The 144,179-nt window shown below is 26.2% G+C and overlaps 6 protein-coding genes and 1 long non-coding RNA gene across 8 annotated transcripts; 3 read left to right on the top strand and 4 right to left on the bottom strand.

Moving 5' to 3' along the window:
- The first annotated feature begins 2,004 nt into the window (after positions 1–2,004).
- CDase (neutral ceramidase) lies at positions 2,005–43,551 on the top strand. The gene is made up of 18 exons (XM_015329188.2): positions 2,005–2,276; positions 2,774–2,987; positions 5,773–5,858; positions 7,601–7,777; positions 8,348–8,491; positions 9,155–9,331; positions 10,037–10,164; positions 10,424–10,622; positions 10,884–11,090; positions 39,135–39,257; positions 40,175–40,369; positions 40,976–41,209; positions 41,470–41,565; positions 42,012–42,182; positions 42,694–42,812; positions 42,921–43,089; positions 43,235–43,363; positions 43,407–43,551. Exons 4-17 carry the CDS (start codon positions 7,631–7,633, stop codon positions 43,277–43,279), a joined length of 2,154 nt encoding a protein of 717 aa, XP_015184674.1. The 5' UTR covers positions 2,005–2,276; positions 2,774–2,987; positions 5,773–5,858; positions 7,601–7,630; the 3' UTR covers positions 43,280–43,363; positions 43,407–43,551.
- On the bottom strand, positions 13,493–20,199 carry CPR6 (cuticular protein 6). The gene is made up of 3 exons (XM_015329193.2): positions 19,591–20,199; positions 16,543–16,824; positions 13,493–15,080 (listed from the first exon to the last, which is right to left on the bottom strand). The coding sequence occupies exons 1-3, from the start codon at positions 19,597–19,599 to the stop codon at positions 14,811–14,813; spliced, it is 561 nt and encodes a 186-aa protein (XP_015184679.1). The 5' UTR covers positions 19,600–20,199; the 3' UTR covers positions 13,493–14,810.
- Positions 43,552–48,185: 4,634 nt separating the features above from the next.
- LOC107070732 (pyrokinin-1 receptor) lies at positions 48,186–73,204 on the top strand. Its single transcript, XM_015329194.2, has 3 exons — positions 48,186–50,088; positions 68,283–68,509; positions 71,386–73,204. Exons 1-3 carry the CDS (start codon positions 49,233–49,235, stop codon positions 72,010–72,012), a joined length of 1,710 nt encoding a protein of 569 aa, XP_015184680.2. The 5' UTR covers positions 48,186–49,232; the 3' UTR covers positions 72,013–73,204.
- Positions 73,205–74,608: 1,404 nt separating this feature from the next.
- LOC107070734 (sorting nexin-4) lies at positions 74,609–78,103 on the bottom strand. Its single transcript, XM_015329199.2, has 10 exons — positions 77,885–78,103; positions 77,430–77,536; positions 77,131–77,347; positions 76,954–77,059; positions 76,770–76,879; positions 76,564–76,701; positions 76,197–76,407; positions 75,993–76,125; positions 75,755–75,869; positions 74,609–75,665 (listed from the first exon to the last, which is right to left on the bottom strand). Exons 1-10 carry the CDS (start codon positions 77,960–77,962, stop codon positions 75,615–75,617), a joined length of 1,266 nt encoding a protein of 421 aa, XP_015184685.1. The 5' UTR covers positions 77,963–78,103; the 3' UTR covers positions 74,609–75,614.
- Positions 78,104–86,337: 8,234 nt separating this feature from the next.
- dmrt99B (doublesex-Mab related 99B) lies at positions 86,338–132,278 on the bottom strand. Of its 2 annotated transcripts, XM_015329149.2 has the most exons (7): positions 131,980–132,278; positions 131,322–131,798; positions 121,148–121,487; positions 91,406–91,528; positions 88,722–88,996; positions 87,860–88,226; positions 86,338–87,528 (listed from the first exon to the last, which is right to left on the bottom strand). In XM_015329149.2, the coding sequence occupies exons 2-7, from the start codon at positions 131,598–131,600 to the stop codon at positions 87,203–87,205; spliced, it is 1,710 nt and encodes a 569-aa protein (XP_015184635.1). In that variant the 5' UTR covers positions 131,601–131,798; positions 131,980–132,278; the 3' UTR covers positions 86,338–87,202. The 2 variants fall into 2 exon arrangements, with proteins under 2 accessions (XP_015184635.1, XP_015184636.1); XM_015329150.2 differs by having other exon boundaries at positions 87,860–88,202; positions 131,322–132,278.
- A 224-nt stretch (positions 132,279–132,502) lies between these two features.
- On the top strand, positions 132,503–133,867 carry LOC149031053 (uncharacterized). The gene is made up of 2 exons (XR_016178110.1): positions 132,503–132,810; positions 133,609–133,867. It is a non-coding gene; the product is annotated as an uncharacterized LOC149031053 (long non-coding RNA).
- A 4,376-nt stretch (positions 133,868–138,243) lies between these two features.
- Positions 138,244–139,503, bottom strand: LOC107070712 (protein THEM6). The gene is made up of 3 exons (XM_015329151.2): positions 139,189–139,503; positions 138,682–138,896; positions 138,244–138,571 (listed from the first exon to the last, which is right to left on the bottom strand). Exons 1-3 carry the CDS (start codon positions 139,331–139,333, stop codon positions 138,335–138,337), a joined length of 597 nt encoding a protein of 198 aa, XP_015184637.1. The 5' UTR covers positions 139,334–139,503; the 3' UTR covers positions 138,244–138,334.
- Between the last annotated feature and the right edge of the window lie 4,676 nt (positions 139,504–144,179).

Below are 144,179 nucleotides of genomic sequence, written 5' to 3'. Positions count from 1 at the left end.
TAAACTTATATAAACATTGCGTTATATAAATATTAATTATATATATTTATAATAACATTTCCTGTATAAGATTCTATAATCGATCGTCACGTATGCACCTGCATTACGTTACACGTTGTTTATAAATGTTAGAGCGGAATAATCCATTGTATTTTAATATTTCCGGTATGAAGATTATAAAATTTGTTAGAGAGAGAAAGATAGAGAGAGAGAGAGAGAGAGAGAGAGAGAGAGAGAGAGTAGGATGATCGCGAACGTACGATAACCTTCATAGTCTGCAATAGTATTTCATTTGAAGGTTAGGTATTCTTTGAAAGGAATACGATTTACATTTATTATTATCAAATGTAGTATATATATATATAATTTGTAGTCCAGTTTAATACTATTTTCAAACATCCATTTTCAATTTTTATTATTTAAATTATTAAAAATAATCTTGCATAATATATTTTGACTTTAAAATTAAATTAAAATATTACGAGTATTGTATTATAAAATGAATTTTATCGAAAATATTTTTAATTCATTCAATTCTATTAGAATTTTTTGTTTTGTATAATAAAATATGTTTATAAAAAATATTTTTAAATTATAAATATATTATAATATTTATAATAATTATAGAATTACAATATTATAATATTGTAATTATATAATATTATAATATTTAGTTTAATATTATATTTATTTAATATTATATTAAATTTATAATTATAATATTTATAATAATTTATTATTTATACTTTTTTTTTATAATCTCCTCCTCAAGAAAATAGAAATTTCCTTTTGTTAATTTATTATATGATAATTGAGAAGTACTATGTCAATAAGAAAAGAAAAAGTATCGTTTTACAATCTCAATTTAAAATTCGATTATCGAGAATAGGCGTTCAATACGATAAATCGGTTAAACGATAAATCGTGAGAACACGTCCACGTCAGTTTGGATTATCGTTTATTCAAATCGTCGATGGTCTCTGCGAGAGAAAATATTACGTGTGTTTAAATTTGCTTTTTGTACTCTTCTACGAAAGAAAGAAAACAAAAATCATGTGAAAATTAAGAAGAAATATCTAATAAACTAAATTGTTACAACTCGATATAAAATTTAAAATAATATTCATTAATCAGTTAATAAAAAATAATTCTTATAATATTAATCGAAATGTTATTGAAGTTTGAATAAATAAAATTAAAATTTGATTCATCATTAATAACAAATGGGATATTTCGGAAATGCAAAAGTTAATACTGTCGTTTCATTTTTCGTTTTTATAAAATTTGGTGAATCAATTCATTAATAAAAGTGAATTAAAAAAAATATAATTATATTCTAACATAATATTTTTATGTTATTAAAGTTTGAATAAATATAATTACAATTTTATTAATCATTAATAACAAATGGAATATTTCGGAAATGCAAAAGTTAATACTGTCGTTTCATTTTTCGTTTTTATAAAATTTGGTGGATCAATTTATGAATAAAAGTGAATTAAAAAAAATATACTTATATTCTATCATAATATTCTTGTTATTGAAGTTTGAATAAATATAATTACAATTTTATTAATCATTAATAACAAATGGGATGTTTCAAATATGCAAAAGTTAATATAAAATCATTTCGTGTTTTCATTTTTATAAAATTTGGTCAGTCAATTTATTAATAAAAATAAATTAATAAAATATAATTATATTCTAACATAATATTTTTATTTAAAAACAAATAAATCATATACGTGAAATATATGAAATATGAGTTTGTGTTAAATAAGTATAAAGTAAAATTATTATGCCGAATAAAATAAAAAAAGAAAAAGAGAAAGGAAAAATAGAATAAACTGATTGTGTATTATATAGTGACGAATGTTTGTTACGCAATGTTGATTCTTTTACTTTCTCTCGAAAGAGTATGATCAAAGAATAGAACTACTAGCATGAACGTTAGTCTGAGTTCGATAGTCTTTCTAACATGTCACGTTAAAGAATAAATCAATAAATTTTTGTTACAATCCACATTAAATAGTAGATTTAAATATTTATGTGTATATATTACATATTGCAAATAATTTTTAATGAATTATAATTGATTATATTTTTTTAGGTCATGTCTATAAAATTTGTGAAAGTATAATATTACTACAAATCAATTTTATTTCTTTTTCAAATTATGTGTGTTTCTATCAAATTATTCATGTTGAATAAAGGTTATGGAAAATTGGCCTCTGACGTAATTCGTAATACTTCGTTGTAAATGCCATTCAATTTTCGTAAGTGAGTTTTTTTTTCTCTTACGAAGAAAATGGTGAAAGTTAAGTTTGAAATAATTTGTTTTATATATAAAAGTGTGAACATGTGATATTGTGATTAATAATAATTTATGTGATTTGTAATTGAAAAATGATGATTTGACATTGAATTAAATTAGACTTTAAAATATGTTCGCAAATCGGTGTGTATAATAAAAAAAAAAAACGAATAGATATTATATACAGTTACAGTTTTCAAAATTAATATTAATGATATCACGAAATGATTTAAACTAATTTATTTATTTTTCTTATCTACAAAATATTTAATAAAAAGTAATTGATTTTAAAATACATAGATTGATAAATAATATCGAATGACGATGAATTCGATTATCGAATTTTTTCAATTACCTTAATAGAACATTTTTGATGATGTATAAATTATCAAAAATTATTTGAATAATTTTAATCAATTCAAAACTTCATTTGTATTTCAAGTCATGTTTACCTTCTAGTGAAATTAATGGACTGGAAGAAGATTGAAAGAAATCAACATGTAATGGACCTTGGCATTGGTTAAAACAGGAAATTCATTTTAATCTTCTTTTCAAAATTGATGTTTACGAAATCTTTGACATTTCAAATGAATTATTTTTAAAGACACATCATACGAATAAAATCATGTTAATGATTTCTATTAATATTCGATGTATTCAACCAAATCTTTTGGTAAGTAACAAACAAGTTTTGATATCAAAAATATTTTAGTTCCGTTTCAATACCGGTATACACATACATATATATATCACACTATTGTAAATCTGTAGACAAAAAAATATTACTTATTTTTCTTCGTTTTAAAGCTTATCTAATCTCACATGTGAGAGAGAAAGAGAATGAGATAGAATTTCTTTATTGATTCAAGGGATTAAATAACATTTCATTCGGAAACTATGAAAAAAAAATAAAATAAAAGAAACGTGAGAAATATTCTATTTCTATCCTTTGTAAATAGATTTTCTGATAATAGTATTGTACTATAGAAAAATATTTTTCTTTTATATTTGTAATCAAATTTTTAATCTTAAACTTTAACAATACTTGTGAAAATAAATTCGAATAAAACGTAGGATTTATTTTAAAACGATCTAAATTAAAATTGTAACAATTTTATGTTGTATATATACGTGTATAATGTATATATGGTGTAGGGAGTTATAATCGGAGTTTTCTTTTGATCTATCGTCTTTAAATGTTCTCAGAAACAACTGATACTGAATGAGTTGAACAATTAGGAGCAATAAAATGTTTTTCACCCATAACGTTTGATAGTTTCGATAACGTTAAATATGAGAATTAATTCATTATAGTTTTATTATTATTATTTATTAACTATTAAAAAAAATTGATAATTATTGTTAACTAGTTCATGATAATAGTTCGTGTAAGTATTTTTTTTATTTTAAAATGTATGTAGGTCTTTGTTAGTTTAATTTACAAACCAATGTTTATAGTAAAGAGGAATTAATTGCATCCATTCTACCATTAGTATGTGCTAGAATAGTTCTATTGAAATAGGTTTACTATATAGATTAAATGTTGCGTTAATGTGTGCTTTATGTTCATAGATATTACTAGCATAGATTATTATAACGAATGCATTGATGTAAAATTAATTATTCAATTATGTATTGCAATTTTTTTTGTTTCTTCTTCATCGTCGTACATCATCTTAGTTTACACTAGATTTATTTTTAAATTATAATGTTTGATTCAATAGTAAATGAGACCGTTAATTATAGTTGTACAATTATAATTCATAGTGATAATAATAATATTAATAAAATGAAGGAAAGATATAGAATGGAAACATGAATGTATGTCAAGCTAATGCACAAATACAATATAACACAGTGCATTATTCTGACTCATATCAAATAGAATAAGCTTTGTCTAGAAGCATTATTCATATACTGCAAAATAGCTTTGAATCAACCTAAACAAGCATTCCACAGTTGATCAATGGCTCTAATCTCTTGAAATTACTCTAATCGTATAATATATCATAAATTTGTAGAAGATATTTACTATTGAAATTTCCTTTAAAAAACCTTTTTACAATTCTTCGACCAATGTTCAAAATATTTCTTCCAATTAATTTAAATTCTTAATACTATTTATTAAATATGATATATATATATATATATATATATATATAATATGTAATTAAATAATTAAATATAAATATAATATAAATAATAATAATAATAATAATAATAATAATAATAAATATAAATATAATATGTACAATATATTTATTATAAAAATAAATTATAAAATGTAATATATATAATAAATAAATATTGTATATATTATATTATATTTTAATTATTTTATAGTTATTATATTTATTATTATATTATTATAATATTTTATATTTATTATTGTTATATTAATGTATATAATAATATTATATATATATTGTATTTTAAATAAATTATAAAATATAATTAAATAATTTTTAAAATATAATATTTATAATAATATTTATTTCTATATTAATATATAAAAATTTAACGTGTGATAGTTAACCTTTAACGTGATAGTTTTGATAACGTTATATATAAGAATTAATTAATTATCGTTTTCTTTTATTATTCTTCAATGTTACATTATTATTTGTTAACGATTAAAACAAATTGATAATTATTGTTAACTCGTGAACAAATTCCTTTCAATTAATTTAATTTCTTAATAAAACATTTAATTAATATATATAAAAGAAAAATTTCTGAGACGTGAGTTCATAGATTCGAAATACCGCCTTTGAAAATTCTTCGACCACTTGACCTAGTGGCCAATTGCACCGGAGATGTAAGAGGAGAATTATCATCTTAACCAATCACGTTCTCGAACGAGAATACAGACCACCTGTCGCTTGACTCACGTGGTCTACGACACGTTGTCCTTGTCTTGCTCGTTTCAATGAATGGGCCAGACTATGGTCAGAAAAAGAGAAAGAAAGAATGAGAAGAAAGGAGAAGAGAAGAAGAAAGAAAAAAACCAAGAGATAAAGAAAAAGTGAAAGAAATGTTTTATGAACAAAGTGTCTGTAACTGAATCTAGTATTTAAGGTTAAAAAGAGATAAATAATGGAAAAAACACTTCAAAAGGGAACAGAAAAAAGAAAAATGGGAAAAAAAGGGAAAATAACACCGAGGAGGTCACTAACTGATGTGAGAAGGATCACAAGAGAGGGGTTAGGGAGGGGAGAAGAGAATAGCCATAGAATCGTTTCCGTTTCCCCTTCTCGATACACATCGCAGTATGTGAACCGAGGAACATTTGACGCTCACGTAGTGTCATGAGCAGTTGTTAAAAGAACACTATCACGGGATTCTATTATTGCGTGTTGTTCTTTTATTCTTTGTTCATCAAACTACGTTACAATTTGAGTGATTATAAAATTAATTTTTAATTTATACTTCATTATTACTTTTTTTAATTCGATCAGATTTTTCAAGAAACGGATATCGACAATATGCATCGCTGATTGGACGTAAGGATTATCGATTTCGAATTGACCAATGAAAAAGGATGGTGAGTTTTCTTTTATTCTTCTTAAAAGATGATAGGAAACATTTTATTTTATTTTTTTAATGTTTTTTGGTCATAAATAATATAATTATTGTTCGTTGTAATGCGTGTTTGATTCTTATCGATTAAATTTCATGTTTTATATGAAATTTAAGGTTAAAATCTCATATGCGAACAAGTTTCGCGCTCATTTTAATCAAAAACTGAAAGCTTTCTTTTAATTGGTCAGATAACTGGTGAAACAATCTCTCGAGTATTATGTGTATATGTATATAAACTGAAATTTAGCGACTGAAAGTCTCACTCTGTTTGAGTTGGACCTTCCTCTCGTGTAAGTTTATTCTTTTATTATTACAATTCGGAGAATAGTGTAATTGTATTAATATTTGTTATTATTTAAATTTTTAATTTTCATTTTATTTATTTTATTCGAAATTATTTTATTAATTTTATTTGAAATTATTCTACTAATTTTATTTGAAATTATTTTATTAATTTTATTATTATTATAAAATTTATTACAATATTATAAATATTTTTAATTATTTTTATTAGAAAATTTTTTTTCTAATAAAAAAATATTTTTTAAATATTTAAATTAAATTAGTTACATTTTAAATTAAATTAAATTAAATTAAATTAGTTTTATTATTTTAAAATTGTATACTTTTTATCAGTAGAATTATTTTCTATATTTTTTGAAGGGTGGGATTTCGTTTGTATTTGTTTTAATTATTTATATAAATTATTAATAATCCTATTAAATAAATAAAAAAAAATAATTTAAAAATTGTAATTTAAATAGCAAAAACAAAATTAAACAAAATTTTTCGTATCGTCTTGACTATATTTTTCATGCACACTTTATTATCGTACAATTAGTATTTATTTCATAACATTTGTTAATTAATACTAATTATCTTTATATAACTTTCTATCAAATTTATAGATGAATGTTATTATTTTTACTAAAATATGATTATGGATTACGTTTATCTAACAATTACGTAAAATGTTATCTTGAATACAAATATTGTTGATAATAATTAAAAACATGAAAAAAAATCGTAAAACATTTGTTTCTTTACATAGAATAATATAAATGCTAAATCTTCCTATTACTCATTATTTCAGTGTGTGTCATTCATTTGCAGCAATACGTATGTTACATTCAATATTAATTAAATAGTAATTTTTATTAAATCAATAGTCAATAGTAGTAATATTTAATCAATAATTATTATTTTTAATTAATTAATTTAATTAATTAAATATCATATCATTTTAAATAAATATTATTATTAAATTATATTATTTATAATGTTATATCTGTGTGTGTGCATACAAATATACACATTTATAGTCTAATACAAAAATTTGATCGTGAAAGAGTGAAAATATTTTGCAAAGATTTATGTAATTACTTATAGTAAAAGAGTGAAAGTTAAAAATTCTTTAACACGCATACGAACTTCACTTAACAGATGGTTTATGGTTTAAAGCATTGAAGAAATCATTCGTGATTTTTTAAGTATGTAATATCTTATTTATTCCTCCGGTACACTTATCTATTTATAAATCTTATCTATTACAAATCTTATCTGACATTTTCGATTAAGATTAAAATAGATGAAAATCGAAATAATTATTTAATTGATAAGAGTTCAATTGATCGGAATAAAAAACGTAAACAGGAAATTTCAACTTTTGATATAATTTTAATGATGAATTATATTTAATTACAGTTTGAAAAGGTTAGAAGTACAGCAAGCTGAATGGATACGAAGAGATTACAATTAAATGATTTATCCGCACTATGGATCGTCTTTATTTTATTTATCATAACTCCAAGCTGTCATGCATCTTACAGCATCGGAGTTGGCATAGCCGATTCAACCGGTCCATCGGCAGAAATCGTATTCGTAAGTAAACCCATGATTTCTAGTTCTAAGAACAAAAGCTTTACAATAAAATAAGGAAAAACTTTACACACAATTGAAATACGAAAAATTTTTAATTAAAAAAAAAAAACAACAAAAATTAAAATAAACAAAATACTGAAGTATTACGTAAAGTTTATTTGCAAAAAAATAAAATAATTTAAAAAAATTTAACAATAAAATAAAGAAAAAACATTACATACAATTGAAATACGAAAAATTTTTAATTAAAAAAAAAAAAAAAAAAAATTAAAATAAACAAAATACTGAAATATTACGTAAAGTTTATTTTTAAAAAAGTAAAACAATTTTAAAAAATTTAACAAAAAAAAAACAACTAACAATCGAAATAGAAAAAATTAAATGAAAAATATACCACTGTAAATTATATGACAGTGTATTAAATTACATTAAATATACGAATTATTTATGTAATAATAATAAAATTATTCCTAAATAGGTTTTTTTGATAAATTTATTTATTTAGGTCACTGTTACAAATTATTAATACAAATATACACTTCTATCAATTGTTTCTTTTGTTTTCTTTAGATGGGATATGCAAAGATGGATCAAAAAGGATCAGGTATTCATCTTCGAACCTTTTCACGTGCATTCATCATCGACGACGGTGAGGAGAGGTTTGTTTTTGTCAGTGTCGATAGTTCTATGGTTGGATATGAAGTTCGAAAAGCGGTATGTATACAGAAAGATTACGTTTTTTTTCTTTTTTTGTTTTTTTAGTGACGTTATCTTGTCAGAAATTATAAATAGGTATCGTATGTAACGTGTAGTAAACATGTTAGGTGTAATACAGGAAATTCCACTTGATACAAAAATAAAAATAAAACTTAGAAATTAGAATATTTGCATTAGCGATAAAAAAACTAAAAGTACATCGTAAACAAAAGTAAAAATATTGTTAACGATAAAAATAACAATGTTGATTATCGGTTAACATAAATTTTGTATTTTTATTATATATAATTAAAATAATGATCGTAATATTTTAATACTAGTGTTATAACAATTTTTGTATTTAAAAATTTTAAGAATATTTTAACACATTGTCATGTGTATATTTAATTATAATTAATTATTTTAAAACTATTTATTTTTTATATTTGTTTTTTATTGTAGGTACTAAAGAAATTGCAATTTCTATTTTTATTATATATAAAATTTTATTTATGATTATAATAATCGTAATATTTTAATACTACGTGTTATAAAAATTTTAATTTAAAGATTTAAAGATTTAAAGAATATTTTAACACACTGTCATGTTAATATATTTATTTATATTTAATTATTATAAAACTATCTCTATTTTTTATTTTTACTTTTTTTTTATTTTAGGTACTAAAAAAATTGCATTCGCAATATGATAATTTGTATACGGAGAAAAACGTGATGATCAGCGGTACGCATACACATTCTAGTCCAGGTGGTTTCATGATGGACGTACTTTTTGACCTTACCACGTATGGATTCTCCAAGGAAACTTTCAATGCCATTGTAAATGGTATAACAAATGTATGTAGATATGTAACTTTATCATTGACAACTAAAAAAAACATTTACTATTTAAAATCAAACAGTGATGGAAGATCAATGATCTATCACAACCTTGACATTTGATTTAGTATTACGCGTGTATTACATTAATTTGTATAAATTAATTCTATTTTAATTTATTTCCGGAACGATTCGATTAATTTTTATAAATTATTATATTCATTTTTGTAAATTTACAAATATAATTCATAACAAATCGATAACATTATAATATTATTATTAATTTTGTTTTATAATATTATCAAAATATTTGCCACTCGAGTATCATATTAATTTATATTAATTAAATAATTAAAAATAAATTTAACAATTTTAAATAAAAAATTATTAAATTATTAAAAATATAATTCATTAATTTTGCAAATTAATATATTGTAATATTCTTATTATTTTTGTTTTATAATATCATCAAAGTATTTGCACTCGAGTATTATATTAAATAATAAAAACTAATTAATTAATTTTACAAATTATTATAATATTATTATATTAACCCATTAACTGTCACGATCCCCATGTGGGGATTTTGGAATTTTACGTACACCACTCGGTTTTATGTGGACTTTATGGAAAAATAGCATAATAATAGCTATTATCTATATATATAGAAATAAAAAATAATTTGGCAGTTAATGGGTTAATTTTGTTTAATAATATTTTTAGAGTATTCAACGTGCTCACGATGCTGTTGTACCTGGAAGAATTTTTATTACCCAAGGTGAAATTTTCGATGCAAATATTAACAGAAGTCCACTCGCATATCTAAATAATCCAAAAGATGAAAGGGATAAGTAAGTTTACAAATTAATTTATTGTCTATAAGATTTTTCTCTTATTAATAAAAAAAAATGCAATAAAAAACATTTTATTTGAATAAAAAAATGAAAAAAACTAGTTTGACATTTAAGAAAGATATTACCATAAATTCGTACCACATTTTTACATTTTATTCTTCAACCAGACAAATTTAAAATCAATCAGTTTTTGATTACTAACTAATATGTGACGTCATCAATACCTTAAAGATTTACGTCTTAATATCTTTTTTAGATACGATCATAATGTTGATACAACGATGACACAAATGCAGTTTATTGGTGCTGATAACAGACCTTTGGGTGTCATCAATTGGTTTGCAGTTCATCCAACTAGTATGAATAATACTAATCATTTAATATCAAGTGATAATGTGGGCTATGCATCTGTACTTTTTGAAAAAATGATGAATAAAGATTCTTTGATTGGCAAGGTAAGAAAGTATGAACTTTTATGGAATTTATAATTCAAAATTTTTTCAAAATCTTGAATGAATCAATGAAACTTGAATTCTTTTTCTTTTTTTTATTAATAGATATAATTTGTATTAATTGAATTAGGTATACATATATATATAATACTTATATAATTTTTAATTAATTAATATTTAATACATTTTTGTTAATTAATATTTATACAATTTAATATATATTATATATTATAAATTATAAATAATTTATATTAATTGAATTAGGGTCCATTTGTGGCATCCTTTGCATCAACGAACTTGGGTGACGTTTCACCAAATACTCGTGGTCCAAAATGTGAATTTTCTGGATTGAATTGTACTGAACAATCAACATGTCCAGGAAAAAAAGAAATGTGTTTTGCATCAGGACCTGGCAAGGATATGTTTGAAAGTACCAGTATTATAGCAACAAAACTATTCAATAAGGCTACGGTGAGTATTCATTATTTTTAATTATATATTATTATTATTATATTTAAATTTTAAATCATTTTTTTCATAATAAAAATAATATTTGATTGGCATTAATAAGTCTAGTTAAATTATGCACTTTTTTTCATCATTTTTTTTTAATCATTTATTTTTACATCGCAGTATTACGTACATATATATGTATATGTGTGCAAACGTGTATATATTAACATATACACAAGATACAAAATAAATACATTTAAAGAGAATAATTATTGAAATATTATTAATTATAGTATCGTTAACAAAAAGAATATAAATAAATGTATTTATTGTTAATGAGATAATAAATGATATAGAAAAGTTTATAATATGTAAAACAAGCACCACATTTCAGTTAAAAGCTGAGAAGAATGATGATTGAATAGGTAAAGGTGAGTAAAAATGAAGTTAATTGTAAGAACAAGATATTCAGAACAGATATTCATAAACAATATTTAGATCTTTAGTATAAACGTTATTTGTTTAATAATATATTTTTATTGATTGTTCAAATTATGAACAATTTTTTGTATAAAAGTAAATTAAATTTAATTATATATGCATTATTACAAAATGACTAGACGTGTTACGAGAAATATTTGTGATAGCTCACCTTGAATTACACGTTGTTGATTGGTCAATTGTTAAATGTTGAAAGATAAATTTTTTACATTTTATAATTGAACTTTTTCTAGACCCTTTTAATAGTTTTCTTCGTTTTTTTGTTAATGCAGGTAATTCTAGAAGAACCCCTAAGGTTTCTTATATTCTTTCAAAAGATTCGTTTCATATTTTTCTCATATTTTTTTTTCTTTGACAAAAAGATAGAAGGTTGCCTAAAACATCTTGGAAAAATAAAATGTAGCTAAGTTCTTTTTTTCTACATTATAAAACCTTTTTATACGTTGAAGTTCGATAAACAGGGGATTAGGATTTCTTCTTTTTTTTCTATTCGAAAAGAAAAACGCAATGAAAGAATTAGTGAGAAGGAATCAGCCACACTTGAGAACAGAATATTCCCTTTTCGTTCTATTGGTTGGTGTCTGGGTTTTCTTTTAAAGAGAATGTTCCTAAAGGATATCGCACTTAGATTTTGAATTCATTTTATTCATTACTTGCATTTAAGAATTTTTTGGTTAAATATTTGTGAGATTAAAAAGGTGAAGAATTTTATATTTTTTGTTTTTTTTTTGTTTAAAATATTCAATTTCTTTCATTAAATTCCAAATTTTTAGCACACTCTTTGTAAAAAAAAATTTATTTGATCATTTATTTTATCATAAAAAATTTTGTAGATCATTAATTAAATTTATTTGATATTTATTTAATCATTTGATAATGTATTTATTTATTTAACATTTTTTTTTTTTTTTTTTAATTTTGGATTACAAATTTCGATAAATGAAAATCAAATCAACTTCGATATTTCAATCGAAACATTAATCCAATTCTGTAATTGTGGTATTGTTTTTTAAGATTATTTTATAATAACTTTATTAAACAATTCTCGTTAAAACTTTCTTCCTTCTCGTCGTTGAAAATTTAATTTAATTTAATTGACTTTACCACAACTATAAGATGGACAATTAAAGATGATACCCACTACGAAATATTATGATTTCAAACGAAAGCGAAAGTTCTTTTTTTTTTTTTACCTCTTTACATTTTATTTTCATTTACGAAGAAATGATTATAATCACATTCACATTATACACACGACAAGCGGAAGATAGGAATCATGTGAGTTGAGCAACCGTTTCTACATTTATGGGAGGACTTTTATATCTACCCTGTAGAATATTATAATATTTGAGAAAAAAATATATTCTTTTTTTTTTTTTCTTTAAATGAATCCACACGCAAACACAAACAATTTTATTTATTATAATTTTATTCATTTGTGAAATTATTTGGAACAAAAAATTTGACAAATGTTTTATTACTTTGGTTCGTTTTATTTTTCGAAAACATTGCTATTCGATATTTACAAAAAAAAAGAAGGGGAAAAAATTTGAACATGGAAGGATAAATTTTTTCTCACTCGAGTGGAATTTAAATATCTTCTTTATGCGTCATAACGCAATTTTTATTTACATTAAATCATTCATTCGGCTGTAAGTTAACGGCTCTTTACGAGAACATATTTATTTTTATTTTTAACGACTCCGTTTCTCATAGTTTCTATCAAGGTTATTTCAAAACTTATTTATAAGAACACTTGTTCCAACTTTTATAGGTTTATGTTAGATCTACAGTATCAAACAAAAGTATTTGCAACAAATAAAATTATTCTTATCACAATTAAATCTTTGCTAAAAGTACGATTATTTTTTTTAATAATTTATTGACAAAAAATGTCTCTTTAATTAATAATTGAATTATGAATAAATGAAATGAATTTACAATAAAAAAAACTTTATAAGGGTTCCGTATATTATTTAAAAATTGTTATTAATTTATAAACATTTATTGAGTTTTTAATAAATTTCAAATTCGTTGATGGATCAAAAATAACCAAACAATCGTATCTATTAAAAAATTTACCATTAACAATAATTACACACGAATTTTGTAGTATATACCAATACTTTTGTCTAATACTGTATATAATATGCATTTTTTTGTACACATATATACATATATAGTATTTTCTTTCCTTATCTAGGATGTAAAAAAAAAACTCTTTTCGGTTTCACGCTAGATTCGTTCTACCGTACCAACAGCGTCAAATCTCTTTGATTCCAACTTTATTTCCGCTCGAATAACGAAATCAAAATCTCTTTTCTAGAGGGAATTCTTTCGCGACGAAAGCAATGGCTTTTCTATCTCAATGTTAGATACTTTTACGAAGTAAATACCTATGTCGGTTCTATCGATACCGTGAAAATACGATACAAGTGCACAAGAGAGCAAAAAAATAACGAGTTTTCTCGGGGGAAGTTAATGACCTGACGCTTTCTAGAATCCGATTGAAAAAGTCGCATTTTTTCGATTTTTATTTTTTTTCTATTTTTTTATTTTCTTTTTTTTTTCATTATACCAAATGTCATCGAGTATGCTACGATTTAATTTCATTTAAAAGTACTCATTATTCGTATATCTTTTCCAATAGTATTTTTTATAATATAAACACATTTTCTTATAATTATTTAAATATATAATATCATAATTATTAAATTAAATTCATTTAATGAAAGCATGATTATGTAAAATTGTTTGAAAGGAAGGGTTAATTTCTTAGGGATGATTTTTAACTACTATATCCTATAAAATCATTTCATATTGGGTTAATAAATGAAAAAATAGGCGATATAATATTTCTATATAAATATATAATTTAATCTTTTATTCGGCATGAGAAAATTACTTTCGTATGATCTTACATTAATATTTGATCATATCAGACGGATAGTTTAAACGCTCGTTACATTTACAACATTACACGAGGAGAACTCTACTCGAGTAGTCAATATGGCGGACGCCCGTTAAAACATTTGGCGCGAATTGAGGTACATTCAAAACAGAAAGAAGAAAAAAAGAGAAAAAGAGTGAGAAAAAGAGAGAAAGAAATGGAAAATAGAACAAATTAAAGAAAATTATGTAATGTTTTGTTTCCTTACAAGGACATTGCGGACTGTGAATAAAATTAAATAAACAATATTTTAATTAATCGTCTAAAAATAATAATAATCACCGTATCTAATCGTAATGATTGTAATATGCTGGCGATGAAACGTATTTAGCAATTGGTACGGGTTTAGGATGAATAGCTGGTCCAACCTTTTTAACTATAGCATTGAATCCATTATGATCGTCTGCAGTATACTCGACGATTCGTACACTTCCATCGGGCTCGTTGACGCTGTAAGAACCGTGAACTACATCACCGTCACGGACTTCGTGTTGGGTCTTTACATCGCCAGTGTGAGGATCGTGTACACCATAGTTGAAGGTGTATTTAGGGTGCGACTGAAACGAAACGTGTTTGCGTAAGATCAATGTTGTTGCACTGGGTGCGCCCCAACAACTTCGAAGATCAAACGATCGACTTTTATTTGGTTTTTTCTTTTTTTATCATTTCAGGTTTTATCTTTTATAAAATCACGAAACTTTTTGACAAATAATAAGATTCCTTTCACATATAAATAAATCATTTTTCATGAATTTTAAATTCGTATAGAATACAGATTAAACTTACGGTTAATTATTTTTAATTTTTTTTTTCAAAAGATTAATTGTATCATAATTAATTGACTTACACGAGTATTAAGAGATTCAACCTCGAACTTAGTAATTTATAATTTTAACATTAAGTTGATCTAATCATTTAAGTGAGATTAAATACAATGAGAACGTATGTATTTAAAAAAAAAAAAAAATAAAGAATGAAACGTATGAATGAAAATGTCGTGAGAAAAAAGTGATATTTTCAGTGTGTGTTGCACGTATGTGTGTAACATAAAAAGCCAAAGAAGCATCTCTACTTGTGTTGTTGTTATTATTACTCTCTTGAAACTATAGTAAGTTCGTTCGGTAACATTCGCCAACGATATTTCGCTACTGGTATTCAATTAACATCGCGAGAAAGCGACGACAATGGGCGTCGCGAAACGTCGTCAACGTTAGAAATGAGATGCAACATGGAAAACAGAGAGAAGTTAGTTACAAAACAGAGATATAGTAGTCAACCTGCCTAAGTTCTCTTTTTTCTTTTCTTTATTTCTTTTTTCTTTTTTACGTGTGTGAGTTCTTACGGTGAAACACAGTGGGAGTCTCTATTTACCATATGTGAAAATAACGTGCGTTTTTTTAAAAAGGAACACGCAACATGACACGTTATAAAACCTGATTCTTTTTAACTTCTTTCATTTCGTAAAAAAAAGAACAAAAATGGGGAGCAACTAATAAGCGTGTCGTACGTGATTTTTGTTTTTTGGGGAAATTTTCACTTTTTGCGATATTTTTATTTTGTTGGGAAACCAATCTTTAATTGGGATTATGTTAATTTTATGAAAGTAGCTTTTCTTTTTCTTTTTCGCTAATATTTTATGCAAAAATGTTACACTCGATCGTTTACTGATTATATAATAATGAAATATTGATTACTTTCTCCTACCTCATCTCTCATTTTAAAAAATCAATTATTTCAAAGACGAGTTTGAAGAATATCTTATGCAAATTTTAATGAAAGAAATTTTCATTAAATTCGATAATAATGAACCTAGAATGTAAATAATTATTTAGCTATTATTTTACGGGGGTTACGAAGAGAAGTTGGGAAGAGAAAAATAAAATATTAAAAAATAAATAAAATAAAAGTAAATATTTTTTTGAATTGTGATATAAAAATATTTTCAATATAATCTCGTATTATGATTCTCAATGATTCGACAATATTTAATTGACGGAAGTAAAGATAAAAACAACTTACGTAATAGTCGTGGTCCTTGTCGGCGTGATGCTGTTTGTAGGAATGGAAAGTATGATCGAAGGATGAATCGGCGTGTAACGGTGCGGCCGAGACCGCGTGCACCGGAACTGCAATAGTTGGTAGAACAGCGTGTCCCTCGTAATCCGAAGATCCAGCATATCCCCCATCGAGGCCTTCGTAATCACTATAAGAAACCGTGTGACCGGTTGCTGTTCCTCCGTTGTAACCACTTACGAGAATCCCTTCGCACCACGCAAACATGGCACAGACCAGGTACAAAATCTACGAAAAATATTTTTAAAAAAAGAAAAGAGAAGAAAAGAAAGAACAAAATAAACAACAATACAAAATGTGTCATTCATCATTTTAAAATGATAAGAAATATAATATAATTGTGGAATAATTAAAATTTCTACGGTTTTTAACTTTGTGGTATATTACAATCTTAGATGTGAAAGTAAGTTTGTTATATTTAATTAACAATAAGGAAAATATTTTTACGAAATTTATATATATATATATTTCTTGGTTTTGTCAAATTACATTAAATGCACGCATATGCATTTCATACGAGTTAATTTTCTATTATTATATTTTTATTTAAAAAAAATAAACATGCACGTTTATAATTTTAATTAGAAATACAAATATATATTTTAAATGTTAATAAATTAATTATATCGATAAATGCATTACGTACCAATGTAAATAATACGTATACATTTCTTACGTAGTTATACTACTATCATCATCATCATTATTATTATTATTATTATAATTATTTGTCTTAATCAATCTGGGAATCTTTTTTTAAAAAAAAAAAAGATCATTTTCTTTTTTCTTTCTACGAATGATCAACGATAAGATATTTATCGATCCGTGAAAAAGAGCCCCGCACGTACATAAAACGATAAAAACAACACACATCGTCTCTCTCTTTCTCTCTCTCTTTCTATGCTGTTGGAATCTAACAACGGAAGGAAAAGGAAAAGGAAAGGGTAAAGAAGGGAAGGGAAGGGAAAAGTTTCATAAATTTCATAGTATCTCTTCGCAGCAAGTTGTTTCAAACTATGCATCAAATATTCTCCTTGAGAAGTCTATTTACGTTGAGGCATCAGTTTATCCATTTCCCACTTTTGATTTATTCGCCCGTTCCCTTAAGATTTCGCATAAAGAAAACTTCTTTATTTCGTTATTTCAAAAAAATAAAATAAATCTAAAATATATCTTTTCATATTCTGACGTTGAATCAAAACTAAATACGTAGTCTCTTAACTCGAACTTTTCTATATTCTTTTTTTTTAAATCCCTTTTTTGGATTATTTTCCTAGCGTGAAAATGGAGTAGTAATACTTGAATTATCAAGAAAAGAAGAAATGTCATTTCCTGTTCACGTGAGACACGTTTATACACCTTTAATCAAACTCAAAGTTTGACACGAATTCCTTTTTTTTCTTGGAAAAAAATTTAAAACTATCTTTCCAGTTTACTTTTTTTCTGACTGTCTATCTCTATCTCTTTCTTTTTCATTTTTTTATTTTAAAAATTATAGGAAATCTGTTTAAACGATTTTTCAAGAACGGTGTCAAAACCATGTGCACTTTGATTTAAAACAAGACGATTTATTGCTTAGTAATTTTTTTTTTATTCTTTCACTCGTAGCAATAATAATTATTGTTTCGTATGTATAAATGATGTGTACATGTATAAAATACAATCGAAAAGTATATACTACGAGAAAGATATATCGGTGAGAAAGATTTGTTACGAAGACTTTCCTTTTGAACTATTCGTTTGAAATTCAAATGGTTAAAGTGCCTTCTAAACCATCTTTCTCTTTTTATTTCTTTCTTTCTTTCTTTCTACTGTCATATTATACATTCTTCTTTACATTTCTATCTCATAAACTGAGCTCATAATCACACGTACTACGTTACCATATATATGTATACGTATGCATTATGGAGAAATGAAATTAGTAGAAGTAATGAAAGAAACACCTGATTCAAAATTCAGATTGGATAAAATGTTATTAAAAAAGAAAAAAATAAAAGAAATAAAAAAACATATGAAATTAATTACACGACGTATGAACTTTTTGTTGCAAACAGATTTAAAATGAAAAAAATAATATACGATTTAATATTATATTCTTAAATATAATTTATTGGTGTTGAAAAGATGAAATGAGAAAGATGGTGGTGTAAAAATGAAAAAAAAAAATGAAGAAAAGAAAGGTACACACGTGTGTATAGTAAAGAAACATAACATCCGTGTAACAATTTTTCATTCTCAAATATATCTAATATGATTTGTATGAAAAAGAGAGTGAGAGAGAAAGAAAAAGGAAGGAGTATTACATGAGTGAAAGACGAGGGTTGAAATGACTATTGGCAAGAACAAAACGAGGGTTCCAAGTTTTTAAATAATTTGTGTCTTTTGTCACCCATAAGTGATACACATTAACAAAAACATATCTTGAAAAACGTAGTAATAAAAATTTATATAAAAAAAAAAAAAAAACTAGTTTTAGAAGAAACAAAAAAAAATAATTATACAATAATTGATCTTAATTTGTAATTAAAAAAAGAAAAAATAGAGTAACAAAAGTAATTTTTTTAGAATAAAAATTGATAAGTATATGAAACACATATATATATATATATATATATATATATATATATATATTTATTATAAAAATTATTTTATAATAAAAATATTTTATTATTAGATCAATTGCCATAATTACAGACACACGTTAAAATATTTATTTAAAAAAAAATATATATAAATTTTATATATTAAATTTATATTTTAATATAAATATTTATGTATTATAAAAAATAGATAAATATTATATTAAATTTATATTTTAATATAAAATTAATTTATTTATATTAAAAAAAATAATAAACAAATAAAAATCGTATATAGTTGTATATTAGTAAAAAACAAATTAACTAATAAATCATATATACAGTTGTATATTAGTGAAAAAAAAAAGAAAAAAAAATGACAAGGAATAATATAATGAAATTTGTTTCATACCTTAAACATGATGGCGTTTTCTTTTCACAAAAGAACAACAATAAAAAAAATGTTTTCTATCTTAGGTTATTTTATGCGAGAGTACACGAAGTCACTGATAGCATTATTCTCGAACCGATGGGCTTATATCCATCTCCCACCAACCATGCTTTCGTTCCGGGCAAAAGCTCTTCTACGAACCTCCTCGTTTTACACTCCCTTCCTCTTCATGTATTTTCTCTCTCTTTCTCTCTCTCACACATACACACAAACAGACTCTATCTATCTCTTACTTGCAATCGCAGCCCCTTCTTTTTCATTTTTTTATTTTTTTATTTTTCTTACCTCTGTTAGGTTGAACGTTTAGTGGGCACGTGCTACACGTAACCCAAACGCGATGAACCATCGGTGGTCTACGTAAAAACTTCTTCCTTTTTTTTAATTTTTTTTTTTTTTGAACGTGAACGATTCTTTGAGTATTTTTTTGTTTTGTTTTTAAATCTTTTTGTTTTTATTTTTATTTTAATTTTAATTTTTTTCTATTTTTATGGAAATTTGTTTCGTTTCTATTCTGGGATGTGAAGAGGTGGGTAGAAGGTAGAGGGGGTAAAAGAAAAAGTTTAAAAATGTAATACACAATACAACCAATGAAAAAATTTTGAAAAACAAAAATTAAATAATTATAAACATATTTATAATAATTTAAAAATATTACACACACACACACAATCTTAAAATTGTAAATGTTACAATCTTAAATTACTTGTAAATATTATAATATTTGTTTTTTTTTTTAATAATTTATTAATTAATTACGATTTACATAATATAAGAAATTCTATGGGTTTAATAGGAAAAATAAAAGAAAGTAAAGATAACATTAAACAATGAAGAACATCATAGACGAGAATATTTTCACTTATCAGTAACAAATTCAAATTAACAAAAATCTCATTCGACGATCTAATTTCGTAATTTGGTTTTAATCGAAAGACAAAAGAACATTTCTCATTTTCGGTTGGTAATCATGTTTTAAATGTATTACCTTAATTTCATAAACTAAAAAAATAAACTAAGTTTCTACCTATAAATAACACGTAACCCTCCATTTTAAACGAATCCAACAGGAAGAAAGAGAAAGAGATGAGATTTAACTATATATATGAACAGGAAGTATAACTTAAGTTTTAAAATGCTATTGGCCAATACTTTCGACTAACTACATACATTCATGAGTGTTTTGAGTTGGCCGAAAGTTGAATCACTCGTTTCATTTGTATTTTAAAAAGATTCTCGTTATCAACACTATACGTTATACAACTGAATGAATTTTGTAATATTATTTTCTTTTTTACACAAATTTTGAAGCATGGGAAAAGTAGTCGACGAGTTTGAGAATATTTTTTTTTTTTTCGAACGTAACAGTCACAATTATATTCCCACTTTTTATTAAATGGTTACGAGTATTAGTATTAGCAGTAGTAGTGGTGGTTTTTATTAAAGGAATGACATTGCTATGAGAATCCTGTAATTGAACGTTACTCACTCTCCCCCATACGAGTTTTACGTTTCCTTGGACGATTTCGTTAACTTAAAAGAAATATTACAAACTTTCTTTCAACGTTAGCTACGATAAAATATTTCTTTCTTTTTTTTGTTTCTTCTTCTATTTATTTTTATTATTATTCACTCTTACGCAGTTACTTATTATCCGTTTGCGTTCTTACGTCCTGTGTGTAGGGGCAATCATGTTTCATAAGGTATACAATTCACTCGTGCACTACTCCACCGAGTTAGTTTCAATTTCGTCAACTTTTTATTATTCCTTCCTTTTATTCAATCCTTGCATAAATATAATAAACACATATATATTTATATATGAATGTGTTGTTCAAGAAAATAAGATTTAATAAATTCTATTTCATTTTTCTTCCTATACCTCTCCTTCCTTTTAATATACATACATATACATATAATTTATAACAAAAATATAATATTATATATATTCTTTTATGAATTAATTTTTTACTAATTTATTTTTTATTATTTTTATTTTATTTCATATTTAATTTATTATTTTGTTTTATTTTATTTTAATTTATATTTATATTTATTCTTTTTATTTTAAATTAATTTTTTATAAATAAATGAAGGATATTATATTTTTTTTTGTATATTAAAATACATAATATTATATCTCTTTTTATATTAAAATATATAATATTATATATATAATATTTTAGATAATATTTTATATATACATAATTAATATTATATTATATATATTATATTTTTATTAACATTTTTAAATATATAATATAATAAATTTTAATATTAAAAATATCATAAACTTTTTTATAATATATTATAACAAGACTTAAATAATTAAAAACCTATTTTTCACTATTTAGAAATATCATAATCTTTTTTTGTTTTTAATAATTTATTAATTCATTACATCTATATACATCATTTCTTTTCATATACACACATACATATATATCGATCCACTTTAGTTAACTAAAAATTATGATAATATAATTTCATTCCAAGTCCTCATGACCTTAGAAAAAAAAAATAGGAAAGAAAATTCAATTGTCTGATAGTGGAAAGTAGCTTTTCATCGAGTAGAGAATATCTAGAACGAAAGAAGATGTGAATAGAATGAAAGATAGACAAATGAAAGAAGAACAAGATATAGATCCCTTACTTAGTTTTTTTCTATTTGCTAAAAGGAAACCTTATTATAATATTTTTTTTTTTATATTAATCAAACTATTCTCACTAATAACTAATAACTGTCTTGCCACTTTTTTATAAAATTAATTCGTTTCATTATTTCACGTTAATTCAATGACTATTCCAAATTTGATCTTACCCATAATGATTATTATTTATTTTTTGTTTATAAAATTAATGAAAAATCATTAAAATTAAATATTCGATGAAATTATGCAACTACAAACTTATTGTTTTTTAAAATTGTAAGATTGTAATAATTTTTCTTTAAAACAGGCATCTCCAAATTCGATTTGAACTATGATGATTATTATTTATTTTTTGTTTATAAAATTAATGAAAAATCACGAACGTTAAATATTCGATGAAATTATGCAACTACAAACACATTGTTTTTTAACATTGTAAGGTTGTAATAATTTTTCTTTAAAACAAGCATCTTCAAATTAGATCTTATCCATGATATATTTTATTAATTTTTTATATATAAAATTAATAAAAAAATCATGAACGTTAATATTCAATGAAATTATGCAACTACGAACTAGTTATTCGTTTTAAAATTGTAAGATTGTAATTTTCTTTCAAAACAGACATCTCATTTCGTCAGTTCACCTAACAATTTGCATTCTTACGTTATAATAATGCAAAAGGAAGTAGATTTGCTTTCATAACTGATTCAAAATTGGTTAAGTATCAAAAGGTATGGAAAAAAAAACAAAAGGTAATAGAAATAACACCAGGTATATATGTGTTCTTATTTAATGACTACTTCGCACTATCTTTTTATGGATATTATCTCGTTAACTATACCCAACCCAGTAGAGAGACGACGACGGCAATGTCCTTGCATGATGAAGATCGAATATAATAACAGTTTCCACGTTCACTCTGACTTCTCGTTTTACAAGGAAAAGATTCATCCTACCGTTTAAAACCCATACCTGTGTTGTTGTTGTATTGTCTCTTAGAATCTTGTAAACGATTTACAAGGAAAAGTATATTTTTTAATAGTATATGTATGATATTTTTTTATTATATGTATGTATGTATGTATGTGTAATACTCGTACACATTTTTATCATTCAAGTCTTTACTTTCGAAGTAACCACGAGTTAAAGCATACGAGGTTTATATAAATGAAACACCTATTGAGATTTCATTTTGTTTAATTGTAAATGAGTTTTATTTGTTTTATTATTTAATAAATTTTAATTAGATAATTAATATATGATATTATTGTTTATTTATTTATATATTTGTTATTATATATAATAAATATTATTTGTTTTATTATTTAATAGATTTAATTAGATATTTGTTATATATATTAAATATTATTTATAATTTTTATATATATTAAATATATTTTATATAATATATAAATTAAATGTGTGTGTGTGTATATTTTATATATTATTATATGTATATATTATTTAACAGGAGCATTATATTTTGTTTATCTGATATTTTATTAGACTACATTAAACAATTGATAAAATTTTTTGATGAAGCGGGATTTGAGAACTCGGGAACATACGATCAACTGGATTGACATTACTTGATGGTGTGTTTCCTCACTGAGCCATACGAACATATCATATTTATATTATTATATCTTATTGATAATTTTATTGATAATTACTATCACCTTTTTTCCATTTATTTTTTTGATTAAACGAAGTTCCAAATTTCTATGAAATAATTAAAATTATTTTATAGTTAAAAGTTTGTAATTTGTTATAAAAAATATTCTACTTTTTCTTTCACATTTACACCCTCCATATAAATATTCATATCTACATATATTTCACTTTTACTTTTCATTTCTTACTTTTACTGATAAATGAAAGAGAAACAAAAATATATTCTAACGTGTTCTTCGAAAGATTTAAATAAAAATAGAACAGTCTTATAAATATTAATCATTATACGTGAATTTTCTGAACTCGTAGTCTCTCGTGAAAGTGTTTTTATTGTCCAAGCATTGGCCGGAAGATCAGAGAGGTAGTAAATGTGTATACTAAATAAGTACATACATGTAACACGTACATATATATCCCTACATATATTTTCAATTTCGTGAACGAAATTGCTTTTGTTTTCTTTTTATTTTATTTTTATTTTTATATATTTTTTTTTTCTTTATATTTTGTTACTTCGATAAAAGTAAATATATCGATGATCGATTTCTGAACGAATTTCCGCGGGGCCGTGAAAGCTACGAACAATATCTGAATCCACGAGATGTATCGAATGTTTCCGTATCACGTTTGCTATTAAACATATATATATATATATATGTGTGTATGTATGTGTGTGTGTGTGTGTGTATGTACTCTCAATCATTTCCAATGTATACATATATATATATATAGAAGTAGGTGTTGCGGTATTTCACGAAGAAACCACGTTCGTGGTGTTTCGTTACATGGGGGATTGACTTGGAAAAAAAGACAATAACAACAACACAACAAAATGAAAGCCTTTACGTATGCTTTTATCATCAATGTCAATGTCCCCTACGACATAACAACGTCATACCCATTTACTTAGGAAGTACACTTTCATCTAATAATAAATGTAAGATTTTATTGTTATAAACGTTTTATTTTTAAAGTAATTTTTATTTTTCGTTCGATGAATTTACATTCGAAATATTTTCCATATTTAAAAATTGTTATAATAATTTTGATAAAATAAATAACACATTAAAATATAATATTAAAATATTGAAATATTTCCAAGTTTAATTATAGTTTTATTTTTTTATTTTTACATACTTTTCGTGATGTGAGTTTTTGAATAATTCAAAACCTAAATAAAATGAATAAATTTTTCTCTTTTTTTTTTTTTTTAATTAGATATTCGAAGTTTACATATTGTTAGGGGAGATTAATTATTTTTTTTTTTTTGAAGATAATTTAAAAAAAAAACTATACACTGTATAAGATAAAAATTATTGAAATATTTTTCTATTAAAATTAAACTTGATTTTATAATAATTTAAAAATAAATTAGAAAATTTTTGTATCAAAATTTTATTTGTTACACAACCGATCGATATAAATTTTCTTTTCTTCATCATTTTCTTTGAAGAAAGAATTTCTTTTAAAAGTCGTCCATACTGTTACGATTCTAACAACCGTGAAAGGTTGCCTCGTGACCGTAATAGAAAAGAAGGAGGGATCACAGTCACAGATATAGTTACATATCGATAAAAGTAACGTGACATGTGTGTTGAAAACTATGTGCAGGGTTACTTACGGTATTTAGTATGTATGGCAAACTACACCATAACTGCGCCAACTCTAATACACATACAAACACACACAAATCTATATAAACATGCATCGTACTAACATTATGAAACTTATGGAAAGTTTTATACTGCACTCCCACGCTGCATTCGACAACATCTGACAAACAAATAATCTAATCCTCTTTCTCTTATTCTTGTTTTTTTTTTTTTAAATCCTTCCTATAAAATATTCTAATTCGCAGAACCCTAAAAATCTACTGTATAATAATAATAATACATCAAATACTTTTTAAACATAAAATCAAGAGCACGTTTTCAAATTTAGCTCGTTTTAACCAGTTAATAAAGTTTGACGAATATACCCGTCATGAAGAAGTAACAGAATTTTGTGTAGACTAGTATACTCGTCGTGTGTAAAAATTAATGACCATTAGCTATTTAAATTTTAATTTTTGTAAAAAACATTGAACATAATCTCAAATTTTAAGATTAGTAAGAAGAAATTTAAGATTTGTCAATTACTATTTGTTTTTTATTTTTAGAATTTATTTTATCTTCATAAATGAGCAATTGTAACCTCAAAACTTGTCATTAGGTCGATTTTAGCGGCACACAGCGGTGCTCACTTTCAAAATGGAGCATCACAGTAAACTGGTTAACTAAGATTTAAAAATTGTTGATTATGAATCAACTTACAATTAGATAAACCGATTAAAAATATTGGAAAAATAATTATAGTACTATTTAATCAATTATTAGATAAAGAACTATATAATAATAATAATATATGAAATATTTTTTAAACATAACCTCAACATTACATTTTCTTATCGTATTATAATTAAAATATTATTGATTTTAATGTAAATCTCATTACTAAGATCGTTGATTATGAATCAACTTAGATAAACCGATTAAAAATGTTAGAAAAACAATTATAGTACTATTTAATCAATTTTTAGATAAAGATACGTTTATTATAAACGTTTTACAGTACTTAGAAGTTATATCGGTGTGTAGTAACGTTTAACGGAAGCAAATATGCGTGTAATATCGTCCCCTCTTGTTGTTTGTTATTTTTTTTTTTATCATTCTCTCTCTCTCTCTCTCTCTCTCTTTCTCGTATGTCTTAAAAATTGTATTTATCTTCGTTGCACTAACGTCGATTGAATTACACAATGCATTGTTTAATGTTGTAATTTCAATACAATCGTGTGAAAATAATAGTCATTCAAGAGAGAGAGAGAAAAAAATAAAGAAAGAGAGAGAAAGAGAGAGAGAGAGAGATGAAATAGAAGGAAGGAAAAATAGAAGTAGAAGAAGAAAAAATAGAAGTAGAAGAAGAAAAAATAGAAGAAGAAGAAGAAGAAGAAGAAATGTTTCGACGTATCCTTGGCACGGGCCGATTGAACGACACGAACCGTGACTTTTTATTCTTTTTTTTTTTTTAATTCTTTTTTTCTACTCTAGTACTTTGCTTATAGTGTGTGAAGCGACGAAGGCTTTGCTTAACCGAGGCCGCCAACTCTTTTTCTATTTTGCCGTTTAGTTTAGTTTAACATAAAGTCAGTGTCGAGTATTTTTCTGTTTTTTTCCTTTTTCTTGTTCTACATTTCTTTCTTTCTTTCTTTTTTTTTACTCGAGAATATTTAAAGGTGGATGAATTTTAAAATTCCTTGACATTTTTTGGGGATATTTGAACATTTTTATATAACATTTATTTTGTTATCTTTAAAAAAATTTTATTGAATGTTTTTTTCTTTTTTTTATTGACTCTACTAACACCATTAATTATTTTAAATATTTCATAACATTTATTTTTATTACATATGTAATGAATTTCTTAATTTTTTTCTTGGTAAAATTAATATTATTTTATTTTTTAAATTATTTAAAATATTTTATAATATTTACTATCCGAATATTTACTACTAATGTTTTTAACGAATTGTTTTATATTTATATTTATATTGTTTAATCTAAATTATTGATATGTATAGTATATTTATTAAAATAGTTTTCTTGGTAAAATTGATATTTTTTTTTTATTTTGAATTATTAAAAATATTTTATAATATTTACTATCCGAATATTTACTACTTATTTTTTTTTTTGATAAATTATTTTATATTTATATTTATATTGTTTAATCTAAATTATTGATATGTATAATATATTTATTATAATAGTTTTCTTGGTAAAATTGATATTATTTTTTTTATTTTAAATTATTTAAAATATTTTATAATATTTAATATCCGAATATTTACTATTATTTATGTTTTTGACGAATTATTTTATATTTATTGTAATAGGTTAGTTTCATCAAGTTAGTTATCTCGATTTAAATCTCACGTTTCAACCAGTTCTCCTTCGTCTTCTTTTACTGCTACTTTTTAAAACTCGTTATTTTGTCGAAGCGTGAGAAACGAAGTAGTACATAATCGATCGTTCGATAGATCATGACACTTCGTTTTACTACTACTCATCGTTGATTTCATTGATCTCGAGAGCACGTAGAATAAATATGATTCATTGATTCGTGTCACGTATATACACGGTATGTCTTCAATCATACCGTTAGCATTTTTCTATATATCTATATATATCATCGATAATATTTGTTTCCTATTTAAAAAATACATTTAATAATAATAAAAAAATTTATTTCAAATGCAAACAAGCAAACAAACAAACAAAAAGATTAAAATAAAGTTTTACATTAATAATATAATATAATATAATAATTATTATATATATTATAATATATTTTATGTAATTTTTATATTATATAAAAATAATCTAATTAAATTATTTTATACAATATTTTAATAATATAAATTTAATTATATAATATATTATATCATATAATTATTATATTATTTCTATAATATAACATATACATTTTTAATTTTAATTCTTATATATATATGTAATTATATTTGTAAGTTAAATATAACTATAATAATATATTTATATATATTTATAAATAATTATATTTAATTCTAAAAAACAATTATTTTACGTTTATAATATAATAACGTAATATATATATATATATATAATTAATATATTACGTAATAATATACGTAAATATAAATATAATAACGTAATATTTATAAACGATCAGAGACGAATAGGTAAATAAAGTATTAAACCAACTCTCATTCGATTTTAACGTCATTAAGGTTTGCAGCACGAGGTCATCATAATAATTCTCGCGAGAATATTGGATCATTTATTCTATTCCTTTCAATCTGTTGTAAAAGTTGATTGTTTTTAAAGAACCATTCGTTCATTTTGTGATTCTTCAAGTTAAAGGTGTGGTTTGTTTTCCCGGAAGGGGCAAGGTAAGAAAATGAAAGATAGAAAAATGAATCACAAAACTATTTCATTTTTGTCATCCTCTAAGTATTATATTTTTATCGTTCAATGAAGCAACATAACCACAAATACACACCCACACGTATACACCTATAGAAACACAAATACAATTTAAGTTATATTTACCTGTAAATATTTCAACATTTTTAATGAGACACGTTGATTATGCTATGCGCTAACAAGCTGCTTACTAATCATTCTTTTGTAAATCAATGTGTACACACACATACACATATTTATATACATAGAAATGCATAGGATAGATATATCTATAAAACAAAACAAAAAAATTGTAATATAAGTCTGAAGATATTTCGAATAATTAGAGTAATCCATTAATTTCATTTTGCACATCGCCTACCACTATCTTCGATCTTCATTTTCTTTCCCTTTCTTTTCTCATTTCCCTAGTTTTTTTTTTTTCCTTTATTTTATTCTTTCCAGCTCGTTATTTCTCGTATGCTTTCTTTATTAAAAAAATTGCGTTTCTACTATGGATAGGACTGGGAGAGAGAGGGAGGGGATATCTGATGTGCGTTAAATGAAAATAATGTAAAATTGGTCGTTAAATATTCCATGTAATTGAAACTATAATGAAAATCATAACAAATAAAAAATACAAACAAAAAAATGGATTTATATCTGACATTTATAATATTACTTTATAAATGCGATGTATATAAATAACAACGAATTAAATTGTTACATACTCGTCAAAGAGATTATTAAACGAAATATCGAATAAATTTTGTAAAAATTAAAATAATTATTTAATTTTATAATTTTTCTTAATATAATTATGTTTTTTTTAGAATTAAGTATAATTATTACCACCCCTAGTTATTATATAAATATATATAAATATAATATTATAGTTATATTTAATTTATAAATATAATTATTTAATTATATATTATAATTATTTATATGTTCTAAATTATAATTTTAATTATTTATATATTCTAAAGTATAATTATAATTATTTATAATTAAATAATTACTGCAAAAATGCAATAATTTGATCGTATTATATATTTATTATGTTTAGAAATTGATTCGATATGGGGGTTAAATTTTGAACTCTTTTTAAATAAGAAAAGAATGAAATATCACCGTGACAATTCGATAAAATCAATTGTGATGGTAGTAAAAGAAAAAGAGTGAGAGGAAAAATAGAGAAGAGGAAGTATAAACGACATAGGAATGAACAAATAAATAAACAGAGAGACAAGGAGACAGAGAGAGATGAGTATACAGATAGACAGAGACAAACAAACAAGGGAATGAAGTAAAATGAGGGGAGTAGGAATTGTGAGGGAATGAGAGGAAAGGAATAAATAAATAAAACGAAAGAGAGATAGATAGATTAGACGGTTTTTAGACAGAGACAAACAGTTAAGGTAAAGAATAAGAGTGAGAGAGAGAGAAAGAGAAAAATAGATTGGAGTAAATATATGAAAGAAAATCTACGCATTTAAAGTAAAACAAAATAAAAAAGAAAAGAATTATAAATGATTGCAGAAGAAAAGAAAAAAAAGGAAAGATTAAAAAATAGAGACTGATGATATTTTAATATATTCAGACATTATTAAATTTATTTTAGAATTTTTTAATTAATATTTTCTATTTGATATTTAAATCCTTTGTTCTATTCGTAAAGACTTTACGATCGTAATAATAATTATAAATGTAATATTACTATTATTATTTTTCTATAAAAACTGTATTTTATTTAAACGAGTATTTATTATCATCTGTATTTGATTGTAAAAAAAATCAAAATCGATAAAACACCAAAATGACTTTGTGAATGAATAGAATCGTTCTCACGAAAGAAGAATTTCTTGAAGTTTCATCTAAACTTGAATTGCATAAATCAGATCAACGTGAGTTTAAAGACAACCAATTGCACTCTCATGAACAAATTTTCGTCTCACGATGGTAAGAAAATAAACGATAAAAGTTAGAAATGGAGGATTATACGTTTTGATATTAGCTTGAAAGCCGCCTTGTGCAAGGGGTCGATTAGCATAGGGTGGATGGTGGCCGTAATTCTCGAGAAAATGGTCTACTAAAGTGGGGGATAAGATGAACATTAGTAAGAAAGAGAAGGAGAGAAAGAGAGAGAGAGAGAGAAATAAAAATGGAACGAGTCACCACTCAACTAACGATCTGACGTATTTACACGTTCCTGTTCCCACGTCTTAAAGCAGGACATTGCAATCGTGTATAGCACCTCTGCCATCATTACAAATCGTATCTCAAGATCTATACTAAGTTCATACTACTCAGCTTCCGCGATTAAAAATATTTATTACCAAGTTTTCTTTTTTATTTTTATCTCGTTATTAAAATTTTAAATCTACCAATACCATATATTACTTTGTAACAAATTGCAAATAAATATAATTACATAATTAAACATACAAATATAAGAAATAAGAAAATAATGAATTTCAGAGTAGTAAATACAAATTCTAATTGTTTTGTGTTAATTTTTATTATCCTTTGCTATCAATATTTCAAAATGTTGAAATCTAAAACGAAAACGACATTAATACGACGCAAACCGGTATATACTTTAACAAGTCCACCCACTTATTCTAATTTTTTTTTCTTTTCCTTCATCCTTTCTACCAGTGAAATGGTCGAGAAAGGGTTACGAAATCATCACGTAACTGCGATAGTTCGTTGGAAATTTCGTACGTACGCTATGAATACGAAAGAAGATAGAAGAATATCGGGAAGTGATGTGATTGAGTGGCAAAAGGAGAAAGAAAAAGAGAGAAAACAAACAAACAAACAAACAAACTTAAAAAAAGAAAGAAAGAAATAATGGAAGTGTGGTTTTTCTTCCTCTTGTCAACTACGAAGAGACAACTAACTATGGTTATTCAATTGAAATAGTAATAGTAGTTGCATAGTCGTGTTAGTGTTTGTCGTTGGTTTCACTTCTTACGATGTACTTTTAAAAGTGTTTAGTTGTGTTTGTTTCTTGCACGAATTCGAACTAGGGAGCAGCCATACCATTCATTAAATATTCACAACCTCGTACGTTACACACGCTTCCTTTCTTAACCAGCTTTGAATAACAAGTATACAACATCATCATCTTCAGCTTGCACACTTCTCTCTTTTCTAATCTCTTGGCTATATCTAACGAAAATTATTGGCAGCAAGTAGGCTTCTTCCTTCCACGTTTTCACTAAAAATTTATGCGATAGTTTCAAACGTTACTATAGTATTACCAATCTTTTTTTTTTTTCTTTTTTTTTACGTGAAATTTAAATTCATTTTATATAACGATTTTTCTCAATGAAATATATATATTTAATTTTTTTTTCTTTTATTTTTACTTAGGTTCAATGTAATAGGTTTCTTATTTTTTAATTTTATTTTTAACATTAATTTAATGTCATATTCAACATTCCTACATAAATTGATAATTTGTTCAAAAAAAAAACATTTATAATCAAGTTTAATTAATTGTTATATAAAAATGTCATAAATATACATAATAATAATATAAAACTTTCAATTTTTATAATAATCAATAAATACAAATTTACGTTTTAATATTTTAGTTTTTATTATTAAGAAAAAGAAATCAAATAGAATTAAAAACACATTAATGCGAATTAAATTATTCTGATTATTCTGAAATAAGTAAATATACCTATATATATTTTTTTCGTCTCATTGGCATATCGTATTACAAAATAAAAAAAATAAAAAAAACTTTATCGATCGTTCGCATTTTTAGTGTGTTGTGGTATTTCGTAGTATTCGTTAAATTTCTCCCTCCATTGTAACTTTGAAAAACCGAAAAGCAGTTTATTTTTGGTCCCTAAAACGTGTTCTCTAAATTTCTAATAGGGTCGTGCGAAAACTCGGAATTCTCAATTTATATATATATATAGTATATCGAGGGTAGAAAATTTGCGGAATGGTATATAACTTCAACTAAACTCTTAAAGTACCACTTGAAAAAGCATGTTACTCGGAAAAATTTTACCCTAGCACAGGTGTGTAAACTCGATATCATCGAGTACTTACCAAAAAGTTTAACTATATTAATTATCAACAAAAAATTGACAAATTATTCCATGTAAAATAATATTAAAAATAACCCAATTATATTATTATTATTATTATTATGTTATATCATTTTTTTAATTATCTTAAATCTTTTTGAACATCCATTAGATCGATTAAAATAAAAAAAAACTCAACAAAGTGTTGTAATTTACATTTAATAATAACAAAGTGAGTATATCACAATGAAATCATCTCGTTCACACGCGTATACCTTTAATTAATTCATTACGCATTTACTATAACTCTCTCTTTGTAACTTTTCTTCCGTTCGACATTGAACTATTTTACTATTTCTATCGATACTATTCAATCCTGTTACGCTTCTGCAATTTTCTTCGTCATTGAAGGACGTAGTTATTACATTACGCGTTAATCCTTCAAGTTAATGTCGTAAAGCTGGTTTCCGTGATGAAGCTATCTGTGAGAAAATTCAATCGATAGATCGCACTTTTTTTTTATTTCTTTCAATCTCTAATATATATAAATTTTGTAATATTTAATAATAGTAACAATAGTAATAATAATAATAATAATAATAATAATAATAATAATATATAAATATGTTATTAATATTTATAATATATTTTATTTATAATTATTTTATAATTATTTTATAATTATATTAATTATATAATTATTATTAATTATATATAAAAATTATAATATTATTTATAACTATTAATATAAATAGTAATATATATATATATATATATATATACACAAAAGTTCTATACATATTTATACGTATATGAAAAAAGATTCGTTACGGTGATCGCTACGAATACGTTTACTTCCTGTTAATCAAAATTATACTACTCTTAAGAATAATTAAAACTAAGGAAGAAGAAAAAAAGTAAGAATACGTGGACCAAGATTTCACCAAGGGTTTCTCAAGCGTAACTTTTTACATTAGTGTGTTACATTGAAGATTTATTATTCGTATACTAGCTTCAAGATCCCATTGGTGTAATTTGTTTGTTAATGACGTTAAAATTGTATACCATAGACTATCTAAGATGTTCATATTGTAAGGGATTAGTAATCGAATTATTTCCCTTGGGCGATACTGGTGGTGTACGTGTCTTGTTTTGCAAATATATATAACCTTTCACCTTTCACCGATATGATCCACGAATTTTAATAAACCTATTTATACTGAAAACTTATTCATATGACTCTGTTCTAACACAGTTTATATTCTTCCTTTCATGTTTTTTTATCATAAATAAATATTTTTGTTTTTTCTTTCTTTTTGTTGTTTTCAGTATTATTTATATCTTTTACTTAACATTAAATTAAATCATTAGATTTATGAAATTTGAACAAATGCGTCAGTCAATCTTTTATTTATGAACCATATTCTGTATGGTATTTGGTAAAATCAAAATGTAACTCATTTATATTTATTTTATTTTTATCTGAAAAGAGAAAACAAATATTTTAAATTAATAAAATAGAATGAAACATTTACATTATCTATAAATTGTTAAATATATATTTGTGTGTGTGTGTGTATGCATGTATGTATGTAAATAAACTCGTAAAATGTTATAATATTTAAATTTATAATTGTATACAACTTTGTAATTTTTTGAGGTAACAATCATCATCATAATCAGGCATAAATAATATAATAAAAATATTACAACGAAATGTTATAAATCATTTTTAAATTACATTACATGTTTAAAATGCAATTGTCTTTTTTTTTTTTATAAAAATGAAACTTATTTATCTGTATAAATTTATGAACACGTCTGAGAGTTCTTAGATTCCGACGACGTAATATTTTTCTTCGACATCATGGTCGTTCATTTTAATTTCGTACGAATCCATATTATTATACCTAAGTGAAAAATATGATAAATGATTTGAGTGTATTATAAAAAAAATTCTAATATTTTTTCTTTTTTTTTTTCAAGAACATTAAAATTCACGTAAAGAAAGTGTAAATCAAAATTACTTTGATATTTTCAAACGAAATTTTATTTTCTTTCTATACGATCATTGTGAACTTTTATTGATATGTTAATTATTTAAAAAAAAAAAACAACATTAGATGGTTTGTTAATATAAATTTTATTAATGAAACTTCTCCAAAAAGAAATCAGCAAAAACGTCTGAATGATATTTCGTTTTTAAAGTCTTAACCCCCACTTGTTGTTACTCCTACTCGTTACTACAGAAACGAAAATTAGATTACTTAGGGAAAGTAATTAGTACTAATCAATAACCAACATCGATCACTATTCTGTCGTAGGTAGTTAAAAATGAACTAGTAATGTTTAACATTAAATTCATTCACACACAAAAAAATACAAAAACAATAAAGAAAAATATAAACTATGAATTATTTCAATATAATATTTAAATTTTAGTTTATAACTCATTCATAATTATCATATGCTAGTTTTTTATTTCCATTAACATAATAAATCTATAAAACTTTTAAATCATTTATTATATTCTCGTTATAAAGAATAATTTAATTTTCTATAAATTTCTAATTCGTTAAAAATTGTTTAAAAATATTTTTGCTTATTATATTTTTCCATTAGATTATTTTTTTAGTATATTTTATAATTAATTTTAATAATTAATATTTATTATATTTTTCCATTAGATTATTTTTTTATTATAGTTTATAATTAATGTTTTTAATATTATTATTTATTATATTTATTTATTATTATTTTTTTATTATATTTATATAATATTATATTTTATTATATTACATATTTTTATTATATTTTCCATATTATAATTTTTTGTTATTGTATATTTTCCATATTATTATTTTTATTATTATATTTATTTATTATTATTTTTTACTATTACTTTTGCATAGATTTCTAAAATTAATTAAGAATTTTTTAATATTCTTACATTTTATTTTTTTCCATTAGATTATTATTTTTATTATTACTTGAATATTGGCATATTTGACAAATATTTAATTAAATTTTTTCTTCCTCTTATTAGTACTTTACAATATACTTACAATATTTTTTATTAATAAAGTTTCGAATAAAGTTTTGTCATATTGCAAGTAACGTTGAATTATCTTACAAATCTCTGACTTCATCTCGTCAGTATATCGTCGTCGTAAAAGTTTATAATGATCTGTCTCTTAAGACGTGCAAAAAACACTTAATGTGGTCGTGCAAGGGAAAGTGGTGTATCGTATCTGTCTCTCTCTCTCTCTCTCTCTCTCTCTCTCTCTCTCTCTCTCTTTCTCTCTGTCTGTATTTACTTATATCTATCTCTTTTCAAAGTGGCGGTCGGATCTCTTCCAACACGATCTTTACTTAGGTCACTTTCCCTCGGGTGTTGTGAACTTCGTTGGAAATGGTATCGATAGACCAATTCTCATGAGACCACGAAAATTTCCAGTTTTGCTATGAAGACTCCTTTAGTCCTCCTCCTACGATACAACCAATTGAACGTAGATGATTTTCCTCGCTATTTGATTATTGTACAAATAAAAAAATAGAATATATCTTTCGTTTATTCCATTCACGTAATTTTTATATCAAATTTTATTTCAAATCTTTCATACTGTTCAAATTTCTTCGAACACACTTTGTAAACTTAATCATCAATTTTATTGGTTGAATTATTTCTACTCTCTATTAATTTCATTTTGGTTGCCATTTAATACTAAAATAATACAGTGTAAGGATTGTATATAAAAATAAATTTTGAATACGAAGAATAATGATAGAATATAAAATTACACTTAAAATAATTTAATAAATTGTAAAATATTAATTTGTTTATTTTATTATAAATTTGTAATTTATTTAAAAACAGGTATAAAGAAAAAAAGAACAAAAATATTTTAATAAATTCTATATAAATTAATTTAATTGTTTGTTATCAATTATTAGTAAAATTATTATATTAATATATATACATAAATACAATATTATATTAATATTGTATAATATAATATATTCATATAATATAATATAAAATATTATTTATTATATATAAATATTATATAATATATTTTATTTTTTAATATTACAATATTATATTTAATATAATACAATATAATATATTTATTTTAATATAAATACAATGTAAAAATAAATTTTTATAATATAGAACAATGATAGAATATAAAAGTACATTTAAAATCTTAAAACACAAAATAATAAATTATAAAACATTGATTAGTATAATTTTGTTATAAATCATATCGTAATTTATTTAAAAACATTTATAAAGAAAAGAAGACAAATATTTATAAAAAGACATAATATATTGACATTGTTTTTATATAATAAAATAGATACTAACATAAAAAAATGATCCGATCACCGATCATTGATTATACAATATTTCTCGATACGATCAAAAAATAATTCTTAAATGGTTGGTAAAATGCTGAGTAATTCGGAAAGAAACCATGTTTTTTTTTCTGGTATAAAACATCCCCTTGAAATAAGAAGAAACTTTTACGTTTTTCTTTTATAAGCATAGTCAGGCTTTAGTTTGACAAGCTATGGGTCGAAGTTCCAACTAGGTGGGTTAGAAGTGTCTACACCTACATATATATATATATATATATATATATGTGTGTGTGTGTGTATGTGTGTGTGTATGTGTGTGTGTATGTGTGTGTGTATGTAAGTTTCACGAAGGGTAAATGTGTCAAGCATTGAATCCTTTATCATGCTAATCCTCCATTTCTCTGGAAAATTCTTCGAGCTGTATAACGTTATACATTATGAGCTTGATTCCTTCGTTACGGATGAGAAATACTCGAAAGTATGTTAATTACAAAGCCATTGCGTTTCGAAGCTTCTGATTCGTCGATTTCAGATTTCATTGTCAGATCAACATCCGTTTAACAAAGTTTCTTTCATAAGTGTTTCAATTTTTCAGAATTATTAAATTAATGAAAACAATACTATAATAATATGTATAAGCATCTAAATAAATAATATTAACAATAATAATAATAATAATAATAATAATAGTATAAAGATGAAGATGATAATGATATTGTGTTAATTAAATTAATATTAAAATAATATTATTAAAATATATTTATATATTGTATACAATATTTTTATATATAAATTATTGTATATAATTATACATAAATATAATTATATAATAATAAAAATAACTATAAAATAAATAATTTAATGGAAAAAAGATAATATGTAAAAATATTTAAAATTATAATTATATATAATTTATATACATTAATTTTTATATAAAATATATTTATACATATATTAATATAATATTAAAAAATAATAATAAAATATTTGGTAAATATATGATGTTATAATTATAAATGTGATGATCGTGATTAGAATTAGAATAAAATTATAATAATGATACTAATGTTAGTCTATGTGATGAAACCTAACATTAACCAAAGATCGAAACTTATGAAACTTGTCAGACAAGTTTAAAAAAAAACCACAATTGTGTTCTAGTTTTTTTTACCTTGTAATGTTCCAACGATCACAAATTTCTAACACACACTTATCCGGTATATGTTACACAAGAATTATGCTAGTAACTCATTATAAAACCTATGTTTTTGAATCATTATACTTTAAGTTACTTTGAAATTATTGTATCGTTTATATAGTTGAGTAAACTATAGAGAATTACCATGTAATATGTGTAATACATGTAATATTTTTTAATGAATTAATAAATAATAAATATTAATATTAAAGTTACATGAATCTTAATAGAAAAATAGGTCAAAAACAAATATTATTATACATATAATTGTTTTATAATATCGATATGAATCATATATAAAATAAATCAATTATATTATTATTATTGATAATATATTATCAATTATTTATTATTATTATTATTACTATATATAATAATATTATATATTATATATTAAATTATAATATTATATATTAAAATATATATGCAATAATTATTATATATATAATAAATGTAATACAGTAATATAATAATTATAAAATAAAATATATAAAATAATGCTTTAATTCAAAATGTTTTATAATAAAAAATGAAAGAAACTATTAAGAAATTGTAAAAATAATAATTGTTCGTTTGTTTATTACAGGATCTTTGGAAGAATGGTCGTCAAAAGGAAGTAATCGGTCCGATACGTGTTGTACATCAATATGTTGATATGCCTACAGAATCTGCTACATTTTATAATAAAACTACAGGACAATTCGAAAAAGTAATAAAATTTTTTTATTTATTAGAACAATTAGAATACTTCTTACAATTAATAATTAAATAATTCATAATAATTTAATCAAAATTTTTACTATAGGTCAAAAAGAAACAAAAAATTAACTTTCATTTCTCCAGTCATTTTAATTCAATAGTAAAACAATATATTTATATAAAAAACAATTACACGGTTAACCAAATATTTTTTTGTCATTTAAACCGTTCGATACAAAATTTTGTTTCATTTGTGAAATCGTTTTATCAATTTTTATAGCCATTTATTTATACATGACAAACATTCAATTTAATCTACCGTTATTGTATTTTTCAATCATTTATTTTTTTTTTTTAATAAACGAACGTATCCATTTACATTCGCGATCGCGTGTCTTGCTAAACGATATTGTTTCAAAATTTTCCTGTAAAACCTTTCTCGCGATTCATCGATCGGAACATAAAATATATATATATATATACTATAAACATATATGTACATATGAATTGCATATTAACAATGATATCGATAAAACTGTACGTGTTTCTTAATCCTGTGAAAATTTCAATTTATGTAGAATTATAGCGTTTGCCGAGTCGATGATCTCAGATTACATAAAATCATTATACTTCACCATAACAAACACAAGTATAATAGTATTATTAATTTGTGAGATAATTGTTATACCAATGAGTAATTTTTTTTCTAACGTTTGAACTAAATAAGAATTCATATTTTTATTACCAATATTGTATTCAGAGCAAAACGAGGGATACGAATAAATTCTTAAGAAAGAACAAACGAATAAACATAAATAAATAAATAAATGTAACTAACAAGTCTCTTGATTATATAAAAAAATGTGTAATGTATAAATGTATAAAAAAATTAACAGACTTATATACACAATATTTTTGTTATTTTAGGTACATGGTTGTTTACCAGCAATGGGTTATAGTTTTGCCGCTGGTACAACTGACGGGCCAGGATCATTTTCTTTTCAACAAGGAACCACGACTTCCAATCCATTTTGGAACGCAGTACGAAATTTTTTAGCTGCCCCTACGGACGAAGATATTCGTTGTCACAGTCCTAAACCCATTTTACTTGCAACGGGTCGAGTAAGTATAATATACAAATGATAAACTGATTTAATATATATTTTATTTAATTATATATAATTTAATAAATATATTATATAAATACTAATTTAATATATAAATTAAATTATATTTTTTTATATATAAATTTTTTGTATATTAATTTAAATAAATTAATATATATATATATATATATATATATATATATATATATATTAATAATTATTTTTTATTAATAATTAAATAAAATTTATATAATTTAATTTATATTATAATTTATATTATTAATATAATATTTTGTTTATATTTTTAATATATATTTTATTTAAATATATGTATATATATAATGTTTTATTTAATTTTATATATATATATTTTATTTTAGTTTATTTAATATATTTTTTATTTTATTATATATATATATATATATATATATATATATAAATCTAATAATAGTATTCAATAAAATAATGAAAAATCATTCTATTTATAAGAACAATAACCCTCATTCTTAAGATCTTTGGGGGTGTATGTGATTTCTGATTTTTTTTTTTTATCATTTCTTTATATTTTCCTTTCTTTTTATTTTTCTTCTCTATATAACACATTAATCTTGTTTGCCCTAAGATGAAGTTCCCTTACCAGTGGCAACCGAGAATCGTTTCGACTCAGGTCGCTTTTATTGGAAATGTTATTATCGCTGGAGTACCAGGTGAATTCACGACAATGTCTGGAAGAAGACTAAGAGAGGCTATCAAAACTGCTACAAATAGTGTCACATACGACGAAGATTACACAGTGATAATCGCAGGTCTTTGTAATACTTACAGTGATTACATTACCACTCCTGAGGAATACCAAGTACGTCTACTTCATTTTTTTTCTTTTTTTTTTTGTAAAACGTGCATTTTTTTTAACATCATTTTGAATTGGTCAATTAAGATCGTGAGATAAAGATATTTTCTTATCTTTTCATTTAGAATGCTGATTAATAATTCTAATTGTTTATAATTTAACAGGAAATGAGAATTATTATCGTATCAAAAATATTAAATATATTTGTTTTTATCATTTTATCATTTTATCATTATAAAGTGTTGTACTTTATTGATATTTTTTAGATTCAAAGGTACGAAGGTGCATCAACTATATTCGGTCCACATACACTAACTATTTATCTTAAATTATATCAAAATCTTGTAATGTCTGCTATTCAAGTAAGTAATTGGTAAAAAAATTATATATTATGTTTTATTTATACATACATTTATATGTATATATTATAATATTTAAATATATTATTATTAATAAAATATTTTATATATATTATTATTATAATTATAATAACAAATTATAATATAAATAATTATATAATTAATTAATTATAATTTAATATTTTATAATTATTATATATTATAGTAATATTATATATAATATTAGTTTATTTTTATATTAATATTAGTTTAATTAGTATAATTAAACTTATGATGAATATAATTAAATAATAATTTAGTATAATATTAATATTATTATTAGTTTATTTGAATTTTATCCAATTATTATAAATCTTTTTTTTTCTTATGACTTATCGTATTCCAAATGAAATTTGATATAATTATATTTGGTCCGAAAGAAAAATAAAAATCAATAATATTATTCGCAGAAGAAAGAAGTTAATCCGGGTCCAAGCCCTCAGTATTTGAGCTCGAAAAAAATGATCAGCTTTATCACACCGGTTCTGTTCGATGCGACAAACTGGGGATACAATTTTGGCGATTGTGTGGAACAACCGAATTCTGTCGTTTATCCTGGAGATATCGTCAAAGTGTCATTTGTGAGTAACAAGTTGGAAATGTTATTTTTCTTTTTCTTTATTTCTATAGCGATCATTTTTGAGACAACAACCAAAAAATATGATAACGTTCTTCGAATGAGAAGTTGCGATAAGGAAAAAAATAGAAATGTTATCGAATCGTTGTAATCAATTTAAAAAAAAAATAAAATAAAATAAAAAGAAACAAAACATTTTATATAAATCATAAATTACAAAACATTCAATCGTATTGAATTCATATTGTCAATACTGTTATCATTTCGTATTATTAAACATATCATACGATTGTTATGAAAATGAATGAATAAATGTTAACATATATATACTCTTTTTAAATGATATAAATGAAATATAATTCACATTTGCATATTATCGCTTAAAATGTAATAATTTCTCGTATTTTCGATGAGCGTATCAAATGAGATGATAAAATCGATAGAATAATAATGTTTATAAACGTGAATCGTTTATTGTTTATATTTCAACGTTTGATCTAATTTTCATTTTGCAGATCTCGGGACATCCACGAAATAACCTAATGACGGATAAAACGTATTTGACAATCGAACGATTATTAACAAATAACAATACTTGGATTACTATTGCTACGGATGCTAACTGGGAAACAAAGTATGAGTTTTATATATTTATTATATATTATATATTTCTATTATTTATTTTTTATATTTATTACATATTTAATAATATATTATTATTATTATTTTTTTGTGATTGTAGATTTGAATGGGTCAGAAAATCTGTTGTCCTTGGTTCAAGCCAGGTTTACGTTACCTGGGAAATTCCAGAAAATGTTAAACTTGGTGAATATCGTATCAAACATTTTGGATATTATCGTTACATTTTAGGAGGAATTTACCCTTATCAAGGAACCACTAATACCTTCAAAGTAAGTAAATTACCTTATAATAATAATAATAATAATAATAATAATAATAATAATAATTTAGAAGTATGATTAATGAATTGACAGATTAATTTATTTTTGTTTTCTCTTTGATTGATTTTTATTTCTTTCTTTATTTATTTTTTAGGTGGTCCAACCTGATCCTAATATGTGTCGAAAAAAAAATACCTAGATATCATCAATTTGCCACGTAACATTTGTTATAATCATTGAACAAATTAAACGAATTACGCTTAATTATCTTGTCTACGAATTCTATATATATATATATATATATATATATATATATATATATATATATATATATATATGAACAATATTTACTTATTGTGTGGGCATTTGTAAATTTTCGAAATAACTTTCGATAATAATAAATTAATTATTTTATCTTTTTTTTTGTTAAGAAATTGATTTAAAGAAGATAATAATTGAACAAAAAATAAACGAATTTATATTAAATATATATAGATGTATAATTTTTTGTCCTTTTTCTATAAAAAAAAATTATTTGAAATATAATACATTTTCAAAAGAGTAAGCAAAACAGGTAAGAACAAAAAAAAAACAAAAAAAGGAAGAAAGAAATTTAAAATGAATAAGAAAAATAAGACAAGAGTGGATTACACGCGATTAAAAAGGAAAAAGCTTTCTCGTAATTCATTTGAATAATATTTCCAAGTTTTCTTATCTCCAAGATAAATTTATTTTAATCCACAGAAGAAAATCTTTTGATCGTTGTAGAAAAGTTTGATTTAATTTTCATTGCGATAAATATTTTTCCCTTTTTTTTTTATTTCTCAATATTGATGTAAGAATATCAGAAATTGCTGATATGATTGATGATTTTTTTCTATTTTTATTTTTTTGCTGTTGTAACATTTATTACAATTTAATATGAATTTTTATGAAACATATTTTAAATGGGTAAATAAATAATTATATTAAATATACATGTAATATATATATACACAACTTTGTATATTAATTATGCAAATTATGCAAATTATGTGAATTATCGGTGAAAAGCTTATCGTTGCTTGATTACGTTAACCTACATGTGTGGATATGTTATATTATATAATTATACTATCCTTTCTTGTCATTTATTTATTTATATATATTTATTTATTTATTTATTATTTTTGTATATATTATCTTATCATAATGTTCTTTATTTGTTGTCCGGTCTTAAAACGTAATTTAAATTTAGTTATTGCTTTTTAAAAGTTAGCATCGTTATTTTATTTTGTTGGAAATTGTTTGTTAGATTTGATAAAAGTTTACTACTAGAAAAAAAAAAAAAGAAAAAACAATGTTACGGAGAAATATATAAATATAGAAAAGAAGAGAAGATAAATAATAAGGATATCTCTCGTTGAAAACCCAATGGGTTTTTATACTTATGGTTTCCTGCAACGTTTTAGGTCTTTCACTCATGTATTCACACGTGAGTTTGTATTTAAGTAAATCTAGGTTTTCGTGAAAAGGAATCCACTGAACATTATACATATACATATATATAAAATTACAATGTATGTGTGTCATATAGAAAACAACATTCAAAAACATCATACGAGATGACTATAAAGTAGTCACAGATGTTTATTAAAATTCTGTGAAAATACGATCGCGAATAACGTCACATACACACACACAATCTTGGCTATTTTTAAAATATATATATATATAATAGAAAAAAGAAAAAAATATTCTTAGCTGAGACAAATCCATTTTTATCAATTAATTTATGACAGTTGCCTTGTGTTTCTGCCAATTTAGTAGAAAAGATTAATTGTTACTTCGAATTTTTGGAAACCAAAAAAAAAACAAAAGGAAAACTAACTACAATGAGTTTTACCATTTATTTTTATTTTTTATTATTGTTCTTTAGGATAACAAAAGTTTATATATATATATATATATATATATATATATATATATATATTTAAAAATATATATTATTAAAATTTTATTTTAATTTTTATTAAATTTTATTTATTTTTATTATTTTTATATTTATTTTTTAAATTTTATTTTATAGAATTTTAAATAATTATAAATAATATTAATTCTATATATATTTTAGATTATTTCTTCTAGAAATATTCTTTTATTCTAGAAGAATAATTCTTTTATTTTAGAAATATATAATTAATATTAAATCGTATCAAACTAACATTAAGTTAATGAATACTATAACTAAATTATTCAAACGTCTTTTCGAAAAGAAAAAAAGAAAAAAGAAAAAAGAAGAAAAATTTCAAATTTGGTTAAACTTCAACTTGCAATAATAATCTTGACCGTCCCCCATGATTCAAAAGTTTCCATCGTTATTTTAATTACATCAGGTATCCAAGGTGACACGAATTTATTACTTCATTTGCACACAAACGGTATGAAAATCTCTTTTTTTTTTTTTTTGCATTAATTAATTTCCTTTTATCGTCTCAAATACAAAATTTCTTTCTTTCTTTTTAATATAAAATACTAAAAAAAAAATTCACACAAATTTTCAAAATCCAAAGTTTCATTGAAACGTCGTCTCAGATAAAAAAGACCTCATAGATAAAATTTTATTGGAACTAAGTTATAATTTTATTTAATAGTATAAAAAAAATTGAGAAACTTTTTATGAAAAGAAATTCCCCATTTTGTTAACCAGAAATATTTACATGATTTTTGTTTATATCTTTCCATATTGTTCATGATAAAAAAGAAAATATAAATGGACGAAATATTCTTATCCTTTTATATATAGATGTGTGTGTGTGATATTTTTTTTTATATTTTCTTATACAACAACACCTGACATTTATTATCTCGATATCTTTATAGGTAAGTTTATATTCACTTTTATATCCATTATTCTGATTCGATGAATCTTTGAAAAGGCTTAAAATGTTTTTTTTTTATCATCGTTTTCTAGTCCTCGTCATTTCAAAAATATTTTTTGATACTTTATCTTTTTTTGCTTGTTTAGTAAGCTCATCTAAATATACCATATTGATAATATTTAGACAGTTATAGATGATATAAGATGGTATCACATCTCGAAATAGAAATGATGATTAAATTCGACCCTTCATCTTACGTTGTTTTATTCATTCCTTCCCAAAAAAAGACTCATCCACAAATAAAATAAAGAAAAAACCAGCAAATTAGAAAAAACTGAACAAATCTATTCTGAGAACTATCCAATATAGTAGTTTCGCAACTTTAAATGTCTTTATTTTATTTTAGCGAGTAGGAAAAGCACGTGACTCTCTCGAACACGTGCTACTCACACTGATTTGTGTTTACATATGAACGAATTTAATCAACCAATCGAATGTTACAAAACCCATCGTACGTGTAAATTCAATAACTCTATTAAGAAATTAATTTATGAATTAAGAAAGGTAATAATAAATTATTTTTTATATTATATATTATAATGGAATAATAATATTTTAAATAAATATTATTTTTTTTAATGTTCACATTAAATTATTTATTATAATTAATTAATATCACATTAAAAATATAAATTTTTTTAAAATTATTCTTAGATACTTTTGTTTTTTTTTTTGTAATATCAATTAGTCAGTAAATTTTATTATTTTATTATAATAAATTTCAATTTACAACTTATTAACATATTTTAATTATGAATCGATTTGATGTCCGCGTAGAAAATGATTAATGGCTCTTAAACATTGTTTAATATTAAGAATTTAATTCAAATATATTAAATTTCTTCTAATTAATAAAATTTATTTCATTCATAAATACATTTGTTCATTTTATTGTAAGACATTAATTTGATATAAGAAGACATTTGATTATAAATCAATGCAACATATTCTGCATCTATCTCAATGATTTATTTATTTATTTAGTTATTATTATTATTACACTAATATCTGTCTATTTAAATCCACATATAAGATATCGTATTATGGTCGTTCAAGTGCACGAAATCCAATTTACAAAGTGTCAACTAAGTTTTAACCAATACTGATACAATTCTATCACTAAAGTTTCATTATTTAGCTGAGGAAAGATTAAGAAAGATTTGGGACCCTTTTCTGAAAACTTTTTAATCTATCAATCTTTCCTAAACAATAATTGTCATATATAAAAAAAAATAAAAGCTTTCTTCTTTACAAAATTCAAAAATGACAATAAAGTGTCCATCCCACTAAAGTACTTTATATATTCACAAATTTAAAATATAATAGTAAAAAAAAAAAAATTAAAATTAAAAGAAATCAGACAAGAAAGTTAAGAATGCAATTTGATTTTACAATTCAGTGATCTTAAACATTTGAATTATTGGATCAAAAGAAAAAAAATATAAATAATAATAATAATAATAATAATAATAATAATAATAATAATAATTTCGAAGAGTATATAAAAAAATAATTGGATATATAATAATAGTTGCATACATTATTAAATATATTATTAAATATATTAATAATAAAATATTGTAATGTATTGTATTGTATTACAAATTATTATATACAATTATATATAATTATGTACAATAATATACAATTTATCGATATTATATATTTATTTTTATTTTTATTTTTATTTATATATATTTATTTTTTGTATGTTTATTATTATTATTATTATTATTATTATTATTATTATTATTATTATTATTATTATTATTATTATTATTATTATATATTTATTATATGTTTTATTATATACTTTTATTCCATATTATATTTCCACAAAATAAAATATATTTAAACTTCGTATTGGACTTGAAATTGGTCAGGTAAAAAAACAAATCAGAACATAATATTTGTTTTGATCCTCTTATTAAATTAATTAATACGTTAATCGTATTTAGGTTTTGGTCATTGGGCCCGAATAAGTCATAGGACCCATATTAACCACGGATTAAATAGTACTCTGATTTATTACAGATAATTGTAATACCCTCTTCTTCGCGGAGGAAAAATCAGGTGGTGCAGGAGGTGGTGGAAGAAGAGGTGGAAAAAGAGGAGGAGGTGGAGGTGGATGGTCAGAGACGACGCAGAAAGTGCCGGCCGGTATTTCCTCCTCTTCACGGTTGTGTTTGAATGTCTCACATCAGTCGCGATTCGTGCGGCACTCAAGACGGGTTCGCGTGTGTGTGAGTGCGCGTTAATATTTTAATAACTATAATTATACTTTTTTTGTTTTTTTTTGCCTTACCTTTCCACCCTCGATATTTCTTCTTTAATATTTCACTCTGTCTTTTTTTTTTTTATTATTATTATTTATTATTCTCACGGACCCCATTCTAATTTCATCTGAAGAAAATCAAGTTTTTTGCTTTATATGTGAACAAAAAATATATTTGTTACATAGAATTGTGTATAGAATTTTTTTGGGGGTCTCTTGGGAAAAGGGGAGGGTACACAAAAAATATTTTCATTGGTTTTCAAATTTATTGTCTTTTTTCTTTTTTTTTTTTTGTATTTGTTTTTTCGTTTGGTTTGGAACAAATTGTAAAAGTTCCCCTTTTTTATTTTTTATTTTGCTAACCCCTATTATTGTTTATATTGTTCCCTCACACAATAAAATAATTTTATATAAGTATATATATTTTATAATAAAATTATAATCCTTTTTTTTTGTTATTTGTACTACTTTATCTTCTTCACGAGTGTCATTCTCGAGGTATCACGTGGATATCAAAATCAACTTACAAAAGGGGAGGAAAAAGAAAAAGAAAAGAAAAAAAGAAAAGAAACGATCTCTTTTTCGTAAACCTCCTACGTATTCTTACCAATGTCATGTGGGTGCAAAATCAATCAAGAGTCAGCAGAAGAAAAATAGCCAAAAAAAATCCTCTCAACTCTTCTTCGAGATCTTAAATAACACAAAAAGCCATACGTTTATTTTCGAACGTACGAACGAAAACAAAAAAATCATAAGTGAAATTAAACGTTTATTTCGATCGATTACAAAAGTTTTAAATAAAGATCCAAAAAAAGCATATATATATACAAAGTGAAAAAAGAAAGAAATCTGGATCAAAGAATGTTAATGGAAGAAAAATCTGAGATAAAAATCAAACATCAATTAGATAAGTTATGATCTTAAAGAAAAGAAGATAATAAAAAAAATAATAAATCATGGATAATACACTGTCATCCAGTTTAGTAGCACCAACAAGTGCATTTTATTCAACGAATTATGATAATATTCTTCCCCAATTGAACTGTGGTGATTCGTGTTATCATAATCATACTACAAGTATATTAAACGAAGAAAATTCACCTACCGTAATAAGAAGGGATTCATTGTATATAGTAATACCCGTAACCATAATCTATGCATCTATATTCATAAGTGGTACTATAGGTAACATAAGCACGTGTATAGTTATTGCACGCAACAAGTCGATGCACACTGCAACGAATTATTATCTTTTTAGTTTAGCAATATCGGACTTGTTGCTTTTAATATCCGGTTTACCGGCCGAAATGTATTTGGTATGGTGTAAATATTCTTATATATTTGGGGAAGGTTTTTGTGTTATACGTGGATTGGCTGCTGAAACTTCAACAAATGCATCAGTTTTAACGATCACTGCATTTACTGTTGAAAGATATGTTGCAATTTGTCATCCATTTTTGTCACAGACAATGTCAAAATTATCACGTGCAGTTAAATTAATCCTAGTTATATGGTTAGTTGGATTGTCATTCGCTTTACCACAGGCATTACAATTTGGTGTTGTTAATCCTAATCAAGATATCGTTATGTGTACGGTGAAACGAGTTATAATAAAACATTCATTTGAGATGTCAACTTTCTTATTCTTCATAGTACCAATGAGTCTTATTACTGTACTGTACGTTCTTATTGGTCTTAAATTAAGAAAATCTAATATGATGAAGAGAAAACCTGAAAATGGTGGTGGAGAATCTCAACGAAGTTGTAAACATCATCCTGGCAGAAATTCGAAGAAAGTTCTAAAAATGCTCGGTAAGTTTCTTTTCTTTTATTTCATATTTTTTAATCCTCTCATTAAAAAAATTACGCATAACGTTAAACTTATAAAAGAAAATATAGTATAAATATATATATATATATAATAAAAACTTATATTTATTATATAAAATTTTAAATAAAAATTAAATACAAATTTATATTATAATATAATAAAATTAAATAAAATATTATATTATATTATATACATTTTTATATATTAAATTGTATATATAATATAATTTTTTATAAATAAAATATATTATAATATATTTTATAAAAATTATATAATATCCAAAAATTATTTTATATACATAAAATTTTAAATAAAAATTAATTAAAATATTATATTATATATATATATATATATGTATAACATTTTATTACTAAATTTTATTAGTAAATTTTTAATTATTTTATTAATAAAAAAATAAGTTCAATAATATTTCTAAATTATAAACTTGTTAAAATAATACATTTTTTTTCTTCAAATATGATATTAAATTTGCAAGCTTTTGAATCATCACGAAATATCACTGATAATAAATGATACAAAATTTTTATTTATTTGCTTGAAGGGTCGAGATATTTTACATTCAATTTTACATAAATATTTATTGATGTAAATTATTAAAATGATTTTAATAATCTCGACGTATAACTCGATATCGAACAAGTTCAATGTTATCTTTCACGTGTAACAACCACAAATTCACGATTACTTTTTTATATCTTCAAAGTTTGTTTATTTATTTTTTTGCATTCTCGAGTTTCCTTTTTTTTTTGTAAACAAGAAATTTTAATTACGCATAAAAAACGATATAAAGATAGGTTTGTAACGATACGCTAAGGAATTCACTTGTCTCTCTCTCTCTCTCTCTCACTCTCTCTCTCTCATTCTTGTTTTATTTATTTTAATCAATCTCCAAAAGCAATAAACGAGACTCGTTTTGATTGCTTTGCATTTATTAAACTACTAACAATAAGGTTAAGAAGATAAAAATTTATTATCTTTAGTTTAGCCAACAAAAGTAATTTAGTATACAATAATTTTCTTTTCGAAAGGCCAACGCGTTCGTTCGAATTTTTTTTTTTTGAGATAAATTTAAGTTATTCGAAAATATTGATTTCACTCTCTCTCTGTCTCTCTTTTTAACACTTGACTGTCAGGTTGATTATTTTCAAAATCATCGATAAATATTACTCAAATATTAATGCATTATTTAAAAAAAAAAAACCTTTTCTCTAAAATTAGCTTACATTAGTGAAATTCAACTAAATTCAAAATATATTTCTCGATGATGTGAAATAAAAACAAACAAAAAAGTATAGCAATGAATAATATTGTATCTTTTTATCTAGAAACAATTATGACAATTATTTTATATATATATATAGCTTTATTTAATGTCGCATCAACATTCGAGGATTATTAGCAACATAAGAGTTATACATTATACTTTATTATACATACTAATTTGCTTAAGATATTTTAGTATATTTATTATACAGGTATCCCTCCAACACCACGATTTCTCCTAACACGATTCCGCTATAACACGATTCACAAATTGCGGCAAATCCTCCAACTACACGGTATCTAATTACACGGTTTCGCTAGAAAACGATTAATAATTTCGGGAACCCTCCTACAACACGGCATCCTAAAAACGGTTTTCTTTCAAAGAACCTTTTTACAACATTGAACTTCTACAGCCGCGGCGAGGCTTACCGTCTTAAAGATACAGTGTTGCGAAAAGTATTTCTTTTCATCTCCATGGCCTGAAAACAAAAATGTCTCACGCTATTGTGAATTAAAAACATCTACGTTAAATGCGTGTTGGAAGAAGATATGGATCTCTTCAATTAAAATAGAAAACGTGCGTGAATCGTCACAAAATGAGATTGGTAGCATATTAGAACTTGCTAAATCAATCGGAGGCGAAAGTTTTGTGGATATGGCTATTGTGGACGTTCAAGGTTTATTAGTAGAAGAAGAAGTTGACGAAGCGGATTTGATGGAAATGGTATCCGAAACTGTAAATCAAATTGATCCTGGGGACACTAGCACTGATGAAGTTTGTGCTGTTAATAGGTTAACATTAAAAATATTACAAGAAGCCCGAAACTTAGCTGAAAATCTCGAGTCATTTTTCTTAAATGCAGATCTTTCCACATAAAGGAGCCGAAAATTCAAAAGGGAGCATCAAAACTGTCTAACTCCATACCGATAAATTTACAATGACCTGGTAATAAACAACAAGCAAAGTAAAAAACAAATTTTTTTAAAGAGGGAAGAAAACGCAAGAACTTTAATTGAAGAAAAACGTCCTGAAAGTGAAGGCGATATCATTCCATCGAAAAAGCGTTTTCGGTCGATTAAATTGAGTAGTGACGACGAAGAAATAAATTAAATTAAAGTTACTTTAAATTAGGATAATATTTTTTGTTTTGTATTGTTCACATACATTTATATTTTTAATAAAAATTAAGTTGTTTATTTAAAAAAGAAAAAAAAACATTTGTTTTGAAAAAGTTTTCAGAACGTAACCCTCCCTTTTGCATTGGCTTCTAAGTCTCAAACAACACGGTTTCAAATAACACGGCATTTTCTAGGAATCTATCTACCGTATTGTTGAAGGGAGACCTGTAGTTGTTTTGAATTTAGGTTGTCTTTAATGGTGGATTGAATAGAGAATTTCATGACAATTATTGTATAACTATATTTTAATAATTTTAATGTGTTCATCATTGTTATCATCAATTGTTGAATGAACATACATTTATGAAATTATAAAATAATCAATGAAAACAAGTATAGCAATGAACAATCTTGTAGTTTTATGTCTAAAAACAATTATGACAATTATTAATGCGTATTATTGTTATTATAAATTATTGATTGAACAAACATTTATGAAAATATGAAAATAATCAATGAAAATCTGAATCTCTAAATTTATGTTTGTCATCAAACGATAAATTGTCTTCCCCGATAACTCATCTCAATTTCATCCTCCTGGAATTTGCTTGTAATTGTTAGTACGTACTCAACGTACATGAATTGGCTTGCTCGTTAGTGGTTAGCTTTAATTAATATATAAATCATCCTAATCAAATAGAACACAATAAGAATTCAAATAGATCGTTTAGTATGTCTCGGATTTAAAATTGATTAATTTAAAGTTTGATTTATATATTTGTGTGTACAACATGTTTGTAATTTACTTATATCATTTATGCTTGCTTATATAAATTATTATTAATATTGTTATTAAATAATAGTAGAATTTATTTCGATAAATTGAGTAAAAAGTTATTTGTTTATTTACGTTTTATTTTGGCAATTTAATATCTCGAAAATTTCATTCCCTTTTTACGAGAAGTGCAATAATATCCAGCAATTATTGCGTAACATTCAAAATAAATTTGTAATAGTAATAATAATAATAATAATGATAATAATAATAATAATAATAATAATAATAATAATAATAATTATAATAATAATAATAATAATAATAATAACCAGTGCCACCACATAACCAAAATTTATTCAACTCGGCCAGATTCTCGATCGATGCTTTCGAAGTTACGAAACTGACGGATAAAAGGAAAGTATATTTGCGAGGATTTCGAATAAACCGGAAAAAGGAAAGGAAGATATTTGTACGCTTTTTTATTTCTTGTTTACTTATGTTACAAACGTACGTGTAAATAATGAAATACGAAAATATTTTTGTTCAATCTCTTTTTTTCTTTTTATTTTACTTTCTTTTTTTTAGGATGAAAACTATACCAGAGACCCACACACACACATATACGTGTCGATTATTATTGACAATGAAATGTGTCAATGTTTATTTTTTAATATCATTTCGATTAAATATAGTTTAGTAGTTCAATTTTTTATATATTTAATAATTATATATTAATTGTTAAATATAATATATTATATAATTCAATTTATTAATAATTATATATATAATATTGGATACAATTGCAATATATTGCAATATATAATATATAATATTAACTATTAAATTTAATATATAGCGTTAATATATAATATATAAATAATTTAATTATTAAATATATATTTACAATAATAATAAATAATAAATATTAATATATTTAATAATATATATATATATATATATATTACATATTTAATAACAAAATTTTAAATTATATATTAAAATAATTATTTCTATATAATAATAATAATAATCAATCGATTGAAATCAATAGAAAATTAGTTTTTATTTTTGCAAGATTAAAAAGCACCGGTTAAAGGTCAAAGATCGTATTTTTATTCTTCATAAAGATAGTATGTTCGTAAAAGACAATGACCGAACTAAATAAGTTTCAATGGTAAAATTATTAACTATGTTGTGTAGTATGTTCGTTGTCAAAGACAATCAGATGGAGACAAGATAAAGGAGTTAAATGATTTCACCTTCTCCACTTTTACCCTACGCACATAATAGATAGTAATTGTGAACGAAGTTTCACACATGCTTTTATAATTCATATATACACACACATATGAACAGATACTTGCAGAAACATTTATCTATTGTTAAAAGAACTTGTTTAGGCCGCTAATGTGTTCGTAATATCGATTAGTTTACTCCTACGACTCACCTTTTCTACGGATGAGAATGCAATGAGAATTAAATGGGTAAAGTTCTTTAGAAATTAACCTGTCTATTCGATCACATGACCCTTTATCTTGATCCATTGACACGATTTTATTCGATTAAATGACGTAATCAAGTTCATCGATTAAAACTAATAGTCCTTAATATGAGAAATTCTTACATACATACATGATATTACACATATATGTATATTATAATATGTGTTCACGTTAATATGATATAATTCTATAAAGATATGATTATTAAAAATTCATTAGATATATTACAATATATTTTAATATCTTAGATGTAATAAATATTTTGTAATATTTACTGGAAATTGATTATTCAATTGAATGTTCACGTTAATATGATATAATTCTATAAAGATATGATTATTAAAAATTCATTAGATATATTACAATATATTTTAATATCTTAGATGTAATAAATATTTTGTAATATTTACTGAAAATTGATTATTCAATTGAATATTGATTAGTATATATGACTCTATTTATGATTTAGTATCATATAATTTATAATTGATGAGTTTGAAGAAAGTGAATACAAAATACTATATAGTATAATAGGTTTACATATAATAATATACCTATATAGAATATATAGGTTATATTAGATATATATAATATCCTATATATAATATATGTTATATTGGGATTATAATAATTTATATATAATATATGTTATATATATTTATTTTGATCAAAAATACAGTGAAAAATATAACCAATGTAAAATATAACCAATCCTAATACATTTAATGATATTAAAAAATTGTGAATACATGAAGGGTTTTTAACCCTCTTTTGAAAAAAGAATTTAGAACGTTGATTTTTGCATTCAATATTTTTACATTGGCAACCCTAGTAGACTTAGTTAGTCGATGAAGTGTAAATACAGAGAAAATGTAAATATTGTAACAGAATGGTCGACATCGATCGGTCAAAGTTTTCTAACATGATCGCGATCTCTTATGATTAGTAAGTACCACGTCATGTATATTAGAAAAAAAAATAAATAAATATTATATTCGAAAATGTTACATGTTAAACATAAAATGCACATTGATATTAATTTTTTAATTCTTACAATTTCATTTACGTTCTTCTTCTTCTTCTTTTTAGTAAGAAAACTTATAGTACGTCTCAAAGTTACGAAACAGAGTTACGTACTGTAGTAATATCGATAAATATAATAAGATATTAAAAATGCATACTGTAAATAATATTTTACTCATTAAAAGTTCTTCTCAAATTACAGGATAAAAAAATAACATGCAAAAGAAAATTAAAGTAAAAATAAACAACTCTGAAAGTGTATCATCATTTTGATATTTATTTATATTACTTTTATTATTATATTTTATTATATATTATATTTATTTATATTATTTTATTATTATTTATTATAATATTTTATTATAATTTTATTTATATAACTGATAAATAATGTTACAAGTTTTTATATTTTATATAGACAATTATTAAAATATTTATATCATATAATTTTTTGTTTAATAATCAATCGTTTATAAATAATTAAAACTTAATAATAAGTAATTAATAAAAACTTAATAAAAAGTTGACATATTATTAATAATGTAATTTTTACTAAAATGTATTTTATCATTGTTTATTTAATTTTTTAAATACCTTTAAGACTGTATACGTGTTCCATATTACTTAATGCAACTTACAAAAAGTGCATATTTACACACTATACAAAGAAAGTAAATTAAATATAATTAATCATTTTTTTAAATAAAATAAAACCTAAATAAAATATTTAATATAAAAAAATATTACAAATGAGATTATAATAAATATTACAAATATATTTAAATAATATTATACCATAAAGATAATCAAAAACATATACCAAAAGAAATATGATTTATCTGATAAACAAAAAATTTACGATACACATTTATATGTAAATATAAAATATAAAAGCGTATTTTATAATCTTATCAGAAAAACTTTCGAATAATATTAATATTAATAATAATAATAATAATTGTATTTTAAATGTCGCTATTGAAATTTATTGCTTTGCTTTCCCTTCAGTAAGAATTGGCATTCATATGAGTCAAGAAATCTAACATAAGAAAAAGAAGAGGGTTCAGTTAACGAAAAAAGAGAAAAAGGTATAGAAGGAAGAAAAGAATGTTGGTTACGTTGATAGAAAAAGGAAAACCAAGAAAGGAAAGAAAGAAAAATGTTGGTCCTTTGATATGTTGGAGAATCAATGTGCTATTACACGTTCGGGGGTGGGTTAGACATGTGGTGAACGGTAAAAGAAATAAAAAGAAAGAAAAAAATTGAGGGATAAAATAAAACGTTTTATCCGGAACAATTGTTAGCGATATTTTTTTTTATTTTATTTTTTTTAACATAGCTTGAAAAGCTTGAATACCATTCAGAAATTGATTTTTTATTACTATTTTAAGCTATTTTATATCGCGTTCGGTTTCTTTCTTTTTTTTTTACTTTTTTTTTTTAATAATAAAAATGTATTTTATTGTATTTCAATAAAGTGCTATATATATAGCATATGCACTTATACTAACAAGGTATATTCATGTTTCACGTTGTATAAACTTCTATTTAAAATATATTTTTTAATAGAAAATTAAATAGAAATATTTGATTATAAATTATAAGTAAACAAATTATAATTAACTATATATAATACTATTACTATTATATAATAAACTAAAATTATAATAGAAATTATAATATTATCAATATATACATATTTCATTTTAAATTATAATTAAATTATAATATTATTAAATTATAATTAAATATATAATATTATTAATATATATAAAACAATAATATTACAATTTTAATATTAGTATTTATTATTAATAGAAGTATTAAATATATTAAATAGAAAATTAAATATAAAAATATTTTGTTCCATCTTTAATTCTAACTCTATAAGATTTACTATATTATTTATGAAATAGGTTTTATATTAAAAATTCCATTATCAGTTATAAATTAATTTTCTATTTTATTATTATATCAAATAACACATTAAATTTAATATATTGTATCAAATTGAAATACACAATTTCCATAGATTTACATACAATATGATTATTTTTCCATTTAATCGATTAACACGTAACAAAGATAATAATCACGATTATTAATAAAAAAAAAATACTTGGAAAATAAAAAAAAATGAAGCAGCTATTATTTTTACTAACATAAAAAATAAATATATCTTTACGTAACTATATATCTGCCAAAGAAATTAAGAATCATGAAGATGATATAAATGCATTGAAGATCTCGTTCGAGTTTTTTTTTCGTCTTATCTTTCTTTCTTCTTTTCTTTTTTGTGTCTAAGTAGATACACGAAGTGCATAAAAATTAATTGCTTCGAGTTGAAGAGAGAAAAAAAAATTGATTTAGTACTAGAAGAAAATGGGTAGAAGCGATTCTATGAACGCGATAATGTGCTATTATTATTACAGTCATTATAATATATACTTCTGGCTTTTGTTAAAGAATCACCTAGAAATCTTTCATATTATTTTATTTCACTTATTGTTATATTTCAATATTTAACATTTAATATGTATATGTACATATATACATATACACAGTTTTTTCATTAGTGAATAAATGGAACATTTCATTGAATATTATTATCGAATAAAAAACAAGTACTATCTTTTTATTACTTATGTATCAATGTTTGTCTAATTAATCATAACCTTTGTTATCAAATTGTAAATAAAATTAAATTATAGTCTTGTCATATTGTTATGTAGTGTAATTAAAGATGATAGATAAACAAAACTAATAAATAAATAATTAAATAAATAATTAAATAAATAAATAAATAAGTAAATATATATAGATAGAAGAGATAGATAGATAAGTAAATATATATAATATAAAATATATTAATTATAATATTTATATTATATTAAATTTTAATTTGTAATTAATAATATTTAATTTATATATATATATATATATAACTATTTACATATATTTTTTTTATATATTTAACTATAATTTTATAATATTACAATTTAATTATTATTTAAAATTAAATATTTCTATTAAATATATATATAAATAACAAATAAATATACATATATATATATATAATATAAAATATAATATAAATTATAATATTTATATTATATTAAATTTTAATTTATAATTATTAAATATTTAATTTATATATATATATATATATATATATATATATATATATATATATATTTTTTTAAATATACAATATATATAATTTATTAATTTATAATACTGAATTTTAAATTATAATAAAATTAATAATATATATTATATATATTGCAATTGTTATTTTTAAAAAGATTATAAATTAAAAGGAAGCTATAAATTATTATAGTAAAATTCTTTTTTTAAATATTATACTGCATCTATAAATTTACAAATACAAGTATTTTTAAATAAAATACACCCACTCTATAAAAAAAATATATAAAAATAAATATATATAATATATATATTTTTTTATATTATATATTTTTTATATATTTTTATAGATTTTATATTATATAATAAGATGGTAAGTGTGTTATCGTTGTGATAAATTTTTAGAAGGAATTAATTCTTATGTAACATATGCATAACAAAAATCAATATATAACCATATAGTATGCTATTTATCGTACGAATATATAAAAAGAATAAAATAATAAAAAAAGTCGGTTAAAAGAAAGTAACTTAACTTAAATACATAAATTAATTCAAAGTCACGATCACTTTCTCATTTTATTGTAAACACAACGTTGTCACAAAGTATTTGTATTTTCATCTAAATCCATCATTCAAGTTTTGATCGAGATTTAATGTAACTTTAGTTTATAACTCTTTGATCATTCATTAAATTCAGGAAATACGTATAACGTTTCATTGACACATACGTAATTACTATTACATATATGTATGATATACGCGTGGATATTTTGTTGGAATAATCTAATTTGTTATTTACTTTAACGATAATCGAACGAGACAATCTACCAATTACGTTCGAAAATTACTTTTATTTCAATTAGACGATTTAATTGCCACGTATCGTGTATCACAATAGAAAGAAACAGAAATAAAATGAAAGAAAAAAAATAACGATTTACTTTGCAATAAAAAATTATTGTTTCAATCAATAAAAATATACAATAAATAATTTTATTATTTAATTTTTAATAAATTACATATTAAAATAACTATATGAATTAAATTAAATTTATTATTTAATTTTATTAACTTTTTATGAATGAATATTGCAACATTGTAAACCAAATAAAAAAAAGTTTCAACCTAAGAATAAAAACACTTCAGATAATATAAATCATGTTCATAAAATATTATTGCATATAATTTTACACTGCATAATTTCACTTTGCATACAAAAAAATTTATTCGAAGAATTAACAAAAAAAAATTACAATAATAAAAAACATTCTTGCCTCGTAATGTGTTATTAATTTAACAATGAGATAGATAATATAGAAAATTCAACAAAAAAAATATGATATAAACTAAAAACAAAAATATGTTTTGAATATTTAAGTATCATTCGAATGATATAAATATTTATCTACAATTTTAAAATAAATTTTTGCTCTGTAGAAAAATTCAACAAATTTGTAATTTAAAATAATTTTTTTTTGGTAAGACACAAATAAATCAACACAAATAAACAAAATATCATATATATATATATATATGTATATATTATAAAAAAATTATTTATTGCAGTGTTAACGATACTATACAATATCTTATATATATTGGTATTTGAAATATCGGATTTAATTGAATGCTAAAATTTTCATCGAACCAACGTGGAAATTTTTCTTCGAAGTAAACTTTTGAATTCCACTTCAGAGCCAATTGTTAAACGTGAATTGGCTATATGCAAGTACATGCATATTCATCAAATACACGTTCACATAATCGAATAATGTCGAAGAAGTCGATTTACAAGTTTGGTGTATAATATTTATCGAATCATCGTGTTAAAACTTTAAATGGAATCGTTGTTTTTATTTTTGTGCCATTTTACGCGTAAATAATCGATACATTTTTTCTTTTTTTTTCTTCTTTTTCTTTTCGTTTATTAGTATTCTTTACTTCGTCGCATTTTTCAAGCCACATTGCAAAAAAAGTTAATAAAAAAGTTTTTGCCATTCAAACTTTGATTTGGAGAGTATATTATCAGTTAATTAGCATTAAAAAACATATGTTATTTACTTAATTAGCTTACCATTGTCATTTATTTTTTAAATCGTTACTTTCTACGATTTAACTTCAAGTGCACAGAAGTGTTCAAAAGAAAATAATAATTAATATTTAATTATTAATTTGTATATCTATTAAAGGCTATGATTTGAAAAAAAAAAAAGAAGGCAAAAAAATATTATAATACTAGTAGTAGTTTATAGTAAATAAATAATTATAAATTTATATATAATAAAATAAAAGAAATTTATATATATTTATGATTAATAAATTTATATATTATAAATTTGTATATTATAAATTTATATTTTCAAAAATTTGTATGTTATAAATTTATATTTTAATAAATTTATATTTTAATAAAAATATTAATAAATTTTTATTTTTTTATTATTTTATTTTATTTATTTAATAATAAAATTATTAAATATTTAAAAAAAATTAATTTGTATTTTTTAAACCTTATAAAAATTTTTTAATAAATATTTATAATAATTTATTTATATATGTATCAACTACTCTCGATTACATATTTATATATATATAAATCCTATTTCTGTTTTTATCATGTATATTTTTTTTCACCCTTTTGCAAAACATGTGGTAATTAAAAAAAACATTGGAATTGTTAGAAATATAAAAAATGTTGTTAACGATATAAATATAATCAATAAACGCAAAGGTCGCTAAAGTACAATATTTTTTTCTTATATATTTTATATATACATGTTCTTTTTCTATTTTTTACAAAAAAAAACTTCGATATTTATTGTTGTTATCGTCTGGTAAAATAGAAAAGTGAAAAACAATATAATTTTCTTGAAATAGATATCACTTCTTATATAAAAATGTAAACACATTCAAGTGCATATATATGCATATACATATACACATATATATATAACTATAATTCGAAATGTCGATTTGCATAACACGTTGTATCGACCTAGTTATGAGAATGGTTGTAAATAATGGGACATCAAAAGAATAAAAAATACAGTGAACAAAAAAAAGTGTTAACGTTTGATAAAAAGTTAATGACAATTTGAAATTTTTGTACTGAATTTTTGCATTGAAGATTTGAAGATGAACGTGCGCTACGTGTGATCCTCATTTTTAATGAAACGAACGAATAAAAGCTTTGTTTTTTCCTTTACGAAACCACATTGGGAAGAAACGGATTAAAGATAAAAATTCATATTAAAAAAAAGGTTCATGATTTATTTACTTTTTTGTTCATGTTGCAATCTGTACACCTAATAATCCATTTGGAGTCATTTTATTTTTCACGATATCATATAAGTATCAAGTCGAAAAACAGACTACACATATACGAATGGACAAGAGGATAACACCTTTTTAAAAAAAATAAAAAAGCATATGGGGAATAAAAATTTTTCTTATATTTGTTTTTTGTTGTTTTTTTTCTTGTCAAGGATTATTTGTATAATATTCAGTCGGATTTTGCATGTAATATAAATGTAATGTATTAATATTTATAAAAAAAAAAATCCACACTATTAGAATTATATACATATAAATTTTACTATTTATTATTAAATTATATTATATATATATTAGGGTGGGTCAAAAAAATCAATTATTTTTTTTTACAAGTGCCACGGAAAAATTGGTTCCTAGACACTTTAAAACAATTCTCACCAAATATGAGCTCTTAATTTTAATAGGAAGATCCTCCGCATCGCAGTTTTTTATTTTTTTCTCAGTCCAATAGAATAAAATTCACATTTCATCATTAATTGATTGTACAGAAAAATGTTCTGGACGAATTTTGTAGGAAATTTAATGCTCTACAAGAAAGGTATCTTATATTTTTTCGGTAAACCTCATCATTTGAATGATATTGAAGATTTAAGTTTGATTATTTTAAGACAAATTTCCTTTTTTTTAAATGAATTTTATAACTCGACAATAAATGACTATTATAAAATGCGCAATACAAATTTTTGTAGGAAATTAACTGCTCTATAAAAATGGTGTCTTATGTTTTGGCGATTAAATTAAGCGTTCAAAAGATATTCAGAGACAAAAATCAGTACACATAAAAGTTTGATGATGAATCATCATGATATTGTATTCATTCATTATATATATATATATATATATATATATATATATATATATATATATATATATATATATATATTCAGTATATATTATCCACTATATATATATATATATGTATATTCTAAGAACGAAATAATTTTTAGTCAACCTCTGGTCCATGTGCATTTCATCTTCAAAAAAAATATTGCATTATTCTACACGTGGTCAGGACCACTACTCCTTTTTCTTCGTGGTAATGCATGAAATTCTTTGTTTTTTTTTCTTCTTTTTTGTTTTTTTTTAACTATTTTTGTTTTTGTTTTTAAGAGAATGGAAAAAAACCTTCGGTACAATGTTATTATGCATAAGTATGTAAAAAAAAAAAGAAATCATATCTTGGAAATTTTTGTAACGTCGAGCTTTTAAAATAAATAATATAATTTTTGTTTAGCGAGAAGCATCCGAAAACAGCATTTGGCGACAAAAAAATGTTATAGCACGAATATAAATGATATAAACATGGCTCGACATCAAGAAGTATGTGAATATTCAAGTCACGAATAAAATGCTCTCTGGTCATATAATTTTATTTCTTTTTTTTTTTTTTTGTATTCTTTTTTAATTTTCATTTCCTCTTTTTCTCCGCTTAAACGTTGAACCAAACTTCGTTCGTAAGAAAACTATTGCAGTTTCCTTTTTTATTTCTTTTTTCCCAGTTGAAAAATTATTTTTGGATTTAATCGTAACATAATGTTTCATAACTTAAACACAATTCCCTAGTAGCACAAAATATTGAAAAATATTGAATACATGTGTATTTAATATTAAAAAGACATTAAAAATCTTCTTTTAATATTAAATACACAGTATTCAAAATTTTTCAATATTTTGTGCTACTAGGGTTATTTATATGCATACAGTATATATATAGATATATATAGATATATTAATATACTAATAATATAATAATACTTTAATAAATAATATACTAGCCCGAAGTAATGTGCACAACAGTCCCGGGCTGGTTCGGGGACAGACTAAGACTAACTAAATTCTTGACTTATTCATAAAATATATATATTATTTATAATATAAAAATATGTATAAAAGTAAGTGCATACGTTATATATATATCCATCTGAGTCCCAGGAGGTATTGAAAAACACTGTCGAATTTTTCGTAAAAAGCGCGATCGCGTTTTCTCTAAATGAGAACAAAATGTGCTGGCATTTCTCGACATAAAATCTCAACAGCGCGATCGCCCTGCTTAGGACTCAAACGGATATAACGCATATAATGTATGCACTTTTATAAAGAAAAGTATGTGAAAACTATACGTAAAAATATTCTACAATATTTAATTACCATAGAAATCCGACGTGTATTATCTTAATCACTGTTCGAACGTTACTACTGAGTTTTTGTAAACAAACAGTCTTCATAGTAGTAACAAAAGAATACTAATACAGTGTTCTTAGAAAAAGTCATATCATTTGTTTATGTTTAGTAAGAACGTTCGTTGGCCGATGTATTAAGTATTATCAATGTGTGTTCTTCACTAGAGAGATTGTTTACGATTCAATCTCATTGAAGGAACGTTAATATTTTACGTATGTACGTATATGTTAATATATAAATGTTAAATAATCAATTGTATTTTAAAGAATTAAACATATGTATAATACGATCATTAATAAATGTTTTTTTTATAGAATTCGAATATAATTATATTGTAATATTACAATTATATAAATACGTATACGTTTATTATTAAAAAAATAAAAAATGTGATATTCCTAGATAAAAAGATAAAAAAATAAATAAATAATATACTAATATTTTATTATTCTTTATTTTATATATTACAAATATTAAATATTTTATATTATTAATTAAATATATAATATAATATATTATATATAAAGTTACATATTATATAAAATTTTATTTATATATTATATAAAATAATTTATAAATATTATAAATAAAATATTTAATAATATTAATATATAAAAATATAATTCTTTAATATATAGTAATTTAATATATATATTACACTTATAATAATAAATATAATAGCACAGTTAAAAATATAGTAATTTTCCATATTATATATTTTATTATAAATAAAATTCTATATTATAAATTAAATATTTAATAATATTAAAATATACAATATTATATATAAATTAAAAAATTATATATTATATATTATAAAAGAAAACTTATGTTTAATATAATATTAATTTATTCTACTCTATTTTAATTATTAATAAAAATCGATTTTATTAACATTCAAAATAATAAAAATATTAAAGTAAACACAAGTAAACAAATTTGTCAATATCACTATTTTTGTTTTTCAAAAGTTTCCAATACCTTCGTGTACCAGTTTATTTTTACGGTAGAATTATTTGCACACATACGTTTTTCTGTCAAAAAAAAGAAAAAGATGTGATAGAGAATGTAAAGAAACATATTAAAAAGATAGAGAAAGACAGAGAGAGAGAGAGAGAGAGAGAGAGAACAGACAGATAAAATATAAAAAACATACGAATAGTTCAATTTCATATCGACTTTGGATCAGAAAAGTTGAACGAGTTGAATTAAACTGAGAGCTCGATTTCCACATCGGAAATGCGAGTATCGTTTGGGGGTATGGGAGTACACAGCAGGTAGGATGAGGTCAAGAAGAGGTCAGCCTTGATTCAAGTGGCCGGCGAAAAAGAGGCAGAATAATAAATGAAAGAAAAAAAAAATAAAGGGAAAAAGAAGTACGATCGCGATAAGAATTTTTGTTTCGGAAATTACAACGAGAAAGAAAAGTAGCAGTGAATAAAAATTCGCTAAGAACTATATCATTTTTATTTTTTTTTTTTTTTTTTTTTTTTTATAACTTTGGTAATAAATAGTAAAGTAAATTTACTTAAGAGATGTAATACTATTTTTTTTATCTATCATTTTTTACATTAATAATACGATTAGATTGGAAATTAATGTAATTGTATAAATAATCGATTTTAAATAGAAAATATTTGATTTATTTCAGGCAAAAATAATTTCAAATGAAAATTAAATATTCAAATTATTTTTTTGTTGCATCGAAAATTAATGTAATTGCATAAATAAATTATCGATATTAAAAAATAAATAAATATTTGATTTATTTCATGCAGAAATAATTTCAAATGAAAATTAAATATTCAAATTATTTTTTTTTCGTGTTGAATTTTTTTTCGTAAACAAAACAACATAAATATTGTATATCGTATATATATATATATATATATATATATATATATAATATTAAATATATAAAATATTAAACATATATATATATATATGTTTAAAAGAATAGTAAACATAATTTGCTATGCATCATCGGTAATGACCCTAAGTGCATTGTCGATGAATGAAACAAACAAACTTTTAATAAAGATTGAATATCAAAAAGATTGTACAAGAATAAAATCAAGTTGTTACGTTCCTTACCTTTAGAAATAATTCCTTCCTTGACACTTGATATTTAATATCATTAATTTAATCTTGTTGACGACGTCAGTTTGTTGTCTGTCTCTTACATGAACAATAAGGTTTGTTTACAACAAAAATCTCTGGTATATAGATTTTTTAAAAGATTTCGTAATGTGTTGTAGAAAAAAAAAGAAAGGAAAAAAAAAGAAATAAGAAAAGAAAAAAACATTGGAGACGAATAAGGATAGGTAAAGCCAGTATAACGGATTACCCCATTTGATTTATTGATTACATCAAATGTCTTTCAAATAGTTACTGATTTATTCCAACCGTTTGTAATTCAAAACTAAAGAAAAACAAATATTTTTGTTAATAAAATCCCATTTGACATATGAAATACATCTTGGATATATTTTTGTCATATAAATATATATTTAATTAAATATATTTTAAGTATATTAATTAAATTATATTAAAAATATATTTATGTAATTATTTAATTTTAATTTTTTTTAAATTAATAATATTTAATTTATAATATTTTATAAATTATATAATTTATGAAATTAATTATTAATATTATCTCTAATATTAATTTAAGTTTAAAAATATTTAATTTACATTTATTAATATAAATTAAATTATATATTATATTTAACTTAATTATATATTATTATTATTATTATTATTATTATTATTATTATTATTATTTATATATTTAATTATTAATTAGTAATTATATGTAATAATACAATTTATATATATGCCTATAATATTTTCGTCGTACAAAAAAATATTTATATCTTTGAAACCATATAAAAAAGGTTTTTATTTTATAATTAAAAAAATTAAATTTGCTTGAATACAGGTGCGCTTATAAATCAAATATTAAAAAAAATATATAATTATATATGAAGTTACAGTGACTGGCATAAATATATTTCGACAGCATCTAAATTCGAATAATCATTCCCATATATATATATATATATATGTGTGTGTCTGTCATTTATAAAAATAATGACTTTTCTTTACTTTAATAAGTTAGAACATTTGTTTCAGCTACTACGAATATAACATTTATTTATATTACATTCAATTTTAACAAATCGTAAAATATTCCATTAATTGCATTTTAGATGATTATTCTTACATAATTAAAAAAACTTAAATAAAGAGATCATTATTTTCATAAATAATAAAGATGCATATAACAACCATAATTCTTTGGATTGCGTCGTGTCTGAATATTTTATGCCAGTCACTGTATACATTTACATTTTATTCAATATCAAGTATGAAACATTATTTATAAGAATAATTACTGTAACTTATCTCAAAAAATTGTTATGTAAATTTTCTATTATTCGTAAAGCTTAAATAAATTTAAATTAAGTCGAGGTATAAATTAAATATAATCTTTTTTTTATTTTTTATTAAAAAACCCATTGCATTTCATATTACATACATACATATATACATACAATATGAAAAAAAGTTGTAAAAAAACGAATTGAAAAGGAAACAAAGAAAAAACTTCGACGTAGAATATTTTTCTTCGTAAACCCATATCGATTGGTAATATTTTATGTACAAAAATAAAAAAAAACCCACACACAAAAAAAATTAAGATTTATCTCTCTTTTGACTAAAGGCAGGAAAAAGAAAGAAAAAAAAATACTTAACATTATTTTCTAAGAGTGTATTTTATTTTGCATGATTATAGTTGCGGTAGTCGTCGCATTCTTCATCTGTTGGGCGCCATTTCACGTTCAACGATTGATCGCCATTTATGGTACCAATAGCGACGATCACTTCACGTCCTACAGTAAATGGGTAGAATCCCTTAATCTGTTGATGACCTATGTGTCTGGAGTTCTTTATTATGTCTCCACTACCATCAATCCGATTCTTTACAACATCATGTCGAATAAATTTCGTGTGGCTTTTATGGTGAGTAGTTAAAAAGATAACCTCACACAAGATAAACTTCATTGAATTTTTTTCTACATTTTTTTCGATAGATAGAATATTTAAAATGATTGGTTGGAATTAATTTTAGATTGATTCTATTTTTTTTTTTTTTAAATAAAAACTTATAGGTACATTGTTATTCAATTTTGTTTAGGCATTCATTTTGATTTTTTAAACGAGTTGCAATAAAAAATATTTCAAAAATAAATGGTGGATCGAAGACAGGATTATTATTATTATTATTATTATTATTATTATTATTTTTTACAGGATATACACTTTTGTATTAGATCAAAGTTTGTCTTTTTTCTTAACCTAATTTGGTGAGACCAAACCTAATCTAAATTGAATGATATCAAACATAGAAACTGTAGGGAATAAATGTGATATAAATTATTTAATAAAACAAGATAGAAAGAAAGACAAAAAAAATATTTCAAAATTGAAATTTTTATATATATAGTTATGTATAATTAAGTATAATTGTTATGTATATATATATATATATATATATATATATATATATATATATATATATATATATATATATTAGTGTAATTTTAATAACATAATCGTGATCGAGTAGTTGTAATATTTTTGTTTTTCTATTGCATCTATTAGAATATTATTCGAAATTTGAATACGTAATGCGTAAATCGGAATATCAAATTTAAAAATGTATACTGGAGAAAAGTTTGAAGACATGTTCCGAACGTGTGCATAAGTATAATACACGATGATTTACATATTGTCGAAACTGAAGAATAAATAAAACTTTTCTCTCCCTCTCTTTCTCTTTCTCTCTCGTGTTCTTATTTGCAATAAATCTTATTTTATACGTTATCGATAGAATTTAATGATTTTGTCGCGATTTATGACAATATATGGAAATATTTATACGACCTTTAAAACGAAAATGTATTTGTACGTATATATATATGTGTATGGAATTTCAAATAGGTGAATTTGTATACACATATACATAGGAGCAAAGATTTTTCCTGAACTTTTTCCAAATTTGACACCTAGCCATGAAACAGACGTTAACACACATTTATATATGTATAATACATATATGTATTTCATATATTTACGTGAGAAAATATATAAGATTAAAGTTTTTTTCTTACATCTTCAATGCTTCGTTCTTTTTTCTTCTCTTCTTATTTGTTTCTATTTTTTTGTAACGAAGTCTTACTTTAATTTACATATAACTGAAAGTGAGTTGGTGCAAATGATAAAAATTATATTTAAAAAAAATATTTAAGTGATAGAAAAAAAAACAAGATTTATAGATTATTATTCGAACTTATTTAACTGAAAAAAAAGAATAGAACTAAACAAAAAAAAATTTAATTAATATATTCGTATACCAAACTTGCAAAATGTAAAAATAAATTAATACTCGTATAAATATATATATATATATATTTTTTTTTTTTTTTTTTTTTTTTAATGAAATTTTTAGCAAAGTGAACTTTTAATATTATATTTTAATTTAATATTATAATTTAATATTTGTGTTTAATATTTAATTTTATTTCGTGGAAAACAATTACAAATTAGGGTGAAAAATATTCGTCAAACGAATAATCGTGGAAAAATACATTTTTCTATTTTTTTTTTTCTATTTCCTTTTTATTCGGAAGAATACTTCGCAAATAGAAAATTAGATTGATATTACTTACTTTTCTAGAAGGAACTAACTAAAAAGATATTCGAACCTTGGAAAACCGAGTATTAACGAACTTGATATGGAAATAAGATCGTACGTGCTAAGAAATTTCTTTCATCCCCTATTCGTTTTAAAACTAAAAAATATATCGATGAAAATTAATTTAAAAAAAAATGAAAGTTACAGAGAAATATTCGATTAATAAAAAAAAATTAAATAAATATTTATTTGATCAATACAAAAAATTAATTAAATAATTACTATTATTTCTAATAATTACGATCACATTATTCTTATTTGTCCAATCGCATTTTTTTTACTTTTAACAATTTAATAAAAATCTAATACATCCACAATAACATTTTAAAAATTGAAAACCAATCACTCTACTTTTTCTTTTTGTTATTCAATATTGCAAAAGTTCATAGTTCAATATACATAATAAAAGAACGAAAAAAAAACGTTTCGATTTGGGTGTCCTTGAACAACGCACAAGATCCGTTCAGGTAAAAAAAAAAAAAAATATAAAAAACAGACAAATGGTTTCTTTCTTTATCAGATGATCTTAGGCCAAAAATGGATAGAGATCGAACCTACTCAAAAAAATATGATTGAAAATGAGAGACAGAGAGAGAGAGAGAGAGAGAGAATTATGAATAAAGAAAGAGATATATGTACTTGGATAAAGAATAGAAACGAGAGAGAAGGACAATGGTAAAACTTCCAAGATGTAGTCACGTACGCATCATGTTGAATAAATTGAAGATCATATTTTAGAGTATAACTTTAGAGTAAGTTAATATTCCTCAGAGAAAACCCCTTTCTTAATGTATCTATCATAATATCATTAACCCTTTAGCTAGTGGCCGTGACAGTACGATGGTATATCTACTTTCTTATGCCATATAAATGAAAAGTAACTAGATAAAATATTATTTTTGACAAAAAAATAGAAGAAACGTTCTACCAAAAAGAATAATAAACAATTTTGCCATTATTTATGTGCATAATTTTATTCTAACAATAACAAACATAAATAAGAATAATGTGTTGAAAAATATTACTTTAGATAAGAATAACTTTTAATAGTAATTTAGGAATTTTATGAATATTTCCAAAATATTTAATAAAACTAATGACAAATAAAATAATATTAATTTATTTTTGATGTATATTATAGGAAACATTATCGAGAAGCTGCAGGATGTCTGGTCTTCGACAAAATCAACGTTTTTATTCGAGTTTATCTCGTTCACAACAAAGGACAATTGGTTCGAGAACTGCAGCAACAGCTGGAACAGGTATGGTACAGGATAGTACAGAATGTTCTGGAAATTCTGCAAGAGATGATAGTCCACGTCGTTCATTTAAATCATCATCTGTTGCTACTACTGCTACTACATTAGAAAGACCTTCGAAACAAACGACGGGTTTCAACGTAAACGAAAAAACAAAACGTGACACGAGAGATATAAAAATGACCAGAATCGAAGAAAGATTTTCATCAGAAAATAAATCAACCGACGAACGATCTAACAACGAACTTAGGTGGCCTGAATCAACGAGATATACCACTCTCAAGGTCACCGATATTGATGGTCAAGATAAAAGATGGCGACGTTTTTTTAAATGGTTACCCGGATTAAAACATCTCAAATTTCCACGAAGAACCACGACTTATTCATTGTCATCGAACGATGATGATAATAATATGTCGAACGTCATTAATACAAATCGACAATGCGAATTTTCAATGACTTTGTGGAATATACGCGAAGGCAACGAGCATGATCGCGTTAGAACGTAAATAATAATTAAATATACGTTAAGAAAAGAACAGAAAAAAAACAAACACAAAAAAAAGTGCTCATTCATTTTATCCGAGGGATTCCTGTTTTATCGATAGAGCGAAATCACAAATTTTCAATACGTATCTCATTAATAATAAATACCTGTAATTAATAATATCTCGATAATATTCTTCTTGTTTTTTTGTTTTATTTCTTTTCTTTTTCATAAAGAAAAAGAAGACTTGAAAAAGATAATGAACTTTAATCAGTGCGCGAGTGTCAATTTCAAGTTTAATAATATGTACAATATTATTCAAATAAAGTATTACAAGCTGTTGTTGTTTTTTTTTTTATAAACTAATTAAGATAACGATTTCAATTTTACGATAATTAAATGGCATAAGAGGTGAATAATGATAATATACAATACATTTTATGAAATAACTTTTAAAGAGGAAAATATAAGAGAAAATGCACGATATAATAATAATAATAATAATAATAATAATAATAATAATAACAGTTAACTCGATTCAAACAAAAAGTTAATACTACGTTTTATGAAAATAAAATCTGGGGAATCACCGTATCCATTTAATTACTGTAAAACTGAACTAGATATTAAACTAAAACAACAGTACGTAATACTTTATTTGATCCATACATAATTGTATATATATATATGTATGATTAATTATTGATATCACTGAAAATAAATTAATCGTACAAATTGTTTATAACAAAAATATTGTAAATGAAAAATGATTAAAATGACAATTACTCACTGTGATAGTTAGAAAATATGTGAGAAAGATTTATCGTTAGGATTAGGAATATTATTAATGTAAAGATAACAAAAAGAAATCAAATTAAATATTGTGAAGAAGAATTGTTAAATTAATAACACACGAAATAATTTTCAAAAACTTTAGTTTTATGTGAGCTTTTTATAAATAAATTTTATCGAGTTTAAATATTCAATAGAATCGCATCATCGTCCTAAAGACTGAGCATTCTCGAATTATAAAAAAAAAAAAACAATAACGTGTAATAAACGTAATTTAATAAATAAATAAGGGAGTGGGAACGCAACATTATAAACCTTTATAATTTTTTTTTTTTTTTTTTAACTAACTAGGGAAGAAAAATCGATCGGCTTAAAAAAAGCCTAACACAACCCTTCGTATTTTTTTCTCTCCACAGTTAGTTTTCATTTTTAACTCTAACATTTAACGCTAAGTGTTATGATGTATATGTTATTATTTTTATAAATAAAAAAAAATTAGTTGTAAGCATTATACTATAAATATAATAATTATAATTATTTTTGTTTTTCTTTCCTTGCCAATAAGAATGATGTATCTCTCTATTTTTTTTTTTTTTTTTTTACTGTATTCGTTTGTATATTGTAAATAATCAATGATTAAATAAAAAACGAATTTTTATATAAAATTATTGTTAAATAAGGATTTGAAATAATCGTACGCTTAGAAGAATATTGTTACAATTTCATATAAAAAAAATTGTCAAAATTAAGTTCTAAAAATATTGAATTATTAGATAATTATTTTGCAATTTTCAAATTACGAACATTTAAATATAATAAAATTTATGAAATTGTTCACTGTTAAAACTCGTAACAAAAGTTGTGACAATATTCTTCTATGCTGTATAAATTGTATAAAAATGAATATTTTTAATGTAAATATAAATATTATTGTATGTTAAGAAATTCTACATCTTCTTCCCTCGTCGGATGTATTTTAAAAACAGAGAGAAAGAAAGAAAGAAAAAAAAAGAAAATAGAAACACATGTCGTTTTACACAAATACACTGAGGTAAAGAATATGTCAAGGATAACAAAAAAAGATAATTACGTTAATTAATAAGCGCACGTGTATCATTTATCATACTACAAAAAAACTACACCATATGATGCTTAACAACAAATCGATTATGTTGGTCATGGTGTTGCTAAAAACAAATATGCAAAGAAAAAAAAAGGAAAATTAACCCCCCCCCCCAAAAGAAAAAAAACTGCAAAATAAATTATCTTTTCTTAGCATTACAATAAAAAAAAAAAAAGTTTATATATGTGATAATGAGTTCTGAAAAAAAAACATATATATATATATATATATATATTATTTTTTATTTTTTATTTTTATTTTTATTTTTATGTAAGATTGAGAGAAACAATTTTTGTTGTTTTCATTTTGTGTGAAACTAACAGATAAAATTTCTTTTTTTTTTATACCTGAATATATAATAATTCATAACAAAAGTGATAAATAAAGACATATTTCATCAAATGAACAAAAGTATCATTCATTTGGTACTTTTTCTTTATACGAATATATATATATACATACATATATATACATACACGTATACATATATATATATTTATATATATATTTATTTATTATATTATATTATATATATATAAATATATATAATTATTTATATATTCATTGACAATAAAGATTAGAAACATTGTGACATATGTATAGGAGATTGTCAGAAGATGCCTGATGGAAACAAGATTTTTTTTTTTTTTTACAACTTATAATGAAAATGATCAAATCTATTTTTGTAAATTTTTTATTAATATTCTATTTTTTTTTATTTTTTTTTTATTATATAAAAACAATTCATTTCAATCAGGCATCGTTTATTTGCTTAAAGCACTGGAGGTTACATAGTGAATTTTGTAAAAATACACTTAGTAAAATGCGCAGCGTTTGCTTTTAAATAAAACAATGATATACAGAGATTTTGAATTATTTGCTATGCTAAATACAACAAAGTTTGAACTCGTATATATCAGAGATTTTAACGAAATATACGAATATATACGGAGACATTGAACGTGCACGAGTTTTAATTAAACCATTTGTTTCTTTTTGTTTATATATATATATATATATAAAGCACAAAGTACAAAGCTTTTTTTTTCTTTTAGCATTGTTGAAGAGATAATGATAAAATAATTTAAAATGAACAAAAAAAACAGAAAAAAGACAGATAAGTACCGATAAACTTTGATACGTCATATTAAATCTCGAACAAAAATTAATATTTTTATGCGTGATGTATTTTTCTTTCTTTTTGCAGATATTGCAAGTAAATTGACTAATAAATGCGATTATGTTTTACCACATATTTAACATGATTAAAATGTGTGATCTTAAATATAATATCTTGTTTTTTATTGTTTTATTTTGTTTTTTAGCGTATTGATTAACGAATACGTCACGTTCGACGACTAAATGCATATAAATACGAAATAACATTGTACCATAAATTTATACATCCAAACGCGATGGTAATATATAGTATACATACACATATGCGTGTGTGCGTAGAAAATAATAATCGGTACGCACGCACCCATATGGAACTAAACTAATGATAAAAAAATTCTTATATATCGATAATATTAATAAGCGTACAGTTCAGTGAATCCATAAATATAGAAACATATATATATACATATATATAAAAATATATAATATATATCTATATATATATATGTATATATGTGTCACGCGAAAAATTGGAATGATTAATTTTATTTTCACATCGATTAAAAATCGCATTTTGAAATTACTTTTACTTACGGTATACTTTCCAGACATTCCTTAATATGCTGCCAAGTTTGGAGACTCTGTAAAAATCAAAATAATAATGTGATCATTCAATAATAAAATTCATATATAAATTTATACATTTGGTTTATATAAATTCAACTTTTACCTTTCTAGCTAGTTTAAATTGTAGAACACAATAAGCTGCCAAGGTTTCTTTTAAATCGACGACCTTTTGATGTTGAAATCTTTCTATATCTACCATAGCTTTGCTGGAAAAGGATCTACGAATATGTTATAAATAATAATTATATATTATTGTATAAATTACAAATTATAGATAAAAAAAAAAAATACGAGAAGAAAATAAAATATATTTATATGTATATAAATATATATGTATATACTTTAAATCCTCATCAACTTGTTTCACCATCTCATTTTGCTGCGTGATTCTATGCTCCAATCGAAGAATTTTTAATTCTCTTACTTCTTCTGTATCAACTGATCCAAAAAGTCTGGACATTAATCCTGCCTTTCCTGTAATCATTTTCATTTATATTACATTCATAAGATATTCAAATATTTTATACAATTTGAATAAAATGTACCTTGTATCACCCTGTCCTTTTGTTCGCATGCAGCTATTAACGCATCTTGAGCTTCATCCCTAGCCACTTGTAAAGCTTCTCTTCTTCTGACGACAGCCTGTAAAGCTGAAGCACCAAAAAGCCATTCTTTCAATTGGTCAGCAATAAGTTCTTCTTCTTCAAGTGTGGTGTCAATCGTAGCTGCTAATGAGTCCAAGTAATGGCCTGATTTCTAAGAAAATATGCTGTAATGCAGTGTGCTTATAACCATCTGATTATTGTTTAGAATAAATTTTCATATTGTAGATGCATGACAGCGTCTGTTTCAAAATTTGAAGAATAATAAAGTATTATATATATATATGTATATACAATATACACAAAATACCTGCAAACCATCTCCCATTTCTTTCTCAATAGCGCTCCATTCGCTGAACACACGACCATAATTCGCATGTAGTTTATATAAACTGTATTGCTTTTCCACAAGACGGGCTCGTACTCTGAGAAGATTGCAAAGGTTGTTCTAAACAAAATAAGATATTAGATACTTTTAGAAATATTATGAAATATTAGAAATGAATTCAAATTTACCTGAAGTTCAATTCCATAATTCTTTAATGTTTCAAATCGTTTATCTGGTTTTCTTAAACGAACAGCTACACTAAGAGCTTTTAACTTAGACTCTGCTAAACGTAAATAACCTGTAAAATAAAAATGAATCATATTTAATATAATAATTAACTGTAAAAGTAATTTTAATAAAATTATTACTTACTTATCTCTTGAATATGTTCCCTCCAGCCTTCCCGTTGTTGTAAAAATCCCATGAAGTGTTCATTTTGAGATAATACAGGATGTGATGCTACTCTTAGTAGGAAATTCTGCACACATAATGTAAGAGAATTTAATTAGAGAATAGAAGATAACAAAATTAGAACGATGAGTATCTTACCTCTAATCCTGCTCTTCGTCGGTCTACAAAATCTGGATCAAATGTATCAGTTGTAACTTTCTGCCATGCGTATAATACTCTTTTCTCTGGTAATGGTGGTAAAACGATATATGGATATGCAATGTCTAAGTACGTTCTTAATAATTCAAAATCAGTATAACGTCTCCATAAAGAACTTGTGATACTTAGAGCACCCTTGAAATTAAGATCTGTAACTCTATAAAAGTATACACCTTTTAACACGCATTGTTCTTGCAGAACACCAGTATTTGTATAATATCAAATACATTTATACATACTTGGTTTCGATAAGGTACACAGTATAGAATTCTCTTAAATTTAATGGTCCATTAGGTCGCTTTTCAGCCTCCACTATTGAAATTTCCATATGATCCAATAAAGAATCCTAAAATAAAAAATACATTCATGTAAACAGTTTTCATTTGTATATAAGAACATTTTAACACATCAATATGATATTAAAATAATAATATGTAATAAACCATTGTTTGAAGAAAATCCAAAGTGTTTTCAAAATAAATATCTTTTTTAAATGAATAAAATGTGAAATAAGTGACTATCGACGAAATCAATATCCTACATATATTACATATATATATACAGTCAATAAACACACGACACGTTTGTATTCTATGTGAAATGAAGGGTAATGAACGTATTGATTTTACCACATAGATTTACTAAAGTTAAATGTAGCACACACATATACATGTTTAAAAATATCTATACGTACCTCTTTAGATGCCTCTGAAGTGCTCATATTTGCGTTAGCTTCGTTACAATAATTACCGTTTTGAAATACGCCTTCCATGACTCCGAACAAGAAATTAAACAGTTCGGTAATAATTGAGGACTCGTCAAACAGCTTTCATATCACTCCGTTTTAGACGCGGTACAGTGCGGGATATGCAGGGACACGTACGTGCAGGCTGACCAAACGTCAAACTGTAAGGGAGTCAAACTTGTGCAACATAAATCTTTAACCTACAACTAAGTTGATAATATTGTAGACAGTGCTGATATCGTCACTGTATCAAAGAATATATATTGTAGAACATTAGAAGTGCAATTTTCGTGTTAAAATTTCATCATAGTTAGCACCGGGACCACCAGTCGGCGGTAGTAGGTAGAATATTGCATTTTGTGATAGTATTGTTCTGTTCTTTGACAGTATTATACTATCATGACATAAAATATTTAGTATCGCCTACTGGTGGTCCCGGTGATAACTAACTTACATTCGTTGACTGTATTTTCCGATTACATTTTCCATCCGAGTTTAAAAATAATTTTTGATTATTTTGATGATAATAAATATTAATTACAGTTTAAAATAGTGTTAATTATTATAAATATTTATAAATATTAAGAAAAATTTAATCGGAAAACCGTTTGGAGGTGTTTTAACTTATTATGTTAGTTCAAGGTTTAAATGTAAGATGGCAGAAAGTTTCGTAAATAATATTGGTAACTGCAATTGATCGGTAAATTATCTACGAGTATGATAGTTTATGAATACTTTTGACTAACTGTGTTACTGTAAAAATACACGTATGCATCCTCTGAGGTAAGTAATATGGATTGTATTTTCTAATTGTAAGAGAATTTATAAACCAAATATAATTTTTAATTTTTTATATATATGTATATGTATATGATAAAATGTTTTAGGTTATTAATCGGTAAGATATTAAAATATATATGAATTATTGCAACAGTAAAATACAGTAGTTTCCTCAAAATGCGAGTCAAATCAAATACTATTATTGTTATTATTATTTACAATAAACGTATCAATTAATTATAGGGAAGAATATAAACACCGAATGAAGCTTTTTCGTTTTTCTCATAATAGCAAAAAAAAAAATATCTCCGACTCTAATGGCGTAAACGATAAAGAAATAAGAAAATATGTTAGCACGGCGTTGGAAAGTTGGCGCTAATTTACCCATCGATCTCCATTAGAAAAGCGGCTTAATTATAGTACAAGCCTCAGTAGGGGAAAATTCCCTATTACTTCATCCCTTACCCGTTCCCATCCATGCTTTGAGTTGAAAGTTCAACTTCATAACCTTGGCAAGGATAGATATAAATCTCAGGACTTTATCCCCCGCGAACCAACCTTTCTCTACGCGCCACGGCCATAATTTGAAAAACTTTCGACGGGACAAAAGTGAAGACTTTCTTTAAAAGTTTAAACTCTCTTCCGTCGGTCCTTTGGGTTTAGACGCGGTGGCCCACCACCACCACCACATTGGAGGAGTGTTTGCACCAGGGTGACACCCCGACAGTATTTTGTTCCCTTTGTCTCCCCCTTCCTATTACTTACATTACAATACCCGCTAGGACTACTTCCTTCGTAATCTTCTTTTTTTCTTATAATTTTTTTCTTTTTATTTTCTTTTCATTTCTCTTTATAGGCCTTTTACTAATCGAGGTACAATACGAGTGATTCTAAAAACGTTTTAGATTATTAGAAAAGGATTAGATAACATTGAACATTTTATCTTCTTTTTATAATCCTTTTACTTCAATTGTACAGCTAATTGATTAATAACAAAAATTTTATTGTGTCATAATTACCTTCACAATAATCCGAAGAGTTTAATTATTTTAATTATTTAATTATTTCTCTTTCCCCACCCCATTATCCTAGAAAAAGAAGATAATTGATTTAAATCAGTTTTATCGCGTTACGAGTACGTAGTATACAATATTATATCTCAACATATATATAGTACATAACACATATCATATGTGTACATATATATGGTAAAAAACATCCATATGAATGATTAATATCTGAAGCGTAAAATGCATAATAAATAAGTGACAAAAGAAAAAGAGGAAGAAAAAACAAGAATATGCGTCGAGGTGAAATGATATTAGGTAGAGAGAGGGGAAATTACACGGAGTGAGATACATAGGGACAAATAAATGGAAAGATAGAGAAAGCAAGAAGGGACAGAGATATTCGCCAATTTAATTAATATTTCGTTTATATGTCGTTTCTCGCGCCTTCGCCACCTCTACCACCCTCCCCCTTTTCCACCCCTTTCGTATCACCACGCTACTACCGCTATCGTCACCAACACTACCGCAACTCTCACACTCTCACCCTCAAATGTATGTACTCGTCTTGTTCAATACAACTATATTGGGATATACAGAAGAGACACAGATTGGGAAAGAGTGAGAGAGAGAGAGAGAGAGAGAGAGAGAGTAAATGCGGACACATCAATGAAACGGAGATTAGTAAGCGACTTGTGCATGAATACATGATATACAAGTTATGTATGTGTTAGTCCGTGTGCTCGCTTGTGTTCACTCTATCGTACGGTTGTATGAGAAGGGTGATCAGGACAATGCTGAATTGTCTGTATTTCAATTTAGCACGCCCATTGTTAGACATTAATATTATCGAGTTTGAAAATTGTTTCGCGTAATCCCTTTTCTGGGGGTTGAATGGAGTCTTCATGTATACATGGACACACAGAGATAAAAAGACATACACATATATATTTAAGTGAAGTAGGATTGATCTCTCGAAAGATAACGCATAATTAATATCTATTCTTGATACTTTATCATTTCTATTTCTATTATAAATTTGTCGTTCATCTTTGGTTAATAAAAATTGTTTTTTTTTGTTTGTTATTATATAAATAGTTAAGGAATTTAATTTTCATTAGATATTTTTGTAAATTTGATATTTTTTACAATTGATTTGGATTATTAATATCCGTGAATGGATATTATTTTTCTTTTTTAAAATTATTTTTCAAATAAAATAAATCAAAATATTTTGTTCTCGCGAAATTTAATTATTTTAATTTGAATAAAGAGAAACTTAAATTTTTAATTACAAAAGAAAAATAGAGGAAACTAAAAAAAAAACAAAAACAAATAAATATTATATATATATATATATATATATATATATATATATATATATATATATAACCAAAAAAAGGATAATAATAAAAAGATCTCAAAAAACGTATATTATCATATTTAATTAAATAAAATTTATAATTGAATTTGAATTCCATAAAATTACATTTCTATTTTTTTCAATTATCTTAAAAAGTATAAATCTTTCAAATGTATTTAAAAAATTGATATATAAAACTAAGAACATTAGAAAATTGAGTATAGATATTCAACAACGAAGGACACGTTTGTGTCGGCACGTACCAATTCACTACGTCAACGGGAGAAAGAGAGAGAGAGAGAGAGAGAGAGAGAGAAAAGAGTTGTGAAAGGGGGAAAGGGGGAGAGAAAGAGAGAGAAAGGTTAGCGCAAGAGGCAGATGGAAAATCCAATATAACCGCACATACGTTTATAGGGTCGATAGGAATATATTGGAACGGATATTGAAATACTTGTTGGTAGTTTGAGTCGAGGGCGAGAAATGCCTTTCTTGATGCCACCTTGATTGCGCCATCGTGGAATTGGTCCGGGATATACAGAATTTGTCGTTAATGAATCGTACAGATTATATAAATCAATGATGAACTATTCTCTCCTACTATTTCCTTTCTTTTTCTTTCTTATTCTTATCGAAGTAAAAAAAAAAAAAAAAACAGGTAAAACCAAGAAGAAGTGAGGTGTTTCATCCCTTTTTTCTTCCTATTTTCTACTAGGATTCCTATCGACAATGAAAAAAAAGTCAAATTAAATGTGTGAGAACTAAAGTAAGCTAAAGGAAAATAATAAAATGAATAAATTTAATTGTAAAGGGTGGGGGAGTAAAAGGAGAGGGTTGGGAAAAAGAGAAAAGGAGAATCATTTGACGATATTTTAAATAAAAACCAATTGATGTAATATACTATATTGATATTATATATTATATTAATATTATCTTTTATTATTATTTTTTAACAAGGATTATTACTTTTAACAAGGATAGAAATTTAAAAAACATCGATAGTAATTAACTTAGAATTGAGTTTATCGAGAGTTTATGATATTAATGTAATTAATTACAAAGAAAATATAATTAAAATAATATTTATATAATAATATAAATTAATATATTATATAAAAATATAATATAAAATAATATATAATAATATTAAAATAATAAAAATTTAAATAATAATTTTAAAATAAAATTAATATAAAATTTTAAATTAGGGTTAAAATAATAATTTTATTATTAATACATTAAAATAATATAATTAAAATAATATATTAATGATAATATCATCAATATTTATGACAAATTTTAATTATTAAATATAATAATAATATAAGATTACCAAAAATATGAGATGAACGAAAAAAATATGTTATATATTACTGGTAGGAAAAGTGAATAGGAAAAAAAAAGAAGTAGTTTTGGGCTTCTGTTGTTAAGAATGATGAAAAGAAGGCACGTAGGCGTTGCTCTCAACACGATTTGCATGGAAATCTTTTAACGTTAAGGCCAAAAGCAATATCTGGCAGATGCATCCGAACGCCTTTCCTTCTCCATGATAATACTTAGCTATATATATAAAAGTGCATATATATAGAAACGGTGAGATAATGTTGGAACGTGTGTCGCTAATAGGTTCAGTCGATTATATTCCTCTAAGGCGAGACTATACCCGTTTTATTCTAACGTTCAGAACGTTGAGAAAGATTCAGAGTGGGGGAAAAGAGTGAGTTAAAGTGAACGAGAAAGAGAGAAAGAGAAAATAAAAATAAAAAAGAAAAGTGGTGGCGTAGCAACTGGAACCCACCCTTATTCTGTTCTCGGTTGCATGGTGGAAAAAGAAATTATGATACCGCATATACTACTTCAACGCTACATTATATATTAATTTTCGTTCCCTTCTTTCCTACTTCACCCTATCGTTTTCACTCTCTCTCTTTCTCTCTCTCTCTCTCTTTTTTCTCTCACACTCACTCACTCACTTGCTCACTCACTATTCTTTTGTCATATTTTAAAAGCAGTTTTCTACACAGCATAAAACTATTCACGGAAACTCGCGCGTAATTCGTCGCCGTTTGCTTACACGAGAGGGTCGTTCAAAAAGTCACGTTCACTCTTGCTGTGTTCCTTATCGGCTAATTTTTCTCTCTATCTTTTTCTCACTCTCACTAATTCACTCATACATTCACTAATTTACTTTCTCTCTCTCTCTCTATTTTTTGTCTCTGTATTTCTTTCTTTCTTTCATTCTATGTTTCAGTGGTACGCACGAATGTCGTTCGAATTACGCGAATATTCTTTTCATGCCACTCTGTGTTACCCTTTGAAAAAAATACAAGTAAAGCTACGTAGAAGAAAATAAAACAAAAAATAGAAGGGAGATTATTGTATTCGAAAGTAAGCGAATTTAAGAATTCATTTTAAAGAGGTACAACACAGACGAATTATTTTTTTTTAATTTGTATATATATATACTTACTTTGATATACAATAAAATATAAAATAAGTATTATGAAATAATAATTAAAAAGATTGTAAAGGGTTTTGTGTGTGTTTTAACGAGAGAAATATGAAGTTATAAATAATGAAATTAAAAAGAACCCTAATAGCACAAAATATTGAAAAATATTGAATACATATGTATTTAATATTAAAAAGAGATTTAATGTCTTTTAGAAAATAATAAGAGAAATAACTAGAAAATAATAAGAGAAATGAAATACAAAAATTGAAAGATATTAATAAGTATACACTTACCTTTTTTTAATCTAAAATATGAAAATATTAAATTGAATAATTAATTAATTTAGAAAGAAGAAAAACGTATGACTCAATATAATATTAATTCATCATTGAGTATCAATATGTTTATTCACTTTTTACGTCCGATCTATACATTTTTCCTTTATGTTCTTGTTCTTGTTGTTGTTTGCTGCTGGTTGACTGCTGCTGCTTCATTTTTTTTTAATTTTTAAATCATTTTTTCATCTTCTTCTTCATCTTCATTTTATTTCTCGTAACATATTTTATTGGTAACTACAAAGTACGACGTGCGTTCTCGAGGCCGTATAGACGGAGAAGTATAATCTAAGTATATTGCAGATACATAATTATGATAGCGCCACTTGTCTCATTCGTAAAACATGTATTTTTTTATGGTATGTATAACGAGTGTTGTACAATGATCGTCAAACTTTTTTCATATTTTATTTTTTAAGTTACATTTTTTTTCCTTTTTTTTTTGTCTTTTTTTTCTTTGAGAAGAAGGAAGGAGTGGGGAGGAACGAATAGGGGTGGGAATCACTTTACCGTATTTTTTATCCATCATTTTTTTTCAAGAATATTATATATATATTTTTTATATTTATATATATAAAATTTTAATATATATATAAAATTTTATATATATATATATATATATATTTTTGTCGATAAACATTTTTTGATGCTTTTCTTTCTTTCTACTATCCAATTACTTCTCTCTCTCTCTCTCTCTCTCTCTTACTCTTTCTATCTTTCACTTATCTCTTTTCATATTTAGCAAATTTTATCGAATATTTTTAGGCTACACGCAAAAACCTTGTACCGTGATCTTGTTACGAGATCTCGGCCCAAAAATTCTAAGGATTAGGGTTTAGAAATAAATGAAAATTGTGATATACATATAACATTTTCTCCGTTCGAATGCTCGCACGTATTCTCTCTCTTTAACTCAATCATTCTTTCTCTTTCATTCATATGCATACATACTATACATACACAAACACACAAAAACATACGGGCAAGTTTGTTGTAACACAATTATACTGTTTCGAACTTTGTAAGAGAGAACGTCGTACTACAAATGCGACAAAAAAAGTCAAATCTCAAGGTTGATCCTTTTTAATGATAAATCAATCGGCAACGAACACACACACACATACTCACACTCATAATTAATTATATTTACAATTGATCTTTTCTGTGAGTCTAGTTTTTTGTTTTCTTTTTTTTTTATATTATATCCAACATACGTATTTATTAAACTTTAATATTACGAATGTGTATGCGTACTTCGGATAACGTAAATACGCATTATCTTTATACATGTATAAAGTATAATAATAATAATAATGATGATAATAATAATAATAATAATAATAATAATAATAATAATAATAATAATAATAATAATAATAATAATAATAATAATCTTTATAACGAACCGAATCTATATATATGTATATAATTATAGTGTACTATTTTTTTCCTTGTTTTTCTCTTTCTCTCTTTCTTTCTCTTTTTTTCTTGATCGTATCTTTCGCGTATCGAAAAATGATTTGCTTTCTCAATCAAATGTGTGATCGATCATTTATTATTATTATTATATTTTTTATTTATTTTGGAAATAAAAGTTTGCATAAAGCATCACGCGCAAGATTTTGTTTATCGTCAATACATTTGTATTTTTTATTTCATTTATTCATGAATTAGTACGAAAACGAATTTGTTGGTTAGTTCGTTCATTTGTTTATTCGTTTGTTCGTTCGTTCGTTTCTCGTAGAAATGACGGCGAGTTTTGACAATTTAGATTTGACAGGAAGTTATAATATTTATCGTTTTATATTCGGGCGGATTGTCATGTGCACATCCAGACGTATTGGGGAAGGGGTGACTTCATTAATGGAAATTCATTCATCATATAATATATATATATACATATATATTAATAAAAATTAATCATAATTAGCTAGGAAAAAATCTAAGAAAATTTCTATTAATATTTTTAACAAAAAAATATTATTTATAATTGAGAAAGTTATACAATTTTGTTATTTTTTCAGTTTCTTCTCTTTTTTTTAAAGTGATAAGAAATAACATCGTATAAAAGTCTTTTTCTCGTTTGTGTAAAAATTTGTAAAATAGAAAATAATATTACAAAATAAAAAAATAAAAATCTTTAATAATAATAATAATAATATTTAATTATAATAAATATTAAATAATAATAATAATTATTATTATTATTAATATTATTGTAATTAATATATTATTTTTATTTATTTATTATTGTTTAATAATATTAATATTATTAATACTATATAGTATTTTAGTAAACTACATAGTAGTATAGTAAAATACTAGTAATATAGTAAAATACTATAATTAATTATAGTATTAATACTATATTAATTAATAGTATAATTACTATTAATAATATTAATATAATATTAATAAATAATATTAATATTAATATAATTATTATTATTATTGTCCAACAAAAAATAAGATATTATTCAAATTAATTTCTTTGTTAAAAAAAAGAATAAAAGAAATTTATAATAATCACACGTTTGTTAATCGCACGTAGATTTATCTTATCGAAATGAAAACTAGTGTATGAGAAACTGTTTCTGACATTGGCACGGATAAAACCAGCTTTTACTACACGCAAAATCTAATCCCTTTGATGTTGAATAGAGAGATCTACTCTGTACGATTTAAAATCAGCTCGCCCGTAAGCAGACCAGTCGATTTCGTTCGCGCGCATTAGGTTCAGTGTCGCGAACAAGTACGAAAAGGGTGGCCACCCCTTTCTCTTTTCTTATAATCTTTATTCACGTCAAACCACGCGTGTCACTTAAAATCTCTGTTTCCTAATCGAACGCGAGAGTAACTTATTATCTTTATTTATTTTTTTTTTAAGTGTTCTAAAACGTAAATCGAAAAATTCAATAGTAAGTTCCATTTTTATTTTAATGTAATTATTATTATTATTACTATGAACATAACAATTTTACTAAAAAATTGATGAGAAAAGAAATCTATATGTATACATATATATTATGTATATAAAAAAATACAAATTCGATGGGGGTGGTTAGGACGTGATTGTTTTTCCTATACAACCGCCATATTGTATCGAGTTCGAACTGGAAGAAAACAATTTGATCTGAGAGAACGATGATAATTCATTGATCGTTTTTGAGATGTTCTTTCTTCTTTGTTTTCTCTTTCAATTTTTATTATAATAGCCTAAGTATAAATCATTCTTCTTGGTAAAAAAAAAATGAAAAAAATGGCGGGTTCGAAATACATGCACTTCGACTACTGCAAATACGACCAAACAGTGGTCCTATCTTGTTCAGGTCACTCGGAATAACTGGTTTTATCACTGGCATCATCCGGTGATGTTTCTCGATAAGCATCACCTGTACCATTTGCATGAATACTTTGATTAGGTGGTTTTATCACGGTTGGTAGATAACCGGTACCAGCGTAAGGTGCTGCAAGAAATCTATGTCTCGTTGATGGTATTGGTGTTGTACAATAAGCACTGCGTGTCGTGTAACCTGCCGAAACTGATGCCGAAGCAGCTGCCGCTGAAGCCAAAGCACCCGCCAATGGTGAGAAAGCTGATTTTGGTTGTAGACTGTCCTCGCATACTAGCACTTCCATCGCCGATACCACGTCACCTAATGGTGGTATACAATTTTTATTTCATTGGGGTGCTTTTATTTTCTTCTTCTTTTTTTTTTCGTTTAACCCCTTAAGGAACAATTTTGACTCAACGTGATACAACGCTGCTCGATTTAACTCGAGCGTGCAACTTAAGGGGTTAATTGGATAACAAAATATTTTTGTCCATTTTTAATACGATTTTCTAATTACTCGTGTTTGAAATAGAAGTTTTATAAATATATTTATGATGGTAATATAGTTGATACAAATAAATGATTAATAATTATATTAATAATATATAAAACACTTTGAATGATAAAATTATTTACGAATAATAAAACTCACCCTTATATCGATGTAAAAGAGCTTCTACGTCGGCTCGACGTCTTCCAGGAAATACGCGAAGTAAAACGTCGACTGGTGACCTTTGTTGTTGCTGCTGTTGCTGCTGCTGTTGCTGAGGTTGTTGTTGTTGTTGCTGTTGTTGTGGCTGTGGTTGTTGCTGTTGAACTTGTATACCACATGGTTGTTGAATATTTTGCATTTGCATTTGCATTTGTATTTCTCGCGGCTCGTGTACATTAGGATGATGTTGATGTTGATAGATTGTAGGTGAACAATAAAGTGAACTAACAGCTGGTCCGTATAATGGTGCATATGTAGGAAAATGTACGGACGTTGCTGCTGCCTGAAACATAGAATAAGGATTTTCCTAACAAAATTTTATTGAAATAATTCAACAGAGATTAAAGGTATAAACAAATTAAAGTTATTTCAATTATTATTTAAAGAGAACATTGATTTTTTTTTCTTTAATTTTATTCAAATCATAAGCAAATTAATTTAGACTATAAAAAATAATTTAATTTAATTTAAACTATATGTAAAATATATATATTTGTAGTTATAAAAATATAAAACAAATAAATATAAATTAAATTAAATTATTCGAATTATAGACAAATTAATTTAAATTAAAAAAAATAATTTAATTTAATTTAAATTATATAAAAAATATATTTTTATATAGTTTTTTATAGTTATAAAAATATAAAATAAATTAAATATATATATATATATATATCACACATAAATAAAAAAAAAGATAATATAAATAATTTAATTGATAGATGATGTTAAGTGAATAAAATGTTTATAATAATTGACATAATCAAAATGAAGAAGACAAAAATTTGATTTAACTCACTGCCAAGGATGCTAATGGCGGACTTGGTCTGGGTTGGACTAGATCGACCGCTTGAGGTGTTTGCTGTGTCTGTGGTGGACTTCCGCTTTTACGCAAGCTTAGGTTCTCTGGTGCTGGTGTACTTTCTCTTTGTGGTGTAAGTGCAGGCGTTAAGGGTGGTGTATGCGTGGGACTCGATGAGCCTGGCTCCGGGCTACCTTCTTCGGAATCGTTTAGGCTGTTTGTACGCATTCTTGCTACTTCAGCGTCTTGACTGCCGACGGGACTGGAAACAACTGTAATACAAAACAAAAATGATTATTATTATTAAAAAATAATAATGAACAAATATAGAAAATATATAATATTATATAAAATAATTATTTTAATTAAATGGTCACAGGTAATAAATAGAATTATTTATATGATTATTAATCACATTATATAAGGTAGTTAAAAAATTTTATATACAGTAAAGATTTTATAAAAAAAATTAATCCTATAGTAGTAGTTTTTATATTAAAAATATATTTATTTTACGAATAATAAAAAAAATAATAAATACTTTTTTTACTTAAAGATGGTAAGATATTATAAAATTATTTTATATTATAATTATATTATAATTATATTACAATATTATAAAAAAATTAAATATTATTATAACATTATAATATTATAAAAAAATATTAATATAATATTATAATATTAATTAATATGATTAAAAATAATATTAAAATTTATAATATAAAATAATATTAAAATTAATAATATAAAATAATAATATTAAATATTATTATAATGTTATAATATTAAAAAAAATATTATATAAAAAGTTATATTACCTATAATTATTAAACTTATTATATAAGATAATAAAAAAATTATACAGTAAAGATGTTATAACAAAATTAACCCCCCTAGCAATAATTTTTATATTAAAACTACATTTACTTTACAATTAATAAAAAAAAATAATAAATAATTTTTTACTTAAAGATCGTAAGACATTAAAATTACATGTAAAAAATAAATAAATAAAAAAATAAAGAAAACAAAGGAAAATGAGGTTGGAGGGGTAGAATAAAGAAGAGGATTAATAAAACCGTATCGGTTGAATGTAACGCGAGAACTATTTCGAAGAGATGTACTGTACCATTTAATATACCATACCTGGAACAAGGATACGACTGACACGACCAATCTAAAACCCTTTTGTACCCAACGGGGTTCTTTTCTTAAGAACGAACAAGGGGGGTAGTAGAGAGTGATGTTGAAAAGACGAATGGGGAGAGGAGGTTATGGGAGTGGACGGGGTTCACCTCGGAAGGTGGGAACACCGAAGGAAGAGGAGTAGCTCAAAACGGGATTTCCTCCACTTGTTAGAGCTTTCGTGAGAGAGGATTGCTACAGTATCAAGGGATTTTGCTATTGGAGGAGGTTGGTAGACGAGATTGGCGCAAACTCGCGTAACCGCCAATCATGCGGCTTCGTCGAGGCCGCGAGAATGGCAGAGAATCATACTACTACATGTGTGCGTGTGTTCATGTGCCTGTGTATTTGTGTGTTTTACGTGAACCCCGAACGTGTACATAAGTGTGTGTGTATGTGTTTTACATGAACGGTGAACGTGTAAATGAGTGAATTTCTCTTTAAAATGGTCTTCGTGTGTGTGTTGGTCGAATTGTCTGGAAAGGGAGGGGAGAGAGACACGTTAGAGGGAAAAAAAGGAAAACCCTTACCTAGGTACCCCCGCCAAACTTTTCACACTCAAATTTTAACGCCGTTCGCGCATCTATTCGTCATGTTTGCGGAATCAAGGGGCTTGGCTCGAAGATAACGCGCCTGCGCACTCACCAATTTCTTCCTTTCTATTCTTTTTTTCTCTTTCACATTTTCTTTTTTGGTTTTCCCCCTTTTTTCTTTGTTTCAACGATGTTGAGGATTTGTTACGTTATTTTTTTATCGTATTTGATTTTTTTATAATTGTATTTAGGATAGAATTTTATTTTATTGCAATTACGTGGATTGAATTTGTGTTAAATATAATATTAATTAATTTTGTATGATAAAAAGTTAGTTAAATTTTTGTTACAGTACTGTTAAGTCCTTCTGAATAATATATTGGGTTGTTCGGAAAGTAATTTCCGAGTTTTGCTTGGAAGTTAAACCCTAGACCTTTCAAGTGGGCAGAAATTGTTGAATTTGATAAATTTATCGATCTCACGTGTTATTATTTATCGGTTTGCATCAATTAATGCCATTATTATGTAAAGAAAAAACTAAATTACTTTCTGAACAACCCAATATATAAATTGTATTACGTTATTAAACTGGGTGTTTTGAATTTATTGCGTTTTTCTAACTGTACTGACGTCATTTAAACAGTAAAAAGATTAAATATATAGCAAGAAGCACATTTAATTGCATTCCTCTTGTATGACCTAGTTTTGCTCTAAACATTTTATTACTTTAATTAAAAAAATAATAAATCCTAAGAGATTATTTCAAGCAATCGTACAAAATGTATTTATAGGTTGTGTAGAAATAATACATACGTGTTTAAAATGAATATAAATAATTGGTGAAAACAAATAAAGGTTTTATTGAGTGGATGGTTAATCGATGAAATAAAATATCGAAAAATATTTATATTAATTAATTTATTTATATTAATAAATAAATAAGAAAATGAAACCACTTACCGAGTGGATGATTGGCCCGTAACTCGCCACCTGAATCTGATTCACGATCGTCTTCGTTTCCCGTATCATCCCCAGTTAATATTGTTCCTTTAGCATGATCGGAAAGTCTCGTTCTTTTTGAACCTAAAAAACAAAACAAAAAAAAACATTCATTATTTACACGAATTTTCTTTTAATAATTTATTAATTAATTTCTTTGCTTTCTAATACAAATGACAATAAAACTGATCATAAGATATATTAAATAAAAATTGTCACACATAAAAGAGTGATAATTAAAATTAACAATAACAATTAGTATTTAAATTTAAAATTTATAAATTAATCTTTGATCATTTATTAGATAAAATATTAATATAAATAATTTGTATTATTTAATAATTATTAAAATAAATTTATGTTGAAATTTGTTTTTGTTTGAACTAACAATTAATCAATTATATTATAATTATCGGAAACACATATACCTTTCGTTAGGGTTTGAATAAAAAAAAAGTAATATATAAATAAAAATTGTTACACTTAAAAATAATAATTACAATTAACAATAAATTAGTATTTAAATTTAAAAATAATCTTTTACCAATAAAACATTATTCGATAAAACATTAATATAAAAATAACAATTAATATTATCAAATAATTTGTAAAATAAATTTGTGTTGAAATATTTTTATTAGTCAATTATTGGAAACACCTTCGTTCAGGGTTTGGATAAAAAAAATAAAATATAGAAAGATATTATTTATGATAAAGTATTACATCTAAAACAGAGTAACTTTCAGTGAAAACGCGAATACGCGGTTTCTCTATCCCTTTTCGTTGATTCCATCCTTATCTTTCTTGGTGTGCTTTCAAAGAGCCCGTTATTCTAAGCATTACCCACTCGAAGGTACATCCTAAGCAAGGGGAGGACACTTTAGTTAAGAAGCTATACCACATTCCGTTTCTATAACAACACTTGAAAGTTAGACGCAACGGCACTCGTAGGAAACTCATTGAACGATTGCTCAATACGATAATCGTATAATGCTTAATCTCAGCTACTAATATCTTACGATTAGTATAATGATTAGTAAGAAATGAATGAAATTAAATAAAATCAAGATATAATTTAACTTTTATCTATTTCAACAATTATCTAGAAATGAATTGTACACGAGTACTGTTAAATAATTAATTGTGTCAATGTTACAAATATATATATATTAATAATTACATTTATGATATTCAAGAAAATATTGTATGTGTGTGTAGAAATAGTAAAGTTGGTATTCACGTTTTGAAAAAAAAAGGAATGTTGATCTCTCCCTATATACCCCATTCATATCTATCCCTGACTATAAATTAACCCCACGCAAGTTCCACCCTTTTGTCCATTGGAAACGGAGACAAAAGACCAAATGCTTAGCAGCTTTGTTACTCTCTCTACCATTCAAAACCTTTCGTTATCATTATATTTATGATAAGAAATGTAAAAAGTTAATTGTTATAAATTACGATTAACATTGTGAAATAATTTTCAATGATCAGTTTAAATAATACAAACATATTGGTATCTAAATACAACGTTAACTATTTTTCACTTAGAATTGTGTGTGTTTTTTTTTTTAGTTTATTTTTGTAATTAAGAAACATTCAAACTTTCATTTAAAATCAATCAAATTATATGATTATATCATACGTATATATATATATATATAATATATTGTAAATATGTATATAATTATTTAAAATAAATACAAAAAAAAGTTAACTAATTACAGGTTTAATTTAATATACACATAGTATAAAATACCAAATTATTTGATTGTATTACACATATATATATATATATTGTAAATATGTATATAATTATTTAAAATAAATGTTAAAAACAAGTTGACTGATAACAGGTTCAATTTCACATGCACACAAACAGACATATATATAGTAAATATAAAATATAATAATAAAGAAAATATTATGCTATCGTTCATAGGTAAAACATTTGAAAAGTAAGTACACAGTGGTTGAAGCAACGAAAAGAAGAAAGGTTAGAGGGTAAGTTTAGAGAGAAAGAGAAAAGAGAGTAGTAAAAGAGAGAAAAAAAAGCTGGCGGCTTAGACTCTAGCTACATTTCATTCCAACCCTCAGGAACGCACTTATCGTACTAATAAACGAACGGTTAAACTTTTTAACGAGCGGTCAGCCGAGTTACGTTTCCACCACCTAACACAGAGAAAAGCCGAGTCTTTCAAGCATTACCCATTTATATAAACTCGATGGCCGTGCACGTGCACAAGTGGCCAGAACAAGTTCGATATTATAGCGTTATTCGCAATGGTTATATCCTTTTCTCTCTCTCACTCACTCTCTTTCTCTATGGTTTTCTCATTTACATTGTCGATGAGTTCATGAGGCGCCACGATTTTGCCAGTCTATACAGCAATTATTTCTAATAAACCAACCCCTTGATAATCCTTGACGTGGTGGTTGTGTTGTTGTTATGGTTGCTATACAACTAAGCTTTAGATTTATTAATACACGGATAATGGGCGATTTACAAATTGATGCCAGTTATCATGGTCACGGTAATGATTAGAGAACAACCCCCATATCGATATAAGTAAGCAATTTTAATATTTTTCTTACTCCCACTCATCCCATTCGAGGAAACATGTGTTACTTTTTTTCATTTAATATTATGTTTGATGTGCAGGCATAAATATGGAATTGGTAATAGAATTATTATTTTTGAATATTATATGAATATTATTTTTGAATATTATATAAATATTATTTTATAACATATCAATAATTATTATTATTTTAAATCAGTGATTCTTTTTAAACTTTTAGAATTTAAATTAAAGAAAAATATTATTCCCGCGACATTATTTGTCATACAATTAATAATAGTATAATATATATTTACTATTAATAATGAACATGAGATTTATCAATCGATTTATGACACTTCGATAAATTCGCATTAACTTGGGCACCGAAGTTTGTCGGGATTAACCATTAAATTCCAAAGTTAAGAGAAAATTCTCCACCATCCAGAGTGTATTTTCTCTTTCATTTCTCTATCTACGTGAAAATGATTTCCAACGTTTCCTATCGTGTGCCATAGCATTCAGATAATGATATTACTCTACGTCAAAGGAAAGGAATGTAATATCGAGGCGTAAATGTAGCTTCTGTATTTGAGACACAGATACATATATACACACATACATATATATACAACACCCACAGATATATAAGAAAGAGAACACATATATAAGAAAGAGAAGAGAATCATTTTGAAGCAGTGTACTGTGTATCCGTCTATTTTGTGCTCGCGTAAGCGTCAAATTTCAACACAGACAAATGCATACTTGTCGTGCCTGCAGAATTATATGCATTTAGAATTCTTATTAAAATGTCGTCCTCGTGTATTAAACCGACACACTACTATATATCGAGGGTAACATAGAAGAAACACAACCCCTCCGCCCCATTTACTATCCTCACTTTCACATATATACACTCTACTTACGTATGTGTATATGTATATGTTGGTGAATTAGGGTCTTGAACTCCCCAATTCAATACAAGAATTACTATACTGATTTGAAGTATCCTATAGGCATCTCTAATACAGAGATAATGAAGTATATGCTAATCGATTAATCAAAGGGTAATTAGTGGTAAATATTTCTATTAATGTTGGAATAATATTTGTTTTAGAAATTTTTAAAGATTGGTAATTTATATATAGAATTTGTTATTTTAATAATTAAAATAGGATAATTAAATATTTGTTATATTGAAAAAGTAAGTGTGTTATTTAAAATTAATATTTTTAACGTAGTAAATTTTATAAAAAACTATTATTAGTAACATATTATTTATATAATATATAAATATATTATTAATATATTTATTTTATTAAATAATTTAATAAAATATTTAATAATAAATATTAAAAATAAAAAAATTAATATATTAATATTTTATATATTATATTAATTATTATAATTATTATATAATTATTATAATTTTAAATATTTATATTTAAATTTAAATATAAATAATTATTATATTTTTAATATTATATAATTTTTTATTATATTAATATATAAATTATAGTAATATTGTAATATTAATTTTACTAAATATAATTAAAATACTATTAAAAATAACCTACAATTTAATATTAAAAAATAAATATTAAATTTAATAATAATTATCGAGTATAAATATAAATAGAAAAAATAAAACTGATTCAAGTAACTTAAAACATTTCTATTTATACTTCATTGAAATGAATAAGATCAATGAACTTTCAAATAGTTCGATATAAAGGTATATATATATATATACGACGTACAGAATGAAGATTGAATGACTCGCCTCCCCTATTTTTTTTCTTTTTGGTCGAGTTAGAGTCTCTTGAGAATTTTCGAAAGAGAAAAGATCATCGGTAGGAGGTAGCAAAGCTTTCTTCTCACGCGAAAAGGTTAAATGCTTTGGGTATTAGGAAATCGAAACGACTGATATGCCTGGTTCATGTTTTTTTTTTCTTTTTAATTCTTTTCGAATCTTTTTCTCTAGTCTTTTTTTTATACCAATGTATACGTGTGTATATATATTTTTATATATATTTATATATATGTGTATATGTATGTGTTTTAGAGTATGTATATATAAAAGGATCATCCTCCTCATCGCCCTCTCAAACGTCTAGCCGTACCTGAAGAAAAAGCGAACCATTATACCATCGCAGGCAGGCAGGGCTTGCCCTTCGGTGAGGGCCAACGCAACGTATCATAAAAGGAAGCACATTATAGTAGTGAACACGAGTGTTTTTCGTCTTTCACTTTTAGAAACGGTACTCCTCTTGTATTTCGAGAAGGGTTCCCCGTTCGTGCAATTTTATTCTGATCTGATTCTCTCCCTCGGGCATACATGCTTGATATAGAAAGAAGAAATTTAACTTTTATCGTTTTTTCTTTTCTTTTTCTTCCCCCGTCTTTCCATTCTTACAAAAAAAAAAAATCTCTTTTTCATTTATTTTCTCTCAATCGTTCTCTTCTCATTCGTTCTTTATTTTCTAACAAAACGTTTCGAGATAAGATGTTACTGACAAAGAGGAAAAAAAGAAAAATACAAAACAAAATATCTATAGGGATTTTTTTTTTTACCAAAATTTCACACGCAAAAATAAGAAAATCTTTCTATAAAGATAAAATAATTTTGTGTCAATTTATCTAAGATTAAATTTCATTAATTTTTATCTTACTATTCCAAATTAAAATAATTTAAGTTACTTTCGTGAACCCTTTTGCGTTAATTGATTTATTTTCACACTTAACCTCTTAGACACTGCCAAATCTTGTGCGGAACTATTTTTCTATACGACAGGGTTTAAAGTACAATGATTTGAATTTAATAATAAAATTATAATTTTGTTTTAAAATATATTGCATATACTTTAACCTCAACAATTTATTTTAATAATTAATAATACAATACAGTATGCCAAAGTAAGATGTCATCCATAAAAGCAACTATAATTGCTCGTCGTACCAGAAAATGGCATCCACGAAAACCACTATAATGGCGCGTAGTGTCTAAAGAGGTTAAACCCCAAACTAAGCATGAAACTTAAAAAAAATTAATAACAAAATAATATTCGATTTATTATTGGAAAATGAATGAAATGAATGAAAAATTATTTGATGGAGAAAAATGAAATTTACTTTCCCGATTGGTTGGATAAGCCAAAGAGCGTGGACGTATAATAATAGAGGTACTTCTAAACTCCGAATTTCGTTTGTATAAGAGGGAAGAGAAACAGAGAGAGAAAAAGAGAGATATATATATATATATAGATATACATATACATAGAATAGTAGGGAGAGGAAAGAGGTAGATAAAACGAGAGAGAGAAAGAGAGAGAAAAAGAGAGGAAAAGAGAGAAAGAGAGAGAGAAATAAACGAAAGGCACGATACCAAAGCAATTGACACGAGCGACGAATGAAAATGCGTGCGAATGACGACATCGGCCAGGGGTGGATGACGAGTGTCAACGAAGAAGAGCGTAAGGTACGCCTCGTGTTCTGCGATAAAAGAGAGACAGAGAAAAAAAGAGAAAGATAAAGAAAAAGAGAGAAAGAGAGAGAGAATGAGGGAATAGGAAAGGGTAGGGGGAAGAAGGGGAAGTAAAAGGGAGAGGAAAGAGAGGTTTGAAAGATCAGGTGATCGTGTGAGAGATACGAAGAGTAGCTATAGGTGGATGGAAAATTATAAATCAATCTCACCCCCAACCCCCACCCCCTTCTACTTTCTCCACCCCTATTTCATTCTTCTTCTACTTCTTATTAGTTTTCTTTCTTTTTTTTTTTTGTTGTTGTTGCGTTTATTATTCGTCTTTCATACGTTTTTCTTTTAATTTTGATTTTGGTCTTAAGGGGTAGGAGGGTGGTTTGGTTTAATTAATATTTCTTTAGATATATTTTATTCTAATTTTTTGTTTGTATATGGTAAAACAACCAATTAGGATTGGATACTAATTTACTTTACTAATCTTACAATTTATTTTGAAACGAATTAAATGAAGAAACGAACGGTGTTTTTATTAAGGGTTGGTTTTGTAGGTGGCGATACAAGTGGAAGTAGAGAAATAGAGGAAATAAAAGGAGAGAAAGAGAGAGAGAGAGAGAGAGAGGCTTTTGTAAGGATATCTTTACTTCAAGTGCGTCCTCAAAACTACCGACTAGTCTAGCCATGCAACCATTCCTTTTTAACATAATTTTCTTAAGAATTAGAATATTTCAAGAGTATTTTTATTGTAATTGTTGTTATTTAACGATTAGAAAAAAGTACGATGAAATTTGTAGGAAATTTTGATAATTTGAAACTAATTTTTTCTCTTTTAAAAACTTGTTTCAAAATTAATTAAATTCTTACGGTGATTGGATTTTTCAGGTTTTTCAGGTTTTTCAGGTTTTTCAAAGTTCAATACAAATAACAAAAAGTGTTTGCGATATCTTAATATTATAGGGGGTAGCATAAAAGAAAAATATATATATATTTCTAAAGAAAATAGTTTTCCTTTATTATTTTTATTTTTAATAGAACAAACTTCTTAAAGTTAAATCTTAACTTTTCGTAAGATCCGTTCATTATAATATCAAAAGGATAAAAACTATATATAAGATCTTGGTAAGAAACTTCAACTTGGGAACTTTTCAATCAGACTTTGTATGCCAAACGAACGAAGTAAAAAGAAAAAAAAATTTCAGAAAAAGTAGTAATGTACATAAGAATTTCTAGTTGCATAAGAATTTCTTCAATTTTTTATTTTACAACTGAAGATAACTCGAAACTGAAGTGATCGAAGATATTACAAAATTTCATTTTAATGAGCAAATGTTGTTTGTCTGATCAAAGCAAGTTGAATAGTCAAAAAAAGAATTGACAAAAGAAGAAGAACCTAAAAATGTAGTTGAAAAGTTTTACGATGGATCCAATCAGATGTTTGAACTTTTTCCCCTATATGAATGCTTTAAAATTATTGATGAATTTTGAAACTACTGAAGCTTTTTTAATGAAATTTTTGTTATTTTATGTTTTTTTTTTTCATGGCGATTATTTTGTATTTTTTATTACTAATTTAAGGATTTATTATGTGTATATATTTATAGATTATCTAGGTATTTAGATACTGTAAGTTTTCGAAAGATGCCGTTGTATTACAATTTAATTATTATCTTATTATTTTGTATTTTTTATTATTAACTTTAGGATTAATTATTTATAGGTTATCTAGGTCTTTAGATACTGTGAGTTTTCGAAAGATAGCTCTGTATTACAATTCAATTATTTTACGTTTTTTTCAGATTTATATACGACATAACCTTGCTTTTTATATTTTATCGTGTACAATTATTATTTTAAATATTCCATTCTAATAGTGTTATTATTTTGTGTGTTGTTATAATTTCCTAAATTGTTTAGAAGTTATATTAAAAATCAACATTTTATAACAAAACCACAGCAACACGTAACCGAGCCAATACTATAATTATAAAATCCTATTTAGATAAAATACAATGAACACTCTACTATGGTATAATCTCACATTCAAAATAACAAAAACTAAATTACATATTAAAAAGAAAAATAACACATAGAAATAACCATAAATAATAAGAAAAAATAGGAATAGAAATACATAGATCGAAGTGTTCTCCTGTAACTCATTCTCTCTCTCTATCTCTATCTCTAATTCTTGATCAATGACAGTGGTGTACTCGAAACAAACATAGACAACAGAATGAGAACCTAGAGATATAGTTGGAAAGGACCTACGATCAACGCACTCAGGTGTGTTATACTATATGCTTGTATGTAGAAACACGTACATACATATATCTAATATATATATATATATATATATATATATATATATATATATATATATATAGATATCTATATATACATATACATATAATACATACATTGAAGTACTCGAGGTTCCGTCGGAGCTTGCGTGTCGTTGTGGGTCTACGCCCTAACTTGCGGCATTGCGCATCACCGTACGGTGGTGGAGACAGACGCGGACAATGGAATCATGCGAGTACAATGCCGAATAATTTAGAATGGCATATAGATATCGGGTGCTCTCCAGCCTACGATGGAACTGCATAATAGAGGATAGGAGTAATAGGACACAGCCTGCGGGGTAACTGTGGAGGACACGAAACATCTCTATAAATTAGCCTAAGCCAAGCTTACAATAAGACTAAGCAAGCACGCATAACCACACTTCACAATGATATTTGGCTATCTCTCTCTCTCTTTCACTCACTCACTCTCATACTCATTCTGTATATATATATATGTGTAATTCTGTCTTTTTCTTTCTTTTTCTCTCTTAATCTTCTTTCTTTACGTATAACTCTATCTCTTTTTCTACTACAGGGTGGAAACACCCTCTAGTTTCTTTATTTCATTTTTTTTTTATTCTTGCTTTCATTCTTTCTTTCTTTCATTCGCTCATTCGTTCTTTTCTTTTCTTTTCTATTCTTTTTTTTACGCCCACCCTTTAGCCGCTCTTTTGGAACCCCTCTTTTGCTAGAGGGAGTAATTTGAAATTAATAAATAGTTCTGTTTTCTTTTTTCTTTCGTTTACTGCCTTCCGGATTTATTATTTCCGTTTGGTAAAATGATATTTGGGAAAATTTATAGTATAGTTTTAAACATACATGTTAAGTTTTATAAAAGTTCATTGTGTGTGTGTGTTGTATCACGAAAAATTACAGATTTATAATTAATTAAAAAAAATTATCTTATGAAATAATAAAAATAATATATAATATAAAAATAATAAAAAATTAATAAAAATTAATTAAATATATAATTGAATATGTATATAGGTAATGTAATATATAAAATTAAATTTATAAAAATTATATCTCGTTGAATCATTCAACAAAGTTTATAATTTTGGTATTTTAAAAAAACGGGACGACGAATGAAGAAATTTTATATTAAAATTGAAGTATTTTTAGAATTTCAAAAACGTAATTTAAAGTAGAAAGAAAAAAAATGGATAATTTTTTGTTCTATACCAGAAATTTAAATTTAAAGTATTCGTACATAAAAATTTCTACAAAATCAGATTTAGAATAATTTTTAAAAATGATATACGTATTTTGACCTTGATAAAAAAAAATTACAAGTAAAAATTTCTATAAAGAAAAATATATTCTCTGCTTTTTTTTTCTTCTTCTTCTTCTTTTTCTTCTTCTTTTCGAATCTTATATTCAAGAATTGACAACGAACCGAACACCTTAACGGCGACAGCTGCAGAAAATCGTCGACAATTTTTGTTCAACTTCCTTCTCCCGTCAGCGACTCCTCCTGGGGGAGATCTCCACCCACTGACATAAAATTTTGCAGAAGGATTATCATAAAAAAGGGTCTCAGGATCGATTCGGTTCGCGTTATCAATCTCTTTTCCCTTTTTCCTAGGTATCTTACTTACGACTTTTTCAAGTTTTGTATTCTACAAAAAAAAAAAAAAGAAATCATACGACATAGAAAACTATAAAGACAAAAATTCAAACATTTACTTCACATTATTATTACTATTATTAATAATAATTAATATTAATATAATTTTATTATAATTTCGTATTCTATAAAGAAAAATATCTAAGATTTATTTGATATTATTAATAAATATTATAATATAATTTTTAAAATTTATTTTCTTTTAGTAAAAATAATTGGAATTTAATTTAAATCGTATTAGTATAATAATTAACTTTAATTTGATAAGGTTAAATATATATATATATATATATGTGTGTGTGTATATATTTGTATTGAAAATCTACCCTTCGGATTGAAAAGGGACAATAGGTGACAGTAGCCGTGTCACTTCACAGGAATCATATGACTTCACGATCACGCGGGCTTGACGTATTGATACAGAGAACGACCAAGGGTTGTGTGCGCTTAAGGGCTATAGGAAATGTACGGGGATAGTGAATCATCTCGGACTTATTATCCGTAAGGGTCCTAAAGTATCACTGGTAGCGAAAAATTTTAATCATTTTAACCCTCCAGTTTATCGACTTACCATCAAATATATTTATTCTATTATGTTTAATGATATATAAAATACGAACAAATTTTTATGAAAATTTTTTGCAAACAAAATTCAACTAATATATTTATTAAGACTATATATATATATATATATCATGGACCGGAAATCTTCCGACGGATCTATTTTGTAATATAAAATAGTTTGACGAAAAGTTCCGTCAAGGTGTCGATCGAAATAGTATTAAATCTCCAACTTGAATAACTTGGTTTTACACGCGGTTTAATCCGAAAGAAGAAAAGACCCTTCTGTGTATTCTTTTTTTTCTTTTCTTTCTCTTTTTTTTACCCTGTATCCATGAAAGAGCTTTTCAAAAACACGCAGGTACCTGAACAAGATGATGATTTAAGGTTCGTGCGAAGATGAATCTATTTTTTTGCTCCCTCTGTGATGATCGTTTCGAGTTACTGAAATGTTATCGGATTACCTGGCAACTTTTTTATTTCATCTATTTATAGTTTTGTATTCATTCTTGTCCATTATATATATATATATATATATATATTGCTCTTTTAAAGATGAACACAATTATTCAATTAAGGTCATCGTTTAATTATTTATACGATAATTCAAATTTTACTAAATATTTTTATAATCGAGTTTGACAAAAAGTTAGGTTATATTTATAGAATTTGTTTTTTTTTTTGTACAAAATTGACCCAAACTTTTTTGTTCTGATTGTGAGAAATATTTATATAGTACATATATTATACTAATAAAAAATGAAATATATAATGAAATAAATAATAAATTAAATAAATAATAAATATATATACATAATAATTAATTATCTGAAAAATTATCTTTAATTATCTTAATAAATATTAATTATTTTATAAAAATAATAATAATTTAAATAAACGAAAAAAAGAAAAATTTCTTATATTACAAAAATGTATTAACAAAGTTTAATACTAAAATAATCTATTGTACATTGATAATTCCTATCAATCATTCAGTAACACTTGATACATTCTCATAGTTGTAGGATTCTGATCGAGTATATTGGGTACATTTGTACGTCATAGCAAATTGGATTGACAAAAGTGTATCACTGTCTATTATAAACGATGTGTTCGATCGCTGCAACCGAGGGGGTGCACTGAAAATGCACTCGACGTAACCTGATACGATAATATAAACGTCCAAAATATCTCGTCATAGAGAAGAATGATCGAGATTGAAGTGTGGGCGTTACGAAAGCGATACCCACAGTCGAGAACCAGCGAAGTTTTCCACATCATTAGAGACAATATCCATATAATTCCAAGGTACTACCCCACTAAGAGGGATTCTGAGGTTACGGACCAAACCGGTAATTATCGGCAGCTGTGTCGAGGTACCGTAATTGGAGTAGGATCCAAAAATCCCCTATAGTAAAGGAAACTTCTTTTACTTTTCTTCTTCTTCTTCTTCGTTTTTGTGATAAACGACATCGCGTTTAACCACCGACTAAAACGATTCAAAGTGAACAAAAAAAAGAACGGTATTATTTTACCTCAATTTGTCCCACGTGTCTTTCTCTCTCTCTCTCTCTCTCTCTCTCTCTCTCTCTCTCTCTCTCTTCTTGATGAATAAAAACGATATTTTTTTTTCAATGATCCTTATATGGATTTCAAGGATTCTACTGACAATGACAATATTTTATAAATGCAAAAGAAAGATAGATTTATGAAATATTTTATTTTATTTTATTACATCGACAAGTTTTACCAAGCATCCCACGATATTAATAAATAATACACAAAAAAAAATATAATATCATAGGTCGTAGATGAATCTGAATCCACCGTTTGCATTTGTAAATGAAAAAGGAAGATAGATGTATGAAAAATGAAATTCTATTTTTTTTGACGGTATTTTATTTATTTTATATTATTGACAAATTCTACTTAGAACCTCACAATATTAATAAATAAAATACAAAAAAAATACAATAAATCAATCGTAAATGAAACTGAATCCACTGAGGTTATGTGTAACATTTTTAACATGTTACCAAAAAATTAAACAATTTTAATAATAAACTTTTCAATATGAAATATTCCAATATTTCATCCCTCCAATAAATACATAACATATCGTTATAATTAAATAAAATGATTAACTACATATATATGCATATATATGCAACCCATAAAGGTCAGTATGATTCGAATAAAAGTTCTCCAAACGTAGGGGTTATAAATTTTTGGTTAGCATGAGTTTAAAAACGTAAAAATGTGTACGTCGACGACTCGAGTTTTTCCTTTTTATATTTTTCTTTTTTTTTCACGAGCGGGCTACCTCGAGTACGTTAAAATTCGTTCGTGTAGCTTTAGAAACGAAAAGAAAGGAAACGAAACGAAACGAAACGAAACTAAACGAAACGACGACTACTCCTCGAATCTCACGCAAATTACTAAACTCCATTTCTCCGTGCATTAATTATACCTCGTTCGCAAAAAGCATGTTCGTATCGAGCATACATAATGATCGTTCTCTCTCTCTCTTGCACACACACACACACACACACACACACACACACACACACACACACACGTGAACATACTCGTACACTATTTCTGTGTATGTTTTCTTTTTTTCAATCGTCGATTAGAAAGAACGTCGTTTTTACGGGGGTGGGGAGGGGGGACAGTGCAACTTTTCTCTACATCTCTCTCTCTCTCTCTCTCTCTCTCTCTCTCTTTCTTTCTTTCTTTCTGTTTCTGTATTTGCAAGCGACAGAGCAGAAATCGGCCAACCGATCGGTCGGGTGGTAGTTTGCTTGAACTCAAAAAAATAGAAAATCCTAAGGCCTCTTTTTAGAAGAAGAAGAAGAAGAAAACCAAGTCTTGATGATGATGGTTGTATTCGTGTGTGGGGGTTTGCTGGTTAAACAAAAGCCTCTCATTATCACGTATCAATAAGCCTGTACAATAGCAGCTGCTGGCCGATCTACTTCTCCTCCTCCTACTCCTCCACCACACTTCTTCTTGCTGACTTCGAAAAAGAAAAAGAGAAAGGAAGAAAAAAGGGGAAGAAAGAAATCAGTGCCGGAAAACAGAAATTCCCTTATATTCGAAAAAGGGAGAGAGAAAGAGATGGAAAAATCGTAATAGAAGAAGATGAAGATGAAGATGAAGGTGACGATGAAGATGAAGAAGAGAAAAGAAGAAGGAAAGAAAGAACTACACGACAGAGTGAGAGAAAGAGAGAGATAGAAACAGAACAAGAGAGAAACAGAGAGAGAGAGAGAATGAGTGAGAGAAAAAAACGTTGAGATCCTTGAAGCCAGAGCAACGACAGCAACAGCGAGCAACAGCCCGATCAGTCATTAAATCGACGCGATTCCCTTTTGTTTGTTGGGCGACAGTGCGCGCGGATCGGCAGTAGTGGGAGTTTACGAGTAAGAGTGGGGGATGGGTTAGTGGGATCTAACTCAGGAGTGGGAGAAAGTAAAAAAGAGTGGGGGGAGTAGCAGTAGTAAGGAGTAGGGGGTGCAAGTGAGCGCGCACCAGACATTGCTGTGTTTTCGTTATTGTGCGGCCAAAAAGGGGTGAAAACGAGCGGGAGGGGGTGGGTTAGGTCGGTAGGTAGGTAGTCTACGAGATGGCTAGGGTTGCTGCTTTAAGGGGGTGGGAATGAGGGACACAGAACCGCAAAGAGAAGGAGAAAGAAACGTGGGGGAGGAGGAGGGAAGGGAAGAGAGCGATCGGGCGTAACGTTTTTAATTGTTTCGCACCCAGCCGTCTTTTGTTTCGGCGTTTATGCGTCGTAAACGTTTGCCGTGAACACCAGGAGGGATTGAGGGAAGGGCAGGAAGGGCAGAAGAAGTCGCCCTTTCGCCTTTTCCTTCTATTTTGTCGATTTTATGTATATATGTATTTACTTTTATATATATATATATATATATATATATATATATATATATATATATATATGTATTGAAGTAAAAAAGAAAGAGAGAGGAAGACGAACATGTTATTTACCTATGCATTCGCGCATTTTCGCTTCCCCAAGCTTGGAGTGACTTCGTCGCGAATTTTACGAAACCTTTAACTCCTCGATGGAGAAGAGTCGAGATCTGTAAGTAAGTATAGTATATATATGTATGTATTTGTTATACGTGTGCGCTCGCGCGTATAGGATTGTCCCGAAAGTTAATAGGAACGATATTTCCGAACGATTTTAAACGTTTTCGACAATAATAATTCAGTATCATTCGTTTCTTTTTTTTTTTGTAATAATCACAATTTCTTAAAAATTATTTGGAAGATACTAGGAATATGAAATTTTGTGTATTATTAATGATACCGTATATTCTACTTAATCTCTTTCGATTACTTCTCGTTATACGATACGTATCAAGTGTAACAAACAAGTCACGTCTTTTTTTAACGAAAAGAAAAAAATGTAAGGATGAGAAGCCCCCGTGGTAAGAGGAGCAGCACCAGCAGCAGCAGCATCCTTATTTCGATAGCTTTGGATTTCTTCTTCATGGATTTTATATGGCTTCCTTGGAGTTATATATACACACACACTCACACGCACATATATATATATATATACATTTTTCGAATTCTTAGGAATTCTAAGAGTCGACAAACTTCATACACAGTCCATTTAATATCAGACCATAAACATAACGATCAAGAGAGAAAAAACGGGAAATACGATATACGTTAAAATCTTTGGGAAAAAAAAAGAAAAGAAAAATATCGATACATTATTTAACAAAAAAGAAGAAAAAGAAAAAACCCCTAGTCATCGTCAATTTAGAATTGACGATGAAAGAAGGAAAGAAAGAAAGAAGAATCAGACTGGTAAGAACATAGTCAGACCTTACTCTTCAAGTTCAACTTAGGTAGGGGGTTTTAAGGGGTAGTTCAGGGAGAGGATTCAAGAGTGGGGGGGGGGGAGGGTTTGGATACGCGGCGTGATGTACCGGTAGAAAACGGGGTACTTCTGGTCCATCAATTTGTAGTACTCGAGCGTACATTGGCTCATCATATCCCTGGACTGCCTTCACATAGAAAAGGAGTGTTCCAGATATAGAAAGAGACTTGAATAGACGTGCTACACCCCCCTATGCATACTTCGATAGCAGCCACCAGCAACCACCAACCAACTCTGTCTCTCCCACCCTCCTTGCGACCTATTATGCTTTCGAGATCTATCTGACAATCACAGAATTCCGTATCGAGTGCTGTTTTCTCTCTCCTATCACATTGACACACGGCGTTCGCGACTAGCACCCACAGTACTCAGTCGATAATAATGTGAACGATCGCCGAAGCATGGACGTCGATCGCCACCTCCTACGTCTCCGGCGTTAACGCGTTTAACTACTACCTATATATACATACATATATATATATATATATATATATATATATATATGTACGCAAAAGCATATACGTGTATATATATATAAATATACGTATATGTTTGCGGAGGTGGGAGGTATGTGTATGTGTATATTTATTTCACGTGTATGATAGAACCCAACATTTCGATGATGATAATAACACCGCACTCGAATATCACCGGGGAAATAATATTCAATATATTCGAAATAGAATAATAATTTATTATAGGAAGAACGCGTGCGCGCGCTTTAACCATCCGTCTCTCTGCTCCCCCCTAACCCTCTATCCCTTTACTCTCTTTTTCCCTGTTACCCCTCTCAACTATTAACCCCTCTATCTAACCCTTGTTTTCAGCCGTCACTATTGTTCAAATAAATCGCATGAATTCGTATTGACCATGTGTATTTATTTATTTATTTGTTTATTTATTTGCATTAGAATTTAGTATTAGATATGTTAGTATGTAAGTACACGCGTATCTCTATGGGGAGAAAAGAGGGGGAGAGGAAAGAATTGTTCGTCAAATTGTAATATTAAAACATAAATTAATATAATTATTATAATAATGTACAATTAATTTGATCAAGTTATAACATAAGCTTCTTATTATATAATAATATGTTTTTTTTGTGTCTTGTAAATGCTAAAAATAAAAAAGAAGGTTGAATTATCTAGTTTTTTATTTTATTTTAAATGCAATCCTTGCTTTCGTTTATTCGTAGGTACAAATACACAATCCTTTTTTTTTACTACATACTATAATAATAACCGGGTAAAAAATGAGAGGGTAACAATGGAATAAACGAATAAAACAATGAAAAGAAGAAAGAAATAAAGAGAGAGAGAGAGAGAGAGGGAAACAAATAAATAAAAAAAAAAATTTCAAGCAAAATTTTCTATTGGAATATTCAAGAAGAAGTGTATCTTCGTTTCTTTCATTCTCTTCATACATACATACATATATATTTTCTTTATTTCATTCTTTCAAGAAGAGACGATCTTAGCGTGCACGCGCGCTCGTGCGCAACTACCTACTCGCACTCTCATAGTATTCAAAAAGACGAAACAAAGAACCAGAGTGCGCTCTGGTTTTCGTTAACAATACACACCATGAATAAGAACCAAAGCGTAGGACTATAAAAATATGTTCTCTTTCTCTCTCTCTCTCTCTCGTAGTAGTAGTAGTAGTACTCGAGAAAGAGAAGGAGGAGGCTTTTTTTTTCAAAAGAGAAGCCACGCGTCTGAGAGTAGTAGTAGTAATAGTAGTTGTAGTAGTTGTAATACACGTTCGAAAACGTGCAAAGGGCAAAAGAAAAAGATTTTATTATGTGATCCGTCGTTGTTGAATAGAAACGATCCGTTTCACGAATCGTATCTTACGATTATATTATTGGTATATTATACACGCTTCTGTATACTATTTTTTTACTTATTTTTTAATGTATGTTATATATATGCGTACATCGTACGTATCGAATGTTTTTTATTTTATTTTAATTGTAATTGACGATGATGACATTAAAAATATATGTGTAAAATGATAAGGGTGGGTTAGGGTAGTTTATTCGAGGGAAAATAAAAATTTTTCTACGATTGCTATTATTTACAGATCTAGTATTTTTTATTCTACGTGTGTGTGTGTGTGTGTGAAGAAGCAAATTTTAAAATAATTTATTTAATAATAAAAAGGATATTGTAATTTATCCTTATTCGTTTTTTCTTACATTTGATATTTAATAAATAAAATTAATGGACTTGTAAATTTGACAAACTTTAAATATCATTTACTTAAAGTTTGAAAAATAAATAATATTAAATATAGTAGTAGTAGTAATAGTAGTAGTTACGGACAAAAAAATTTATTTCTTGATATTTTACCTGTTCATCTTCTCTATAATATAAAGTTTGTATATATTTTATTTTGTGGATGCGAAGAACAATTAATCGAATTAATATTAATTATTTTGTTTACTAATTTTTATTGAACTTTAATATGAATGATAATAGGCTAATATAACACGTCTTTAACGTAAAAAAAATAAAATAAATTATCTTTAAACAATAAAAAATTTGTTGAAAATAATTATAAAAGTGTAACTTCGTGTCAATTGAATAAGAAATAATGTAAACTCATATACATACACACGTGGTTAGTAATATTGTATTATTTTACACCACGCATGCAGAGCACGTATTTATGCATACAAAAAAAGTCAAAGTACGACGAAGTCAGCGAAGATTCTCGCCGAAAGAAAGAAAGAAAGAAAGAAGGAAAGAAAGGAAGAAGACGTTAACAGAAGTTTAGTTCAAACACACAAGGAAACGTGCTCTTCCCGTGGCGGTGCACGTGTAAACGTTCGTACCGAGCAGGTACACCTATGCAAACAGGTAAAAGATTCTAACTCAATCGTACACGTTAAAATCTCTTTATATTTTCTTCGGCTACAACTACATGGAGGACATATCGATAATCCTGAATCTTTGCAAATAACGCCATCGGCAAGGCAAGTTTTTAAAATATATATATATATCTATATGTGTATATGTATTCGTGAACGCAAGGTGCACGTGTTTATCTATCATTCCAGCAGTCAAGTAGCAATCGTATTTGCTTCATTAAACTATTGAACGTAGAAAATAACCAAAGAGATAATAGTTATTTGATCAACGATGCAATATAGCATATTTCATAAAGTCCATCAAGAACGATGATCTTTTAAAATATTCTTTTTAAATAATCTATTATTTATAGACAAATATCATTATTAAAAACATACATATATACATATACAAACGAAAAGATATTACGAAAAGATATTATATATATATTCTTTATTTATTAAAAAAATTATTAATCCTATATAATGACAATAATCTTTATATTAGGTTGTCCCAAAAGTTTCTTTCTTTTTAGTAATTCTACAGGTACCATATTTTTTATGTTGAATAATTTAAAGTATAGTAAAATGTAAAATAAAGTAGAATATTATTTTTAGTAAAATATCGTAAAATACAAATAAAAAAATATTATATTACGCATACAATATTGTTCAACTTATTATCAAACAAAGGAAGAAATTTTTGGGACGACCTAATACATAAAAAATTCAGTATTTACATAGTTGGTTTCCCATAGACTCTGAAACTACTGAACCGATTTAATGACATTTTGTTTTATTTTGTGTGATTTTTACCAACTTAAAATATAGGATAATTTTTATCACGATTATTTTGTATTTTTTATTACTAATTTAAGGATTTATTATTTAGAGGTTATCTAAGTCTCTAGGTACTGCTAGTTTTCAATAGATGGAGTTGTATTACAATTCAATTATTTCCTAACCTTGCTTTTTAGATTTTTTCCTGTATTATTTTTTCATGTATTCCATTTTAATTGTGGTATTATTTATGTGTGTTGTTATAATTGACTAAATATAGTTTTAAATTATATTAAATCAACATTTTATAACAAAACCGCCCCAACCCCAAACCTTGACCGAAGCATCCTAGTATATATATATATATATATATATTTTTTTTTTTAAATTAAACCTCGAATAATTGATACATAAATACACAAATACTTTAAACTCTCACACAATTTATATTTGATCTATAAAAAAAAAAGAGACAACCCGCGGTTATTTCAAAGAGATGAGGATCAAAGTAACTAAAGATAAATTTAAGTCTACAGTAGGATAGGGTAAATAAGATCATGATCGATAAAAAAGAAAAAAAAGAAAACAAATTTAAAGTCCAAAAGCATCCTTCTCCTCCTCCTCCTCTTCCTCCTTTTGCTACCAGCATAGTTGAGAATACAGAAAGAGAAAAAGAGAGAGAGAGAGAGAGAGAGAGAGAGAGAGAAATGAGGAGACCACCAAAGTATCGGTGGAGTGGAGTTTCTTGGACACTGGAAGGAGCATCCTCTCCATCCATCCACCCACTCCCTTTCGGTGTTCCCACTCAACCATACGAGATAATGGTCTACGAAAATGGAGAAGGAGATTGAGAGAGAGTGAGAGAAAGAGAGAGAGAGAGAGTGAGATCCTTCGGAATAAACAGCGTAACCCCCGCCGCACGTGTATACTAGAAGGTAACCCTCTGCGTGTTCGCGTACCGTGCAAAAGAGAACAACCAAAGAATAAGTGAGAGAGAGAGAGAGAGAGAGAGAGAAAGAGAGAAAGAGAGAAAAAAAACACACATTCACGACATATCTTCTCTCCCTACTTCGAAGAACTCACTTGGAAATCCAAGTTCTCCGTGTTCTCTTTTTCCCGACGTAACGATTCTCTCTTTCTCTCTCTCTCTCTCTCTCTCTCTTTTTCTCTTTCTCTCACTTCTTGTGCATTTCATGCGTGAAAATCGATGCACCTTAACGGTTAAGCCATCCAAGGAACGCGAAAAAAGTCGATATGTTTATACCTTACAATGGATTCTTATAATAGGGAATGAATGGATAAAGTTTTTTTTTCTTTTTTGTGGTGAACTTTTTTTATTTCTCAAATTATTTTTATTTCTTTATTACGAGATTCACCAAAAGTTCGTGCGTATTTTTAATTATTATTAATAAAACAAAATATATTTTATAAAAACAATTATTCAGTGTGCTCTTCGTAACACAATTTGTGACACTATGAATGTAAGTACTTTTTTTTTTTATTGAAATATTTGATTTTACACAAAACTTATCAAGGCATGGTCAAATTTATACTGTAAGTTTGTTAGAAATATAATTAAGATATAAAATAATATATTATTCGTTTGTTACTTAAAAAAATATATAACATAGTATTATTGTTACTACTCCAATTGGAATTAAATTTTATTCTATATTAAGTTTTTACTTCTGCTTACGTATAGTTTTCGATAGGTTTAGTACTTAAATATTTCGATGGAATTTGTATTAATTAATATTATATAATATTATAATTATATTATTATATAATTTAATTTATATATATATATAATATTAATCGTATTAATTAATATTATAATTAATAATATATTATATAATAAAATTTAAAATATTATATATATATAATAATTATTATAATATAAAAATATTATAATTAATATTATATAATATTAATATATATTTTTTTATATTATTTTATATATTTTAACGTAAATATTAAGAAGAAAATTTTCAAATTTTTGTTAATTAAACAAACGATATTAAATAAATACCAGATCAACAAGATACTATAAATACCTATATATATTATTTCGTAAGAAATAACAGATATGGTTTCAAAAATGAACAGAAAGAAAAAAAAACAGAATACAAATAAGAAGAATTATTATAAAAAAGAGAGATCCTAGTATGATCGCGGAAGATTAAAGATATATACGAATTAACCAGTTTAAACATACGTTTTTACCTACTTACTTTGTGCGTTCGATACCGAATGGTGGCACGCTAGTCACTGTCCTCTTCCACCGACTCAAATATTTACTTTCACTTAACGGCGAATGTTAAAAGAATGCTTCAAATGTAACCAGACACTCTTACGTTGGCTCTCTCAAAATATCACTTCTTCACGTTTTTTTTTCCTCTTGTCCTCCTCCTCCTCCTACTCCTCCACCTCTTCTTTCATCTTTTTTTTTTTCTAAAAGTGTCAACTCTTTTTGACCTATTCGAGATGAACGTGCATACCGTACTAATGTAACCATACCTTTCCTTATTGGATACAATAATCGAATGTGAGGAGTTTTAAAGAATGGGAAATGGAAAATATGAGGAAGATTAAAAAAGAAACGATCAGTTTGAGTAAAATTGAAACATTGAGAAATGTAAAATTTCTGAAGGATGATTAGAATAAATTGGATGCATAAATTTGTATCTTCATCAGCTAAAGTACTATGAAAAATTTCAATAGAAAATGTATTTTGATCAAATACGAAGAAGACTAATTGTAAGTACAAATAATAAGTAATAAGTATTGAAAAGATAATGATCAGTTAGTAAAAAGTTAAGAAGTCAGGAATACTAACCAAAGGATAACCAAAACTTGTTCTTATGTACATACATACAATAGTGTTTACGTCAGTTAAACTTACTATGAAACATTTAAATAAAAAATGTAGTTTGATCAAGTACGAAGAAGACTAAGTACAAATAATAAGTAATAAGTGTTGATCAGTTAGCAGAAAGTTAAGAAGTCCAGGAATACTAACCAAAGGAACTGTACAAAATTTGTTTTTATATACATACCATTGTATTTTCATCAGTTAAACACTGTGAAACATTACGATAGAAATTGTAGTTAGATCCAAGTATGAAGAAGACTATTATAAGTACAAACGATAAGAAATAAGTATTGAAAAGGTAAAGATCAGTTAGCAAAAAGTTAGAAAGTCCAGGAATACTAACCAAAGGAATCGCAAAACTTGTTTTTACATACATACGATTGTGTTTAAGCAAGTTAAACTTATTATGGACATCTAGAAGTGTCTCCAGAAACGGCAGTACACCCTCTTGTGCAAAGCGTAAGAGCTCGATTTCCGTAGCGGTCCTAGTAGAATGGGAGAATCACCGAGTTTCTCTCTTATAGATACCTACAGGAGAGTACAACACAATACAAGTACTTCGAAAAGCTCGTCTTCTCTATCTAACTCTCTCTCTCTCTCTCTCTCTCTTTATTTCTCTTTCTCTCTTGATCTCTGACCTACGAAGAAGAGAAATCGAGAGAGAGAGAGAGAGAGAGAAAGAGAGAGAAGCACAAGCAGCCAACCAGCTAACCAGCCAACCAACGAACCAACCAGCCAGCCAGCCAGCCAAGCAACGAATCAACCAAACCCCGTCATCCCCCGCGGTCGAAGGCACTGGCCCGAGAAATTCAATTACTGCTGAACTTCTCGACTGAAGTCTTGGTTCGGTTCGTACTTTACTGTAAGCATTCTGTTTCGGAGATCGAGTGAAAGACATCTTACGCGCCGTCTCGTCCTAGTGTAGAAAACGTGTATACGTCTTTATAAGTAAATGTATATATATATATATATGTGTGTGTATGTGTATACTTCGTTCGCAAGCCTTAAGCGTCTGCGTGCCCTTATATAAATTGAAATGCGATATATATCGCGCGTAGTCTACTCTTCCTTTCCTTTTCCTTTTCCTTTCCTTTCCTTTTCTCAACTCACCCTATCATCCACCACCACCACCACTACCTCCATCAACAGTCGGAGAATAAGCAAAGGGAAAAGAAAGGAGATACGAGGAAGCAGAAGAAGAAGAAGAAGAAGAAGAAGAAGAAGAAGAAGAAGGAGGAGAGTTAGGGGTAGAGGGTGTAGGGGTGGGGAGGGGAGTGGAGGGGAGGGGGAGAAGTACCACCACGCGATCTCCTCCTACGCTCTTGAGAAGAGCCCTGAGAAAGTGTTCGTACCTTTTAAAACGCGATATTGCGAAAGCAAGGCTAACGGAAACCACCGAGGGCCGCGAAAGAATCTGCCGTTGTCAGAGTCTTTTCTCTTCACCTTCATCTCCTCCTCCCCCTCTTCATCCCACACCCCTAGTTCTAGTCTTCTTCCTTTTCTTTCTTTCTTCCCTTTTACTCTTACTTCTATTTCTACTTTTCTTTCTTACCCTTCCCTCCCAACCCCTCGATGAAATTCTTCCTTCCTTCCTTTCTTTCTCCCTTTCTTTCTCCCTTTCTTACCTTTCCCTTCCTCTCTTTTACCCTTGTTTCTTTCTTAGTTAAAACATGCCGCGAGATAAAGTTTCAAAGAAAGATAGAGATATATTCGTGATAGTACTTTTCATTGAGATCTTCGATCAAGTAGCAATGATCGATGAAGGGGGAGTTAAATTCATGGGGATTTTTGTTAAATGAATTGTTTTTTTTTTATATATAAACTTTTAGGTATAGTTATTTTAATTATAATTATATTCAAACTTATTTATCGAGAATGCAAAAGTAAAACAATTGTACCGTTTTTGTCAAAATTAGTTAATTGGTAATTAATGAATATTTAGTTAATAGTAAGTTAATACCCTTGAAAGACCATTAATTAATTGACGTTTTTAACGAGTGTTTTATAATTCCCATAACTCGTATTTTATTTTATATAAAGTGATTTTTTTTCTTTTTTAATATTATAGCTATCTATCTTCTTTTTTTGGTTTCGTTCATAATAAATTTTGTTTAGAACTCTTATTTTTAATATTCTTTTCTCGTTTGATCAAAATTTTTTTTAAATTTTCTACTTGCATTACATAATTTTTATTGTTTTTGTTTTGCTTTTATGCAAAGTGTTAATAAATTAGTTATAGATTTATTTATCAATTAAATTTGGATTTATAGTTTTAGATCAATCAAAGATAGAAAATAAATTTTTTTTAAATAGATATCAGATTAAATATTGTTGAGTTGTTCAGAATTTGAATATTACATATATATACCCCGTTTTTTTCGTTGTTATCCTTTTCTCATTCTTACCGGCACACGTCTCACAATGCCAAAATGAGAATGGAACGCTAGAACGAATGGTGAAAGAAGGAAGAAGAAGGAAAAAAAATAAAAAAGATATCCGATGGTAATCGCACTCCGGGTGATTGTGGAGTGTACAAGAAAGAGGTCCACAGTGACAAAGAAAATTATGACCGAACATTTTCTTTCTGAGAACTTTAGTCTCTTTCTCTTTCTCTTTCTCTTTTTCTATTTTTCTTTTTTGTTTTTGTTCTTGAAGAACACGATATTTTCTTACAAAGATTATTCGTCTCAATTACACCGCATTTATTCCTAATTAATCCTTTGAATGCTGAATACTTTTACCTAAAATGTTTTGTAGGAACGGAATAGTTTATTATTAATCAGATTCTAATAATAAAATATATATTTAATAATTAAAGTTTTTCTTTCTATGGAATATAATTTAATTAATTAATATAAAAATTACATTTTTTTCTTTTACATTAATTTAACAAACACGTAGATACGTCAAACGACCACAATAGTAATTTTTACTAAACACATATATACGTCCACAAAACACTCAAAGGGTTAATTCAATATAATACTAATTTGTAGTATTAATTTTTTATTTTGTTTTGTTACTGATCAAATTGAATAAAATTAAAAAAATAATACAATTTTCAAATATTTGTGATATCATTCATTAAATATTATTATTTGTGTAAAATATTTTCTAGCTAATTTTCTATACAAATGTCTCATAAAAACAAATACTCTAATTTTTTATAATATTATATAAATTTAAATATAAAAAAAAATACACCAAAAACAATCTTAAAATACGATCGACTAAATTATTAACCAAATTAAATGATAAATCATAAAACAAACCTATTATAAAATAAAATATAATAAACTCGAAATTAAATAAAAACCATCCAACAAAGGAATGTTGACAAATTATTTTATAATAATAATTAGCAACAATTGATATTAAACATTAATGTATTAATAAAAAAAATTGTCCAATCAATCAAATAAACGTTCCTATCATTTGCATTAAAATTTTTACCCCACGACCAATTTTACCCCGTCCATTTTGAAAACCGTGACCGTACAAAAAGTCGCATTATAACTGGCATTCGTTTAAATCGAATCAAATGTACACCAGCATCACCCTGAGAAAGTAATTGAAGCGCGTTGCCCACGAGGGGTAGTAATAGTAGTAGTAGTAGTAGTAGGGTAAGTTGGATTTAAACGGCACGCGTCCTGCCATCTTCGCGGGGGCCAATCGTAAGGCTTCCTTCCTCCCAGAAAATACAGGAACTGGACGGTTAATTTGTACAGATTGGGTTGGTTTCCCCTTCGTCGATGAAAACACCGTTACGATTCAATGGCAAACACACAACTAACTTCCTTCCAATTAAAGGGACCATCCTCTTTCGATCATTACTTCATTTTTTTTTGTATACTCAGAGAAGAAAGGGCTATCGAAAGATTTTTATCGCCATCCAATAATATTTTTCTTTTTATTTCCAATTAATGTTGTTAACACCTTTGATAAACGTATTTACTTTTAAATGATGATCGATATTTTTTCTTTTTTTTTCTTTCCTTTTTTTATAATTCTAAGATTAGTAGTAATATATATATTTTAACGTGGAATAGTGTGCATATTTTAATAAATAAAATAATGATTTATTTTTTTTAGAAAGTTCTTATTACATTGGTGAGATATTTTTTTTTGTAGGTAGAGTTAAAATTTTTTTCTAAAATTTTTTATATTACATTTATATTTATATATTTTGTGTATTTTATATTTATATTTATATTTATATTTTTTATATTTATTCAGATACAAATGAATAATATATATATATCAATTTTTACCCCAACCAACTTCACCCCTTAATTTAATATATATGTATAAAAATATTATTATAGACGGATTATATTTAATAGAATTAAACGTGAATCTTAAAGATTCTTTCATTGAAAGTTTGCAAATAAAAATTGCAGTTTATTTGTATATAAATATGTATATAAGTAACTAATTATTAACACGTTACCCCAACGTGAATTCTCTAGGGGGACACTTCAGATTTACATGCTAATAGACTTTTAACGTGGTAGTATCGATTGATAGCGAAAATGAGAAAAGGGGTTGCCGACGAGCTTTTCGAGTGTTTCTTTCGAAATGAAAACAAAAAAAAACAAAAAAAAATAGAGGAAAAATAAATATGGAAATCCATGGTTCGAACGAGGTATTGAAAAAAATTTTTTTTGACAAATTCATTAAAAAAAAAAATATAAACAATACACAGTCGTGATACCCGATGAGAAAAAAAAAGACAGTTTAGCTTTAACGGACCATTTTGTCGAAGTTTCGTGAAGGAAAAAAAAGGATCGATGAGCAACAAAAAGAGAAGAAGAAGAAGAAGAAGAAGAAGAAGAAGAAGAAGAAGAAAGAAAGAAAGAAAAAAAAAAGAAAAAAAATAAATTGAATTTGCGCGAGCGCGCGTGTGATGCCAACGAGCGAATGTGAATTGAAAGGAGGGTTAAAGGGGAAACCGAATAAAGGAAGTGGGCTATAGTTAAACGACGATGACGTATTCTTTTGGAACACACTATTGCGTGACGTTAATAAAGATGTCCTTGTGTGTTTACCGCGTAGAATGAAGAAATTCAGACAAGTGTTTTAGAAATATATATTTCGGTTTACCCAAAGAAAGAAAACTGTCATTCTTTTCTATTAAATGCCTTTCATACAAAGGTTCACAAAAAAATTATGATTATGATGATTATAACTATGATTATGATTATGACGACAACATTTTTACATTCGTAAATGTTCTATTAATAAAATTACAAATTAAATTAATCGTAAATTGTATCACGAATTAAACAAACTCAACTAACTCCAATAATTACTGAGGTAAGATAAATGAGCTCATTGGTCGCTTAAGTGCATAATTTTAGAACCATTAACACAAATATTTCAGAATTCTAATAACAGAGAGAGAGAGAGAGAGAGAGAGAGAGAGAGAGAGAGAGAGAAAGAGAGATAAATAACTTTCCTAAAACAAAACAAAAAAAATAAAAAAAACCATACAATATAACCAAGACTCCAAAATCAACCTATAACAAATTAATCACCTAAAAATAAATTAGTAAATTAAAATAAGTGAACAACAGATGACAGGTTAAGTTAGATCTTTGAAAACTTAACCTTGACACTGAAAAGCTAAAGAAATAAATACCATACTTAGAAATGTCTTATCTTCATTAGCATAAAATTACTACTACTACTATTACTACTACCAATAAGTACCAGTTACTATAGTAAGTTGAGAATGTCAAGCAATTAAGTTATTAATGTAAAAAAGAACTGCGATAAGAGCAGCAATGAACAAGCGTAGCTGATTTGGAACACAGTGAAATAAAATCAACAACAGCAACAACAGCAACAGCAGCAGCAACCAAAGTCCTGGCACGCGACCGTGCAAGTATACGCATGCGTTTTAAGGCTCGCACGCTTTAGTCTTGGAATATAAGTGCCCCATTAGGAACGTGCGTATATATGCATAAGTAGACCAAGTGGCTAGGGCCATAATGTTAAGTAAATAATGGCCAAACTCGTGGCCTCTTATTATACCACTCAAAGCAAAAGTCGCACTCGTTAGTGACGGCGTTTAATTCTTTCTTTCTCTCTCTCTCTCTCTCTCTCTTTCTTTCTTTATTTTTTTTTCCTTCTCTTTTTCTCTTTCTTTCTTGCAATATACCTCTACATCTACCTCAACCGTTCCTTTATCGAATTCCTTCCAACCTGGAGCTCATTCTCACCCTTCCTCGAGTGCGCACACGCGAGCCTACGCACCTAAGTGACAACTAAGAAAACGAGTGAGAGTATATATATATATATATATATATATATATATATATATATATATATTACCCCCTTTCACCTTTCATAAGTATACCTATGTTGTTATTTTTACTTTTCCTAATTACTTTCGTTAAAAAATTTATATGACATTTTTAATGGTATTATTTAAAATAATTAATTTGGATATTTTTAACTAGTAGGTGTTACATATGTATACGTAAGTATGATGGTAATATACATTGAGTGTTGAATATTAATAGTTTTTTTATCACAAATAGTATCTTTAATTATATTTTATTATTAATTTAAAATAGTTGTTATTATTTATTATTATTACTTAATTTTATTATGTAAAATAATTTTTATTATTAAGTTAAAACAGGATTTGTGAATTGAATGAAATGTAACCTCTTAATATGATATTTAACCTCTAAATTGTTATTTAGAAGTTAGTTTTTTAAATGTAATCGATATATTAGTGCTTCCAATTTTAATATTAAATCAATACACATATAATACTTTTGTATTATAATTCCAAATATAAATTCCAAAACCCCTTTTTAAATATGTATTATCAATGATATAGATACTAAATAAAAAATATTCAACATACTAAGAAAAATAATAAGAAGAAGAACATCGATATCGATTAAAATAATAAAACGATCTAAATTTAAAAAAATGGGTTCGTTATAAATGATGAATTAAAGAAAAAAAAAAGCAAGCATGTCCTTCTAGGTCGTTCGTTGGTCGTCATACAAAATATTCCGTCAATTTAAAAGTACCCATTCGACGAGGATCTTTGAAAGACTTGTCGATGCCACGAGTCTCGTCGTTCTTTTTATTTCAAAAAAAAAAAAAAGAAAAGAAAAGCTCGGGAAAACGATCTGATGTAAGCCTCTACTAACCCCGTAGTAGGTTGTACGCGAGACCCGTCGGGTACACTTATGTGTAATGACTCACAATTGGTACTCCGTTCAGGCGTATAGCTAACCTACAAGCAAATTTACATGGCTGCTACGATATGAGAGTTCGTAGACTCTTAACAAGTAATTGCTTCTAATTCTAACAGAATAGAAAATCCCATAATAATATTCTCCACATTGCACTTTATTATTTACACAATATCGAATAGATGAAAGATTGCACTAACGTTCAATAGTATACGTTTAAATATACGAATATGCTAATAGAAAGCACATAAGATGGTATTGTCCAAATGATTGAAACATTTTTCTATGTTCACATTGTATTAAAACAAAAATAAATAAGAAACAATTCGAAATTGTTCCAGTCATGAAAAATAAATAAAAATCTTACCGTCTGATACCATCTGATAAAAAGAAAACTAACCTCAAATATTTCTGTTCTTACCTATGTAAAAGAAGGAAAAAAAATGACTGAAAAGAAATCAAAGATCAAATGGAAAAAATTGGTACTCACCACCAACTATCATGTCGGGTTTTTCTTGCTTAGGTTGTCTGTAATCGTCTTGAATCGATCTTTTACGTTGTATCATACCACATTCTGGTTGTGTCAATTGCGTTTGAATATGTGCCGCTGCAGCAGCTGCAGCTGCAGCCGCGGCCGCTGCTGGGATAGCCAAACCCGTCGGATTCGTTACGTGTACCGGATGCGGTGATGGACTATCGGTTGGTGTCGTTGCCGTGGCAGATCCTGATAATACCGGTGTACCAGTGCAACTACCGGTATTGTATTGTAATTGTAATCCAAGTTCACGTGCTTCACTCTCTTCTTGAGCCTGTTGTCTTCTTAACGCTACCTAATTAAACAAAATTATATATTTTTATTTGTCTAGAACTCAATTTGTTGCATCATTGTATATTGATAATGAAATTTTGGTTATTTTGCAGTATTTGTTTGATTTGGAAAGTAATTTTTATTAGAATGATTTTCATTCTCTATAGAAAGAAAATTTATGAAAGTTTTAGTGTGATGTATTTGATGTTTAAGAATAATATTAAAATTTTATTTTTGGTATTTATTATATTGCTATTAATATTTGAAACTATATAGTCAATTTTGTAATAAGAAATCATATATAATATAACTATAGGATACTTTGTTATAAAATGTGTATTACAAATAATTAAAAACTATTTAGTTAACGCAATAAAATGGAATATATAAAATAATATTATACTTGAAAAAATATAAAAAGCAAGGTTATGTCGTATGTAACTCTGAAAAAAATTGAAATAATTGAATTATGATACAGCGCTATCTATCGAAAACTTAGAATACCTAGAAATTTAGATAACCTCTAAATAATAAATCTTTAAATTAGTAATAAACAATACAAATTAATCGCGACAAAAACTATCCTATATTCTAAGTTGGAAAAAATCATACAAAATAAAACAAATTTTATTAATCTAAAATAGATTCAGTAGTTTTAAAGTCCATAATGAAACCAACAATATGACACTAAATTTTTATATATAAAAATATATATATATATATATATATATATATATATATATATATATATATATATATATATGTATATATATTTATATATTTCAATTAAAATATTATATCTGTTATAAACAATTATATTTTTAATAGACATTTCATTTACATAATAATAATTTTTCATTATACAAACTACAATAAATCAAATAATATTTTAATTACACATTTATTAAGTCATAGATAAAATGATAAATGATTTATCATGAATTTTCAATTAGATATTAAATTTTACGAGGAATCTATATAGAAAGTTATATATATATATATATATATCGATATGGTTACAATCATGTTTTAGAAATAAGGAAGATGAAAGGGTATAGGGTAAGCAATTTAGAAGTCAATAAACGAGGACGTGCCTCGTGTGCAAAGATGAATTGGGGGCTTTTTCATGGGAGGCCGCAAAGTCTCTGTCAAGGGATCACGTCTCCTCTAGTCCTATGGTGGTGATGGTGTACGACCCTTCCGGCAATATTACGAGCCCTTTTCAAAGAATAGATACATGCACCCGCACTGGTGTTAATTGTACCGAGTAGAGATACCTCATCTCCGGAAGGTAGATTGGTATGCTGGAATGCTGCACGTTTCAAGGACGATCTCTTTCATTCACTTTTTCTTTTCTTTTTTTCTTTTTCTCTTTCTTTTTAATTGTCTCTTTTTTGTTAGGGTAACACTCCCTCGAAAATAATCCCATCATATTGGTGAGAGGTACTATCAAGAGATACTACACTTAAATCTCTTGTAAAAGAGATGTGGGGGGTTTCCTCCGGTTTTGCTAAACTTCTTTCATTTATCCCTACCCCTTTCTTCATTTTCTCTCTTAACTCACGTTATTAATTAGATTATTAATTATTGTAATAAATTTAACGCGTTATCTTGGTATTTGAAGGGTTCTAATCTTTTTTTTATATTTTTTTTTGGTCAAATAATTATTACGGTAGATGATAGAAGAAAAAATATGTTAAGTTAGTTTTAATTGTATTTGAGATAGTAATAATAATTATTTATTATATATTTATAATTAAATATGAAATATATTACCAAATAAAAATAATTGTCATCAATTTTGATATAAAATTTATACATTTTACAAAAAGATTTTAATAATATTGTTAATACAGTATTTAGATAGAAAATAAAATGGTGAACCGAATACCATTACATTCCTATTATGTAAAACCAATTACAATTGCAATTGAAACAAAAATAAATGAAGATAGTATTCCATTGCAAATCTAACCTTTAAAGTAAAACAAAAACCTCGACTAAATAATTTTTTTTAAGGAAACAAAGAGAATAGGAGTGTTTTCCAAAATGGCGTGACACGAAGAAACTTTTTCTTTTACAAAAAAGAACAGAATATTTAATACAATAGAAAAAAAAAACACATAATACCCATGACACGTTAAGAACAAAACTTCGATGATCTTTTAAAAAATAGTCGAATAAAAATCGATGACTCTTACCATTCACTTCTTACAATTCAAACTACGATCTAAAACGAAATCAAAAGGTGGATTTGGTTTACCGCACACCAACCATGCACTCTCCCTGGGTTTCGAACAATTTTCGCGTCTCTAAAGACGTTTCAAAAACCTTCTTTTCTCTTTTGTATTAAAACAGCTCGAGAACAATGGATACCAGGAAACGAGAGCTGAAGAAACATAAGAGAAGAATTGACGGAAAAGAGAAAGAGAGAAAAAGGGATGGTCAAAAAGAGGGAGGAGTGAACATTGTTAGAAGGAGACTAAAATGGGGTGACTATTGGGCCCGCTTGCTGGGACTATTGCTTTTCTACGATTGTCCTGCGTTTAAAACTTTTTAACTCGACGTACATATATATATTACTATCCCCCTAAATAAAGAAAAAAATGATGAAAGAAAAAAGAAAGAAAAAAGACATATGTTCCTTATTCATACATATATACGTATATATATATATATAGTAGACACATTTTTTTAGAGCAACACCGATGAATGATCGCTTTTGTATTCGATTTACATCTAACTATGGCGCCACGGGGGGTGAATGGGGTGGGTTTTCATTAAATATCAACGATTTGAAAAAAAGAAGTTTATACTTAGGCTTGATATAAATTTCACCTATTGAACGATCTACATAGTATATGTATATGTGTGTGTATGTGTATGTAGAAATTTTACATACGTCAATGAACGACGAACGCATTAAAACTCGAAACGGAATAGCAAAACGATTTGGAAACTCCGTACAAATTGAACAGACCACGGTTGCTTTTGAAAGGAACGCGGCTTGCTGCTGCTGCTGCTGCTGCTACTACCTGGGTTTGGGTTTTTAACAGCAGCGAGAGAAAAAACGAGAGAGAGAGAGAGAGAGAGAGAGAGAGAGAGAGAGAGAGAGAGGAAAACACGCACACGAAAACAAAAACGAATAGTAGAGAAAAAAAGGGTAAAAAAAAATAGAAAAAAAAGAACGCCCGCGCGGAAGCAACGATTAAAAGTGGATCATTCATCGCGTTGGCCGCCCACTTTCGCGGCAACGAGTTTTTATTTTCATCCATTGGCTGAAAATGCCGGCAAATTGGTGCGCGCTCGCGAAAGAGCGAGGAGAATGAAACGAGAGTGTGAGAGAGAGTGAGAGAGAGAGAGAGAGAGAAGAGAGAAAATTTGCGCGGACGCGCACCGTCGGCCAGAAAAATGAAAGTCGATAGAAATGCAATTTACTCTTTCTCTCTATCATACACGCACACACTCACATATATCGCGTACGCATACAAACCATACACATTTGCCGATTGAATCCATTGGAATTGAAATTTTTAGCGTTTTCTCGATCAAACTCGAGGATTTTTGCAAAAGCGGAACATAAGTACTATTTTTCATTTCTTTTCTTTCCATTTTTTTTCCTATACCCCTCACCTCTCTCTTCTAACCTTTCTTTCTCTCTCTTTCTCATGCCATTTTTCTTGTTAATGATTATTTTTCTTTTGAAGATGAATAATCTCGTTCGGTGTGTTGTACGATTGCAAGAAATGGTTTAATGGTTTTTAAGAGAAACATGATCTATAGGATATTGTTGGAATGAAATAAAAGAATGATTTTAAAAAAAAACGATAATGAATAAGTATGACGAATGAAAAATGTGGGTCGTTTTAACAATCAATCGTACGAATATTTTCGAATAAGTGCATTTTTCTTTACAATTTCGAATTATGCGGCCAAGTGCACACCGTCGGACAGGGGTTACGTACGGTGATTGGTTATTTTTTATATTTCATGCTATTTCTTTAAAAAATAAAAATACAAAATGTCAGTAAAAAATCTCAGTATCTATATATATATATATATACTGTATATATAGAGTAGAGCTATAGTATATATAGAGTATATATATCAATTATTTAAAGATTTAAATAAATAACATTATTAAATAAAATACCATTAATACAGATGTGTTATTCAAAATGCATACAATCATCCCCGTCGCGTAAATTTGTACCCCCACTGGACCCAAAAAAAAGTCCAATTTGATTCTAATCGATGAAACTTTTCTTGTATAAAGGAAAAATAAGAGACCAACAAAAAAACTATAAAAAAAAAATAAGAAAAAAGACTACAAATAGAAGAAAGAAGTGTTGGATGCAGCAATGTGGCATGGACCAGACCGCAATAGAAGAGGAATGTTCACTTTGATACGCGACCGGTATAGTAGAAGAGTTAGAAGAAGAAAGAGAATAAGCGAGTGTATGAGAGTGTGTGTGATAGTATGAGAGAGAAAAAAGATGATGAAATGTTAGTAGAAATCAAAAAATAGAAATAGAAATAGAAAGAGAGAGAGAAAGAATCACGTCTTAAAACGTGAGGAACTTTCTGCTACTGGTTTCCGGGGGAAAACGAAGATTCACGCCTACCCGTGAAACGTTTCAACCCTCTCCCCCTCCCCTTCTCCTCATTTTTGAAGCAACCCCCTGTCGACGCTCCTACCACTTTGCGCATCGCCGACGTAGTAGTCGATGGCGCAATTATTCTTCGAGTATCGAGCATCGGGTGACGCCGATCGATGGCATCGGTAACGGTGCATAAAACGAACGGTTCGTACTGAAACGTCGTCTATGGGGAGAGGGGAGGGGGAGATGGGGATTCCCTGATATTACTTCAAAGATAAAAATTCACACGCAATAACGATTCAATCTACCAACACCCACACACCCCACCTACTCACCTACCCCCGTCATGTCTCTTCATTTCTTTCAGTTTGTTTTATTGTTTTAATTTCTTTTCTTTTTTTTTTTATTGTTCACATTTTCATTTTATATTTTTTTTTGTGAACTAGATTTCATAATAAATTTATATTTATATTATTAAATATTTTTAATATTCAAGTATTATCAAGTACGATTGATTACAATGTAATTTTATCATTGATTTAGTTATTTTGATTGTTTTTATTTGTTTTTGATTGACTTTTTAAAATGTGTTCTAACATTTTTTGATGATTCGCATCATCATTTAACCAATCATTCCTATACTCTAATGTTAATTTAAATTATTCACTTATTTGTGACTTTTTTTTTAAACTTCATTGTAATATTAATCGTCCAAATAAAAAATAAATAAAAAAATAGTTTTACAGTTGCATTGTCAATAGTTACAAGTTTGACATTATATGTTTCTAATCTCTTTTATCTTTTTTCTTTTCATTTTTTTTGTTGAAAGATCGAAAAGCAAAACTATCTTTTAGATGATATATCTGTCATCCCACGATACTTTAAAATCACTTCCTTCTCTACATTGTGATCGGTGTAAATTTCCAAAGATTTTTTATAGAAATCCAAGATTTCGTATAGAGTTTGATGAAAAATGTTGAGAGTAGATTTTTATCGTATTCGTTTGACCACTATTTGGACTACTGTGTAATTGGTTTCTCTTCAGTGTCATTGGGGTGAATTTCCAATGATTTCTTATAGAATATAAGTCCGATGAAAAATGTTAAAGAGTAGATGTTTATCGTATTCGTTTGACTACTATTTGGACTACTATGTAATAACGTTTGAAACATGATAGAGGGTGGGATTCTTCGATCGTATTCTAAAGTAGAATTTTTTTCAATACAATAAAAGATCTAAAAAAAACATTTATTTGTGTCAGATAAACTGTAATACTAATCTGACAAATGATGACTTTAGATAAATATCAAACTATAATATTTATGTACACAATTTCAAAGTAGTTTGACAATGAAATAAATATTAAATCTAAACAAATTACTAATAATCACATTTGAATAATAAAATTGATTTGTTGAATCTCATCGATTATATCAATTTAAAATTCGACAATTTGTTAATGATATAATAAATAATGAAACAAACTATGAGATCAGGTAAATATTAAACTATAATATTTATACACACAATTTTAAAATAGTTTGACACTGAAATAAATATTAAATTTAAAAAATTATTAATAATCACATTGGGGGGAATAATACGATTTGTTCAACCTGATCGATTATGTCAATTTAAAATTGGACAATTGGACAATTTGTTAATGATATAATATAAACTCCTACTATATTATACAACTCGGAAATCATTTAAGTAACTTAAAGCAAAACGTAATGTATACGTACCGTTTAACCCCCATAGACAAAGTGCACACATGCGTTAAATAAGAGGGAGAGAAAGAGAGCGAAGGGTTACACACGAACCATAGTAGGGAAAAAAGAGAGAAAAAAAGAAAAAAAGAAAAGACAGGGGTCATATATCTATTACAAACCAAAACTAGGTCCTTACAAGCTCGATATATATATGTATATATTTATATATATATATATATATATATATATATATATCTATCGTACATCAAAATATGAGAACGGTACGTTCAGAGATGAATATATAAGAAAAAAAATGAAAGAATAGAAATATGAATATAAATAATATACGACGATTGTCAAAAGCGACTATGTAAATGAATTCTTATGAGTGACATAATATATTCTATGAATAAAATTCAAAAAAAGAAATATATATATAAGATTTGCTCGTATGATCACTAAACATGTCAAACAAATAAATACGTTTAACATCTAACTGAAGATGTTTCAAAACTACTAAAACTATTCTTGTTTCTAACATCGTTTTAACTGAACCTGTTTTTTTATTTTTTATGTCTAATTTATATCCAAGAAAAAAATTTATTATCACAAAAATTTCACATCGTGTGTTACCTAAAACAAATAAACGAAAAAATTCACGATTTTTTCTAAACAAATAATATTTTAATTAAAGACACATCGTACTGTTAAAAAATATTACAATGTTGCATAAGAAAGAAATACAAATTTTAAGATCACTTTATTAAAATTATATTATTAAGACAAACTATATATGAAAATGATTAGTTATTTGGATACTAGATGATCATTTTTACGTACATAAAAGAAATATCACAATGTCGCATAAAATAAAAATACAAATTTTAGGATAATTTTATTAAAATTATATTATATTAAGACAAATCATATAAAAATGATTAGTTATTTGGGTACCAGATGATCATTTTTACGTACATAAAAGAAATATCACAATGTTGCATAAGATAAAAATACAAATTTTAAGATAATTTTATCAAAATTATATTATATTAAGACAAATCATATAAAAATGATTAGTTATTTGGGTACCAGATGTTCGTTTTTACATACAGAAAAGAAAATATCATAATTAAATTTCATATTTTTCTTGTTCTCTTTTGTTGTACCCTACATTAAATCTCAGCAGAGCAAATTACATCCGATCCTAAAGGCTCTAGGTCTTATTGGTCCTAGGTGAGGGTGAAACAGATACAATGAAGTGTTGCGAGGAAAGGATATTAAGGTTTCAAATGAAACGGATCATGGCTGCTGAGAATAAGCCTATCACCTAATGTAAGTATACGGTGTCACAAGTAGGTCAATAAACGTTGCACGAGAGAACCACCCTACTCTCTTTCTCTCTCTCTCTCTCTTTCTTTCAAGGACGTATAGTATTACGATCCTGTAACGTTACGCTAGGCGGTGTGCCAAACTTTGCTGGAAATTTTACCCACCGTTTTCACCCCATGATCATCTTTGTAACGTTTGAATAATGCTAAGAAGTTATTGAGTGTCAAATAATTCAAGAATACAATAATAGGGACGGATCCTTCTAAATATTTGATATATTTTTTTGTCTGTATTTTTTCTTTTCATCACAATAATAGGGTGAAATGCTAGATCTGTACAATTTTCAATAGAATTTAACAATTGTACGAATATTACGATAGAATAATATTATATGTGTAATATATATATATTTTAGAAAATAATTATATGTAAAATTATATAATTATATATAAATAAAAATAATATATAAATTAAAAATATATATAACATTTTATATAGTATAAAATTAAGCTATATATTATATATAAAATTGTATATTAAATAAAATTAGGGTATATCATAAATAACATTTAAATTATATATAACAAAAAAGCTATATTCATGTTTTATAAAATAATAATACCAAAATTTAAATAAAAGTTAGATGAAAGGATTGATAAATAAAAAATGGTACTTAAAACACATTAGACGATGACAGAAGAATAAATATAATTGAAACAAAACGTCTTTCGAAAGAGTATGCAATGGTGGGCCACCTGAAAATTCGTGAAATCACCCTTACGTAGATACACCTACTACTACCTTGTAGGAAAGTTTAAAAGGGTATCCGACGCAAAGCTTACATTATGGTATGCCGATATTTCATACTCGGTTGACTACGTAAGGGCCAAGGGAGAGCCCGGTAGAGTCTTTATACACGGCAGAGAAGTGGAAAATGCACGCTCGACGGTGCAGTAACACCGAACACTGTTTTATTAATTACTTTGCAAATGTAAAGAGAGAAAGAGAGAGAGAGAGAGGAAGAGAGACGTAAACAAAAGATCAGGCAAAATAAAATGCGAAGCCCTACGATACACGCTTCGTTACGTAATAAGCTTTTCTTATTTTTTGTTTATTTGTATTTTTATTTGTAGTTTTTGTTTTCTATTTCTTTTACTTTATTTATACTCCGTCCTTCTTCCTTGATTACTCTTATTAAAATTTGTTTGTTTGTTTTTTTTTTTTAACGAAAGGAAGATGATACAGGACGATAACTGTGTTGTCATTTTTAGTGCAACCAAAATGTTATCTCACTTTTTAAATATTACAAATAAATTCGAATTTTATCTGGACTTTTTAAAAATAAAATAAATATTAATAAATTTTATATTAAATAATATTTATATTATTTTATATTTATATATAAAATAATTTTATTATTAAAAATATTATATATTATATAATTATTAAAAATAAAATAGATGGAATATAAATTGATCTATTAGAATATTTAAAGATATGTAATTTGAAATTATTTTTTATTTTCTTCAAAGACTAATAAGATGAAAAGAAAAATAAAACTCACAACTTTTTTAACGAGATATTCTACCAGATATTTTATATAAAAGAATAATCAGTTCTTCGAAGTTTTATCTTTGCAGAGGGAGGAGGAGAAAAAAAGTTTGTAAGATCAGTTACATTTGATTCAGTGACTTTGTATACTATGATAAAAAAAGAAAAAAAAAGGAAGAACAACTTGGCTACCCTCCAAGTGCTGCTGTTGCTGCTACTGCTATTACCACCCCCTCGAGCATTCGCGTATCTATAAAGCGGAACGTTAGGGACTTTTTTTTTGATACGGTAACATCTTCCGAACGTTTTCATGAGCCCTTTTTTTTATTTCGTACATTTAGAGCACCCAACACGAAATTATGATAAATCGTTCTTATTTATTTGTCCGAATATTTAAACGCGAAAAATAAGATGGAAGCAGAAAAAGAAAAATAAATGACACTGCTAAATATTGTCTAAAAATTATGATGAAAGCTCACGTTAATTTTTAAACTTATATTAGTTAGTTAAAAAAAGCACATTTTCACTGATAAACAGTGCGCACAAATTACGTTTGTAAAATGATCTATTCGATCTTAAACAAATTAAACGTTGAAGCATTGAAAATTGAGTTAACTCGTTAGAAGAATAAGAAGAAGATAAATGACATAAACGTAATCTCACCTGAGCTGCCATAACGCGTTGTCTTTCAGCGATAAGGGTACATTTCGCACACACGCAGTCTCTCCATCGGCAATAACGTTTGTGTCCCTTAAGGGCGGAAACGACTCCGTGATTACGACATCTAGCACATTTCGGTGTCCTCTGATATCTTTCGGCACTGGCTCGTAGAAAAAATGCTGCCGGTAATACGTGATGCTGTTGTTGATGATGTTGTTGTTGCTGATGTTGCATCAATTGACCGACATCGACGCCGAGTCCGACACCTCGCGGCAACGACATCCTTCAAAACCGAACTCTTCTTAATATAATCTTCTTTATTAAAATATTCCTTTTCAATTAGTATCTTCGGTAAGCATTGAACAACGAAATCCTAGAACTCCAATCTCTCTCTCTCTCTCTCTTCCTCTCTTTTTCCTTTTTCACTGTATTTTCCTGTTATCCATGAGCGATCAAAGGTCACCCGACGGCAACGCGACACTTCGTTTGACCACACGATTATACAAATAAAAACGATGACAGATGTATATATATTTATGCATATACATATATATAAATATATACATATATATAGATATGTATATGTATGTATATATATGTATGTATATATGTATATATATATATATGTATATAGATATATATGTATATATCTATCGCGTACTTGGATCCAACTCGGTGAAGAAATGAAAGTGACTACGATAAAGATAACTATGAAGCCAAGGAGGGTTCGCGCACACTTTTCGAAAATGTCTCGGAAGTAATCGGAGAGAGAGAAAGGAAAGGACCCGCGCGTTCGAGTGTCGGGGAGCAAAATGCGGGATCGGCGGGTCACCTCGTTCTGTCTCTCTCTTTCTCTATCTCTGTCTCCCGGTACCTACTCCCTCTCTCTCTCTTTCTCCCTTACACTCAGAATCTCAACTCTACTCGCGCTCCGCCACTGTCAACAATTGCAGCATCTCTCGGCTGAGTCGATTCAGGTATCGTGCGCCGGCAGAGGGAGGGGGTGAAAGAGAAAGGGAGAGAGGATGAGGGAGTAGAGGGTGGAAGAGGAGGAAGAGGGTGTTGAAACTGGTATTGCTATTCGGAGGGTAAGCTAGTGATAGTCCGATGGTATGGTAGTGTCGACGGTGACCGCGTAGAAAGTGGAATCTTTCGAGTGGGAGAGAGGGAAATGAAAGAGGGACAGGGACAGGGTGGGGTGTCAGGGGTTGGGTAGATAGATAGAGAGAGAAAAACAGTACCTAGAATGATGTGAGAGGGTGAGAGGGAGGAAGGGAGGTAGAACGCAACGAGAGAGCCACCCCGATAGAATTTATCGGTATGGGATAGGGCCGAGAAACCGCCAGCCCCCGTCCGCCAGCCCCTCCGACAACCTCTCCGACAACCCCTCTACGCAGGAGAGAGGCGCGCGAAATAAAACACTGTACCACAGTATTCCACCCCGAGCTCTCAGCCAAACAGAGGGACGCTTGCCGGGGACGCCACGCCCGTGGTAAGCTCCTATTGGTTATCCTAGTGGTTCCCCGGAGATGTTAAGAGTTTATATCTGGCAGAGTTAAAAGGGGACATACCTAGCCGCGTACCCACCTTCGCGACCCCACTCAGTTTCTCCCTCTCTATCTAACTCACTTTATAGGTGAATACGTGTGTAAGCATTTCTCTCTGTATAATATAACATCATCAATGTGAGTATTATATTTGTTAGAGTGAAAGAAAGACAGATATATATAGAAAGAGAAAGAGAGAGAAAACATGCGTACCACTACCACCATCATTATACTACTGGCAACGTCTTTCTTTCTATTTCTTTCTTTTTTTAACTCTCTCTCTCTCTCTGTTTCTCTCTCTTCACCACCCCCGGAACGATGCAACGAACCAACACATTACTCTTTTATTTAAAACCCGTTTTAATGTAAAACACACAATGCGGACCGATGCTCAGACGTTTCTGTATGCTCCGCCTTTTGTTTCGGCCAACTGTTTTTAACTATACACGCCTCCGTCGTTCCTTCCAACCTCCACCACCTCAACCTCATCATCCTCCACCTACTCTCTCACTCTCTTTCTTCTTTTCTTTCTTTATTTCTTTATTTCTTTCTCGACGTTACTAGTTCCTCTCTCACCCTCACCACCTTGCCTCACTTACCAACGTTGCACCCCGTCGGTAGCAGCACACTACCACCACCACCACCACCATAATCGTAGTCCTCGTCCTCGTCGCCGACGTTCATCGTCGTCGTTGTATTGGACGAACGTATATTTTTTTATTTCTTTTCTTTTCTTTTCTCAGAACGTATTATAAATGTTCACCTATAAACAACCACCGACACACTAGCATAAGCGCCGTCATCCTAGCCGAGGACGAGAACGAGGACGAGAACGATGAGGACGACGTCGACGTGCCTTTGAATCATACTTCAGAAGAGGAGATTTTTCAATGGTCGCTAACCCCCCATTGTCGTTACCAATGACGAACGATTTTATAGTGATCTAATGTACAGATGTTATTTACCCGTAATAAGAATGAAATAAAAGCATTGTACGCATTATGATCCCGTATCTTTGCTTACCTATGTCCTTTTTACCTGAACCACCACTATTCACCCTCTCGATTACTTACACACATATACATACATATATGTTTTATATTTTCGTATATGTAAGTATGTATGTTTTCTCTCTCTCTCTTTCTAAACGCGGCCAACCACGAACGGCTACCGTTCACTGAGCAAGGATTCACATGAGAGGCTCGTGGCTTTACGAGAATCAGATTATTTTTGAATTTAATAGGCGTGAGGGAGATCCAAACCGGAAAACCAATATGCGTTATGTACATATATACATATATACCTATATGTACTAGAATAGTAATCTACTACTCATCATGGTTCTTTTCTATCTTCTAACTTTGAGAAAGCAGAAAAGGGTAGCATGTTTGCCGTATAGATGTTACGGAATGATAATTTATTATTCGCTTCGTGAAACGAGATAAGGATCAAAGGGTTGACCGCGAAAAAAGAAGAGGCGTTACGGAAGGCTCATCGTCGAGAATTATAATAATGGCGGCGTTGAAAAAGGTAAGGGAAACGCTTCGATGACTTTCAAAAGGGGGAAAAGAAAACTTTTCATCCCCGAAACGAGGCTAGGAAAGAAAGCTTTTCTCCTTTTTCTTTTTTTCCTTCGTTAATAAGAAAAGATGCTTTTGAGAATGTTTGCTTATCTCTATCGATACAAAAAAACTTACTGGCTTTGTGCAATTATTTTTCTTTATTTTCTTCTTTTTATTCTTTATTTCATTTAAAAGTGATGTTTAACTTTATATAATAGTGTATAAATACTTTGATGTCACACGTATATAGGATATTTCTGTATAGGTTATGTGTTTTGAAAAAAGTTAAAAAAATAGCAGAAACGAAATTATTTAATTAAATATAAAAGTTTTTTTTTTACAAATTTACTAATTACTCGATGTAATCTTAGTAAATACCTTAACAAAGTATTATTTTATTTAATAGGCCATATTTCGATGAACGATTTTTAGATAGCAACGATTTTATCGGTAATTACATTTCATCGATATCAAAAAATATTGATTTGCTAGATAAATATTAAGATTTTTTCTCAAAAAAATTATTTTCTCAATTAGGGTATTGTCTTGAGTTCTGAAAAACAACTTGACTGTATTTTTATGCACAAAACTATTGAAATAAGGGTGCATTTTGGTGCCCATTTAAAGAAGCAACGTGTTTTAATGTTTAAAATACAAAAAAAAAAAAAAAAAGAAAAGTAAATGAGTCATTAACCCCATCAATTTTACAAATGATAACACTGTTACAAAAAAAACTATCAAACGTTTTCTCACCTTTTTCTATCCACCCTCTTTTCTGTACCTTCTTAAGGGAATGAAACGAGAAATTACGGTAAGCATATAGGTGTGCCATCTATAGATACGATTATGAAGCTTTCACGTAAGCGTCATTTGAATCCTTTGAAAATGCATTATGCAAATACGAACTTCGTACTGTAAGAGAAATAAAAAAAAAGACAAAAAAACAGGCAACAAAATTTTCTACACTTTTAAAATAACAATAAAGTTTTGCGATAAATGAAAAACATTCAACTAAAATTTATTATAATTAATTAATAATATCTATTCAAATTTAATGTTCCATAAATTATAAAAGATACCTAAAGAAATAAATAAAATACAAATACACATTAAAAAAAATAGAATAAAAATAAAGAATTTCATAAAATCAAATTTTATCTTTGTTTATACAAATTATCTTCATCTTAAATATTTTATAATAAAATTTAATTTTTTTACGTAAATTTGTTTCATAACCTATACTATACAATACATACATATTACATATACATATATACAGGACAGACACATAAATACACATACAACAAAAACACATATACCAATCCTACGTATCATTCGCTGCTCTTCCGCTGGCGATGCAGCTGCAGTGTCATCGGGATTCACCGTTGCAGTGAAATATCGTATGACTTTTTGACGTGCTTTTAACAGATTGAATTGAAAATGGCTCTCTGGCTCCGACATATTTGCGGGCATATCCATATCCCGGGAACGACTGTACGAACAGGCAGCCGACGAGGGAGATGACATCCGTATATATATATATATATATATATATATATATATATATATATATTTTAGAAGTATGTGTGCATGCATGCGTACATAAACGTGTGTGTACATGTATATATATATATATATATGGTATATGTATATACATACTGATACATATATGTAGATCGTATGTATATGTATATATATGAATACATAGAAACACACATAGAAAGTTCTTTCTCTCTTCTTTTTATATTTACACATTCGCTGATTCCGCACATTGCAAGCTACGACGACGACGACGAGGAAGAGTAGTGGAACTGGACAGGTCCATCGAATTGGCATCCGTAGAAGGGTGGAAAAATAATGTCCTGGCTTATTTTTTTAAAGTTCCGAGGTTAAAGCTCAGGGAACGTACTAGAGTGAGAGAACCAAGCTTGCGAACCTGTCTCTTTTTCTCTCTTTCTATCTTTCTCGGAAGGGGAAAAAAGTGATAGATATCTAGACATATATATATAGATAAATGTGTGAATATATATATATATATATATATATATATATATATATAGATATGTCGATATTACGATGCCCAGTAAGCATAGACCAAAACCTAAATCCGAGTGAAACGCGCTAAAAGCTGAAAGCTCGGCTGGACCTAGGTTATATATCTTCAGCAACCCTTCAAACACAGATGAACTAACTAAAGCCACGCGGATCCTATCCTATCCTATCGTTCAATCTTCTATCTTTCTCTACATCACTACTTTTTTTTCTATTTCTTTTTTGTTACCCCCACCAATCACCCTCAACCCTACCACCCCCTTTCTACCTAAATCTCTTTTATACGATCACCAAAAGTCACGTGCATCGAATTGTCCATCGTCCCAATGATGTTTCAATATCACCCTTTGTTTGAAAAAGGGTATGTAACACACACATACATACACATACATACACATACATACATGTGAGAGTGATAAGATTTTTATACACTCCTACGTCAGAATAATTCTGAGAATTTAGGGTTTTTTTTGTGTCCACGCCAAAAACAGATATATTTTTTTCTCACCCCCATTTTCATGGCTACGCCTTTCCTCGATTTTTCGATATTTTCATTCCTTCCTTTCCTCCTTTCGTCCTTTCGAACGTATAGCATATTAATTTATTAGACAGTTTTGTAAAAGTTTTGTAAAAGTCTTTTTCATGATTGATCGCGATATGAATTTGACGTTACGGATGAAATTACTTTTGATAAATAATATTATATTTTATATATTAATTATTATTTTGATTAATAATATTATATTTATTATATTAATATAATAGTTATTTATTATTTTGATAAATAATAATTTAAATTTAACAATAGTTGTGTTTCAAAATTACTGCTGTTTTAAATATCAATTATTAATTTATTGTATAAATTTAATATATAAATAACAAAATATTTACACATTTAACGATATATATTATAATATAGAGTTGTTTTATTATATATTTCTGTAAATATATTATAAATAAATTTTAATTTAGTTTTCAACTTGATCAGACATCGTACTACTAGTGTCATTTCTGGATATCGTACTGCTAGAGTCATTTCTCGATTAATTACTAAAACTAATTTTGTGAAATATTTCTTTCTATCTATTGATGATAAATAATAATATCCTTAGTTCTCATTTGAAACAGCAGATGGAACTGGTAACGCATTCAACTAAACAGCATGATTTTTAAGTCTTCGAATTTTTGTAAAGTCATCAAAATGTTTTCGTAAGTTTAAAACATTAAATTAAAGGAATTCATGAATTATTTGTTTTTTTATTAATATTATAAACTGATTGAAAAAGTAAAGTAAATATTATAAAAATTAACATTTAATATTTTTACGAAATTGTAAAAATCGTGCAATTTATTTACATTAAAATACATTAGAATGTTTTAGATTGAACTAATTTTCCAATATTAAAATTATTGATGTAAACTGGAAAATAATAAAATGCAAGGTAATAAAAGTAGAAAGTTCTGAGTCCAAACTATGGAGGTCAGTAAAAGAATGAGTACAGTAAAAGACAAAAAGTTACTTCTGAATGAATGAGAAACCTCTACATTTCTTAGAATTTCAAAATCGTTTCAAATATAAAAGTCTAAATATATGCAAAATAATATTTTATAAAGAAACGAATTACGTTAGGCTAAATTTAGATTGTGAATTGTGTCAGTGCTACAAGGTTAATTATAATAAAATTAATTTACAAAAATTACAAAGTAAGAACACATTTTTGCTTAAATTAAAAAAAGTATTTATTTATTAATTAAGACACTTGATAAAAAGAAAATATATTTAATTGAAATATACATATATATATATAATCTGAAAAATTTGGTAAAAAGTTTAAGAAATAGAAAAGAAAGATTTTTAATCCTTTTTTCTAAGTTTTTGAGAAGAACATTCCATTGATTCCATCCATAATCGTAGATCATCTTGTAATTCGGGTAAACGAATTTCCGGTTGAAATTTTTGTAGAAGCTCGTTAATTGGCATTTTCATGCCAATTGTTGTTTGCTTGGAAAGAATGACAGCATGAATAAAATTATTTCGTAGATTTATAAATTTATGTTCGAAATAGAATGATTTGTCGTCCCAATAAATCAACTGCAATGAAATAATATCATTTTATTTTTTAACAGATATTTCATCTATTTATTTTACTAAGTTTTTCAAAGCTTTTTATTTGAATAAAACAAAAAATTGTTAATTTATACCTTAGTAGTGACTTTGTACATCATGAAAAAAGGAATTGGTCTTCGATATCTCGCATTAGATCCACCGAGAACTGCTGTTGCACCCATTTTTCTCATAGCAGAAAACAATTCGGTTTGCATTAGATAATGGAAACGTGAAAAATCTATTTCACGTAAATATCTTGAATTACTCATATTTGATAATATGGCATCCAAATCTTGAGGGATACACATACCTGGTATTAAAAATAAATAAATTTTAAATCATTTCTGTACTTTATCTATAATTAAATACATTAATTAATCGTATTTATCTTAAAAGTATATTTTTAGGATATAAAAGTACTTTTAAATTGTCTCGAAAATAAAATATAAAAATATTTTACAATAAAAAATAAATTAATGAACTTCATGCTTTATTATAATAAATCATGACTTTGTAGAAAATTTGAATGATCATCGAATAATAATTTTGAAGTTGGGAACAATTAAAAAACAAAAAATTGCAATTTTTTAATAAACGCTTACCATAGATCGTAGTTTCGTCCATTATTTTAGACTTTTTTTGAAATAATTTAGTCGTAGATAACGTAAATATTAATCTGAGAAAATAATTAATGTCTAACAAAAAATACAAAATAGGAATAAGAACCAATAAACAACAGCCCAACATTTCTCTATTATTTTATCGAAATATTTGAAAAGAAAAAGAAAAAGAAAAAGAAAAACACACACACACAGAAAATCAAAAAAGTAAGGTTAACTTCTTTAGAGAGATGGAAGGAAGAATATGAAAGTATTTTCTTCGTCGAACATCGGTTGAAGTACTGTTGAGTTTCTGAGTAGAAATCGATACAACAAAAGAAGAAGGAAAAAAAACAATTGCGTAATAACACTTTTATTATAATAATACTGTATAAAAGTATAAAATATATTTACATAAATTATAATAATTTCCTTATATAATTACACTATTGTTTTAATTTATAATTTGACAAATACATTTGAATAACATTCATGAATAATTTAATTAGTTTATTTTTGAACAAACAAAACTTTTCTTCTTTTTTTTTTTTACCAAATAAAATCGATAAAAATTCGCATTTAAATATCAGTATAATACTATAATAAAATTGTGCATAAGATAAATAATTAACTCATAATTTATAATACGTAAATATATTGTCAATTGAATAAAACAATATAATAATAATAATAATACGTGATTATAATTATTATTATTAAATACAAATAAACGTAATTTTGATTTGAAAGAGAACAGAGAAGAAAATAAATTAAGAGCAAAGTATATGCATATTAAATTTAAAGTTAATGAAAATTATCCACCAATGAGTCCCTTGGAATAGTCCACAGCCTTGGTAATATTCAAAAATTTCAGTTTAATATTCAAAAACTAATTATAAAAACAACGATACATTTAGTGTAAACTTTTTCATGGATAGAGATTGCCATTTGAAAGTGTGTTTGGGATCTACTTAACCGACACACGCTCAATATGTGCATAGAAGTTACAGCAATACTAATAATGGCACATTGTATCGATCATCGGTATTAGATAAAACGATGTATTCGTATACAGCTAGGTTTTTATTACATTATTTTATTTATAAAATAATTAATTAATTTAAAAAAGAAAAGAAAAAGATACAGGTAAGTCCAGAACCATCTGTTGGCCATAGATTTCGGTGAGTACTACTGAAAACAAAATAAAAAAGAATAAAATAAATATTAAAATTCAACGATTCTTGATTGTCTGCAGTAGTAGTGTGGTACCTGTAAAATTATCAAAATTTTTAGAAAAAAAAGAAACAGTATAAAGTAATTAGTTTCTTTATATGAAATGGATAAAAGGAATCAAGGAATGGACTAAAAATGTGTTAATTGGAAAGTTAAAAGAAACTAATTACAATTATAATGTTTTTTATGGTAAAGCGGTCTTTGGCTAGAATTTACTTACCATGAAATGTATATTATATAAAAATATGATAAACATTACATGGAAAGTAATATCCATTGCCCGGGTCTAACCACGAGGAGGTAACCGCTTCTGAAGACCCAAGAGGGATGTGCATACTAAAGATGCTCACATCCGAATACAATTCAAAGGAATAAATCTAACTCTTAGGCCCCTCCATAAGAGTACCACCCGAAAAATCCATAAAATTATTATCGAAAATACCAGAGAAAAATTTCAATACTAAAAAATACAAAATGATAAACAAGGAGTGTAATCTGAAAAGAAATTCAATAGAATCCTCGATGATACTTAAAACTAACACACCCTAGATTAACTTTAATTTATAGAAAAACAATCTATATACATTTATATACATAATTTTTAATCTCCATAAAATAAAGTATAATAATTAAAAAGAGTATACAATTAAGAGTTGTTCCATGGAACCTATACATAAAGAAAATACATTAAAAATAATGATCACACATGTGCGATGCTACAAATAGAATTATATAAAGATACAAATTTTCATTTTATTTATAGAAATAATTATTTTATACTATCCTATATTACCAAGTCCACTTCTTGTTCCTTTATGGTCCTCCTTTGGTCCACCTGTGGTCGTTTCCTTAACATAGTCCAATCTGCAACAGAAAACAAAGGGATAAAAAAGAGTTAAAAAATAAAAGGGATAGGAAAAAAAGGGGGGATGGGTATAACTTTTAAAGCGGAACTTTTTTCACGATTTTTTTTTAAAGTGGTTTCCCACCGGTTGGACTAGTCCACTGACTCTAAATTTAGGAGAAACCTACACTAAATGTTCAGTCCAACACCATATACTAACAGCGAACTTACGGAAAAGAATCCGTGGGTCCGTCTAACAATTAGCGGAAGATGTCTTCCCTTACAATGAAGCTTCAGTTTCCCATGCTAAACGCATATCTATCTATGCATATCAAAAAGCCAAAAAAGAAAAAAAAGAAAAAAAAGTCGATAGCTCCAGTTTAAAAGTCAAATGAACATGATTCCATCCTTGGGAGTAAGATAGAATCATGGCTCGCGTGGGCAGGGTCGCATACCTGAAGTAAATTCTTTATTCGTAAATGGTACCACCCTTTACGAACAAAAAATTTACCCGCTACCCATTAAACCGCTTCTGAAACAGAAATTTTAATGAATATTAATACAATTTCATTTGCTATCTAAGTAATTGGAGCATTTTATATTACCTTCCGATCCAGGAACGCAATCAAGTTAAAGACAGTCATCTGATAAACTGAAAAAATAAATCCATAATAAAATTATTTTCTATTCAAAGTACGTTAATGTGTATGTAACGTTTAAACCAATGTATATGCGTTGAAACAATCTGAAAAATAATTAAAGTGTATTAGAATATTAAAATAATTGTTAATTAATCGATAGAAGTATCGATTATTGTTTAAAAGTACGGAATATATTTTCGGAGTACCTTTCTCTTCGAAATTCACTTATAGACTGACCCATTGTTCTCTAGAACTAAACTTTGATTAGAAAGGTGTTTATGATTTTTCTTATGTTGATTATTTCTGCAACGATAATACAAATTCTAATAAAGAAAATTTAATATTATAACGTTCAGATTTTAACATTCTTTTCATTCTAATGGAATTAATTTATTCTTCATGCGCAGTGATGATTCTGAAACTTAAAATTATTTGTAATATAAGTAGAACGTATAAGAATATTAAAATAATTGTTAAATAATCGATAGAAATATCGATTATTATTTAAAAGTACGGAATATATTTTCGAAGTACCTTCCTCTTCGAAATTCACTTATAGACTGAGCCGTTGTTCTCTATAACAAAACATTTATTAGAAAGTTGTTTATATGACTATTTTTTATGTTGAGCATGTGGACAACGGTTATAATAATTCTAATAAAGAAAATTCAAGACTATAACGTTCCGATTTGAACATTCTTTTCATTCTAATGTAATTAATTTATTGTTCATGAGCAGTGATGACTTCAGGGGGTAGAATTTTCATCTGCAAGAATATCAAATGGAAAATATTTTCTATTCAAAGTATGTTAATGATAATTTAATATGATTAAACAAATTTATATATGTTTAAACAATCTATAATATGAAGAGAATATATTAGAGTATTATAATAATTGTCAATTATTAGAAGAAAGTGTGTATTGTTTTTAAAAGAACGGAATATAGGTCAGGAGTACCGTCTTCTTCGAAATCAGCTGTTAAACTAGGTCATTGTCCTCTATGAAGGTTTCTTTCATTCAATGTTGTTGATATGATTTTCCGAACGTTGCGCATGTGCCTAACTAAAATAATCAACCTAATTAATAGAATTTAAGATGAAAACGTTCTGATTTGTATTTATTTGCATTTTTATGTAATTATTTTATCGCTCATGCGCAGTGATAACTTTGAGGAGTAGATTTTTCATCTGCAAGAATATTACATGGAAGTTATTAATTAGGAAGTTAAAAAGAAACTAATTACAATTATAATGTTGATGGTTTAAGCGGTCTTCGGCTGGATTTCCCTTGCAATGGAATGTAAAACATATAAAAATATGTTAAACATTACATTGAAAGTAAAATACCACTGTCCGGGTCTAACCACGTGGAGGTAACCGCTTCTGAAGACCCACGAGGGATGTGCATCCTAAAGATGCTCACATCTGAATATAATTCAAAGCAATAAATCTATCTCTTAGGCCCCACCATAAGAGTACCATCCGAAAAATCGTTAAAATTATTATCGAAAATACCAGAGAAAAATTATAATTCTAATAAAGAAAATTCAAGATTCTAACGTTCTGATTTTAAAATTCTTTTTATTCTAATGTAAATAATTTATTGTTGATGCGCAGTAATGAAATTCCAAGTGTTAAATTATTTGTAATATAAGAATATAATATAAGGGTGTATTAGAATATTAAAATAATTGTTAAATAATGGATAGAAGTATCGAATATTGCTTAAAAGTACGGAATATTTTTTCAGAGTACCTTCCTCTTCGAAATTCACTTAAAGACTGTGCCGTTGTTCTCTATAACAAAACAATAATTACAAAGTTGTTTATATGACTTCATATATGTTGATCATGTGTGCAACGGTGACAATAATTCCAATAACAAAAATTCGAGATTATAACGTTTGGATTTTAATATTCTTTTCATTCTAATATAATTAATTTATTGTTCATGAGCAGTGATAACTTCGAGTATTAAATTATGCTGTAATATAAGAAAGGTGTATAAGAATATAAAAATAATTGGTAATTAATGGATAGAAGCATCGATTATTGTTTAAAAGTACGGAATATATTTTCGGAGTACCTTCCTCTTCGAAATTCACTTGTAGACTGACAATGTTCTCTAAAACAAAACTTTGATTATAAAGTTGTTTATGATTTTTCTTACGTTGATTATTTCTGCAACGGTAATTAAAATTCTAATAAAGAAAATTCAATATTATAACGTTCAAATTTTATTATTTTATTCATTCTAATGTAATTATTTTATTGTT

Source organism: Polistes dominula, unplaced genomic scaffold (assembly GCF_049000335.1).
Source record: "Polistes dominula isolate Pdom_NZ unplaced genomic scaffold, Pdom_raw_medaka contig_12, whole genome shotgun sequence".
NCBI lineage: Eukaryota > Metazoa > Arthropoda > Insecta > Hymenoptera > Vespidae > Polistes > Polistes dominula.
This window is presented reverse-complemented; position numbering and strand designations above follow the sequence as displayed.

Excerpts from the sequence above, each read along its gene's own strand:
- CPR6 (XM_015329193.2), bottom strand. Across the intron at positions 15,081-16,542 it reads ACAAGGACCACGACTATTAC|TCGCACCCTAAATACACCTT; the intron begins GTAAGTTGTTTT and ends GTTTCGTTTCAG.
- dmrt99B (XM_015329149.2), bottom strand. The coding sequence starts at position 131,600 with ATGTCGTTGCCGCGAGGTGTCGGACTCGGCGTCGATGTCGGTCAATTG. Across the intron at positions 91,529-121,147 it reads ACCCGACATGATAGTTGGTG|GTTCAAAAAGAACGAGACTT; the intron begins GTGAGTACCAAT and ends TTTGTTTTTTAG. Across the intron at positions 88,997-91,405 it reads ACGGGCCAATCATCCACTCG|TTGTTTCCAGTCCCGTCGGC; the intron begins GTAAGTGGTTTC and ends TTTGTATTACAG.
- CDase (XM_015329188.2), top strand. The coding sequence starts at position 7,631 with ATGGATACGAAGAGATTACAATTAAATGATTTATCCGCACTATGGATC. Across the intron at positions 7,778-8,347 it reads CATCGGCAGAAATCGTATTC|ATGGGATATGCAAAGATGGA; the intron begins GTAAGTAAACCC and ends TGTTTTCTTTAG. Across the intron at positions 43,090-43,234 it reads GAACCACTAATACCTTCAAA|GTGGTCCAACCTGATCCTAA; the intron begins GTAAGTAAATTA and ends TTTATTTTTTAG.
- LOC107070732 (XM_015329194.2), top strand. The coding sequence starts at position 49,233 with ATGGATAATACACTGTCATCCAGTTTAGTAGCACCAACAAGTGCATTT. Across the intron at positions 50,089-68,282 it reads GAAAGTTCTAAAAATGCTCG|TTGCGGTAGTCGTCGCATTC; the intron begins GTAAGTTTCTTT and ends GCATGATTATAG. Across the intron at positions 68,510-71,385 it reads AATTTCGTGTGGCTTTTATG|GAAACATTATCGAGAAGCTG; the intron begins GTGAGTAGTTAA and ends TGTATATTATAG.
- LOC107070712 (XM_015329151.2), bottom strand. The coding sequence starts at position 139,333 with ATGTTGGGCTGTTGTTTATTGGTTCTTATTCCTATTTTGTATTTTTTG. Across the intron at positions 138,897-139,188 it reads GGACGAAACTACGATCTATG|GTATGTGTATCCCTCAAGAT; the intron begins GTAAGCGTTTAT and ends TTTTAATACCAG. Across the intron at positions 138,572-138,681 it reads TGTACAAAGTCACTACTAAG|TTGATTTATTGGGACGACAA; the intron begins GTATAAATTAAC and ends ATTTCATTGCAG.
- LOC107070734 (XM_015329199.2), bottom strand. The coding sequence starts at position 77,962 with ATGGAAGGCGTATTTCAAAACGGTAATTATTGTAACGAAGCTAACGCA. Across the intron at positions 77,537-77,884 it reads CTTCAGAGGCATCTAAAGAG|GATTCTTTATTGGATCATAT; the intron begins GTACGTATAGAT and ends TTTTTATTTTAG. Across the intron at positions 76,702-76,769 it reads ATTATGGAATTGAACTTCAG|AACAACCTTTGCAATCTTCT; the intron begins GTAAATTTGAAT and ends TATTTTGTTTAG.